Source organism: Furipterus horrens, unplaced genomic scaffold (assembly GCF_987537825.1).
Source record: "Furipterus horrens unplaced genomic scaffold, mFurHor1.1.pri manual_scaffold_10, whole genome shotgun sequence".
Lineage (NCBI taxonomy): Eukaryota > Metazoa > Chordata > Mammalia > Chiroptera > Furipteridae > Furipterus > Furipterus horrens.
In genome coordinates this window covers 19,997,470-20,141,648 of record NW_028327180.1, presented here as the reverse complement: position 1 = coordinate 20,141,648, position 144,179 = coordinate 19,997,470, and the positions used below count along the sequence as shown (strand labels likewise).

General features: G+C 38.0%; 1 protein-coding gene across 1 annotated transcript; it reads left to right on the top strand.

The window, feature by feature from the left end:
• The first annotated feature begins 51,638 nt into the window (after nucleotides 1-51,638).
• On the top strand, nucleotides 51,639-140,611 carry DCHS2 (dachsous cadherin-related 2). Its single transcript, XM_090290159.1, is given in 23 exon segments — nucleotides 51,639-51,772; nucleotides 52,530-52,548; nucleotides 52,551-52,612; nucleotides 56,561-56,696; nucleotides 57,220-57,411; nucleotides 68,148-68,379; nucleotides 77,612-77,848; nucleotides 78,945-79,961; nucleotides 81,970-82,157; nucleotides 83,491-83,590; nucleotides 88,110-88,267; nucleotides 89,370-90,213; nucleotides 92,201-92,440; nucleotides 100,447-100,581; nucleotides 100,797-101,006; nucleotides 105,794-106,651; nucleotides 115,031-115,144; nucleotides 124,306-124,517; nucleotides 126,040-126,191; nucleotides 132,137-132,267; nucleotides 134,114-134,400; nucleotides 135,330-135,462; nucleotides 137,832-140,611. Coding segments are annotated over 23 exon segments (8,412 nt in total). The 3' UTR covers nucleotides 140,453-140,611.
• The last annotated feature ends 3,568 nt before the right edge of the window (nucleotides 140,612-144,179 follow it).

The window sequence follows — 144,179 nt, the reverse complement described above, 5'->3', positions numbered from 1 at the left end:
CTGCCAGAGCTAATAGTATTAGCCACAGCAGTTTGGCTCTTGTTGAATATTTAAAAATTCCTTTCTTTCTCTTTCTTCATCCTTCCCTCTGTTCGTGCCTCCCTTTCTTCCTTCTTTCATCCCCTTTCTCAATTGCTCATTCATCGTCATTCATTCATTCATTCCTCAACTAGTATTTATTGGCCACCCGCTGCGTTCCAAGCCTGGTTCTAGGCACTAGAGATACAAGATACAGTAGGGAACAACCTTCAGGGGTTGTTTCCTTGTGAGAGAAGACAGAAAGTAAAAATAATAAAAAATATAGTAGCAGACTGTAGTAAGTGTTATAAAGAATATAATAACAGTGATGGTTGAAGAGTGTCTGCGGGTCAGGTGGGGCAGCCTTAGTGAGAATGGAGAAAGACAGCTTCTGAAGAGTGTGATTGTCTAGCTGAGACCTGCATGATGAGAAGGAGGCCGTCATTTTGATCCTCCCTCAGGGAACAGCATTGCAGGCAGAAAGGAACAGTAAGTACAAAGACACCGAGACAGGGAGAACTTGTTATGATCAATGGACAGAGGGAAGGCCAATGTGGTTGGAGCTTCCTGATCAAGGGGAAGAGAGGGAGGGAAGGGCCAGATCATGTAGGGAGGTGCAGACCCTGGTAAGAGGTTTGGATTTATTCTTATTAAATGAGAGGGCATTGGAGAGTTTTCAGCCGAGGCACGATTTGAAAACTCATGAGGTTGCATTTAAAAGATGTTGCTGCGATTACCACTCACTGGGTCACAGAATGCCTGCTTCATGAATGTAAAGTAGAGAAGCTTCTTTCAGGTCTCCATATTCAAGAAGCAGTTTACATTTTTTTAAACTTATCCCTGATTCTTGTAACAATACAATTTCCCCATTAATTTGACTCATGGGAAGTCCAAAGCTGATTTGCAGTTTTCCTTTAGCAATTATGAACTATTGTATAGTATACACTTTTCTTTTTAAAATTTTACTTACGGTAAATAGGTAATATATTTATGATGTCTGAAAGTAAACAAATAGGAACATACGTATTGAGAAGGTTTGCTCCCACTTCTGTCTCTGCCCGCCTCACCATTCACCTCTGCCCCCTACACACAACCTCTTACATTTATTTCTTGAGCCTTTCTCGTGTTTATTTATGTAAATATAAATATATATTCTTATTTCCCTTTCCCTCCTCCTTTACCAAAAGGTGTGTGTATGTGTGTGTATTTTTTTAACCTCTTGCTTTCTCTACCTAATTGAACCTAGACATTTTTCCCTTTCAGCACGCAGAGAGCTCTGTCACCCTCTGTTAGGGTAGGACGGTTTTTCACTGAGTAGAAGAATAGAAATACTACATGCTATTTCATTGATGACTTCATTCACTTTATTCAACTCAGGTTGTCTCTTCTCTTTTGGTATTATAAACAGTGCTGCAGTGAATAATCTTTTCCATATGTCACTGTATATTCATGAGCTAGAACTGTAAGGTAAATTCCCAGAGGTGGGACTGCTAGATCAAAGTGTACTTTTCATGATACATAATTTGGGTACATGTTTGTGTTTGCTGAGTTGTGTCTTTTTGTACCTCCATTAGCAGAATATGGTAAGTTGTGGTATTCTTATGGTTGGCTGTACTGCTTCCTTATCATTTACCCATACCTTTTCTTAGTCTTGAATCCCTACTTTCTTTATTTATTTCTCTCCTTCTGTTTTGTATATATTTTTGGACAATCATGTATAGGCTACTTTCAATTATTGGTTGAAGGAGCCATTGAATGATTACATAAATTTTACATGCTTTAGTTATTGCACCTAACACTCTGTGTTATAAATATTCTTTTACATTTCTACCCCTTTGCCCATTGGACTCTGGGTGGTTCACAATATCACAGTACATATTTTATTGCTCTTAGGAAACCAATGCCTGGCAGATAGCAGGCAATAACTATTTGGTATATTATTGAATCAAGCATAGAACTATTACTACTAAGCCAAATAGTGCTAAGTAATATTTGCTCTTCAGAGAAGAAATCCTTCAATAATTTAATGAATAAGTTATGAGAATTCATTATATCAATAACAACAAATAAGTATTATTTAGGAATGGATGAATCTTGTTTTATTCAACTGGATGCTATTATAAACATATATTAAAATGATAAACCATCAGTACATGATTTTAGAGAAAATGAAATTTTATACTGTATGGCAGATGAGAATTTTAATGAAAACATTCATAAGGAAAAGTGTCCAACGAATAAATTGGAAACTTAACATAGAGAATTGGCTAGGCAAAAGGATGATTCTGAGGGAGATTAGTCTGCATTAGGGAGCTTTTGGCGACCTAAATGCTCTAAGAAAGTTCTGGAAAACTTTAAAAATAAAATGCTTACACTTTTCTATGTGTAATAACAATAATATATTATTCTACCTTATGCATTCAATAATCTTGCTACAATTCTGGTCTTGATTGTTTTATGATTTGTATCTAGATGAGCTGAAGAAACATTCTAAAACATTTAAAATGTGATATTAATGCTCATGAAACATGTATGTGCAATAAAACTCTGTCATTGGGTAAGAATGTCCAGCTGGAGTACTGCTCACATTTAATAATTCTTCGTATATGAAGCAACTAATCAGACATTAACGGGATAGCAGGCAGATGAGGTTTTGCTTTCAGGGTAATGGTGGCCAGGTATTAAAACTAACTCTAGCTAATCACACTAATTTAACTGTGAACCTGCCAGATATTACACATCAGAATGGTTAAATGTGAATGTATCATCAAATTGTTTTCATGCTTGTTCAATAATCTTGGCATGAGCCTGTGACAGAATAATTTCATCACACTTCAGGGACTCTGGTCTTGAATATCACCCAGGAAGCACTCATAAAGCACGGAAAGATAGAACCTGGCTTTAAACGACTCTGGTTGATAAAAATCCTCTTATTTTATTAAAGAGTATTTGCTTTATATATGATTTCTTTAAAAATTATCTTTGTTATTTTCATCATGCATTTGAATTATATAATTCAACCTATAAATATATTCATGAAATTTTTTTCTAGAAACATGTAAATATTTTAAGTATTACCCTTGAGAGTAATTATACCTCTTTGTTTATGGTAAATTACAAGTATTTTTGAAACTTTTGATATTTCTGCAAACTTCCTACAAATGCTTAGAAAGTTGGCTAATATTTCTCCTGAATATTTTCATTATTTTAGAAATTTTAAAACATGAACTTCTCTGTTCAAATGACTACAATGGCTACAGAGTGTATATATTTAGAATTAGAACAATTTAAAATAAAGTCTTAATAAAAATAAAATATTGAGGTATGCCTTATTTTGCTAATAAGTATAATAAGTACTATTACATAGTATCATTTCATGCCTGGAAGTACTCCCTTACTTGTTTGTACAAGACTCAAGTTAAATATATGACATAATGGTATTAACTCTATCCAGAGTATCAAACAACCAAGACTTATATGGTATACTAAACATATAAGTTATTTTTATTCTAATGTACTTCATAAAACATATGAATAGATTTTATATTCATGAACAAATTTCAGCCCTCACTTTTAAAAAAATGTATACCAGATTAGTTCAAATGATCTTTGTATGTAATTGAAACTATCTTTTGCTGTGAATTTTCCTCAAAACTTTTTAAATCAGCAATCTCGTGTTAACCTTTATAGCTGTCATACTAAATACTTAGAAATGTATCTTTTTGTATCAGGTCTGACATAGTTTTTGTGTACAAGCTTTAACACCTGTGAATATAGGAAAGGGAGGTAGTTAAGCTTGTAAGAAAGTCAATAACTTTGTTGACCAAGTATTACTTATACACCAGTAAAAGAAATTGTAATAAAAAGGCGTTATAGTAAAATCTAATTAAAATCCTAAATCCCCTTTATATAAAAAGTGTAGCATTCACTACCTGTATTTCTTGAGCTAAAAACGTAAAATCTAGGATCAATTGCTTAAACTGTAGCTCTAGCATTAATTTTCTTATTTGGTTACTAAATATTTTATATGTAAATAGTCTGGTTTCTTCAGCTGGCAAAGAACACTTCAGTTTCTAGAGCTATAATCCCAACCTAACTAACATTTTTCACTTCGATGAAACAACTTTAGACCAGTTCCCACAGGTCTCGCTGGACATGCCAAAAATGAGAGGTCCTGACTGCTCTTTACCTGGCTTATTTATCAGCCTTGTGTTTGCCGTAAGCAACCTTAGGGGATACGGTAGTATCTCCATTCAGGACTAAGATCAGGCTTGCTTACTGCTTGCTGTCAAATAACGGGTTCTTTAAGGGCAGAGTTCCTCTTCTGTAAGGCAACCTACTATGGCACCGGCACCATCTGGCCCTCTACCCCTCCCTTGATAATTGGGCTTGAAGAATTGACATGAATATGCTGACATTATGATGACTGCTTTTGCTGTGAGTAATGGTCTTTCATTGCTGGCCCAGGAGTCTAGTGTTTTATGTCCTTTCTCAGCCTCTAGGCTGGGAGATTATAACAATCTCTTATAGTTTCTCTCAATTTAGGGATCACACTTTTATGCTGTCTGTTCTCTGATGTCTGAGAAAGGTTATTTCCTATATTTTGTCCAGTTTTCTAGCTGTTCATGACAAAATAAAAAGCTGAGTCCTGGTTATACCATGCCCAGGACTAGACATCAAGGGCTCACTTCCTTTCCCAGAGTCTTACCTGTTTCCAGATTCAAGCTAGGCTGCAGCTCCTTTGAGGGCCTATCTGTGGTTCATCCTGACTGCTCGGGGACAGCTGTTAGAGGCCCCAGCCCAAAGTGAGGGGGTTCAGCAAGGCTCTCCCCATGTCTTTAGGCCTGGATGCCACTGATGTCTGTGACCTAAGCAGTAGGAATCCGTTGCAAATTCCGCTCAGCCTCCCAGCCTCCCTGCTCCTCACTCTGGAATCAGAGTATATTAACCTGTTCCAAACTTGGGGTGTATTAACCTCTACTCCCCTCCTTCCCTACCATCCTCCCAGTAAATCTTTACTATATCATAAGCTTGTTGATGCCTTCAATTGTTATTTCTTTAAATATTTTGTCCAACTAAATTTTTTAGTTGTCTTGTGAGGAGGACTGGACTGAATTACTTAGTCTATCATTATTGGAAGTAGAAGTCAAATGCCACCTTCATTTTTCTATCAGAGAAGTCACATACTTCTTAAGTCACAAAGCATATTCAGCAATAAGCTTCATATGGTAGCTGACTGAATTCTGTAGAAATTAGGCATGTGTCCTCCACTTCACACTCTGAGAGGTACTTTTCTGGTGACCGGTCTGATTTGGCCTGCTTGCAAACTTTACATGGTGACGTTGCTGCCTTCCCAGGCCATGTGTATGGGCAGTAAGTGTTAATACTGATGTTAACTTTCTGAGTTTTACTCTCATAGACACGGGTTGTGTTTTGATGTCACTTGGATAATGGGGGTAGGGGGTTATATGACATATTTTCTAATATATTCTACCTCTGAATATTTGTTATTATCTGCAAAGTTAATCTTGATATGTTTTATTTTTACATATGATTTCTAGCAAAGATGTAAATAAGCTTGTGTGGGTTAAGTACCAACTCCAAATCACAGAGAATACATATGTTTTTGAAAAATGCTATGAGAAAGGAATTAATACTTGGGAATCTCAAGACTTTATGTTGGGGGAAAAGTCAATGTAATCTTAAAAAGTAGATGTGTTTATGATGACCTAGAAAAACATGCCAGGATATATTCTTACGAAGAAAAAAAGTAGCTGTATACACAAAGGTCCTTTGTGTGTATGTGCGTGTGTGTGTATGTATGTGTGAGTACATACTTGTAAATGTATACCAAGTGTTTAAAAGGATACAGAACAAACTGAGAAAGGGGAGTGAGGATTTGATATGAGGAACTCTTATTTTTTCCTTATACACTTCTAATTATTTAACTTTTTATTATTTCATGTGTCATTTTCCCAATGAACAAACTAGTTAATTTAACATTGAGCACATATTAATAGTGCAATTTTATGTTAGCTGTAAACTTATATGGGATTATTTTCCTTTATCATCTGTTTTATTATCTCTCCCTCCCATTGTCTCTACTAGGTACTGGGTTTATACATCTATTTGTTCTAAGTTATGGATGATATGCATACTAAGTCTCTTAGATTTTTTTCCCCTTTATCCAAATACTTAAATGCTTTTTGGTTTTTTTATGTTGGAGTTTCTAAATCTCCCCAAGTCACATGTCAGACTTGAGCCATTGTCAATTTGTGTAGACAAAATCCAGAGTCAGGAATTTTGGAAGGAATTTAAATTCTATCACTTAATAGCTATAAGACCCAGTACAAAAAATATGTAACCAACCATTTTCCTCTCGTCTGTCTCCTGCATCCATCCATGCTCACAAAATCAATATTAACAACTATTTTCCATGAGAACATAAATAATGATAATTTCTTTCTCACCTAACTTACAGGTTTGTGATAAGGAACAAAAATAATATTCATGAAAGCTTTTGTAAGATGTACAAACATAAGGTGTGATTCTTTGAAGTCCTTTGCTCCACTATAAAGTTTTAAACAGAGACCGAGTGAGATATCCAATTTTCCATATAGTATACATGAAGCCAAAAATTTAAGAAAAAACATTGAATATATCATTTGTAACTTGAGAAAAAGAGCAACAAAAAATACTCTTTGGTAAAAGGATGAAAATTCTGGACAATAAAATAGGTGGGTTATACATAAGATATGGAAATGGAGGCATCTCATACGGGGGGGGGGTGTCCTGTCAGATAGCCTTTGTCCCCCTCCTTCTTCTGAATTTCGAAAACGTGACCTACCTACCTCTTGCAACTTGTGCTTTTGATGAGTTTAACATCATGTTCAGGGCATTGAATATCAGCTTCTGACCTCAGGGAGAACTTTCTGGGAAGCTGTGGAAATTGAACAAGTATGGGAACGTCTTCCTCTGGAAAGCTTCACCTCCTCACCTATCCCTTGGATAATCCATGACAAGTTTCCAGGTTTTTGGTCTCCATTTCTCTAAATGATAAACACAGTTACTTAAGATCTATCTGATGTGACCAGATGGTAACAAGCTTAAGAGCAAAAGGGAGACAAAAAAAAGGCAACATTTTAGCTCTTCTTACAACACACAAATTTAAAACAGAATATTTATAGTGTAATTTATTTTTAAATATTTTATAATTTTCTTTTTAATTGCCTATATGTAATCTATCCTGAGTCATGATGTACCATTACAGCATGTCACAGTCTTCTCTGTTTTTTTTTAATTCTTTCTCTTTCTTATCCTCTCTCTCTCTCTCTCTCTCTCTCTCTCTCTCTCTCTCTCAGAAAATAGAGCTAATAAGATAGAGAAATCAATAGATCTTTTAAAAGGTGGATAAATATAAATTTCCTGTTGAAATATAAGAAATACCGGTATATCCTGAGATGTAAAATAAACTTACTTGTTTTCATGGTTCTAGAACTATGTTTCTTCTTAAAACTATCTCCATCAGCTTTAGTTAACTAAGCCCTGGGCAGCTATCTGTTGGATATACAGTATAAAAACTGAGATGGAAAGAGAACAGAAAATGATATCTTATAGAAGAAAAGATAAATATGTTTTTAATGAAAAACTCTAGATTCTTAGAGGATAAGCCTGAAGTACGACTTGCATTTTGTCCTGGTCAGCTTGGCTGCTAGAATGAAGTGCAGGGAGTGGCTTGTTGCCGGATTCCACAGCTCTGGAGCTCGGAGGTCCACCAGAAGGGGGGGCCAGCTGGCAGGTGCTGGGGAGGGCCAGCCCCTTCCTGGTCTGCAGACGGCTGCCACTTCACTGTGGCCTCATGAGGCGGAGAGAGACACTTCATTTCTCCTTCTCTTTTTATAAGGGCGTTAATCCCATAATGAGGGCCCCACTCTGATGACCTAATCTAACTAAATTACCGTTCAAATATCTCCCCTCCAAATACCATCACACCAGGGCTTGGGGATTTGGGGGGAACAAAAACATCCAATCCATAGCAAGTTTTAGGGGTGCCATTCCTTAGTCTAGCTCAGGGCCTGGGATTGGTGGGGCGCCCACCTGAGCCCCTTTCAGGGCTTCATGGAGCTGGTGGAAATAACCTCCTGAGGGGCTGAGGTCTGTCTGAACCTCGTGCTCTGCACATTATTCTTCTGTTCTGGTTTTTTGTTTTTTTCCTTTTAACTAATTTCAATTTTTCTTGGTCTGAAAACTCAATTAGGTAACACTGACATATCATAATTCAATTATACCTTTTAGTTGCAAGCTGAGGCTAAAAATAGGTTTTGTGCATATTACATAGATATTTAAGGCTAGTTTTATTATGATTATTTTGATCAAATAATGTATAAGTCAGCCACATTTTCTCATTATATTTGTTTTTTGTGTTACTGGCGTGAAGTTATATGTTGCCAATAAAATAATGGCTAATAGTTATTGAGTTCTTACTTTATGCCGGGCAATGCTATGCACGTCATAGGGAATATCCGATTTAATTGTCACAACAATCTGTGAGGCAGGTCTTGTTTTTAAGCCATTTTATAGATGTGGAAACTGAGGCTTAGTGCCTTGGATCAACGTGACTAAGGTCAAATAGACGGTAAATGGTAGAGTCAGAGTGCCTTTGCTGGGGACATCAGTGAAGCTGACAACTCTCTGAGGTGACAAATGTCCCTTAGGAGTTCTGCTTCACATGTGCCCTGCAGAGGAGTGGTTATAATACACATCTATGTGATGATTCTCTGTCATTCACAATTCAGTTTGGCTTTTATTCATCTGGCATATAATGGTAATCCTATGCACACACATACACACAAGCACTGAGTAAATAATTCACCAAGATGTATGTCTAAGAAGCGTGAGGGGTTTGAGGTAATGAAAATAATACTTAGCATTTACATAGCAGTAATTTTTTCCTTCCTGAAAGCATTTCTAATTAAACTTTTAGAGACATTTGTCAATTAAGTCAGTATGAGTAATGCCAGATAAGATGGGGAAACTGAAGCTGAGATTTATAGAGAAGATAAATTTATTTTTGACAGTAAAAATGTACCAGCGCTCCTTGTGCAACCTTGGTATCGCCCAGTATTCATGACAATATTGCTTTACTTCATATGTGAAGACAAGTCCCAATAAACCATGAGTTTAACAGGTATAAAACTGGCAGCCTGGCAGGTTGAATGATGGCAAGAACCTACTAAGTACCAAGTTATCACCTGTTGGGTTGATTGGGTTCATTTAGGTTCTGAAGGTTCTAGTTTTACATCTTGTGTGGGTTTTGTAAGTTGGAAACAATGAGCGCATGAGTGTCTGTGTGTCTGCATGTCTTCCCTAAGACCATAGAGAAGACACAGTCATTGTTACAGACACCATTGGGGGTGGAGAAGGGGTGGAAGACCCAGGGGTTTCCCCTCCTCTGGCCCTCAAGGCTCCTGCCATTATGCAAATCTAATGAGAACAGCTGGCAAAGAAGCCTGTGATGTAATTTGCATCGTTGTCCTGTGAGACACAGCAGAGCTGGGGACAGGAAGTGAAGGACGAGAGTGCCCACCTGCAAGTGACCGGCACAGCACATGTTGGACAGAGGCCAGTGCTCTCTTTGCCTTTGTTCTCTCTTCTGTGACGAGGCAAGAGATTAGGGAATTTCCTATGGTTCTTTAAAATCTTATTTGCTTCCATTCTTATGAAAATTGAAATTTTTCTTAGTAATGGTGAGACCTTTGAGTGCAGGAGCCTTATCACTTGGGTGTCTGCTTCAATTTGAGCCTTCCCTTTCAGGATTTTTAAACGAGGGTTTCCGATTGGACCCCATCCTCAGAGATATTCCATTTTGTGATGAGAAAATTCATTAGAGGGAGCATAACCCTCCTGACACATCCAGCTCAGAAATTGGGTGTCATTGATGGGAGCTACTGTCTTGTTTGGGATTCTCTCCACGTGTGATAAATAAGACTTCTTCATAGTTCTTCACAATTCTAGCCTCCTTTAGGTGACTGCAAGGATGCTGTCCTCTTAGAAATCTCTCATAGACACACACACACGCACACACACATAATTTGGAAGCAGTTGTTTTCTGTTGTTGAGTTTCCACTTGAATTTTTTTGGGGGAAACATTTTAGTAACTGAAAATATTGTAATAATATTTTCTTATTGTTTTGTAGGGATTACATTTGCTTTGCATATATCTGTGGAGTGTGTATGTGCGGGTGTGCATTTGAGAAATGGCAACCTTAAAACTTAGAGGAGGATATAGTATTTGGACTGGTCACAAATACTACATCCAGTCCAATAAACTTGAGAATCAGTGGTGAGCATCATAACTGATCAACTCCTTAAGTCAGAGGATGAAATTTGTTTTATCTTATTTACATTTTTCAGTATATATATATATATATATATATATATATATATATATGCATATTTATACATTATTTGCAGATAGTTTGGTTGTAACATGGGGGATCATTTAACAACTATCTAAATATAAATTTCTAGACTTTAATATGGCATATGCAGGAGATGATACTTTATGTCGTAACTGAGCTCATCAACTTTTAGAACTTCATGCACTCAGACCTGAATAGCCAATCATCAGCTTTTGAACTTAAAAAACAAACACAAACACGAACAAAAAACAAAGTGAATTCCAACATGAGAAACACCGTGAAGCCCTTAAATTGTGAATAGTAAAAATGAGCTCTTCTCTATGAAATTAAGGCCTAGAGGAGAAGGAGCATTAACAGCTGTTTTCAGGTTCATCCTTTGGAAGCATGAAGCTCCTACATACTAAGTTTGTGAACCAAGTAACTTGATTCTATAATGAAAATTTCATTCCTTTGACAATAGGGATCTGATTTCCTATTTAAACAGCTAGCAAATTTTCTTTAAAGTTTTAGCAAATTACTGTTTCTGTTTGGGCAAAAGAAACTTGTTCTAAATTGAAATAATTCATTTAAAAACAATTAGTGTTCTCCTAATTCTCTCCATTACCCACTCCTTTTGTGTTGCACATTGTTTCTTCTTTTCACCCATTTCAATCAGCAAGAGGATGAATGAAGTTGTAGTTTTTACAAAATAATTCATCTGAAGAAACATTTATTTCTATATCTGACTGAGGATTGATGTGGGGTAAAATCATTTACCAAAAAAATTTCAACATAAAAACACAAGACATACCGATGTAACTGCAATAATAATGGAGTTGTACTGGTGTTATTATATTTTTGCTTCTGCTATCAGTAGACTGATTTTCCAGATCATTCATTCTCATTGTGAGGTCCTGGACCAGCAGCATGCGCACCACTGAATTTGTTAGACATGTGACCTCTTGGGTCCCATCCCAGAGCCACTCAAACAGAAGCCTTTAGAAGGAGGTAGGAGGAGAGCACTATGTGTTCTAACAAACCCCCCAGGTGATTCTGTGGACCCCAGAATAAATACCATAGTTGGTTAGCACTTTCCAAAAATTGAGATTGCTCTGCTATGAAATCATTAATACTATTGATGCTGGTTGTTTGATTTGTAAGATCCCTTTCTTGTGGAGAAAAAGTTGCACGGCTGTTCTTGGTGTAAGGCAGTGGTGGTTCTAAGCACGGGCATGTGTGCACCGTTCCTAAGTTTTGCTGACATAGCACTAAGGCCCTGCTGAGGGGACACAGAAATCAGGCATGGGGGGTTTAGTTGGAGTGGTACTTGATTTCATTTGTGTCGTGTTAGTGACATAAAAGAAGATAATGGATATGAAAACCATTTGCATGTTGTAAAGTGCTATGTAAATGCAATTTATGCATTTGTTCAGTCAACAAACATTTACGTGCTCTACGTACTAGGGAGTAAGCAGTGAAGAAAACTCAAGTCCATGCCCTCATGGAACTCATGTTCTGGGGACTTGCCGTTGTATTTAACTACGTATGTGTTACATATAAAGCTAAAAACGAGTACTTACAAGTAAACAGAAGTTGTCTCGTAGAAAAAATTACAGTTCAAAATAGGCCCTGGTAGCAATGACAATTTACCTAGTGTTTGCTCCATTGTATGCTATTTTCAAACACATCTAACCACAAAATAAGAAAACAGACCTCTGCAAGCCCAAAAGAGATGTCAAGAAGCCCATTTACTAATCCAAGATAGACTGCATCCCTCTCTGTGTTCATCTTCTCCATTGGACTGTGGGTTCCTGGAGGACAGAGACCACACCTCAGGGAACTGGGGTCACCAGAACCTACCAGACAGTTGGTAGTAAATACAAGGAGCTCCACCAACGTTTGTTTCATTAATGAGTTTAAGGTGATGGTCTGGTCTCTAGCCCCACAGCCCCTTAGAAAGAGCAAGTGAAAAGATGGTTTCCTGGTGGAGACATGATACCAGTGAGGAGGAACTCAGCAATTTTACAACAAAGGACAAAACAGGACATCTATTTAAAAAAAAAAAAAAACAACAACAACATAGAAGTGCAGCAGTCTGGAGAACAAAGACTGATCACTTTATAACACAGAAAATTAATTTCTGAATGCAAAGAAAAGACTACCATATATTGAAGTGTGTAAGGGTTACAGGAGTGGTTGCCTAAAATGAAAACCATCCACTCTCCAGAACACTAGGCTCCCCAGAGCTTTCGTGTTGTTTTTCCAATTAGGAAACTGTTTGACTCACTACAGTTTTCAAATATGACTTTAAGTAATGACATTTAGCATATTGGTATATCTAGGATTATAATTTTCATTCATTTTAGTTTGATAGCATTCTCTTCCAGAAGAAAATATTATACCTTATGGTTCAGCTAGAGAAAGTGTACTTTTAGTTTCTAGATAGATACATGTGAATATTTTTTCCATTTATGCTACTTTTAACCTTTTGAATCCTATAATGCAGTACTTTTTGTGGCTAAGAAATACTTTCTTCACCAGCCATTAATGCCTCTTTGACACACTCTGCTGAGAGGCAGGAAAGACTGTCTGGCATAAGACAAAGCTGCAGTAGAGTTCTCATTTGGGACCTGATCCTGGTCTGCCATATAGTAAATGTGAGTCTCATCTGAGTCACTAAAATTTCATCAACAGCTGTTTCCTTATCTGCAGAGGGGAGCCAATACAAACTTACAGCACAGAACTGTTTTGACAATTAAATGAAATAATGTGTGTGAAAAGCATTTCAAAAACAAGGATCCCTTACATAAATGGTGGGAAACTATATCATAAAATATATGTTAAAAGACAGGATCCAAGCAATTACCAAAAATTTAATTTTTCCATTCCCATCTCTTCCTTCCGATGATATTCCCCATGACAATTTATGAAGTCAGATGATGCTTTGTTTATATAAAATGGCCCAGATCCAGTTGTTCTCATGAGTTGGCCTGGACCTTTCTCAAGTCAGTTTGTGACTGAGCTTAAATGGTTGGTAAGTTAATTATAAAGTTTAAGGAGGAAATCAGATGTTATTAAATGAGCGTCAGTAACAGAAAGTAGGTCTTGACTGGGTGAGTTTAACAGTGGGGATTTTTTTAAGACTTGTGGAAGCGTGTTTACTACATCGAGCCTCTAACATACTTACAGACAGATGGGATGCTTTTCTACAGATCTCTCTTATTTGAAATTTTTGTCTTCACACAGTTCTTTACCAGCTGCCTCACATTAATGCCTTTGGAGACAAAGCCTGCAGTAACACATTTTGACAAGGAATACTTAGAAAGCTGTGGTTCAGCATGAAAGTGGAAGTCAGTTATATGTCATTTATGAAATCAATGGGGCTTTGCCTTTAATCCCTTTAGACCCAGGTCACGGGCTCAGCTTGACAGGACAGTTTAACTGCAGTGAAGGTTATTTTCTTCCTACAAAGCAACTGTATTATGAGCTGCTATCACTCGTTAATACCCTAGAGGACACCAATTGGCCTCACATTTATGAAAAAATGAAATATATTCAGAAGAGAATGGAATACCTGGATTTGGAGACTGGTGAGGGAAAAACCTGAGGTCTGAAAGTGACTTTTAGGGAGGTGAGGTCTGCAGGGCACAGAGATGTGCATGACAGGGGGAAGAGTCTGCTCACACCCCGGAAGGAGCAAGGAGATGCCCAGAGACCCCAGGAAGAACTTCAAGGCTAAAAATGAATGTGAGGGCATCACAGGCAACTTGACCTGCTTAGCAGTTTGCCTGATTATTATGTTCAGGGTGCTATAGAAACAAAATAAGTAGATATTTTCTTGATGATAACACAATTCAAATGTAAAATGTAATCATCACCCAGTTCAACCATAGAATATTATTTTTAAGCCTTGATTTGTAGTTAGTGGGTAGATTGCTGACTTACTTCTCTGATTAAAATCATTTCCTTGAGCATGTTATGCTGAGGACATCAATAGCCAGAAAGTATCTGTGTGTCTGTGTATCAGTGCTATTTGAACCATGAGAATGTACAGAATTATTGTACTATAGGAAAACAACTATAGCTTCCACTTAATATTTCGTGTTCATCATTTATATTTGTCAAGTAATTTAACTGTAGTAGTTTTGATGTATGAAAGCTAAGAACTATATTAGTATTTGTCACATGACTACTTTTAAAATAAGCAGTTGCTTAGCATCCTTCAAAGGCAATGTGCTATGTACCTGTAATAACAATATTCTCTTCTTTTAAAACTTTATAAAAACCAGTCCAAAATAGCATTATTGGTTATTATGTCAGTTCAGGTGCTTGGAGAAGCAGAATCCATGACAGGATTAGACATACAATAGGGTATGGGAGAGAAATTTGTGAAGAATACAGGGCAATGGGGCAGGAGGAAATACAGACTGTACTGAAGTGTGATGGAAGGAGCAGGGATTGGGTAGTTCTGAAAAAGGCTCAGTCAGACCAAGGGGGTATCCCGAGCAAAGACTGCCCATCAGAAGAGTCCCACATTGGGCAGGAATGGCCACCTTCATACCCCATCTTGCTCACTCACTGGCTGGGAGTAGCTAGGAGAGGGCGTGGCCTTGGCCAGGTTGTGGCCGCCAGAGGCTGTTGGCTGACTATTCTGCCAGCAGGTTCTCTCCAAAGACAGATCTGAGCATTCCGGTCCCATGGCTACCACAATTATGCAATATTGTAAACTCACTTATTGTTGAGCTTTACGACTGACAGTCAAAATATTTACTCATGTGAATATTGTTACTGGTAATTGGGGATTGTTAGAAACACTGGAATCATGCAAAACCAACATGAAATTATATATTCTCTATAAACCTAAGGACTAATCTTATTTTATTTGAAGACTTACAACCATTATTTTATTTTAGTATTTATTTTCATCTATATCTAGGATCTAGAGAGCAAGTCTAGCTTTCTTTAAAAGTAGTGTTAATTGCTTCCTCTAATTCTAAATACAGTACATGCTGATTTTAGACAAACTGGAAATATAAAAAACCTTTTTAAAAGGATATGAAAATCCTTTTTATTTTTATTTTTCAATTACATTTTTGTTTTCAATATTATTCTGTATCAGTTTCAGATGTACAGCAAGTATGACAGTTAGATAATCATGTACTTAAAAACCACCCAATTCCAACACTGAAAATGAATATACGGTTAACTTTTGCAGTGTCTCCTTTCTGATTTTTTTTAAAAAATTGCACATGTAGCAGGGATTGTCAATAGGGTCTGTAAATAACCACTGAATGAGTGGGATGGGCTGTCCCCTGTGAGAAAACTGTAGTCCCTCCCCAGAAGCACCTCAGCTGGGAGCTGGTGCAGTGATCGGACAAGTCTGCTAGTGCCTGGGCTCAGCAGTGAGCTCATGCTAAGAGAAGAAAGACCCAATCCAGATGAACTTGTCCCATTAAGAAAACCCTAGTCTACCTCTAATCACTCCCTTGGTGACTGCCATTTATTTATGGGTGTCTGTCAGTCCTGGAGTCATGGCACTCATGTCTGGCACCCACGAAAACCCGTTTCAAAAATGCTATGGCTCAAAGAGTGTGGCTTTGGGATGACACCAAGTGTACCTAAAAAGGGCAGGCTCTCTTGTGTCACCATAGATCACCTCAAAGCTGGCACTTGTGCTGGTAACGTTGATAGAGCAGGCACAGTTTACAGTGAGATGGGATGGCACTTGGAGAAGCCCGGCAGGCTGAGGGGTGTTCAGCAGATGCCCAGAAAATCACTGGAAGTGCTTACGTGGAGCCAGGAGTATTTGGAAACACCCAGGCAGCTGGTGATGCCCAGAAGTAATGCAGGGGTTAGAGCTTCTGCATGGGCCACTGCCGTTGAAGCTGGGCTGTGACTATTACTAGTCTAACCCCACGTGTCCCACAAAGCCTGAGAGATGTACAGATGAAGAAATACACTCTGTGTGTGTGCACATGCGTATGTGTGTGTGTGAGAGAGAGAGAGAGTCAAGGAGAGAGGAGAGAAAGGAGGAGATTGTGTAGTTAACAGAGATCAGATACAAATTTTTATTCTATTTTTCAGTCAACATTAGAGTGAATGGGTGTTTGCCCAAATCATTAAATTTTCCTTGAAAACATGATTTTAAAATGGATGTAGGATGGTTAATGATACGTATTTGCTCTCATGTTTTCAGTTTTCTTATTGATGTATATTTGGTTTTTATGAGGTTTTTTCTTTGTCAAAGTGGGATGAACATGTTTGCACTTAAATCATTTATCATCTCTTTGGTGGTTTCTTTTAAGATATTTCCCTCCAATGAGATTGTCATGTTAAAGGATGTTCTCATTTTAAGATCTTTAATACATATTGTATAATTGTTTTCAGGAAAGTTTTTGAAGTTTACTCTCCCATTAGCAATGTATGAGATTGTCTACCTAACTAAATCTACTTCATCATAACATTTATTTAAAAGTCTTTTCTAATTGGATATGTAAAAATATGAGATTATCTAAATGTTTTACGAATTAGGCTGAACCTTTTTCTTATGTTTTCTACTTAGTCTGCTGTGAACTCTACCAACTTTCCTTGTAGGATGTCAACATTGTTCATATTTATTAGAAAAAAAAATTTATATTATGAGTATCAACCTTGTGTATTTGTTCCATTTTTTGTCTTTTTGCCTTTTCATTTTATTTGCAATATTTTCTTAATGTATAAAAGTTGAAAGCATTATTTTTTTCTTTGTAGCCAAATCTTTCTCTCTTTTCTTTTGTGACTTTTGGATCTTCTATCCCTAGATTTAAAAAAAAATCAAATCAGTTAAGTACTTGGAATAAAATCAAGTTGGAGTCTCAAATTAAACCACATGCCAAAATGAATTCCAGCTGGCATAAGGAATTAAATATAAAAGGAGCCATAAAATTCTGTTTGCCATAAACAGGGATTGGTTGGTCTCTCTCACTGTCTGCTTTGTTGCTATTAACATAACCCTTGCAGCTCACAGTGGGGGGATGATTTGAAGTGTGCAGGTCCTTCTTTGTCTAGGTTTGAATGCCAGACCTGAGGAGTCTGCCAGCCAGAAGAGCAGGTCCTGTTTCGGATGAGTAATTGTTGCGTGTGAAATCCCTAAGCTCTGTAACACTAGTCACCAGGGAGAGCCAGAACCATAGCGAAAAAGTTCTAAGAAAAACAGAGGGAGTATTCATGAATAGAGTGGGCAGTTGTAATAAGGAGAGGGAGCTCATGTAGCTGATGACCTGTGTGCCAAAGGGGCTGTGGGTTTAACACACAGGAAGGAGCAATTGCCCAGGAGCGGCAAAGAGGGTGCATACCTCACTCGCAGCCCATTTTCACTAGGAGTGTGGAAGGAAAACCCCTGTCACTCGGGAGGGTGTCAAGCTCACCTATATCCTAGTATGTGGGGACTTTCTCAGTTACACCAAGAAGATGAGGGAAAATTCAGACAAGAGGATATGAGCACAGGAGGGGTTTTCCTGATGGCAGACGTGGATTATCCAAGGCACAACGAAGGGTTTGGGGGACCCAGGATGGGCACATTCACTGAGTCAGTTGGGGGATGTGTGGAGCCACATGGGGTAGGGAGTCTATTGGTTGGCCTCTGCCTTCCTATGGAGACTGAGGTCAACAGAATGGAGGAATGATGATGAGATCCATCCTGAAGGTCACTCGGAGGGAACTGCTGCTGAGATCATTCCAGCTTCCTCCTCGGGACCCAAAAACCGCAAGAGCTATTGGCCACACAGGGATATTTATGTTTATTAATGAATAAAGAGCTTTTGTCTTATTAAGTAAAAAATGCTTTATAAATAATCACTGAGACTTTCAAATGGAAAACAAACCATGACTACCTAATAAAAAATGACATAATCCTTTAAATAAAAACAAATTAAAAATTTTAAGTAAATTGAGGTATTGTGTTATAGTTTTTCTCGATTTGAAGAAAAGATGTTCTGCTACAAAGGCTTTTAAAAATGAACATACGGAAGAACCTTTCCAACAAACTTTACTCTGGTCACACTATTCGCCGATGATTATCAGAGCAGATACAGAGAGCCTGACTGGTTTTCAGTGTCCTTTTATGGCATAGATTTTGCACTTTGCATGGTTTTAAAAATGGACTTTATGTGTTTTCAGTAAGCTGGGGGAAATACAGACAATCATTCATAGTATTTAATTAATTCATGAACTATTATAATCTCTGCCTCCAAAACTGCCAATCCAGAGTCTTATTTATTTATTTTTAGCTCTTAGAGCATCACCAGGCTGCTCCAGCTGATGCATTCATCTTTTGAACACACCATGTTATCATATTGAAGAAATCTTGGCGAAAGTTTTAAAATATGATCAAACCCATTTCCACTTAGCTTTTAAGTCAATGAGGTTTTCCATTCTCTTTTAGTGCATGATTCCAACAAAGACTTAGCATCCTTTCTTTTAAACACCCCCTAATATCAAAGGACTTCAGTGCTGCAGTGCCTCTTTATTTTTGCCTTTGCCAGCAAAAGTTTGTGTCATTTTTCTAAAATGCTGGCAAAGTTCAAAGAGACTTCATCATAACTCTCAGCTTACTGGTGATATATATGTGTGTGTTTTTTGCACGTTATAACTCCAGGCAGCCCATGCTTTTTTTCCTAATGACATATGGGGGAATAAACATGTGAAAGACATTATTTGGTGAAACAGAGAAAGTCTGAATTATGTGGCAAGAACAAGGTTCAACTGTGATTTTTAAAAATGCCTCTCTTTATATCTCCTTGTGTGTGTGTGTTTTTTTGTTTTTCTTTATTAAATTTATTGGAGTGACATTGACCAATACCATCATATAAGTTTCAGGTGTACAGTTCTATGATACATCATCTGTATATTGCATTGTGTGTTCATCACCCAAAGTCAACCCATTTTCCATCACCATATCTTTGGCTCCCTTTACCTCCCCCTCCCCTCATCCCCTTCTCTCTGGTAACCACCATACTGTTGTCTGTGTCTATATCTTTATATATTCTTTATACTGTGTTCTTTGGTCTCAAAACTTCTTAGCTTGTAGAGATAAGAAGGGAAAGACCTAACTGTTTCTGGGGAACCAACAGGATGATTTATGATTTTTATGTCTCATAAAAATAGAATACAAAAATGTTCAGTTATTCATAGATTTCATCTAGTCTATGAATATTTATTGGGGGCAATATCAGCCCCCAGGGACAATACAGTAGTTGGTTTTCAGAGGAGTGAAAAAAAGGTAAAGACAATGAGTTTTGGCTATCGGTATCAGGGTACATAATTAGATATATCTGTAATATTTAAATTTCACTGGGGGGGTGAGAAAGATACGTGTAAAAAGGCTCTTCAGAGGAATAACACTTATAAAAATGTTGAAAAACACTGATTTAGCCTTTGAAGATGGAAATTCAGCACCAAGATAAAATGCGAGATATAGATTGATTGTGAAAATAATTCCAATTGCATACTCTCCAAATACAATTTCATTTGTTTGCAAACCATGGATCTTACACTGAGTTTTCAGTATGTCAGCCTATTTGTAACTCATGCTGGCTCGTTATACAATACACCAAGCTTCTGAGGCAGGGCCTCGGCTGGCTCAGTGTCGCTTTCCCCTGGCCCTTTCCTCCTGGAGCCGACTGCATTTGGGGGGAAATGAGATAAGGGGTGTGAAGCACTTGGCATGGAACACTCAAGGAGCACAGGTGTAAAGGACTGTGGGATCACAAAGGAATAAATAGTTTGCCAGAAGGTGTTTAGGAAGAGATTCAATAAAGAGGTGACTTGAGACCAAGGAGTTTACAAACTTGGATGGTAAAGCAATTACATCTTTATTTTCAATTAACTCCATCTGAAATGTACTCTTTCCTTTAATTATGACGTGACAACTCACAGGAGAATTACCAATATCTGGACTTTGTCACCAATAAAAATCATAGATATTTCCATAGCACATTATAGTTGTTGCAAATGTCTTGAAATGTTGTTTATGGTTACTAGACTCACTTCTAGATCTTTTTATTTAACATGTTAATACAGTACATATTTTGTAAATCTCACATTTAACTATATGAAAATGCAAAACTCCTATTTGACAAGGGGTACCACAAAGTTAAAAGGAAAATGACAGCATGAGATGCATGTATAACAGATAAGATACATATTCATGATAAAACTATATCTCCTACAGCAGTCATGGGATTAAGGAGGAAATTCATGGTTTATCAAAGAGGGTCTATGAAAGACAGGTTGCAGAAGAAGATATTGATTTGGCCAATGAAAATTTGAAAATATTTCTCAGGTCCTCATGGAAATAGGAATAAAAAAAAATTTATTTAACAACATTTTGGCAAATTGCCAAAACTAAAGGTGAAAATGTTAATTATAGCGTAGGAAAACATACTGGTTCATAATGTTGGTACAAAGTGGTAAGTCCTTTTTTTTTAGGACAATACGATAGCACCTTTTGATTTTTTAAAAGAGCTTGTAATAGAAATGCCATCTTCAGAAATTCTTCTACAAGAATACTGGCATATATGCACAAGAATGGTTGGCAAGGTAATGTCTTCATTGTGAAAAACTGGAAGCAACTTAAATTAGTCCATTATGGGAAATTTATTGAATACATTGGCAAATTCTTACAATGGTGTCATATGCAGCTATAGATATTGATAGATATGGCTATGTCTACTGACAAGGAAACTCTTCTAAGACATAGTGCTGTATGGAAAGTCATAGGGAAAAAATGCGTGTGATCCTGTTCATGTAAAACATAACAAAGCCCAAAACTCAACATAATTCATGGTAAATTATCTTGACGGATATGAAGCCCAGCTTTTCATAGACGGTCCTGCTGGAGGGAGGAGCAGGTTTGGTTGGGTGAATAACCAGTTTGTTTTTATTTCTCTGTAATGTTTGGACTTTTTATCTATGTGTTACTGTATAATTAAGTAAAAATGCAAAGGAATTCTGGAGAATGACTGTACTTACAATGAAAACAAAAGTATAAGCTACTTAAGAATGAACCCACCAGGAAGTGTGCAGGACTTGTGGAAAGAGAACTATTAAATTTTATTGAGGTATATAAAAGAAAGCCCAAATAAACGGAGAGATGTACCATGTTCTTGAATTGGATGATTCAATGTATGTTTATAAATTTTAGTGCAGATCTAGTCAAAACCCATGGGAAATTAAACCTGACAAAATGACCCCGAAGTTCTTCTGCAAGACTATCTAAGAAAATCTGTAAAAAAAGAATAATGAGAGTGTGCCTGTGCATTCAGGTATCAAAGACTGTTCTAAAATTAAAATAATGGTAATAGTGAGCACACGGCCCGTGATTATATGAAATGATCCATTTAAGAGAATGGAAAGCCAAAAGTTAGCTGGCTATCCACTCCAACCACTTGGGCACTGATTGGCATTTGTCTACTGGAGACTCAGAGTCATCCTTCCTACCTCTTTATTATACTCCACATGGGCCACACACAACCTGACTCCTTTGTACTTCTCATGCCATGTTGTATCGATTCAGTGTTTGGAACTCTGTTAGTTAGACAAGGCAGGCAGAAGATGACCATTTGATGGAGTGTGCCTGGGAAGGTGTTTTTAGGGGCAAATATTTTGTTACTGTACTTCTTTGGGGGAGGGTAATGTGGATGTGTGCCTGGTGGGTAGTGATCAGAGGGACCAAGGAGGGACACTTTTTGAAATAAAATGTGAATCTCTAAGAAAAAGAGGATTTTTGGAATAGTGTGATTCTAAGTAGAAGACTGAAGAATACTTTCGAAAGGTTTTCTCATATATAGTGATAAAAAGGTTTTAGAGAAAAGTTGAGAGAGGTGTTTGCAGTAAATCATCAAGGAAAAACAAACTAAGCCAGTTTCAAAAAACGTGCTACTCAAAATCAAAGATTCACAGGAACAGCAACGAAGTTAGAGGCTATAGCACAAACTGGTTATGTAGATTTTGAAATTCTACTCCTCAAAAGAAAGCTATAAATGATAGAAGAAACACTAATGATATTTTCGTTGTCTGATTGCAAGCAAAAGACTGTGTCTTAGTCAATTCGGGCTGCTCTAACAGAGTACCATAGGCTGGGTGACTTATACACAACAGAAATTTATTCCTCACAGTTCTGGAGGCTAGAAGCCTGAGATCACAGTGCCAACACAGTCGGGTTGTCGTGAGGGTCCTCTTTTGGGTTGGAAACTCAATTTTTTCTTGCGTCCTCCCCTGAGTCAAAGAGAACAGAGAGAGAGAGAGAGAGAGAGAGAGAGAGAGAGAGAGAGAGCTCTCTTTAATGAAGACACTAATCTCTGAGGGTCTCACCCTCATGACCTATTCACCTCCCATAAGTCTCACCTCCAAATATCATTACATTGGGGGGTTGGGATTTCAATATATAAATTTTGGGCAGGATACAAACATTGAGTCCATAACAGATGAATAGGCAAATATCTGTGTTTTATTGAATTGCTTGACTTCGCACAACTGCTCTACAGACCTCCCAAGAATTCACTTATGTGGAAGCTTGCCTCAATCTCCACCCCCAAAAACCTGGATTAGGCTTGTTTTATTTTAGGTTGTCTACAGATTGCTGCCCCCTTCCATGCCATTGAATTTTCCTTTCCTAGCTTTTTTCATCATTAGAGTGGTCAACTTCAAGCCTCTAGATGGCCAAATATTGGATGTTTATCTAAAGCCATGGTCCTCACCTTATTGTACATTGTAGTCCCCTAGTGGGTCTCATTCACAGATTCTGATTAAACAGTTCAAGAGTGGAACGTGAGAGACTATGCATTTTTAATAAGCTCCTCAGTGAACTCTGCGAAGCTGGTCTAGGGACCACACTTTGAGTAGGGCCTAAACTGAAAAAGAGCCAAGGAGGCTTAATTTGATTTTGGAATCTAGATTAGCACTGTCCAATAGAAATGCTCTGTGAGCCACAAATGTCAGCCAAATATGTAAGTCAATAGTTTTCCAATAGTCACATCAAGAGGAGGAAAAGGAACAGGAGAAATTAATTTTAATGATATATTTTATTTAAACCAATATATTAAAGAATTATTCTTTTAACATATAATCAATATAAAAATTATTGAGATATTTTACATGCTTTGTTTTTGGATTAAGTTTTTGAAATAAAGGAGGAGGGAGGAAAGGAGACAGAGGAAGAATATCCATGAGTCTGTAGAGGTGTCCCTTCAGAACCTATGAAGATGGAGCCAGGGAACAGGTGCCCTGATTTCCCTCTCTTCCCTCCCTCTGATCTTCCTTTCTGCCTCTGATTAGCTGAGCTCACTGGCAGTCCAGAGAGCAAGGGAGCCTCAGGGTATGACCCATACAAGGTCAGCCCTAAAGGGCACAGAGTATGGTAGACAAGGGTAGAGACAGGATCAGGGGCCTGGTGGATTGATTGACGTAGTTTTTCTCTCCCTTTCTCTTCTTTTTCTTATATCTTTTAACCTATTAATGCTGAACACTTTCATGCAGGTATTTATTTTTACATTATTATTTTTTATTGTATATTTTCCATTACCATTTATCCCCCCATACCCTCTTCCACCTCCACCCACCCTCTCCCCCTGCAATCATAATCCTAAATACTTTATTCCTCATATCTGTTCTTTTTGTCGTCATCTTGTTTTAACATGTACATTTAACTTAAAGTATAAAATTATACCTTTACCCTCCTACTGAACAATGTAGGAACTTTACTCCCATTTTTTCTCCTACCTTAGATGCTATTATGGTTTATTTGAAATGGTTAATATAACACAATTTGTCTGACGAGGAAAATCAGGCTCTGAAGATTATGTGGCCTTCCCTAAGTCAGGGAGTACTTCACTAAGGGTCCTTAGCGGTATTATATGCTTGACTCTGAGGCTATGAAGGTAAAATATAATCCATGCTATAACATTCAGTTGAATATGGAAAACATTGGATTGACTATTAATGTTGCTCTTTAGAAAAAATAACTAGAAGCATCTTGGTTTTGTTATGATTTGCCATATAACCTCTTAGAATTTCACACTTATGTTGTATACGCTGTGCTTTATTCAAAACATTTCCTATAGTCAAGACATGATAATGATGGTTGTATTAACCTCTGACAAGGTGTCACAAGCAATTTATAGCTTGATTAATTCCCTTCATTGCAAAAACGTTTGATAGCAGGAGACATATTAAAATAAGAAATCAAAAATATAGACCCAAGTTAAAAAAGAACACCTTCCTCCCTATAGAACAGAAATGAAAAATGGTGATTAGAACCCCAGCTGTGGGCTTGTTGGGCATCAGTCCAGGAAATGTGGCTAGGAGTTCACCTTCTCTAGGTGGTTTGGGGACGTAGACAGAGTCAGGTGACCAAAACCTGAACCAGACTTCGAGGCTAAGAAGAGGACATCCCAGTGCCTCCATGGCACAGGAACTTTGAGATGTCATTATGAGTCCTAGAAGAGATTCAGCCTATTAATGTTATTATCTGCACAGAAAATTTTTTAAAAATTAACTAATTATTAAAGGACCTCTTTGCAGTGTACAAGATGAACATTAAAAACTCAGAAGCATTCTTACATACCAGTAATAAGCAATGAGAAAATGTGAGAGAAGGTGACTAACTATCCTTATAACAAAATACATCTAACAAAAAATGTGTAAGACATTTTCTAAGAAAAGCAGAAGCTAGTGTTGAGGGATACTACTTGAACAAGCTCTGCTTATGATGTAATCAAAATGCAACTTCAGTTGCGTCTCTTACCTTCCCTTTACAATGTATACAGACAAGGAGGTCTTTTCAGCCCTGGGGTTGCATCTTGAGCCGTTCCTGTCTTTTCTGGTTTCTCTCAGGTAATAAGTCCTCTGTTTTTATTTCTTTTAATAGAACTCCCAGTCTCCTGTCATAGCCCAAAATCAGAATCTAATTTAGTGTTAAATTTCTTCCAGCTGAGGTCTGTTTGCTCTTTTTCTTTCTTAATATTGTAAAAATGTTAATGTTGCCCTAAATTGACCTGTAGGTTCAATGCAGTCCCAATAAAAATCCTGGTGGGTGTTTTGGGTGGAATTTGACAAGCTGATCCTACAGTGTCATGAAAGTGGAGTGGGCCAAGAATCACTGAGGCACTTCTGAAGAAGGAGGTCAGGAAACTTGAGCTACCAAGAAAGAAGATTTTTAATTAAAGGATAGTAATGGAGATAGTGTATTGCTGGCATTGGAATGAACAAATCAATCAACAGAAGAGAAGAGAGCCCAGAAACATACTCATGCATATTGACACTTGATTTATTTCAGGAAGTGGCACCACAGAGCCACAGGGCAAGATGGTCTTTTTTAATAAATGGTGCTGGAACAATTGGAAATTTATAGAAAAAAAATGAAATTGAATCCCCCAAATGCAGTTGTTACAGATGATGCTGAAATGGAATCCCTGGAGGTTGTTTTGGATGATGCAAGATGCACACATTTTTGTAGACTATTGATAGATGCTACATCACACAACTTGGCTTAGATTAAAAGGATACACAATTCAGACGCTGGCTGTGTGAACAGGTCCAAGAATTCTCTAGCATCCTCCGCTCTACAGGCGAGACTTTTGGGGGGCTATAGTTAACGCCTCAGCCTGCATGATTAGCTGTCACATTCCCTCAGGAAGGATCCTATGAGGTCATATCTTAATCTTATTTTGCCTGGGATGTCCATGTATCTGAACAGAACCCCTAGGAGACACGGAAACAGACTTTGCTGGGGAGTACTTTTGGATTTCGGATGCTATTCAGGCTTGAAACAAATGTCCTTTGCTCATTTTATCTTTTAATTTTAACCTATCGTGAGTTCTCAGGTGGACCTTGAAACCTTATCATGGGCTTAGGGTATGGCCTAATATTTCAGTGGCCTAGATATGGCTAGTTTAAGAAAGAACACTTCATAAGTTGACATTGACAATAGGGTTTAGACCTACAGCTGTGTCCCACACATGCGTTCTATGCCATCCTTTCCTACATATGGAATATTACATATGTATGCCTCTTGCCCCTTCAACTAGGTTCCAAAGTACTAAAGACAGTGATCATGGCTAATGTGAGGGGCACCTCACTATAACTTTCACCTCATTCTCATAATCACAGCTGCCATTTATGCTTACACTTTGCCATGCTCTCTCATAGACACTTTATACTATCAAATCCATTGACAAGATGCCACCACGAGGTCAGTCGCTACGACAATCCCTATTTCGCAGATGGAGAAATTGAGGCACATGTGTGAAGCGATTTGTTAAAGATAACACAGCTGGGAGTGAGCAGACCTTGGGACAAAAGCAGGGGAGCCCTATTCTGGAGTCTTGGGGGCTTTCTACTGTGTAATGATTTTTATTCTGTACTGAAATTGATTATAGAAAAGAAGTTTTGAGTTTCTATGGTAATAGAAACCGACCCTGGCTAATTTACATAGAAAAAATAATTCTTGGAAGGATAGTGGGTAGTTTTAAAAATTGAACCAATATCTAGGAAACTAGGAGAGCTGAGGAGCTGGGTCATGTTGCGGAAGTAGTCTGATAAATCTGCTGTTGCTGGTACCCCTGCTAAGGCTGAGCTCTCAACTGTCCCCTTGTCATTGCCTCCCTTGCTCAACAATTTAAGTTATCTCCTAGAAACTTCCGTTTGGCCAAACCTCAGACACCTGAGCATGCTTCATGCACAGGGAAAACAAGGAAGGGGATCCAAGGGCCAGAGATCCCCCTGCCTGGCCCCCATTGTGTTCCAGTCCAAGAGAACAGGCAGGTGATGCAAGGGAACGTCTCAGTAGTAAAATGAAGTGTGATACTGAACTCTTAGTTTTTGCCCAGGGCCCAAGAGGCTCCCAGAGTGCGGGTGGGCCCAGCAGAAAAGCAATTAGACACATTTGGCTGGGGCGCGAGGGGCCCATGGGGCTCGGACTGAGAAGCTGATGACAGTATTACTTTTTAAAAGCCCTGTTTAAAAATTGGTCATGGTTCATTTAAGCACCATGGCTTTGGGAGTTACCTCACAGCTCTGTGTTTTTGCCTTAAGTGGAGCCTGATGCACCAGAAACCCCCTTTCTATTATGTGATGTGGGATCTGGTGAGATGCAAATGTAGTTCCTGCTACGTGTTAAAATGCTAAATTCTCCAAATGACCTAACCACGGGTCAGTTTCAGAGCTCCAGTCTTAATGCTTTAGGAGACCTGCTAATTGGTCTTGGGCTTCTAAATAGAGCAGTGATTCTGTATTCCCACTAGACGTTTTGCAGCAACATTTGGAAAAACAAGCAATCACAGTCGATTAAATTATTCTATCTGGAAGAAGTGTGGCTTTTTCTTAGTTTAGGGATTTTGAACAGAGAGGAACCCTCCAAATGCCACTTGAGGGACCAGGGATAACCAGGATTTCTCTTTCCAAGCCTTTGTACAATGCAGATGCAGCACACAGCTGCTTATCCCTCTGATGGCCTTGGAGCTTTTGTGATGTAGTTTGTCCTTTCGTTAAGCTTCGACTTTGGAATGACTTTGAAGGTAAATCTCTTTGCTGAAGGGACAGACCCCACCAAGCCCTGTTGCGCAGCCACAGTGAATAATTGCTGTCACCTGTTACTTGGCCTAGAGCCTTCAGCCTGGAGATCCTGTTTATCTGCAGCTGTCAAGGTGTGCTTATCAGAAATCTGTTTTCTGTGATGCGGTCTCTCTCACTTGGAGAAGATGTTAATTAAAAAAGAAATAGAGCTGCCAAAAGTGAGTTATTGAGTTCCATGGTTATCTTCAGACTCTGAACCTATTGTAGATGTCGTTATCCTGGAGAGAGGGGCAGATCCTCCAGCCGGCGTCCTCCGGCGACCTTTCAGTACCTGGTAGAGGCTTAGGTAGTATGTGCAGATAATGCAGTCTTGAATCTTAAATAGGACGAGGCTTGAATGAAGATTACCTTCCCATTTTCAGTCAGACATCTGATTTGAGATAAAGGGTTAGACACAAAGGCCTAACAAATTGACTGAGAGCTGGGAAGGGTTCAGACAAGTTGCCGTTTTAAAAATCCTGAGTGTCAGTATTCATATATTTCTTCATAGAGTGCATTTGTGCTGTTTGTCCTGAAATCCAAAACATTCTAGTTTGATTTAGTAATTCAATTTAGTGTCTGCATGATTCATTTTCTCAAAAGAAAATTCATTTGGGTTGTTTAGATCTGCAGCTGGCTTTCATCTTCATTTTCCTGTTGTTGCATGTGTTTTTTTTCCTATCCACTGTAAATTTTTATTTTTCTCCAGCCTATATTTTCTCAAGATCCTTATAATCATTGCATAAAGACAAGTGAAGCTTTTTAGTTTCTTTTTTTCAGATTCTAGACACATTTGTTTGGTATGTTAAGAAGTTCTTTTCTGGGTTCATTTTTACTATCATCTACATTCAGCTCAGTGACTTACTTCTACTTCTGCCCTGAATTAATAGATGTTTAAGATCCAATTTAACTCTTTATTTCTCTTGAATTTTTTTGTTTCTCGAAGCTCCTTTCGGTTACCGGCTATTTGAGCCACATTTGTTATTATCTGTAAGGGAGACATTTTATCCTCGGATGCTGTTTACACAATTTACTAAGTAATAATTCAACAGGTTTTTGTGAAGCTCCCACTATGTGCATCATAAATACAACAGTTTATCAAAACTGAGTTGAATGTATGTTTTAAATGCCAGCAAGCTTGAAGAAAATAAGGGAGGTTGCTCTAAGCCCTTGCTGCTGGGAGGGTGGACCCCGGAGCAGCCGCACTGGCCTCACCTGGGAACCTATTGCACATACAGAATCTCAGGGCCCACCCAAGTCTACTGAATCAGAGTATGAATTTTATTAAAATCTCAGGTGATTTATATATGCATTTTAAAGTAAAAAAAAATTACACAGGTGTATAATAAAATGTATTTACTTATTTATCAATCTATTTATGGTTGGTATATAATATTAATGTGATTTGTCATGTTTTCAGTTTCAGTTGACAGTTAATATTATTTTATATTAGTTGCAGGTGTACAGCATAGTGGTAAGACATTATATGATTTATGAAGTGATCCCCCTGATAATTCTAGTACCCACCTGGCACCATATACAATCATTACAATAGTACTGACTATATTCCCTGTGCTGTAGTTTACACCCCCATGATGACTTTGTTACTGCCAATTTGTACTTTTGAATTCCTTCAGCTTTTTAACCCAGCCCCCCAACCTCCCTCCTATCTGGCAACCCTAAGTTTGTCCTCTATATCTATGAGTCTGTTTCTGTTTCATTTGTTCATTTATTTTGTTCTTAAGATTCCACATATAAGTGAAATCATATGGCATTTGTCTTTGTCTGACTTATTTCACTTAGCATAATACCTTCTAGGTCCATCCATGCTGTCGCAAATGTTAAGATCTCTCTCTTTTTTTTTTTTTTTTATGGCCAAGTAATGTCCCATTGTATATACAGAGTGGTGGAAAAGAAGGTTTACAGTTTTTGTATGGAAAATAATACAATTATTAATAAATGAAAGTACAAGAATAAACTGTTTCGCCTACTCACAACTGTAAACCTCCCTTTGCCACCCTGTGTGTACCACGTCTTTTCCATCCATTCAGTGACTTGACATTTTTATACCTTACAATGTGGTCACCCCACTAATCCTAGCAGTCGTCTGTCCCCGTGCAAACTGACCACAATTTTATTGACTCTATTCCCCTTCATCTTTTCAACCTGTTTTATTTTTAAAATAATAACATTTGAAGTATGCATTAGTAGCTTTTAATTATTTGATCATTGTGGCTAAAATGGACGCATAAGATACAGCATGAGTTCTTTATTTTAACGGTGCAGAGAAGCTCAGTCGATCCTAAGCCTTCAAAGTCCGAGTGACGTATTGCTTTGAGCCAAGCTTGCTTTTTTGATTTGTTCACAGTACACCTGGGAGAACGCAGTGTAAATTGGAAGGAATGACTGAGTCCTCACTCCCTCTCACAAGCCACACACTTGGGACTGTCCCAAGGGGTCAAAGTCTGGTCTTTGTATGATTTTTTTAGCCACGTGAGTCCCATTCGTATGGCTTCTAACAGAGGCCGACCCTCCCAAGAGTGTGCTCGTGTAAATATTACAATGAAAACATTGTAATAAATTCGCATCCGTGATCCATGCAGCTAGGGATGCCTGTAACAGGGAGCGGAGAAGCGACGGGGACAGATGGAGTCGGGGTCTGACGGGGAAGAGGCGATTTGTGTTAGTTTGGCCTTGGAGCATAAAAACATCTGGGAAATAAACCGAGTGGAGCTGACTGAAAATGTAAACCTCTGCCAAGACTGTGTAAGCAAGGTGCAGTGAGGAACCGGAGTGGACCCCTGCTTCCTTCTTCTCGGCCTCCAGCTTGGAGCTTGAAAAAACCAAGGGAAGAGAAATCCTATTGCTGCGCGTGGGAAATTAGCCGTATTTATAGATATGTATTAAATTGCATCTTCCCCAGTCCCCCTTGTGTGGAAGGAGAGTGGGTGGGGCCGCAATGTGAACCGAGAGCACGTGAGTGAGTGGGCAGAGCATTAAATCTGCTCCTGGAGTCTGCGATGTCAGGGAAACCCGCTCCAGAGCCAGGCACCGGAGGACTTGCGAGGACCGGTGGCCCGGACGGCAAACGGTAGGCGTGTGAAGACTTGGAAACAGAAGGAAGATCCATTCCTCGCTCGCTGGGGAACAGCACCAGAGGTCTCAGGGAAAGAAGAGATACTGGGCAAACGCAGCCCCTCTGGCCCCGTCGTCAGCTGCTAACGCCCAGGTGCCGGGCGACTGTGAGGTCAGCCATGTCCCTCTGGCTTCTTTTGGGTCTCTTATCCCAGCAGAAAGAGACACCTGGGAAGTGCGCAGTGGCGCTTCCTCTTCTTGAAGGTCACAGGTCTCCCGTATTTCTGCTGTGGGCCCTCCCCGCAGGCTGTGGTCTGGGTCCCCGCTGCTGCTCTTGTGCCCTGTGGGTGCTCCCAAGCCCCACAGACGATCCTGGAGACTTAGCACCCACTTCCTACTCGTTCTCCTGTGTCCATCTCATTTCTACAGCATCAGCCTGCGAACATCCTTGAGTGAATATAGACCTATTATTAAAACATTTCTGAGGAATCACCTTCAATGTGTGTTTCTAAACTGTATGCAAGAATATATATATACACACACACACACACACACGTAAATATAAAAATATTATAAATATGTAAAACAAAATATATATTAAAGTATATATGTAAGATGAAATACTAGAATACAAAAAATGGAAGAGATAAAAGCATTATTAAAATAAATTTGTTTTCTTCTCCCAACTCTTTCTAATCCCTTGGCCAAACCTGGGAGTGCACCTGTGCCTTTTGGAGACCCCTGCTGGGCAGGAGCTGCACTTTGGCCTGAATCCTGTCTCCTGGTCATTGTCCTTGCCTGCTTCCCTCACCTCCCAACTGGCTCCACCTTACTGATATGCAGGGCCCCCCAATACCCAGGGTCAAACGTGCTTGAGAATCTTTAGCTGAAAGGACTGATTTTCTGGCTTTCCCTCAGTACCAGAGGTCAGGGATAAATAAAAGCCTGAATAATCTCATACTGCCTCTAGTTGCTTGTCTGGTCACTGAGGAATTCTGTCAAACGCTAGCTTGTTTCAGAGCAGATGTGGGAGTAGGAATGCCTCTCAGGGATAGTGTGGTGACACCCCCTAATCCTTGGAAACTGGGGAGACTGGGTCTCTGAGCTACCTGAGGATATTGAAAATGAGGAGGAAGTCAGGAAGTTCTATCGCACATGAGCCTTGGGCTCCAGTCAAATGTGTATGCAATTAACTTTATGTATATAGGTCAAAACAAATTATGAAATGTTTCATCAGTATTTGAGAGCAAAGGTTAGACATGAATCATAAGTGATGGAAAATACCACTCAAATTACTACCAAATTCCCCAAAATACTTTTAATCTTTATGCTTAGTTTCCTCATCTGTTAATTTGCAAATAATAGCTTCATTAGATCCCTCAAGGTTCTCACTAGGATAATTCAGTGATAATGTATTTAGCCAAAGGAAATAGCCATTTGTTCTGCAGTTGAACAGCTGTGAAAGTCTGTTGGAGGGCATATTATAGGGGACAAGCCTTTTGTCACACCCACATGAGCTCATTTTGGAACCATGGATCCAACTTCAGCCTGTTGACAGCTGTCGGGGACGGGAAGCATTCCCCAGTGGCGTGACTGCCATGCACATTGAGGTCTCTCTGAACTGGTTACATTTGTCCACCACCTCTTGGTTGTCCCCATAATCCACAGTATCTCATTTAGGAAGGAGGTGGGCAGGGTCACCCTTTTAGTCTTCCCTTCCCTGCTGTATCTTGAATACTTAAATTCATTTTTAGGTATTTGTGTAAGAAGAGGCCTATCCCCATTTTGGTAGGATTAATGTCTTAATACTTTAAAAGCATAACTGTAGGCAGGAAATGGGGAGGTTATAGTTGGATGGCAGTCTAATGACACTTGGGGATACATTTGTGTTTTGAGTCAGTAAATAAGTGTACAGTGATGTCAGGGTGCTTCTTGAATTACAGCCTAATTTTTCCGCTGGTATCATATTTCCGTTGGCAAGAAAAAAAGTTTGTTTGAAGATGTCTTTTTGCCTTCATTCTATATTATATTCTCTGGGATTTTTCTGTTTTGCTTCCCTTAATATTAGAAGCTCAACTTCAGGTAAATAGTGTACAGAGCTATGCATTTTGTCTTTTGACTGGGCTGAAAAAAATATTCCATTCAGGTTCTGAGTTAGTACTTTGTTCTAAACCTTGAAAAGTGAATTAATAAGCAACTTAGTGTTTTGGAATTATCTTTTAAACATACATATATATTGCTCTGAATTGGACTTTATCTACATATATATTCAACAAATACTGACTGCCTCCTCTCTGGCTCTGCTCTAAAAGCTGAGGGTAATAATGGTGAACGAGACAAAATGCCTTTCATATGCAACTTATTGCTATTGAGGGGGGTAGAATATAAAACAGTAAATAACTTAATAAGGTTATTTCAAATATTAAGGCAAAGGGAAAATAAAGTAGATGTATTCATCATGGTCCCAGCTTGAAACAGAGGGAGTATTTAAATTATGATAATTTGAGAACAGTTTAATAAAAGTTCTATTTACAAAGATATGGGCAGGAACAGGGTAAGGAGACCTTATAAATTAATGAGGTACTTTGAGGTGGGTAACAGAGGCAAACCCTGAAATGGAGGACCCAGTCACCCAAAATACAGAGCAGGCCCAGAGGAGAGGGCTGCTGTGCAGGGGCCCTGACCTGCAGTGGGGTCTCAGCCAGGTCTTGTGTCTCTGAGGAAGGAAACTAGGGAAGGAGGTTGTCAGCCCCATGGGCTCCCTGTTGGCCTGACACATTAGAAGTCACATGGAGAAGGAGCCGCACATTGTAACCCATACATGTCAGTTTTCTAAGGCACAGAGTGGATGGGAGAAAGGTGGACTCTGTCGATCTAAAGGTGCAGGATGGGGAGTCATCCAGAGGGAAATGGACCATGATACGTGGAACATACAATGGGTGGTGGTCTAAAATATCATATTGATTCTGCCACAGGTGTACTTACAGTTTATTTGAGGTGATCAAAAATAAATTTATGAAAAGATAACAAGCAAAATAAAACTGGTTATAAGTGATAAACATGTTATGCATCCTAACTCTTATATTTGAGAGCAGGAAGTGAGTGTTTCTGCTTTGGAAGATGAGGGAACATTTCATGAAGCAAGTGTAATTGGAATTGAGCTGAAGGAATGGATAGATTGTTAGTTGTTGGGAAAGAAGAAGGAAACATTCCAGGTTTATAAAATGTCATGGGTCAAAGTGCACAGATGGGACACATTTTAGGAACAATTTGCCTAAAGTGGTTGGATGGTTCTACAGCCCTTTTAGAATCATAGACTTGTAATGAAAATAAACCTCCTCTCTTCTAAATGCCAACTCAGTGTAGAAATCACATCTGCAGGTACTAGCTAACTTCCTTTCTTCTTCCCTCTCTGTTGCTCTTCCCCCTCTCTTCTTACCTCTGTACCTTTCAACAAGCATTTATTGAGCTTCCACAATGCACATAGTTGCAATAGGCAAGCAATGAGACCATCTCCCTAATCAGTCAGGGAGTTTAACTTCAATCTCAGAATCCAGAGGGTCTTTCAGTGATTCAACAGGATCATAATCCTGATAGCTAACACTTACTAAACACTTTTTCGTATACCTGATGCTGTTCTAATTAAAGAAGACTTCTTGGTCTGTCTTATGAAGAATGCATTAAAGGCCTAGGGGAAAGGGTTACTGAAATGATCTTCCATATTTTGGCCCTACAAAGGTGCATTTGACTATTTAAAAAGAAGTGCTCATTTGCTAAAATAGTAAATTGACTGGATAACCTACTGCATATCAAGTGTGCCTAAGATTTTAATTTTGCAGAAATTATGGAAGAGGAAGATTTTCTTAGTGGGAGATCCCTAGAGGTTGAGTTTGGGTCCAAAGTGATTTCCTTCTGTTCCCTCCTTCTCTTTCTCCTTTCTGGGATTCCAGACCTCATTTCAGCAGTAACCCCTGCAGGTTCAGGCTTCGCATGGGATAGCAGGAAAATGAGAGAAACAGCCAGACTGAGTGAGGAGGGGGTATCTTGGAGGCTCAGCTCCAGGAGAGGCTGAGGTCTCTGGGGGTGGAGCGTTGGCTCCGCTCCAAAGGAGCTGGGAAATCTGACTTTGCATTGTATCCTCAGAGAGATGTTCCCTTAGAGGCTTGCTGTGGTTTCTCTTCACTTCCGATGTTGACAAGACGAGATTCATTTGGAAAAAGAGCTCCATGGTGATTCACAATTAGCTTGTGCGTGTGTGTGTGTTTTAAGCTCTTTAGGAACTGAATTTCCCTTATAACCTTTAAGTCTTTTCTTCTAAACTTCAGGCTAGTTTAAATAAATAAGTTAGTATAAAAATAGCGATGGCCTATATTAACAAGAGGCAATGTATTTTATTTTCCCTGCACAACATATATGAATTATAGATTGGTCTCTTATGAAAAATTTTCCTCAAGAACTATTAACCTTCTAGGATAGAGTTTTAGTGCAAGTCTTAATTAAATTTGTTCATTAAATGTAGCTCAGACACCATCATAATATTTAAATTGAAGTAATCACTGGGCAGCAAATGAGATGTTATTAATGTGATTGGAAAATGACGTAGCTGACTGTATTTCACACAGGAGAGAAATGTTTTAAATTTGCATTTTTTTACCACACATAACTGGAATCCAGGTATTGGAGAAGTTAATCTTAAGTGTTAGCTTTCTCATTTTTTAACTTGCTTTCCAAGGTTCATTCCATATCAAATGCACACAGAGTTGAAAGATACTGTTGAGCAGAATCCTAGGGTCTGACCACTACGCGGGTGGTCTGAGGGTGAGGGATGGACTGCCTTTGGGGGGATGGGGGAAGCAGCAGGCAAGGTTCAGGTTCAGAAACTCTAGCTTTTGGAAAGAGATGGAGGAAGCAAGAGATGAGAAAGAGGAGAAAAGGCAGGATGTAGTAATGGGAATGCATGGAGACAGGCTTTTGCCCTGTCCCGCCACCCGAAAGCGCTTGCCCTGGGGGCTGCTACTGTGGAACTTACAATTAAGCAGGCTTTGCCAGCATTGGGACAGAAGGCCTTCTTCCAGGTCCTGGAGAAGGGAAGTGCTGTACAAAATACCAGGGCAGGGGGAAGAGACTCAAGTGTGTGTGAAATATCTCACAGAGGTAGCCAGGATATCAGAGTGTGTGTCCTTAGCCTCTGATAGAAAGCTACCAAGACCTTTTCCGTGTGACTAACTGCATGACATGCTCTAAAGCACATGGAAAGGCAGAGCGTCCCTGGAACTTTGAAGTTCCTAAATACTTCTCAACAAGAGGGAGAGAATATTCTGTCTGGAATGCCTGCTTGGACGATGTCTGTGCTGCAGTCATTTGTAGCAGTTACCGCATACCCTCTGCTCCACCACACCTGCAGAGCCTCTGAGGTTTTCTCTTGGTGAGGTAGATTGGGGTTGACATAAAAAAAGAGAAAAACATAGTAGACTTTTTGCATCAAACTAAAAGAGACCAGATATAAGACTGTTATTGAACCAGAAATTAAGGTAGATACGATTCTGCTTCTTAAAGTCAGATCTATAATAAGTGAGAAAGTTCCCATGATGAGGAGGGAGAAAGAGCCCTTAATTCCAAGCAAAAGACCCTGTAAGCCCAGAATCTGGGCATTTGAGTGTGTTATCCTGTCTTCTCCCACATTGTCCTAAGGGGATTTCTGTGACCACTTATGCTCTGGTTTGTGGCAGACCCCAATAAGTGTGGGACAGCCTCAGGACTGCGAAGGACTCAGGGAGTGTGGGCACCTCCATGTTTCTGGCAGGGTTTGGTAGCCAGCTGTGTTCGTGACGGAATGGATTAGGGGAGCTGGCATCGTTCTTCTCTGGTGAGCGATGCAGACCCCAGAGGAGGGGAAGATTGGAACCTGATGCTGACTGCTTCCTTTCCAAGACAGACACTTAGATCCTAGCTCCAAAATTTGTTAGAAGAAACTTTGGTGAATGCAGTCATGTGCAGTCGGGAAATTGGTAATGTCGCCAACACAATAGCAGAAGAAGAAAGGAAGATGGGATCTATGCTGCAAGTCAGAAGAGATTCACTTTCCACAAGTGAATATAACTCATGATCCCTCTGCAAGAAAACTGTGTAATAATAGATTTGTCAGGAGTCCAGAAAGTTTTCTTGCAGTGAGATGTAATGAGATAAAGTCATTTCATCATTAACATTCCTGTATGGTGTTCATTTTCATAAGAAGAACATTAAGGGCTATCATTTGCCCTTCTGGCCACAACAGAGTGATCCTCCCACCATCAACAATTATAAAATCAGACAGAATATATGCAACAACTCTTTTCAGGTGTTAGATAATAGGCAGAGTAGGACTGGGATTCTTGAACAAAGAGAAACGCGTGGGATGAACCCCTTGTTTGCCCCTTCTCTTGGGCCCAGGGTGCTTTTGTCATTGTGAAGAAGTGAGGGGGATCCCAAGAGAAGCATTGGTCTTGCTGAACTGAGAGGCAGTGGTTGGGTCTTCGGGGCTGCTAAAACTTTGTGGACAGAGTGCTGGAAGAGATGGATTTGCTCAGAGGGGCCCACAAATCTATGTGGATGCTTGCCCCAGACCTGTGGTCCTGGCCCTGGCTGTGCCATGGGCCAAGGCTGGGAGATGTAGCAGGGAGCATTTGTTATGGGGATGAGAGGTGATGCAGAGAAACCGAGTTTATCCAACACTGAGACACTGGCATTTTATCGCAGAGGTGGGGAGACCTTGCTGAACAACTTGGACATTCTTTTGAAATCACAGAAAAGTCACACCCTGGGAATGAGAACTGTGCCCTCAAGTAAGGGCCACACCCTAAGGGAAAAAAAAACAAAACCCCTCGAGTCCTTAAAGGAAGACTGCAGAATTCAGACTCTTTACAACAAGTCTCACACCACACCCAGTGGGCAATAAACATGTTTTCCAAACATGTGAACAGGCAGGAAAATGTGAGTCAGAGAAGTAGACCTCAAGATGAACCAGAGGTTAGATTTCATAGACAAGGATTTTAAAATAGCTATTATAAATATGTTCAAGAACTTAAAAGAAAGGATGGTTTGAATGAGGGAACATATGGGGATGTCAGGAAAAAATAGAAACTATAAAAGTGTTCTAAGTGGAAACTCTAGAAATGAAAAAGACAATCTGAAATAAAAAGTGCAATCTGAAGAATGGAAAGAAAAATGATTTTTTGAAAAATGAACAGAGCCTTAGTGATGTGTGGGACAATATACAGGGTGGGGGCCAAAGTAGGTTTACGGTTGTCCTGATGGAAAATAATACAATAATTAATAAATAATAATACAAGAATAAACTTTGTGTTTACATACTCACAACTGTGAACTTACTTTTGCCCCACCCTGTAATTTATTATACACATAACGGAGTCCCTGGGATGAAGAAAGTAAGTGGAGCAATACAAAGTATATGTATTTGAAGAAATAGGTCTAAAAATTCCCTAGATTTAAAGAAAAACATCAATTTAAATATCAAAAAACAAACATCAGCAAATCCCAAGCAGGGTAAATAAAAAAGTGAAATATACATAGATGTATCATCACATAACTGCCTAAAACTAAAGATAAGGAGAATATTGTGAACATGGCCAGAGGGAGGAGGGGAAGAGGACATATATACCAGGGAACTACAGTTAAAAGAGAAACTATGTCAATAATGAACATAATAAAGTTGGTGTGGCTTTGTCTTTCCAGATGAAGTAGACAAAAACTATTACCACAGATCAAGGAGGACATTTCATAATGACAAAAGGACAATTAATCATGAAGACATAGTCATCCTAATTACAGAGTTGCAAAATCTGACAGAACTAAAGAAAGAAATAGTAAAATATACAAGTTAGAGATTTTAATAGCCCTTCTAAGTAATTGATGGATTAAATAGATTAATAAAACATATTGATTTAAACAACTCTCTTCTCCCACTTGGCATTTATAGAACCTTTTATCCAACAATTGCAAAACACATATTGTTTTCAAGTACACATAGAATGTTCAACATCATAGGTCATATGCTGGCCCATAAAAAGATGTCACCATGTTTAAGAGATTGAAAGCATAGAGACCATGTTCTCTAGCAACAGTGAAATTAAGTTAGAAATCAATATCAATAGAATTTCTAGGAAAAAACAAATTTTGAACATTAAGTATCGTATCGTATCGGCAGCCGTCCATCTCGAGAGACGATGGTGTAGCTTCTTAAGAGTCTATCTGCACCGCCGAGAATGGCTGTGCAGTCCAACTCGGGAGTGACACGGTATCTGTCTCCTCCCGTGTTGAATCGACATCTTGCGATGACGCTGGAGTGTCCTCTCCAGTGAAGCTGAAGCTACAGAGCCTGGGCAGGGTGATATGGAGGGTCTGCTGTTGCCCATGCAGCAGACCCCCCCTCTCTTCGCAGCTGAAGGGTCCAAGGGAAAGACGGAATCAATACAGCTTGGCTTCAGGTGCGCCGCAGGAGTTGCCGGTGTTGACTACAATGTCAAACCGCCTTAGGGACTCCGGCTCCGGATTTTCTGTCGGGGTTTACTCCCTTAGCCTTTCCCCTGAAGAGGTATGCCGCAAGGCAGTGGAGGTTTTTTTTGGAGTCAGAGTTTTCCTTCTCTGATGTGCCCTGACTGGAAGATCGAACCAGCGACACTTAGCTCGCAGGCCGACGCTCAATCCACTGAGCCAAACCAGCCAGAACATTAAGTAATAATCTAAATAATCTATAGGTCCATGAAGAAATTGAAAAAGAAATTAGAAAACATTTTGAAATGAATGATAATAAAAACACAGTATTAAAATTTGTGGGATGCATTTAAAGCAGTTATTAGAGGCAAATGTATTGCTTTACATCTACCACAAAAGAACAAAGTTCAAGACAGAGCAAAGTAGTAAATAGAAGGAGGGAATTATAAAGAGAAAAGCAAAATTCCATAAAGTAGAACATAAATATTAGAGAAAATTACCATATGAAATTTTCTTTGAAAAGATTAATAAAATTGGCCTCTAACAAGAATAATCAAGAAAAAAATAAAAAAATTATCAATAGTAAGAAAGAAAGTGAGGATATTACTGTAGATTCTATATATGCTAAAAAGATTATTATGCAAAGCTTTATGTCAATAAATTCAATAGCTTATGTGACAGGAACAATAACCAACTTTACAAAAGTGACACAAAAAGAAGCAAAAAATCTTAGTAGCTCTAGATCTACTCAAGAAATATAATTTGTAGTAACTACTCACCCTCTCCCTCAAAATTAAAAAGCTCCAGGCTCAGAAGGTGTTATGGGTGAATTCCATCAGGCATACAAGAAATTAATGCCTATCATACGTACACTAAAATGTAGAGGGTGTGGGAATGTTTTACAACTCATGTTATAAGTTTGGGATAATCCTGACATACAGAGAAGGAAAACTCTGACTCCAAAAAACCTCCGCTGCCTTGCGGCATACCTCTTTAGGGGAAAGGCTAAGGGAGTAAACCCCGACAGAAAATCCGGAGCCGGAGTCCCTAAGGCGGTTTGACGTTGTAGTCAACACCGGCAACTCCTGCGGCGCACCTGAAGCCAAGCTGTATTGACTCCGTCTTTCCCTTGGACCCTTCAGCTGCGAAGAGAGGGGGCGTCTGCTGCATGGGCAACAGCAGACCCTCCATATCACCCTGCCCAGGCTCTGTAGCTTCAGCTTCACTGGAGAGGACACTCCAGCGTCATCGCAAGATGTCGATTCAACACGGGAGGAGACAGATACCGTGTCACTCCCGAGTCGGACTGCACAGCCATTCTCGGCGGTGCAGATAGACTCTTAAGAAGCTACACCATCGTCCCTCGAGACGGACGGCTGCCGCCGAATCCTGACATTAAAACCTGATCAAGACATAAGTAAGCAAAGTTATAATGAGTATATTTAATGAACGTAGATTTAAAAATCCTCAACAAAACAGTAGAAAATCAAATCTAATAATATATGAAAGGTGAATAAAGCCAAGTGGAGTTATATCCCAGGAGTATAGAGTTGCTCAGCATTTGAAAATCAGCATTAACAGAATAAAATGAAAACTTTATATAATCAGCTCAATAAATGCTAAAGACCTATTTGACAAAATTCTACATTTATTCAAGATTAAAAAACAAACAAACAAACCTTCTGTCAACAAACTGGATATATGACTTTATAAAGGGCATCTACAAAAAAGTTATGGCTAATTTCATACTTGATGAGAGACTGATGCTTTCTCCTAAGATCAGGAAAAAAGCAAGAATGCTTATTTTCATCACTTCTATTTAATATTGTACATGAAGGCCTTTAACAGAACAGTAAGGCAAGAGAGAAAAAAACAAAAGATTGGAAAAGATGAAATAAAACACTCTTTATGCATAGGTTACATGATTGTTTATATAGAAAACCCTAATAAATGTATAATAATTTATTAATAAGTGAATTTAGCAAGATCACAGGATACAAAGTTTATATGCAAAAAGCAATTATTTGTCTATATATTTGCAATAAAAGTAGTAAATGAATTTTTTAATTTAATTTTAAAATATTATCAAAATTAATATACTTAGAAACAAATGTAGTGAAATATGTCATTCCTTTAAAAACTGTAAAACTTTACAGAGAGAAAATGAAGATGTAAAAATATAGACATGTAGTGTCCTTAGACTAATATAGTTAATCCTTTTAAGACATCCTTTCTTCCCAAATGGATCTACAGTTTTATCAGAGCTCCAATCAAAATTCCAGCAGACTTATTTGACAAAAGTTGCAAGTTGATTCTAAAATCTGCATGGTAATATAAAAGACCTAGTAGAGTCAAACATTTTTAGGAAAAAAATGGAGAGACTTGCTCTAACTGATTCAAGACTTTGTGTAAAGCTATAGTAATCAAGGAAGTGCACCATTGGCATAAAGACAAACAAATCAGTGGAACAGAATTAGAATCCAGAAAGAGATCCTCATAACTGATTTTCAACAAAGGTATCAGGGCAGTTCAATGGTGAAAAGCACGTCTTTTCAATAAATCATTGTGGAATAATTGGATATCTGTAAGGGGAAAACTTGGCCACAATCTTACACTGTGCACAAAAAATTAATTTGAAATTGCTCATAGACTGAAATATGAAAATGAACACTTTCAAACTTCTAGAAGGAAACACAGGAGAACATCTTTGCACTCTTGAGGGAGGAAAAGATTTCTCAGAGAGGACACAAAAAAGCCCAAATCATAAAAGAAAAAACAAAAAAAAACTGGTAAAGTTGAATTTCATAAAAATTAAGAAGTTCTGTTCATCAAAAAACACCATTAAGAAAATGAAAAAGTAAGATGTATATTGGGAGAGTATATTTGCTATCTTGCTATAATCAATAATCAGATCTCAAATAAATCTATAAAAATAGGCAGATACTTGAATAGACACTTCACACACAGAGAAAAAGATATGTAGGAACGTCCAATAAATCTATGAAAAATGTGTGTGGGGTCAGTACACGGCTCTCCCACCACCTGTGATGAGGGCTGACCAGGGGGCCCCTGGCCAGAAGGAATGTGTATTGTTTTGGGAATGGATTGTAACTCTCTCCTAATCTCCTTTTGGGAGGGGCTTGTTGTCCTTGGCTGCTTCCTGACCTTTTCTTCTGCACGTACACAGTGACGTAATGTAGCTCCGAGACACATGTAGGTTTTTGCAACCTGGATCCATGCTCCCTTTGCCTGGGACCCCTTATGATGGGCCTCAGACTGGAGGGGTCTTGGTCTCTCTCACCCCGACCTGTAATGTGAGCAATAAACAGCATGTCCACAGGGGCTAGTCCACTGGATGTTTGTTTGTTTGTTTGTTTGTTTCAGAATATCATGAACACTTAAGCAGCTCCCTGGCTTGGGACTCCTATGCTATACGATGTGCAACATGTCAGTGTAAGAAGCGTCCAAACCCATAAGAATTTATATGAGTTTATTTAAGCCAAACTGGTGACAATTTCTGGGAAGCAAAATCTCAATGGTTGGAGAAAACGCTCTGGAAAATGGCCCTTTTACCACTTATTTTATAAATCGGAATCAAAGGGGACGATGTAAGGGGGTCACATGAAACTCACTGGTGACAGATTAGAGGGGTGGGAGAAAGCAAAGCGGGGAAATCTCTGGAACTGGTTAAAAAGGGAAAAGAACAGACTGGTACTTCTTTTACATGCCTGGGTTTAAGTAGTTGACAGTTAACAATTAACATGATAATAACAATGAAGGGATTTGTGGTTTCTGCTCTGGTGCTACCAATGTTCTTGGAGCGGTAGGGGTGGAGGAAGAAAATCACTTTGATATTCCAAAGGTATGTTATTGTAGATGCCAAAGAAGACAACAGGCTCACTTAAGGTAAAGACTGACCTTTGTTAAGAAAAAATACCAGTTTAGGACATGACTACCCGCCATGAACTGCTTTTAGTTGGAAAGTTTTCAGACCATCCTGTGTGGTTACTTTGGTCTCTGAGTTCCTAAGGCTGCCACGCAGGCCTCCCCCTGAGCTTGTCTACACACATCACTAATCATTACGGAAATTAAAGTTGAAGTCATAATATCATGCTACTTTACATCCATTAGAATGGATAAAATTTTAAAATCTGATAACAGCGATCTAGATAAGGATGTGAGGTAGCTGGAACTATCACATATTGCTGGTAAAATACTTTGGGGGAGGGTTTGGGAGTTTCTTATGAAGTTCCATAGACTATTACTTTATAACCCTGCAATTCCATGGTTAGAGTTTTATCCAAGAACAATGACAACAGGTGTCTACAAAAAAAGGCGTACTAAAATGTTCCTCACAGCCTCATTCATAATAGCCCCCAAATGTAAATAACACAAATGCTCATGGTGAATAGAAAAATAAATTGTGCCATATGGGTTTAATGGAATACTACCCGGCGGTGGCAGTATAAATGAATGATCTACTGAAACATTAAGTTTAAATTTCAAAAACCTGATGTTGAGTAAAGAAACCAGACACATATATGATTTCATTTATATGAGTTAATAAAGTAGCAAAATTAACCTGTGGTAACAGAAATTAAAACAGTGGTTGCTTATGGGGGTACCGGAGTAACTGGGTGGAGGAATAAGCAAACTTTCTGGGGTGACCGAAATGCTCTGCATTTTGATTTGTGTGGTGGTTACACAGATATATCTATATATCTCTATATATCACTTATCTATATCTATCTCAGAACTCACCAACTATCCCTTAAGATCAATGCATATCACTGAATATAAACTTTACTATAATAGGAAAATGAAGGAAAAAAGCTTAGAGTAGGAGACTCGACTCCATTTCATTTCCTGGAGCTACGCACAGTCAGAAGCTGGCAAGTCAGAAGCACGGAGGGGTGGGCAGAGAATGATGGGTGGGTGTTGGGTGAAGGAAGAGGCGAACTTGAGTACAGCAGAGCATTGGAGAGAAGGAAGGATTTCATAGCCGTCATGAGTATAAAACTTGGGGGAAAGGGAAGAATGTCTAAGAAGCATGGTTAGGGAGTTCTGTTTGTTTGAAAAAGTGTGGGGACTCCTGTCTTCCCTTCAGGAAAACCTGAAGCACTCCCTTATTCTTGGCTTTCAGAGTAGATTCCTGTTGCTTTTGAAGCATCACCATACTGAGACTAGAGGTAAAAGGATTCAGGTTCCTTGGGTTCTTAAGGGCTTCAGGTAGCACACCCAAGGGTGTTTAACTCAATACACTGACAGCCTGTTTGCGGGGGGGAAGGGGTTGATCCTGAGTACTGTAGTGTAAATTTGTAAATTTCTGATTTCCCAGGTGAGAAGGGAATTTGGAGGAAGTTCTGCAGGGGTCCTTATATCATCAAACAATGAGGGATGGTCTTGAGAGCCTAATTGCTTTGAAGGGAAATCTTACTTGTGTTTCGTAAATGAAAAATCCCAGGGATTTCTTTACAGGTTGCTTATACAGCGTGAACCACCTTGTGGATTTATGTTCTCTTGTAACTTGTTCGCAGCAGTTTGGAATTGCCTCTCTATTTCTTTGTTCCCAAGGGGACACCTAGATTTCCCTGACTGCTGTGAAACAACCTGGAGCTATGAAGCCTCCGCAGAGCGTTCTGGGCACAGCTGGAATTGACTTTGTTTACTGCTCAGCCCCTAACGACCAACATTAGTTACGGGTCCAGCTTTGTTGTAGGAATGCCTTGGCCAGTACCTCCCCCTGCTGGCCTGGAATTTGCATCTTACTACTCAACCCTTTTCCCCATTTGGCATGATTTTCTTAAATCTCCTTGAAGTAGGAAGAGAGCAACCCCAAACAAAATAAAATGTTTACTTACGACTAAGCTTGATAAAACTCAGTTATTATGATTCCCAATTCCCATTCTCCTGCCCGCCTTCCTGTCTTGCCCATCACACAGCCAGCCCTCCTGCTGTCGCCCTGTGAGGCTCTAGTCCTCATCTTCACACCCCAGTATATCACTTACAACGACGAGGCATGTCTCAAATAATGTGTGTTTTTTTTCCTAAATGCTGAGTACTTGAAATATTTCCATAAAATATTTCCAACTATGAACAGATATGTGCTTACTAGTTTTTCATATTTTGGGGGGCAGATATTAATGTTAAAATCTTGCATGCCATCTGATTAGAGAAGAGTAAGAGCAAAGGGGGGAGGGTGGCGCATAGGTAGACGCTGAATTATTTTGAACAGTTCTGGGAATGATACCGCACTTTAAAATCAATCCAGAATGGAAAACGGAAGGCTGCTTTCAGACATGACAGTCTAACATTTACAGCTCAATTTCTGTTTCCAGCTCTCCCAGAAGACAGATATCATGAAATCTTTCATGAAACTCCAAGTCTCCTCGTAAGATGATGTTTTTGGAGGCATGGAAAAGCCCACAAACACTGAGGGCTTATGGTGGTTAAGGGAAAAAATAAGTCTGTTTTCTATTCTCCTTAGGCCTAGTGAGAAGGAAAGGAGAGTGGGGAGTGGAGTCCTGACCAAGAATCGGATCGTGTTTAAGGAAAAAAACTGTCCTTCTGAAGATTCTGTCAGTGTTTTGCTCCCAGACATAGAGACCTGCAATGAATGACCTGCATTAAGTAGAAGACCTTAATGAGCTTTTGAATTATACAAATATAGGCTCAGGCTTTAGTTTTGCGTAGGAATGGAGAATTAAACTTCTTATAGTAAATTAATATGACTTCAGTGATTGTGGCTGCCAGTCATTTGAGGAGAAAGGGTCCTACTTGGAAGCTCACTGTGATGAGAATGACTAAGGGTGACGCTGTCACGGCAATAGCCATATATGGATTGTCATTGAATAACATTAGGTTCCAAAAATCACTGGCACGTGTTGGGAGTTATTCCATGTCTTAAGCCCACTATTTGAGACGTGCTTCATGGCTCAGCCCTGAGTGGCGTGCCGGCACGTGGTGGGCGGGTACTGCTGAGCTCAGGGCGACAACAGGAGCTGGTGGTGTGATGGGTGAAGACGGGTATGGGCAGGAAAATGAGAACTGGGCATACTGATGAACACGTTTTATTGTGTGTTTACTCTAAGTCAGGCTTTGGGCACTTTCTGTACACTATTTTATTGAATCTTCACGCTGGGAAGTGGCTATTATTCACATTTGACACAATTAATAAATGGTTCACCCAGATTTAAATTCCTTTTTTGTGCCTTTATTCTTAAAGAGCATAGAGAAAATTTATCATATATAATTCTTTATTTGAATAAAATTAAAATCAAGCCAACAAATATTCATTGGTCATAGTATAAGGCCTAGTGGGGGCAAAGAGTTTGGGCTATTCAGCCTTAAAACAGGAGGTGATTCTGCCCTTTGCGACAACATGGATGAACTCAGAGGACGTTATGCTAAGTGAAATACCCCAGACACAGAAAGAAAATTACTACATGATCTCATTTATGCGTGGAATTGTAAAAAGTCAGATACATAGAAACAGAGATTAGAATGGTGGCTACTAAGGGCATGGAAGGTGGGCGATGAGAAGATGCTGGTCCAAGGGTACAGAGTTCCAGGTATGTAGGATGAATACATTCGAGAGAGCTAATGTACAGCATGGTGACATTAGTTAATAATGTACTGTATACTGGAGACTTGCTCAGAGAGTAGATATCAGGTTCCCTCTTTCTCACTCACACATGCACACACACACACACACACACACAACACACACAGGTAACTGAGATGGGTATATTAATTAGCTTAACTCTAGTTATCATTTCATTTCACTATATATATGTGTATCAAAATATGTTGCACATCATACACACACACACACAGTTGTTACTTAAAAATTAAATTAAATTTAAAAAGAGGATAGAAAGGTAAAAGTGACTCCTCGTGCTCCCCAAAGCAAAAACCAAAACTGAAGCATATCTGCTTCTACACCCATTTTTACCTTCTTTTTCAGTCTTGTCCTTGGTCTGCTCATCAACATTTTGTTTTATATCTTCAAACTCTCCTATTACTAGCTATAGCCCTTCTACCTAGTTTTACTCTGTCCGGCTGAGAGATAAGAAGATATTTTGAGATGGTGTGCCAGGTTTTCGTTATTCATTTTTTTTTTTTTTTTTTTTGAGAATGAAGAAGGGAGAATTACTTCTCAGCTCTTCCCTCATCTCATCTTGAGAAGCTGTTGCTGTGAAAACAGCACACAGAATTTGTTGACAAATGAAATGTGGGTCTCAGGAGATGCTATTTTTAAAAGAAACTCTCTTGTAAAAAGTAAATTTTTGTATATCCTTGAGAGAGTTAACTGGAATGAGTAAAACTTGGACCCTTGGGTTTAAAGAGCAAAAGAGAGCCCAATAAGGAGAGCCGATTGTTTAGAAAATCTGAGGACAATGTCATGTAATGAAAGGTTTATTATAGTTTTGTGTAAAAGCAAATCTTATTTGATAAGAAGTTTAAGAAGTATAAGTGAACTGTTTTTATTTTATATGATATGATGCAATATTTTATTTAAATGGAGCTCTTATTTCAACTTGAGCCATTTTCAGGAATACAAATGGGTTTCTTCTTGAATATAGAAGGGATTTCCTAGACCTAGACATCCCTAATTTATGAAAGAAGTTGGGAACAGAAATAGAGACAATAACCAGTCATTAAGTCCTAGCCCAAATTATATGTGTGGTGAAATAGGATTGAACAAATATATAAGATACTTTTGCCTAATAAATGTTCACTCATATAACTGTTCATGTCCCTTTGCTATTCCAAGTTTTATGGACTTTCTAAAGTCATTAGAATAAAGCAGATATTTGACTGCAGATTCCACTTCACAGTTCAATGTCCTTGTCTAGTTTTAGCTTATACTACCTGCCTCTGTGCTCCCTCAACTCTGCACAAGCATGAGGTTATAGTCATGGCTCTTATTTTTTGCTGAGGCTGTTAATTTCACCAAGGATGCCTTCATCTTCTCTTACAGTACTCAATTCCTGCCAATTCCTTGAGATCCTGTTTAAACAAGTAAGGTTCATGACATACAAATAGCTAAAATAAAGAGCGGTCAGTATCATAAGAATGAAAGAGGTAAGTGCTTAAGGGAATTCAGTGGAAAGGAAGCTTACTGCAGCTGAGTGCAACAGGGAACGCTTCTTTCAAGAGGTGGCAATTGCACTGGGCCTTTGTATTAAAAAACTGAATGAATTATGAGTAGGACTTGATCATAGCGAAGTAGAATGGGGGAGGAATTCCATGCAGAAAGAACATCATGAGACAAATCCTGGAGCAAGGAGTGTGTGAAACAGTTGATTGTGTTTTTTGACAGGAATCCATGCATTAAAAGCAAACTAAGATAAAATAGGTTATAAAGTTGGGTTAGGGACACCATAGAAACTGTGACTGCAAAGTGTTGGCATTGGAGACTCATCAGACTCTACTCCCTTCCTAAGTTCAGAGTCAATGGAAAGGTCTTGGGAGTCAACGAATTGGGACATTATTAGCATTAATGCTGACTAGAGAATGTTCTTTCAGACTGGTGGCCAAGTGGCCTACTGATTAGACAGAATTACCAAACAGATATGGGAAGCTAATTAAGTGAAGAGACACTGATTCTTTTTTAAATAACCACTTACTATCTTCATACTGTCTTTGTCTCACTTCATATGTATTAAAATGTGAGGTCAGTTTTCCCCCCAAATAAAAGCTTCCAAGCCCAAATGTTGACTTGGAACACTGTGGAATGAGTAGAACAGCCATGTGAGTGGGACTTGAGTCCACCTGTAGAGATTCTAACTTGCAAGGAATAGACTTTGCTTTTAATTCATTTTGGCTGCATGTTTTGAGTGATCTTTTGGCCTCTTCTAGCCTAAAAATACCTCCTAAGTTTGCATTCCTTGGCCAACTATTAGTTATACAGCTGTTATGCTTATAACAGCTTGTAACATCCTTTTCTGTACAATGGTGTTATTATTAAGTAAATGTATTTTGTGCTCTACTTAATTAAAAGACTAACAAAACTACACAAAATTTTAAAAGATGAAAGTAAAATTCAGGAAAATGTGGAAGGAGAACATGAAGCAGCACAGTAAGACAGAGCCAGGAAGAATTTAGTCCATGGAAATAGAATCTGCAAGAACATGTACATGCATGAGAGCTGGTACGATTCCTCAGGGTGACAAGATGCCTGAAGTCTCCCATTAAAACATTCCTGGTGTCCAGGAGTAACATTGACTTTCCTGGAACTAAAGCCTAGGGGAACTTTTTCCTGTAGGTCTTTATGAAAGAGAACACTGAAATGTAATAAAATTTCCTCTGAAGAGCCTGCTTACGATAAATACACAGTTCTGTAAAAGTGTTTGCACGGGGGCAGGGAGGCAAGACAGTGTGGCCCATGCTTCCATTAGATCTACATGCACCACCTTCTCTTTTCGCCCAGGAAAGCAAAGCTGCTAAATGCAGTCTCAATTTCCAAACCTTAACATGTGCCAACTGTGGTTACCATGCCTTTGTAGGTGTGAAAGCAGCAGTTAACTATGTTTCCATAATCAGAGTCCGAATTGGAACTCATAGCCTGAAGTTATATTGTGGCTGCAACTCCACTTGGCCTTTCCACTATGTGCCTTCTCGTTAGAATTTTTCAAACCCACTGCCTGCCCTGGACTTGTGAGTGCATGTGGTTGTGTTTATATCTGAGAGCACACCCTTCCCCTAGGGGACCTCTGGGCATAAATTTAGGGTAGCTTTTTGTTTTACAAAACATGTACAGGAGAAGTACAACTGAAAGATAAAAGTCACATGGTTCTAATTTACGACATTCAACCCAAAGGAGAATATGACACTTAAAATGAATTCTTTAAAAAATTCAACAACCAGCTCTCCTTTTTTGACTCTATAGAACTTTCAAGTTGTCCTTTGTGGGTAGAGTGGGGAAAAGATGGCCCTTAAAATCAAATCATATAACATAGAGAAGACACACACACACACACACACACACACACGCATACATAAGGCTCAATAGAAAACTCTGTTGACAAAAACATATTTAAAAAGTAAAGTTTGCCATGAGTGCATCCCAAGAGAGAACACCTGTTAGGAGTTTCGGGTATATTTTTCAGATTTTTATTTTCTCTGGAAATAGTAACATTTATGTAACTCTGCACAATAGTCTTGTCTCTTGAGTTAGGTAATGGGTTGAAAGGAAATGAGTCTTACCTCTGAGCAGGCCCAGTGGTACCAAGTGATCCATCGCCTTCATCTCTTGTTGTTCATGTTGAAGGACCACAGGTGTACTGGGTGCTGGCAGGGAAGAGCATATCTGACTTTCTTCTGCTGCTGGTGAACACACAGGTGGAGCTATGAGACATGTAAAGTCACTTTTTAAAAATTAACTTAAAATTTTTTTTCAGTTACAATTTACGTTCAATATTGTTCTGTATTAGTTTCAGATGTACATATTTCGAGTACTCCTCTGGTCCCTTGCATGGTTATTACAATATTATTGACTATATTCCTATACTATAATTTACATCTCTGTGACTATTCTGTAACTACCTTTGTATTTTAGATTTTTGCATGCCACATATGGTGTCAAGAGTGTTGAGAAGTCAGGTGTGGGGCTCCCAGTCCTGACTGGATCAGAGCTGATCTAATTGATTTTGAAGTTAAGTATTTTTATGTATGTTTAGTGGGTTGTGCCCGTCTCATTTGATTGCTCAGCATTATTTTATTACTGCCACTAAGGGACATAGTCTATAACTGTTTGCTGGGCATTTCTTTTTCCTCATGGTTAGGAAAAAGAGTGAAGGGTAACTCCTAGGTTTTTTACTTGAGTCTCAGGATGGATGGAGATGCCATTTGATTGGAAAAGGCTGAGAGAGAAGTGACTTGGGGCAGGGGATGGAGAGATTGAAATTTATATTTTGGACATGTTGAATGTGAGGTGCCCATGAACCATGCCTAGTGGGCAAGTTATGGAAGTCTTTCACATGTGAGCGTGGAGTACAGGGAGAGGGTTCATGCTGGAGATATGAAATTGGGCTTGTCCTGATACAGGAGAAATTTAAAATCATGAGACTGGATGAGATCATCAAAGCAGGGAATCCAGAGAGAGAAAAGGAAATGTTTATTCAGCAGTTTGAAAGTACTGATGTTTGTGTATATTAAGAACACTTGAAAATAAATTTCATTGTGAAATTCTTGAGGTAGGAAGAATTAATAGAGATAGGATGTCAGCTTTTATACTCCCTGTTTATTCTGCCAAATATTAGATAAGGTTCATACTGGCCAAAGAATTTATGTCTGAACTCCAGGAAAATAAAACATTATATAAAATATTTAGCAAAGATCCTCTCATGGATTTGTTTGTCATTTAGGGATTTATGGTATTAGACATTGTGAATATCTCTGATCATCATATAATATTTTGCAATACAAGTTCATTGTTGGATATACAAAATGTTTTTGATCATGTAATTTTTTGTGTTTCTAGATACATGTAAGAGTACTATGAAAACATTCAATTAAAGATTGATTTGTTTTTGAAATATGATTTTTCTTTCATTTTATAATAGTTTGGTGATAAAGAGTTGTATAAAGAATTTAAAAATGATGGTTGTCTTGAACAAATACAAAAAGTTAACACTGCAATATTGTTTGTGAAAATACATAATACAGAGGTGAATAGTACATATTAGATGATTAGAAGAACTAGAACTGAGATAATTTTACTCTTGTCAGAAACACTGTTAATGTAAATAATAAACAATTTAAAAGAAACTGTGGGGAGAATAAAGAAAACATGGATCCCAAACAAGTGCAGCAAGAGCAGCACAAGGATCATAAGATATTTCAGGTGGACAAGGACAAGGAGGTGCTACAGAGGAATGTTCTGATGGTTGAGATAAGTACAAGTCAAGTTTATTAGAGTTGTCCACAATGGGCAATGCCCACCACAGGTAGTGTGTGTGGATTGAAAAGAAAAGTGGTCCAGAGACGGAACCCTAGGGCGCTGTAGTGTTTAGAGGCTGGAAAGAACGCAGCCGGTAAAGGAAACTTAGTTATAGAAGGAGGAGTTAGAGAGTGATGTCTGATGAGGAAGTGCTTCAATAAGGAGATGATTAACTGTGGTAGGAGTGGCTGAATGGTGTAGAAAATGAGGACCTGGGCTTGATTATTAGACTTGGTAAGACACAGGTTGTTGGTGAAGTTGCCAGAATCGCATTTAGAGAGTGGCATACTTGCACATGAGGACCATCTATTGTGCTCTCAAATACTGAATTGAACTGTCACTGGAATATTTTAACTCTGGGATCAGTGATTGGGCAAGTGCTTCAGATGTAAAAAGTTATTTCGTGATTCCTTTTTTTCCCTCTTTCTGTTTGAAGTTCTGTGTGTGGGTTTGTTGTGTCTATAAGTGTCTATAACTTTATCTTTCAGACAAATTGTTATATGCTCATGGATAGAGCATATAATTTTGGAAATTATAATAAGGAAAAAAGTTAACGTGAGTTACTTAATTTTAAATTTCTTCTAAAGTAGAGCCACCTTTTTCTAGGACATTTTTAGTGTCTTGTTCATTTTATTTTTTAATGGGCTCTCAGTCTATAAACATCACTGAATTAAATTATACGATTGACAATATATCACTCTATGGCTCTGAGTTGACTTTTAGATTTTGGAGTGCTGATGTGATTGGCTGGGCAAGTGACCTCCAACAGAGCTGCCCAGTTGTTGAAAAGACTTTCCTAACTGGGGTTTGTGGGGAGGTATTTGGGTGAGGGAAACGCAAATAAATTCACTCCACTATGGAACATACGAATATGCTTTCCAGAGCCAGTGTCCTCGATTGCTCTCCTGTCCCTATGATATGCGCATATGGAGAAATCAGATGGAAAAGGAATAGCTTTTTTTTTTTTTTAACACTTTAGAATGTGGTGAAAAGTCTTTGAATTTCAGGAAGCTGGTAATGGAATCAGGGAGATATTTATATCATTAATATTTTGCATTTTTATAATGTCTTCGTTAAATTTGTGAAAGATCAGACTAAGTGAGAACATTTCTGAGTTGGGTAATTTTAAAGTAAAATCATCAAGTTCATCTCAGTTTAAAACTGGTAAGTTGAGAGTAAGAGGCACAGAGGGACAGCACAGAGTGCTGGTAGGTGGCTCTTTGAGTCGATTCAAGGATAAAACCCTCCCGAGATCTCTACATCCCTAATTTAGCTCCATAAGACTGTAATAATAGACTCTGGTCAGATGCTTCTCTGATTCTATGATTTAAGCAACTAGCTCAAGAGAAAGGGCCCATTGAGCTTATTTACTAGTCAGAATTTTCTCTTGGAGATTTGTCCAAGCCATTTCCACTTTCTGTTATTTAAATTGCCTACACTTTATCTACCAGTTAATAGATATTGGAAATTACAGACCTCATAAAGATGCTGAATTAATTATAGGTATTTAAGACCAAAGTTGGTAGAATATATTGTTCTGAAATATTAGGTCAATAATTTTAAAGAGTTAACTAAAAACAGAGAGGGATACATTCTTTATGATTCCAAAACTCAGAATCTGAACAGCTAACATAAATTGAGATCAGTGATCTTGTTCCACTTTTGACTCTTTATATTTGGTTTTACAAAAAGTCCAGATGAAAAAAAAAAGTGGAAATAAGGAAACTTGTTTTATGTAAGCTAAATTCCTTGTTAATATGTGCTATTAAAAGCTGAGAATGAGTTTTAGAATTCGAAGTTTATTGTATTTATCTTCCAATCAAGCCAAAGAATATCATATGGTTTTAGAAGATATATTTGGTATCTTTGGGAACTTGAGGCTACTAAATCATTAACAGCTGCCAGAATGGAATAGACCAAATGTACTTGGAATTTAGTCCTTTGTAGTGGGGAAGTTTGTGGGTTTCCTGGTTCAGCCCATCTGATGAGAAGAATAACTCACAAACATGTTAGTTTGTTGCACAGGATGAAATTTTGCCAGAGAACATGATAGATGAGAGTGAAGATAAATTTAAAAGACTGTGTCATTAGTTGAAAAAATTTAAAGGCAAAGAGGGAAGTAATATTGCCAATTGTTAAGAGTTTCATCAGGTGCAGGGGTTTTCAACCTAGGAACTATTTACATTTTGGTCCAGAGAACTGTTTGCTGTGGGGTTTTCCCTGTGCATTGTAAGATGATTTAACAATATCTCTGGCTTCAACCCACTGGATGCCATCAACACCCTCTCCCCAGCTGTGACCATCAAAAGTATCTCCAGGCATTGCCAGATGTTCTCATGAAGCAAAACTGCCCCCCCATCCCCCGATTGAGAACCAATGGTCTAGACTACACAATGGCCCCAAAAGTGACATTCCAGAAATATGCTCAAGGTACAATGGGATGAGGGGTACTGCTTGTTGAGAACTTTGGTTGTTGAACATGTTATTGGGTGGGGTTTTGTTTGGGAAACATAATAATTAGGGTATAGTTCCTGCATGTATATTGTATCAATGATGAGTACATCATTTTTTTCAAAATTCAGAGTTAAATGACTACAGTAGAAATGTTAATAATGTAGGTGATTGATTGTCTTCTATTTTGCCTCCCTCTAAAACACCTTGCAGAAATATGTAGGGCTGCCCAAACTGAATCCGTAGTAGGATCACATTGGGTATGACTTTCCACTTGCTTAAATTTCACTGCATAGAAGTAGAGGCAACTTAGAAACCTACATAATCGTATGTGCTTGTCTTCACATGAAGACATAGTAGCACTTGTGACAGAGACTGTGTTCACCAAATGTCTTTTGGATCCTTTACTTTCCCAGTCTCTCTTCTAGTCAGGTTGGGGCCATGTAACTAGTCCTGTGCAGTGAAATAGGAGCTGAACTTCACTTCTAGGGTGAGGAAGTTATAAACAAGAGTGCCTCATCACTCTCTCTTCCTTTATCATAGTGACTTTGGAACCTCAGCAGTACATGTCCTATGAACCAAAGAAATAGCTGCTCTTTTCTTCTGTTTTCTCTGTTCTCTATTTTCTTTTTATGGGATATCTATTAGGTGGACGTTGGACTCTGAATAATCTGCTTAATTCTCTTTTATTTCCAGTAGTTATCACTGTATCTATTTTTCTGTTTATGGGAACTCAGTTGGAATCTGACCACATGGAATAGAAGGTTCAGCTAAGACTCAAGAACGCAGGCTTTACAGTCAGTTGACGTTCTTTGTGCTAATGCTCTTCTGGGGAGAAAGCCATGTGCATATTAAGTAAACAGTTACTTGGAATGGTGTTGCATATAATCTAACAAGTTCTGCACTGGAGGAAGGTCAAGAGATTTGGGATTTTCTTTTTTTCTTTCAGTAAATGAAGGATGAACTGACAAAGGGGTAGGACTTGGAAGGTAGGATATAATCCTTAATAGCATGTTCTCTACTATCCAACTGCCTGAGTCTGAATGCCAGTCATGACACTTATCAGCCATGTGACCTTTGGCAAATTACTTAAACTCTCCAAGCCTGACTTTTCTGATCTGTAAAGAGGAGGTTGTTATAGGTTATAAGTGTGTAATTTATATTAAGCAATTAAGATAGCACCACTTCTATAACATGTAGTATTTTTCTTTCTTTCTTTCTTTCTTTCTTTCTTTCTTTCTTTCTTTCTTTCTTTCTTTCTTTCTTTTATTGTGATTCATCTTTTCTTAAAGTGCTTCTTTTATTGTGAATACTAGTTAGATATTTGCTGTTAATGGATTGCAAATCAAAAGGAGCCTGTGAGCTAAAAAATATTTTCAGTTCTATATAGCCTATTGCATTTCTCACAAAATACTCCCACAGTTAGTGTAAATAAGTTAAAATGCCTTCCATAATTCCAGTTGCTTCATCTTTTCTACCAGACACGGGCTCACTTCTAACATAAAAGGTAGTTATGGGCGAAGAGAAAAGTGCCCTTTCCTCTGGGCAGTTAGTTACTGCTCCATGCTGGTGTGTGTGTTTCGGTGAGCAGAGCACAGGCTGGATTTCACCCCCATGCACCCCCTGGTCAGGGGGCCACTGTGCAGGACTCAGTCTGCATGCCTCTGTGGGGCCCTGATGGGGATGTTACTCCTGCAGGGAAGCCTGGCTTGGGAAACTCAAACTTCGTACTCCAGGGTGAATTCTGTCAGTTGGATTGGATTACTAGTAATCGTGCCACCATGACCTTGGTTTCTCTGTCCTTCCCTTGCTGTTCTGAAAGGGTGGGAGTGGGTGTTGAACCCACCACTTAAAGGACTTCGGTATGAAAGGGAATCCACAGGTATGTTGTCAAGTTGTTAACATGTGGATGTTTTTAAACTCTTGAGGTTGGATGAGATCATTTAGTTATATAGTGAGAGGAATAAGGAAGTCAAAAAACCAAAGGCTGAGTCCAAAGAACTCAAACTTTCGAAGATCCTGTGATGGCATAAGAATGGGTGGAGGCGATTGAAAAGGAGAACTCACAAAGCGAGGGGGAAAGTGAGGGGGAGTTGTCACAGCAGGTAAGAGGAGAGAGAGAGAAAACCAAAGCCTACACTCCGAATAGCCTAGCCATGGGAGTTAGTTACTTGGTTGTGCAAATCACGACCAACTGAAAAGTAATGCTAGCATTTCTATGTCCTCACTGGTCAACCTCCTGTCTTGTAGGTAAAGGCCTCTGATGCAGATGCAGGACTCTATGGCTTGGTTGAGTATTCTATTTATGATGGGTTCCAAAGCTATGAAGCACCTCGAGCCTTCCAGATCAACCCACGTGATGGGCGAATCTGTGTTTCTCAAGATATCGACAGGGAAAGGGATCCAACCACCTATGATCTCTTGGTGAAAGCTAGAGATGGGGTAAGTCTTATGTATAAAATTTTAAGCAAACTCAAAAGTGAACCTCTCTGTATACATTAGAGAGTATCAATGATTGTAAATGCCCAATATTGTTTCATAAATCACTAACTTTTTTTTTGGCTGGAGAATTTTGAACCAATATCAGACATTATATTATTTCCTCCATAAATAGTTCAATATCTCTAACAGATAATGATTTTTTAAAAAGTAACTGTAACAAATTAACATTAATTAATAGCTAATATCCATTTCATTAAAAAATTTCTGGATTATCTAAAAGTGTCTTTTCATAGTTTGCTTATTTGAATCAAGATTCAAATACATTCACAAATTGATTTCATCACTTATCTTCCTTACGTTTAAGTTTCCCCCTTACCTTTTCTCATAAAATATTTAGTTTTGGAAGAAATCAGGTCATTTGCACTGTAAATGTTCTACATTCTGAATGTGACTGATTACATCCTTGGGATTCATTTAATTTTTTTTTTTAAATAATATTCCTTATAAACTGGCATTTAGAGTCAGAGACCCGATTAGTTTGGGGTTCATATAGATGATGCTCTGTGAATCTTATTGCATCAGCAGACAGATACCATTATTTCATTATGGGTAACAATGTGGTGATTTTTGAATTCTATTATTCCTTTTGCATTTATTGTCTGAAATCTTCAACTAAGAAGAATGTTCTCTCATTAATTATTTGATTACCCCGCAACATGATTCATACAGGAAAAGCAAGTTATACTTGATTATTTCTCTTAATTTGATCAGTTTTTGGAATAACAGGTTAGGGCATTTGCTGTCTCCAAAGAGTATTGATGGTGTTTTTCTTAGTTTTATTGTAAATTCTTGGATTTTAACATATTTGATCTGTTTTATACATTGCTGACCTTATCCATTCTTATGTTCATATTAACCCATCTTAGATCAGTGAAGGCATCTTTAAATTGGCTCTTATGTCTTCTTCTTCTTTTTTTTTTTTTTTTTTTTTGGAAACTTTTAAATTGACATTTAAGAAAACATGCAGAAGACTGCACAAATGATAAGTACAGCTTCTCAGGTTTTTGCAACATGAACGCACATGCGTGGAAGCAGATGAAGAAACATTACTAGTGCCCTGGAATCCCCTCTCTTGGCTTCTTGCTGTAACTATCCCTTCCATCCTCTCCCCCTTTAAGAATAATCACTGGTGACTTCTAGCACCAAACCTTATTGCCTGGTTTTGAACTTTCAGTGAGTAGATTCGTACAGTATGTGTTTTTATTGCTGCTTTTGCCCAACATCATGTGTATGAATCATTCATACTGTTATGTGTAACAATAGTTGACTCATTCTCATTGGTTTGTAGTATATTTTTACTGTGAAGTCACAGTAATATTTATTCTGTAATTGAATATGTCCATTTTTATTGCAAATAGTGCTTCTATTAACTACCTCATACATTGCAATTTGGTGAAAAAATGTAAGCATTTATAGTGGGTATGTATTTAGGAGTGGAATTGCTGGATTATAAAAAAGCCAAACAACTTTTCAAAATGGTTGTACGAGTCTATACTCCCACCAGTAAAGTATGAGAGTTTTATGTGCACCACATTGTCCCCAACATTTGGTATTCAAGGTTTTTTTAATTATAGCAATTCTGGGGCCTGAACAGTGGTATAGCACATTGAGCATTTACTTTGCATTACCTCAAAGGCTAATGAATTGAGCATGTTTTCATGTTTACTGGCTATTTGCTAACTTGTATTGTGAAGTGTCTATTCAGTTCTTTATCCATTTTCTATTGTGCTTTTGGCTTCTTTTCTTATTGATTTGTATGAGTCCGTTGTATTTTTGGCATTTGAGTTCTTTCTCGGGTATATTTATTACATATGTCTTCTCCCACTCTGTGGCTTGCCTTTTTACTCCCTTATTGGTGTCTCTTGAGGAACAGAAGTTCTTAATTCTAATAAAGCTCAGTTTATCAATTTATTTCCCTTTACATCTAGTACTTTTTCCCTTTACAACTGTCTTTTTAAGAAGTACTTGCTTACCGTAGGGACAGGAAGGTATTCTCTTATTTTTCTTCTAATAACTTTATTGCTTTACCTTTTACACTTATTTTTTCCAAATATAGGTATTTAGTTGACACAGCACCGTTTGCTGAAACGATCATTGCTTCTTCATAGCACTGAAGTATCACTTTTATCATGAATCATGTGTCTGTATATGTGTGTCTGTTTTTAGACACCCTATTTTTTAATTTAGTTGTCTAACTTTGTACTAGCTGTATACCCTTTTAATTTTTTGAGCTTTATAGTAGGTCATGATACATATATTTTTTAGCTTTGCTCTTCATTTTCAAGATTGCCTTGGCTATTCCTGACCATTTACATTTCCAAGTACATTTTAGAAACAACTTGTCCAATTTCCACTACATTACAGCAGAGATACACACTGTTTTCCACTTTTTCTTCTCATTGATTCCATTTTGGAGACTTTTTTCATTTCTTTTTTCATCTGCTTACTGACTATTCCATTGTGTAGATCGGTACTGCTAACACCTTTCTGGTTAATCTTTCTCTTTTGAAATTAATGGGAGAATTACTACTTAACGCATGAGTTGATAGGGAAAAATGAGTCTAAATATACTTATTACAAGTAAATATGTAGAAACTAACATAAAAATATTCAGTAAAATTACTATGATCTATTACTATATTCAGCAAAATTACTGTGAACTATTTGATTAGATTTTACCAACCCCTGACTCTGTGATTCCAGGAATCCTTGCTTCTATGTAAGAAAACACATAGTTAACAAAAATAGGAGTAAACAAAGGAGTTTAGATTAATTCAAGTCTGTGTAATTATTTAAAGCTCGATATATGCACACACAAATATTTATCCAGAAATACATTCTTAGTAAATTTTAAAGCAATTATAAAAGGCCATCCTAGAATTAAATAACCAGTTTAAATCCAATGCTGCAATTGTCAAACATCTGTTTCTAATTAGTTGGTTTCAGATGATTTTGTAAAAGTGTATATAGAAATTATCTTAATAGAAATAATATAGTTTGATGCCAGAAAAAAATTTTTACTGCCAAAAAGTGTGCTTTAATTAGGAGCATTGTTGGTGGAATAAAAAAAATCAATCCAGATATTTAATTCAAACCTTGCTTCTTTCTGTTTCCATATTGAACTCTACACGCTTACTCTATGGAAATTCCTTCCTTTCCTCTCAGCTTACCAGTGTCATTGGCAATATTCAAGTGCATCATTAACCACGTCCTCCTTCCACAAAGCTTTCCCAGCTTGAACAAAGGAAATGCATTTTTTTCCCAGCCAAAAGTTATTTTCTTTTCAAGACAACTCAGAAAGTGTTTACAGGCTGTGTAGCAGCCTTTGGTAGATTTTAGAAATCAAAGAAGAAACAGTCTTCAGGGTGATGATTGCTATGGTCTGAATATTTGTGATCCCCTGAATTTATATGTTGATGGTATTAGGAGGTGGAGCCATGGGAAGGTCATGAGGGTGGAGCCCTCATGAATGGCATTAATGCTCTAACAGAAGAGACCCCAGAGAGCTCCTTAGCCTCTTCCATCAACCGAAGGCACAGCCAGAAGTTGGCAGTCTCTGGGCCTTCACAAGAACCTGGCCATGCTGGCACCTTGATTTTGGACTTCTAGCCTTCAGAACTGTGAGAAATACATTTCTGTTGTATATAAATCTCCCAGTCTATGGTATTTTGTTATAGCAACCTGAATGGACAATGAGGTGTGGGAATCAGGATATTCTTTTGTAAAAACTCCTTATTTCATAGAAGGAAAATCCTCCAACAAAGCGCAACATAGTCTAGATTGTTAGACCAGAGACATCCTTCCTGTGGATCCTCCTGTTTGGATGATTTATTGTAAGTACAGGTGGCAACTGGTCTGCACCCTAACTGGTTTAATGTAGGTTTTATTATTACTTAGGTATGGGTAAGGAGACAACTGCCACTGTAAGAACAGTTTGTTATACTCACTGATGCCAAGAGGAAGACACGTCACAGCAAAGGTGGGAGTGTGTGTGCACTGTGAGAAACACTGTGGTCAGGAGGCAGAGGGAGAGAGGAAAAACTCCAGGCAAGGGTGGTTTCCAAGGGAAGGAGAGGGAGAGGCAGAATAAGCAGGTTTACAACTGGCCAGTCTGAGTAGGTTCAGTGGACTTTTGGGGCATAAAGGCTGACTCTAATTATCTGGTACCTGGCCACATGGTAGGTACATGATGGCCTGGAGTGAGAAGTCCCAATAATGGAAGTGGTTGGGAGTGTGGGCTTTGGATTGGTTGGTTTACTTTGGAAAATCATCCTCACCCAATCCTGGTCAGTCCCTCCAGGATTAGCAGGGTCCCAGATGTCAAAGTGTCAGAACACAAAAAATAGAATACGTGGAGACTATGCTGCCCTGGTGCAGAGTCCCCTCGAAGAGGAAGGCCAAGGGCTCAGCAGAACTCCTGGTCTCTCAAGACCATGCAAAGGAGGATCTCTGCAGCTACCTTGTTTCACTCCAGTTTATTGGCAGTTACACCCAGTGATGCTGAAGGAATTCACTACTCAATTTACCTGTTGGCCCAGGGGAGCACCTAAATCATCAAAGAAAGTTTTTAGCGTAGTGGGTAACTTTCAGCACTTTCTTCACAAGCTTCACTCAGTTCTGCTCAGTCCTGGGCAGCCAGTCCTCACACTCTTCCTCAGGTGCCACCAACGAACACTCTTCCTCTTTACCCTCCTCCCCTCTCCCCTCTCTGCTGTCATCATCTTCCTCGCATTCAGCCTCTCACACCCTGTATCTCTTCTCCATCCTTTTCCAAGTCAATCTCCTCCAGATGCTCTTAAGTGTTGGGCCCTGTCTCCACCACAGTCTTCTATTATTCAGTCTAGTCTTTGGGGTGAACTGCTTCAGTCATGCCCCCATCCACGCAGACCATGCTTCATGGCCATTGTGGCCTTAGAGTGAGAACTCGGCTCTATCAGAGGGCCACTGGCTTCTCAGAGTCACCTTCCTGCTTCTGGTGTCTGGGCCAGAAGGCACTTGTTTAGCAGCCATCACTGTCACATCTTCTGTGGCCACTATTTTGACCACCTCCAGGGCTCCCGGGTACCGGCTTCCCTGCATTCCTGCTTGCCATCACCTCCAGGCTTCACTTCTTTTGGCTCACCTCCATTTCCCCTGCTGTGACCCAGGTCCCCTCAGCTGTCCCACAAATCAGCAGTTCTTTGTGGTGTCATAGAATATAGGTCATTAAAGAAGCTGTCCTCCAGACTTTCTTCCTCTTCCTCACCACAGGCAGCCCTGGGGAGCAGTGTCTGATGATTCAGGGCCATAGCCACTGTGGTGCTAGGTGCTAGAGTGTACTCTATTCCCCTAGGACTCTGAGTCCACCCTGCTTGCCTTTTCTTCCTTCCTCAGACTTCAGTCAGAACATCTCTGAATGCAGGGTGTGTTTGTCCACCTTTGTTGACTGTTTCCAGTAGCTTCCATCGATGATTAGGTTCCCCTGGGGGTGGGGGGCGGACTTTTGGCTGCCCAATCTGGGTGCAAGCCCGGTTGCTCATGGGGACAGCTTGCTCCATGTGAATGTGCCCAAGGTAAAGGCATACATGTCATTGTAATGATGTAATCCCTTATACACTTATGGAAACAACCAAAAAGAATTAGCTATGTCTTCCAGGTTACCATCCCAAACCCATTTTGACCTAAAGACCCCCATGTTGATTTGACTTGCTCCCGGGTTTCGGTTGCCAAATGCAGGACCTTTAAAGATCCATGTAGTGAAGAAGGTGAATTAACCTTTTTCAGGAAGAGCAGAGAATGATACCTTCAATGTGGATGAAATGGGGACACGGTGTTTCTACAGTTTGAGTCTTTTCAGCATCTGGTGTCTGGAAATAGGCTATCAGGGCTTCAAAATCTTCTTATGTGGTGTTTGGACACCTTCTCCTCCATTCTGGTGGCCTTCTTCTCCTTCTTGCCCATCATGTGAGTCCAAGGAGGTGCGGGAAGGCCCAAAGAGAGAGCTGTGCATGCAGCCCACCTGAAAAGAGGTTTTCCAAGAGGCATGCCTGGCCATGCATTTTTAAAGACAATTTTAGAAGAGTCTTTTCCCTTCCACTAAACACTAGGCCTTTAACAGCTTCCTTACCTTCACTTTATTTGGACCTAAAACTGCCTCCCATGTTTGCTTTAGATTTATGAGAGCAAACAACATAGGACTGTGTGTGTGTATGTGTGTTGTCCAGTGTGCAGTGTTTCTTCTGTTGCCTACATAATATTTATACATTTCTTCTGTGATGAACTGTGCATTTCTACAAGGTGAAGTCTGCATCTGTCATAACTGTTTTATGCAATATCTACCAGCAGCATATGTCCCTAATCAGAAAGGCTGGCAAAGATGAAGATAGTGATGTTGACAATGACTGGGTAGGCTGTCCCTTAAATAGAGTCTAGACTAGATCAGAAGAATAAATGAACTCAGACAAGACATTTTAGGTTCAAGATGTTGGATTCTAGGCCATGATGAATTTATTTAAAACAATGAACTGCACTTTGACAAAAGACCTTTAATTTTACAGAATTACCTTGACAGTTTGTGGTTTTTCCTCTGATCTTTTCTCTTTCAAGCATGTCTTGAAAGCTCTGTGGAAGAAAATTGCTGCGAGCCCATTTGCTGGTGGTTACTAAGATTTTTATTTGTCCATAGAAGAATTTTTTTCTTATAAAATACCTAGATGCTCTGGGCTTCTTTTCTGTTTATTCTTGGGATGACTGTCAAGATTTTTAAAAATTCAATCACTTCTATTTTACTGGTATCACTTCTGAAATAACCTATTTTTGCTGCTACTGTTGTTGCTCTTTATCTTATCCATAGGGGCCATGAGGATGCCATAAAATTATGTAATAGAAACTAATAATTGGACTACATTGGAAATCAAATGGGTTTTCATGATAAAGCTCTATAATTTAATTATTCTGTGTTTATATATAAATTCCTGTTTGCTTTTCCCATTTATTTTCATCAAGTGAATGTCTCTTTTTTTGGTGTGTATGTTTATTAACACTCCATTTCTATTTTTCTGTGACATCCTGAATTCTGCAGCTGAAGTATGTGTCTGAGATAAAACTATTTCATCGCTATCTCGCCATTCCAGGCTGAGGGCAGGGCTGTGTCAAACCAGCAATAGAGCAAGGAAATTGATTTAGCCCTTCACCATTATATGGATTCATGATAAAAGCTGGCTATGGAGCTTGTGCTGAATGGTTTGGGTGTAAAGCAGATAGCTCTCTAGAAGCAAACTTACTGAGTAGAAGGGCACACTCATTTTTTACCTTTTTACCGCAGCTTTATTGGGGTATAATTAATAAGGTGTACAACCTTTGAGAATTTGTTATCTATCTGTGAATTGGACTATATTCTGAAGTTTTCTAGTTTCTTCATATATTTGGCTATGACTCATCAAACCAAGATTTGCAATTTTCTCCCACCCTTCTGCTTTGGAGTCACTGAGAACAAAGTGCTGTGGAACCTTGTTGGAATGGACCTAATTCGTCCTCCTCGCTACCCACTTGGCAGCCACACTAAAGGGTCCACATTAAGGAGGGCTCCTCCACACTCTTGGAACTGCACACCAGCTGGAGATCTAAAGTCCTATTGCTTCTGAGGACTATCTCAAGGATCCATTCAGCATTGAGTCTCCCTCCATTCACGGCTCATAGCTCACGTCAGCCTCTGAATAATAAAGACCCACAGTCCTTTATCTGTAACTCTGAAACCCCAAAGCTCTCACTTTGGAAAGTTTTAAAATCTCATTTGATGAGACACCTGACTTGAACTGACATGAGGCTATTCATGTTTTTTTTTTTTTATTTTAATTATTGATTTTTCCTTTCTTTTTATTGTTGACACTGTTACAGATGTACCCATTTTACTTTCCTTTGCTCACCTCCACCCAGTCTCCACCCCCTTCCCTTTGGCCATCACCAACTGTTGTCATGTTTTGTTTTTTTTTTAATTGCTACAGAATAATAAGTGCTTGATTATGGGGGGCCACTTTAGACCTTACTAGGTATATGCACGATATTGCCTTTATAAAACATTACTAATTCAGAGTTTCAAGACAGATCTATCTGGCCGCAAGTATTTAGAATAAGGAGCCTATAAAATGTTATAATTGATGGTGATTATAAATGCGTTCATACATGTTATGTCACTTCCTCCAGCAACAGGCCTGCAAGGTGGCAGGTAGCCCTGCTTTACAGAAGAGGTTACTCGGACCCAGGGACTCTCTGACTTTCTTGAGGCGGTGGCCCCAGATGTGCACAGGACCAGACATCAGACCGAGATCATTTGGCTTCAGACTGTTTCACTGTGCCATAGATCTGGGGGTACAGTGCCCATCTCCTAGGTTGTAAGTCCCTTGTAAACAGGGACTCTCTTCCTTTATCCCCAAGGCTGAGTCTGTGACTGACATTGCCCCTAGCAATACTTAAAGAAATCTAATCTAAAAGAAGTCACCAGGGGCTTTGGGGACACACCTGCAGATCTGCTACTTACAGTCTTGTTTATCTTTGACAATCACTTAACTTCTCTCTGCTTTGGTTTTCTTATCTGCCAAAATGGGGGGAAACCACAAAAGTCTGAAAATGGGAGATTTTAACAATCAAAGGAGAAAACATAGGTAAAGTACACTTAAAACATTCCCAGATGGTTATTATGAGACAGAAGTTATCCCATTTGATAAATTCAGCAGATCAAAGTTGAATTCATAAAAATGGAAGACAGATCTATAATACTGCAAAAAGAGTCATTGTCTGCGGCAACATGCCTTTCACTTGTCCATCTCACATGTTGCCTGATTTAGGACCTTCATGGAGAGTCTAGGAATTAACATGTTTGTTCTCAGAGGTCATAAGGTGGAGATTTCTTTATCTCTTCACATCTTCCCCCCTTTCTCATGACCTCTATTACCTGCTATCTCAGTCCCTCCTCAGACCTAAGCAACATCTTGAACTTAAACAGAAATAGAAAAAGAAGGGGAAAGGAAAGGTAACAGGGAAGCACAAAGGGAAAGGAAGACAGTTTGGAGAAACAACGGCAGGGTCTTCTGTCTGATGCTAAGCAGTATTTTCTGTCTGCTTAGCAATCAGTCTGCAGCCCCCCGCTGTTCCACTCTACCCGGGGCCTCCGGGTCGTTTAGATTGGCCGAAGATGGAGAGAGCCCATCTGCGTTTCACACATACAGGCTAAATGGAACTTTCGTTTTTATTTCTCCTGGTTTAATTCATTGCTGGCATGGCCCTGGCACTGTATTCAACAGAGAACAAGGAAAATCACACTTTCGAAAGATAGAATTCTTAATTTATTTTTAGTCCCCATAGTCTGAGGTACATGGGACCTCAGAATGTGAGAGCGACTTCCAGCCTGGTCCTTAACGTCACCCCTAACAATACTCTTTCTCTCCCTCATGTGAGCTTCCTCTGACTTGCGCAGCAGTGGTCTTCCCTTCCTCTCCTGCCCAAGCTTCCCGCTGTCTTTCTTCTTCCTCCTCAGTGCCTCCCTGCCATAGTAGAAAAGATTTTTTTTTTTTTTTTAATTTTAAGGGAGGGAGGGAGAGAGAGAGCGCACGTGTACAAGGGAAGGGGGAGGATAAATGAGTGAGAAAATCCAGGCTGTGTGACTTACCAAGGATTTTTGTCAAAGATGAAAGTATCAAAAATGTACCAGCTACAAATGGAAAATGGTGCTTTAAAGTAGGAACATATGTTTTTACTCTAGAAAAGTAAAAATTACAGAGGATTATTTTCTTCTGTTGTATTCTTTTCGTTTCTCCTTGTTTTGAGATGGAGGCAAGAGAAAAACAGCCTCAGATCCACGTCTCACTATTGTACGCAGTATATTACTTTTCTAAAACTTGAAAAATTCAGAATTCTGAAACAAATCTGTCCCCAGACATTCAGGATTACTATCTCCACTGCTACCACTGATGATTCTAAACAGCCCCCTAGCTGATTTCCCTCCTTCCACCCTTGCTGGTGTTCAGCCTGTTTTGAATACTGCAGCCAGAATAACAGTGCAAATCTAAGTCAAATCAAGCAAATTGTCTGTTAAAAACCCTCCAGTGGGTCAGAGCCTTGGTCCTTTCAGAGACACGCAGAGTCCTCCATGATCTGTTCCTGCCTTTCTGTGCCCTGGACAGGCCTGGGATGAGCATGGCTGCATGCCTGCCTCAGGGCATTTGCACCTGCTCTTTTCTTCTGTTATGCTTTTCCAATCCCAATAACTGAAGTCTAGCTCCCCATATATGTCAGTGTTTAATTCAAATGCCACTTTCTCAATAAGGCTTTTACTGATGACCATTTCTAAAATCATATTCTCCACCAATACTTCTTTACTCCTTCTCCTTAGCAGTTAAAAATTATGCTGGAGATAAAGATGAATTTTTTTTTTCTCTTTAGAAATCAAGAAAACTCTTTTTGAATACCTTTGACCTCTAGTCTGAAATTATTGCCTCATAGATACTTAAGTGTAATACCATTTATATTTAAGAATAAGTGCTGAAGTATAGATACCATACTGTTACACACAAGCTCATCTTCAAGGAGCCCATCTTCAAGTTTTATATGTTTCAAAAGTCTGTTCTAGGATCTCTGTCAATTATTCCATATCCCAGTGTCCAGGAGAGATGCACTTGTAATCACTTCTCATTCATCAACAGGGTGGACTAAGTGCCCAAGCTTTTGTTCGTGTGGAAGTGGAGGACATGAATGATAATGAACCTGTGTTTAACCCATCCACCTACGTGATGAGCATCAGTGGCCAGACCCAGCCAGGAAGTGAGATCGTCAATGTTCTTGCCACTGACAGGGATTCTGGGATATATGGAACAGTGACTTACGAGCTTGTCCCCAGTGACCTGCCAGCCCTTTTCACCATCGACTCTACCACAGGTATGTGATCTTGGAACAGCTCTCCTCTGAAACCAACATCTTCTGTGAAACAGCCACAAAATTACCATGTGATTTATTAATATTATTATTATTAGCAGGGTGTTGCAAAATTCAAGTCACCTTCCAGAAGGCAGCGAGGTGTATTGGAAAGAACCAGGACTATGTAGTTAGGTTAGACCTGGATCTGAGTCCCAGCTTGCCTCCTGTTGGCCTCACGATTTTCATTGGCCTCAGTCCCCTAACCCACCCTCCCCTCCAAAAAAAGCAGGGCTGATAATTCTCATGTTGCAGAGTTTTCACAAGGATTAAAGGCAGTAAATTATAAGAAACAACTGCTCGATAGTATTTACTTTTGTGTTTGCCATCCAAGGATAATTTGTATCATTTCAGTGTACAAATCATATTAGTGCAAAGAGCATTGTACAGACATCACCTTCTAACACTAAGTCTTGTATTCCCTTAATCTTCCTGGGTTTTAACTTACCTTGTTTTTTTTTTTTAAAGTAATACCTAAAGCTCCTTTTAGTTTTCTAATATGATAATAGTGTTTCTGCTAAAAAAAAGACCAGTGAGCAAACTGAGTTGTTGTTGTGTTTTGTTTTTTAGAAGTAATCAGAATAATCCTTCCTATTGGATTCTTATTAACAAAATCATGTTTGAAATAATTATTACTAGAAAATATAAAACTTCAAGTATATTACATTATAATACTGTTGAGATATTGGAGATATCCTGGTCCAAAAATGAGGCTGCAAAAAAAAAAAATTTTTTTCTCTTTTAGATTTCTTTTTTTAAAAAACTATTTTATTTTGTAGTGAGAACACTCTTCACAAGTGTTTAAGTGTACCATGCTCTCTTGTCTGCAGGCACAATGTTGAACGGCTCTCTCTAGAACTGATTCATGTTGCTGAACTGAAACTTTGTTCCCACTACTCAGCAACTCCCCATTTCTCCCTCCCCATGCCTCCTGGCAACCACCATTCCACTATTTGATTCTATAAGTTTGACTCTTAGATACCTCATATAAGTAGGATAATACAGGATTTGTCCTTCTGTTGCTAGCTTATTTCATGTCACATAACGTCCTCCGGGTTCATTCATGTTGTCAGATATGATAGTATTTCCTTCTTTTTGAAGGCTAAATAATATTCTATTATGTATATATACCACGTTTTCTTTATTCAGCCATTGATAGGCACTTGGGTTGTTTCCACAACTTAGCTATTGTGCACAGGGGAGTGCAGATTACTTTTTTTCGTAAAGCGCCTAATCTGAGCGTGGGCAGAATGTGTTTCTATTGCCATGGTAGGCATGCTCTGTACATTGTCCTTTTGGCTCATTATTAAACACCCTTGGCAGCAACCGTATTCATCAACAACAAATAGTAATTTACACGGGACGTCTAATATACCAAGTTAGTTTGCCTTCACACCCAGCCCCAATAGGTGGAGAGTCACTGCTCCTTGCCTGGAATGTGTGCTTCATCTGGAGTGCGTGGCTGCTCAGGGATCAGTTGTTTGCAGTGGCAGTCTTTATAAGGCAGGACTTTTCTTGCTCAAAATAATCCACTGACCGGGCCCCTTTAACATGTAAAAGATCAGAAGAACATAATTCTTTAGGAAATTGGTCTGCTTATCTTGGCTTTTTCAAAATTCCTCTAAACTGAGGACCTTAACTGCTTGTCAAAGTGCCAGGCCCTCTAGGGCAATAGCATTGCCAAAATTATATAGGCCAGCCAATAATCAGGGCACAGAATCAAAAAACACTTAGTAGATTGTTTTTAGAAGACATCAACACACTCATCACCTAGTCTCCCCTGGAAGATCTTGAAGAATTAGCCACACAGTGTCCTGTTTTTAGAAGACATCTCTGTCATCAGGCTGGCTTTAGTCAGCCACAGGCTCCCGCTCCTGGCACTGGGCACAAGGCAAATGCCATTGTTAATCATGGAGAACACTTTATGTGAATTATTATCCAGGGACGTAGCATGCTATTTTTTTTTTTTTTTTAAGCAAAGACCAATTTTGTAATGGAAGTGGCTTCAGGTTATTGTTGGCCGATACCTATATTATTTTCATATCAATGCATTTAGGCCTAACAGTACTTGGAACTTAGTGGCACTTAATCACAACTCATGAGAAATTCATGAGGGCTAGTAATGCTTTGCTTTAACCTTTAAAGAAGAGAATTGAATGGCATGATGACTAGCTATAAGAAAAAGGTTTCCTAGTGAAGAGAAAGTCTCCAATTTGAACAGTTATATTCAAGTTCATCTGTTGGTTGACTGCCATTCCACATATATTTTTCTATGTTGTACATAATAGGCTTCCAGGCCATGCCACAAAAGGTAATTGAACTGTTGATATTCTCAAAGAATAGCACGAGGAACAGTTTGGAATACGGTTTTCCTCTTCTGGATCTGTGCTTTTGTCGTTGCCTATAGAAAGCTGGGCTTTCTTGCATAGCCTATAAAGCCTGCTCCATAGAAGCTGCCAGTGTGAACACAGTCTCAAGAAACTGCATATACATGTAGATATGTATATGAATATGTATAAGTATATCAATATCTATATGTAGAATAAATGAACAAATTACATGTAGAGATCATTGAAAAATGATTTAAATCCTTATTACATTCTTGTAAGAAATTACAAGAGAGTGTCATTGATAATACAGAGCAAAACTTCATTTAAAAGCCTTTTTCTCCATGGTAATGGTAGGGGGTTCTGTGGCCTCCTCCATTTTTCCTCAAAACTATTCCAGACTCACTCATTTTCTTTCCAGCATGTCTGTGCTAGCTGTCACTTTTCTAGATTTATATACTAAATAAATACTCGTATATATCATGTATATATTTATATGTAGTTATATAATTATATAGATTATAGTTTTTGTATAATTGATTATATAGTTGAATAGTTTTATCGTTATATATAATTATGTTGTATGAGAAGAATATTGAGAATTGATAAGCAAATTTCTACATTCTCACTTCTTCGCAAGTTATTCAAAAATTCTCCCTTTGAGACATTCATTCATTTGCTCACTGGTCCCTTTGCCGTTTCATTTTGGTGCTTCCTATCCCAGACATGTTCTCTCTAAGTTTACATAGTGTGTGTTATAGGCTCATGTTTTCCTGAAGACAAGAGATTTTTTCCATTGACCTATCTGTGCCACAACCAAGACTCGTGTGTTAAAAATAGAGCTCTTTGACTTACTGTGTTCATCTGGAAAGAGCAGTGTTTTGGAGAAAACTGAAAGGGGTGTGGCGATGTCATGGTTGTTTTCTCTTGTGGGTTTATCTTCCTGGTCTGTTTTTGGTTTTCTAAGTGTGTTGTTAGTTCAAAGAATATTTTTGTAAAATGTGTTTAAGCACCAGGAGAGAGATATTGAATTGAGTTTTCATTTCTCTTATTTTCAGTTAGCTGGATTCCTTTGATGTGGGCACGAAGCAGGCCACAGTGTTTTGAGTTTTGAACAGAGGAAACACAGAGACATATTTATTAATAGCTCTTTTTTATGTATTTTTAATCCCCTTTAATGAACTATATGTAAATTTTTTCTACATTGTTTGAAGTATCCCTTTAGTAGCATGAAGAGAACAGTTCTTTAGCTTTTGTGCTTGTGCTATTTATTTAGTAACTTTACACTGGAACAAATATAACTTCTAATTCAGATTATTTTAAGGTGACAGAGATTGCAAGCATTCGTGTTGGTCAAAAAATAACCTTTGGTTAAATTCTTGTGGTATACTTCTTTTTATATAAACAAGTTGATATAAAGAAAAGTCAATAAAAGTTCTAAAAAAAGGTAACTTGTCTCTTCAAGTCAGAAAGTGGAAGCAGGTCCATCATTGTGATACATATTTATTCAATGACTATCTATGCACCATGCACTGTTATAAATGTTGGGAATGCTTCCATGAATAAAACAAAAATCCCTACTCTCATATATTGTACAATAAAAGCTTATGCTGCCTCTCCTATTGTCTGATCTATTTTTAGTTGTGATGTAACAAAATCCAAGTTTAACACTACAGAAGAACAAATAATTAAAAGGGTAACTGAGTGAATTAAACTGCCAGACAAGGGCCGCTATGTCTCCATGTTTAGCTGTAATCTTTCGTTTGTATGGATGGATATATTTTGATATGGGCTCTAAGTAATGTAGCACAGACTCTGTTTTTCTTTACTTCAAGGGCAGGTTTTTTTCTAATGTTAGTTTCATGCTCAGATTTCATACCATGTCATGATTATCATAATTCTTCATGATTGTCACTTTTCTACATATAGAACGTTCTGATATGTAGTTAATAAATTAATACCACATCTCATTCCATAAGGGATGTGAGCCTACTCATGCCAAAAAATTCTTTCTTTTATTTTCAAGACAGAGACCAAAATTAATCACAAGTACCTAATCAGTGTAAGTCACTTTTATAGGAAACAAAAGCATGTTAGAGAGTTTTCTCATGGGTTTTTCCAATATAAGATCACAGACTCTTGGAGATGAAAGGGACCTTACAATTCAGCTCCCTCATTTAGTGGAGGAAGAAATTGAGGCAGAAAGAGATTTGGTGCCTTGCCTAAAGGTGCACGGTTGGTATATGACAGAATTGAATTTGAACCTTCTTCTAGACCTGTGATCTGCCCCTGTACTGCTGTGTCTCAGATAATAATACCTGTAAACATCTTTTCCGTTTATTGCCTATTTGAGCCTTACACCAACTGTTTCTCTGCCCATCTGCAAATTAAGAGAATGAAGACCCTAAGAATCTTAGTGACTTGCTCAAGAATATGGTAGGAAACCTGACACTCAAATTTACTTCTTGAACTTCCATTTCAAGGATCTTTCTATTATTACGACATTAAAAAAAAAAAACCCTAAAGACAAAGCTAAGATATGAAAGTATTACTTAATTAGTAAAACATGATTTTGCACATATATTAAATTTAATTGAGACTGTTTTCTTTAAGTTGTTTTATTAGTCTATCAATTAAAATAAATTTTATTCCAACATTGTCCTCTTTTAAATAAAATGTAACAAGATAAGATAATAAATATTGTTGTACATTATAATTGGTCTGTATAAATCTAAGCAATTAAACCTAAAATAATCAGTGCTCTATAAAAGAATCTATGTCTATTTTAAAGTTAAAGTTGTTTCCCTAAATGAGTGGTTAATGATAATTTTCAGGAGTTATGAAAAAATGAGAGCCAATTAATTACTGTACTTAAAAATATTAAACTATAGTATCATAAACTTTAAGTTGACAAAATATACAGAGAGCTATTGATTTCATTTATTATTGCATTATTTATTATATATTATACATATTTATATGTAATATCATATATTATAGGGCTACATTTTCTGGCTCCTTAACTTTAATAGACAGTCCAGTTTACTTAAGAATGTTGGATTCAAATAAATAAGTTTTCTAGTTACTCTTTATATTCAAACATCAAAAAAAGTGATTGTTTTGAAACAACACATAGAAGGACGAACTTAATTTTAATACTCTCGTCATCTAAGTGATGAGTTTTCAAAGAAACTCACAATTTTCTTCCTGGTCTCTGGTAGAAATTGTTTTGCCATACACAACTGACTTTGAAGGCTAACTAAAGTAGTCACTGGCTTAGGGGAAGACTAGTAAAATTTATACATGCAAGCATTAAATGGACCTTGTTCAAATATAAAAAGACAGATTTGGTCATTTTGCTCCCCTGCCTCACATCTTTAATGACTTCGCTTGGCTCTTTGGCTGAAGACCAAATCCTTGTTATGGTCAGCCAGGCCGTTCATGATTGGCCTGCTTTCCTGTGTGGCCCCAGGAAATAATTCTTCTCTTCAATCTCTATACTCCTTCCTTACCAGCTTCTTCTCCTTCTTCTCCTTCTCCTTCTCCTCCTCCTCCACTTGTTTTATGTCATGCTTCCTTCTGCAGGCACATTGCATACTTTTTTCAACTGCCAAGATCATTTGATTGTTCCCTCTCCTCTCCCTTCCCCATACTCCCATCTTCACCTAGTTAATGGCCTAAGTCATCCCCTATGTCTTATTTTATGAAGGATTGCAAAGGAGGTACTAGAAAACCAGTTTTCTTCCTCTTCTGAACTTTAACCCACCTTTTCAAAGGTATAAAAGGTTGATAAATTAGAGATAAAAGGATTCATAATTTGTAGATACCCGCTGTGGGTTTGTGGGTTTCCCCCAGAGTGAGGTATCTATACCTAACCATCTGGTACTTAGAGAACTTAGTATGTGTTCTCTGCAGTTTGGAGCTAGCAGGCTCAAGTCTGCCTCTTGCCTAAGAAATCTAAAGGGAGAATGACTGACTGGAACAAAGGAGAAGTTTCTAGGGACATTTGTGACAGAGATAGCTGGTCTGGAGTTGTTTCAGACCCTGCCCAGAAAGGACCCAAGGGAGAACCTCTGAGCATGGCCAGGTTTTCAGGAGACAAGGAACCAGAGAATGAACAGTCTGAAGACAGATGTGTTCACCTCTGTTAAGACAGCTTCAGAATAGAAGTTTTAAGCAAGTTAAAGGAGAAAGAGAGAAGCCAACTATTTCTGACCCACAACTGTGCCCCACCTAAACATTAAGTTTAGCATCCTGATCATCATATGGACCTTTATAATCATCTTATTAAACTGGGACTGTTTTGTCACTTAAAGTAACAGGAAGAATTTAAATTGGTTGACAGTGACTGTAGAAGGTATAAGAGCTTCCTGAATTTTGACTTAGGGGCAGGTGGATTTGTCATACAAAATAAATTTAGATAAGGGAAAAAAAATAAAGTTGCTCTATGATTGCATCCCATGAGCTGTGCTTTGTTATCATACTCGTCATATTTATGACAGCTGGATATTATCATGTCTGAAGTAGAGAGATGGGCTACAGACTGTTGAGAAGCTACAGCAAGTGGGGTGGCTTATGAAGGAATTTAAAAAATGACAAAGACGTTTAACCTTGAATATTACAGGAAATAAGAAATGACATAGGGTTTTGAGCACTAGCACATTGTGGTGGAAGTGACATTTAAGGAAAATTACCCTGGCATCAATGTGCTAGGTGGGTTTTAGGACTAGAAAATTTGAACAAGAAATACATATAATATATTATTATTGTCTAGGGGTAAAGTTATGAGGTTTGTACTAAGGAGATAGTAATAAAAACAGAGATGAAAAAACTAATTGAGGACATTTTAAGAAGAAAATATAAGAATGGTGATTGATTTATTAACAAAAGACAATGAGTCACATAATTTTTCAGTTTTAACTAAGACGATTGATGGTCCCAACTTATGTCAAATGATAAATGCCCCAGAAGAGGTGCCTCCTGGAAAGTGGCATAGAACATAATTCAGGTGGGAAGACATGAGGAGAGACTAGGATGAAGTACCTATCAAAGAACATATGAATATTTTGAAGGAGAGTATATAGCAATGGTTTTTAAATTTTAGGGTAAATAAAAATGACTGGTGGAGCCTATGAAAAATGCAACTCTTGGATCCTTTCCTGCATCTACAAGTCAGAATATCTGTGTAAGAGCCTGGAAATTTTGATTTTGCAAGTATCCCCGGTGATTTAATGCAGGTGGTCAGGAAACACCCTTTGAGACCCTCCAGCAAAAAGAACAAAGAGAAATGCCTAGAATAGAGACATGCTTAGAAGTTTGAGGAGGAGGAAGGACCATTGCAGAAATCCCAGAAACTTTTAGGAAAGGCATAAGAAAACTGTCATATAACCAAAGGGAAGAGACCAAACTCCAGAGGACATCATGACTGTAGGAGGTAAAGAGCATGAGGCTGGAGATGACATCTCATTACCTCACTTGCATCTGTCCATGTCCTTTTTTCTTCCAGGTGTGTTTCTTATAAGCATATGTTTAGATTTATCTTGAAATCCATTCTGATAAATGTAGTCTTTTTACTAAAGCATTTTGGCCATGTACATTTTCTGAAGTCTTTCCCATTCAAAATCTGCTGTTGGCATTCAGTTTCATTCATGTTAACATATTTCCTCAGGTGTTTTGTGATCCTTTTACTGTGAGCTTGGATCTTTATCTGAGAGAATTCTTTGAACCCTGGGGATGAAAGTGGGTTCCTCTAGAAAGTGTTTGTGATTCTCTTGCCCAAGTGTCTTACCGGCCTATACCATGTTAAACTAAATTCTTGCTTAGCAATTGATGAACAGGTTTTTTGTTCATACAATATTGACTATCCCATCATTACAGAAGAATTTGAGGTAGATCAACCATTGTATATATATTTTCACATATGTGTGTGTGTATAGTACACACGCATGTGTAGATATATATGCACTTATATGTATATATAAACATATGTATGTGTGCATGTATAAAATATATTAATGTAGACACCCTAGTGTGAAGATGTTACTTTTAAGACTCTTTTGAAATGAGACATGGAGGAATAAGATAATGAGCATTTTCTTTTCAAAACCTAGTGAAAAACTGAGGCTGGAAGAATTTACCTTGTATGTTCATTCACTGTTTTAAAAAGCATGGAAAGCTTTTCTTTTTTTTAACAAGACACTTCCCTTGGGGAAGTAGGACTCCTGACAACCACTGCTCCCCAATAAATGTATTCTCTGAATGACACTATACATGTGAGGTTCTAAGCTAAGTATTCTCTACAATAGTTAACATTGGTATAGTGCCTCGATGTTGACTATAATGAAGTGTGTTATCTCTGGTTCATGTGTGGCAGTCATTCCTTACTAACTGACTTTGTTGACATTACATTCTGGGCAGGTGATATGGTAGTCGGGCCTGACAAAGGCAGTACAATTTATGGTTTTCTGTTGAATTGATACACTTCTGAGATCACCAATGCTTAAGCTCTAAGAAAACATTGTTTACTTGACAGATTCTGAATCATTATTTTTCAAATATGCTTATTAAGTCTTTGGAAAGTGGATGTAGTATTAGTCAGGGTTCTCCAGAGAAATGAACCCAATAGGAGCTATATATCTATATCTTATCTACATCTATATCTATATCTATATCATCATCTATCAAGAAACACCCTCACACAGACACACAGAATAATGTTCAACCAAATATCTGGGCATTCCATGGCCCAGTCAACTTGACCTAAAATTAACCATCACAGTAGAATCAACAGTTCAGATGTTCTATTGCTCATCAGTATTTATTGCATGTTATCTGTTTTTTAATTCTTTCTTTTATCTTCCCTTCCTCAGGAATTATTTACTTATCATCGACTCTTAGTCATCTGGAATCCACTACACTTCTGTTGATGGTTTGTGCTCGAGATGGTGGTGGGCTCACATCTGTCATTAATGCCGATGTCACTATACACATTCTTCAGACAACTCTAGCACCCGCTGAATTTGAAAGGCCTAAGTACACTTTCTCAGTTTATGAAGATGTGCCTGAAGACAGTCCTGTTGGAACAGTGAAAGCAAAAGAATACTTGAGTAAGTGTTCGCTTCCTTCTACTGCATTAAAATCCACTATCAGAACATTTTCTATGTTTTCTTAGTCTGTACAGTCTTACACTGAATCTCTCCTTCTCTCCACCTAAGAAGAATGAAAGAAGGCCACATAGTCTGTGGCTTGCTCTTTGTTCGTCAACATTGTTTCTGTCCTACAATTTTATTCTAACCACAAAAGTAATAGGTACTTTTAAAAGAAAGTTTAAAGCAAAACAAAACAAAAAACTCATAATGTACAAAGTATAGATCTACACCCCATTCCCCAAAACACACACTCTCTCTGTCTCTCTCTCTTTCTCTCTCTCTAAGTCTTTACAAAACTATAGCCTAATGTCTTTGTTGTCTTAGTATTTTTCTTCTACTGTATAATACATGCTGAGTTTTTTTACTGTATATTTTTTCTACTGTATAACTTTGCAGGTAATTGCACATCATTTTGCCTCATTTTAAAAAGTTTGGATGGTATTTCAGCTTAGATATAAAACATGTTCTATCAAACATTTCTCTTTTGCTATCAGTTGGAATGGTTTACAGTATTTTGCTACTCCAGATAATACTTAAGCAATGTCCTTATATGCCTTGTAGAAGTTTCTCTGCAGGAGAAATTCCTAGAAGGGAATTATTTTTTCTGTTGCTCCCATTCCCCTCCTTTCCCTTCCCCTGTCACCTCCCTCAACTTTTGTGGAGGGTATTTGCCATTCACAAATAGATATCATAGAGAAACATCAACATAAACTTAATTTGGCAGCCTCATATCTATTGAAAAGGCATCCAAATAATTATCTGAGTATCTTCTCTTTTTACCTAATACAAGAGGAATGAAGAGAGACGGTGAAACCCGTGCCTTGCTTTTTGTCCACTGCACATTACCTTTATCCACTAAAGCATCTTAAACCTCATGTCCGCTTTCTGCTGGCTTTGGAGAGCTGAGGTGGATGGAAGACGCTGCATAGTATTCTCTGTAGATGTAGCAGACATTAATATTGTATTTTCAGATTTCAGTGTTCCTAGTAGGTACATTCTTTTGCCATACAGTGCTTGCTTTATTTTTTATTCTTTCTTTTTCCTTTTTATTCAGATTCCTCAGAGCCAGTTTTTTACAGAATCTCCTCTGGTGATGTGCACGGGAGCTTCTCTATTCACCCGTGGCTGGGCACCATTCGAACCCAGAAGCCTCTGGATCACGAAACGCAGCCGGTGTTCGTGCTCACGGTCCAGGCGCAGCTCGGCAGCCCCCCCGCCTGCAGCAGCACAGAGGTCAACATAACTGTAATCGACGTCAATGACAACCACCCGGTGTTTGCTAAAGCCTCAGACGAGGTAAAAATACCTGGGGTCGCGCTGCCTGGCACAGCGCTGTACCGTGTGCGTGCGGAGGACAAGGACAGCGGCTGGAACGGATTCATCCGCTACTCCCTTGCCAGCCAGAGCCCAGGCTTCTATTCTGTTGACCCCGGACTGGGGGTGGTGTACCTCAATGGCAGTCTGGGAGGCGACGTGCCCCAGAAGCACACGCTCACTGTCATGGCCCAGGACCTCGGCGTCCCTCCCCGAGCATCCCTGTTCGTGCTGACGATCGTTATCGAAAAACAAGAATCGAGCCCATCCTTGATTTTTGGAAACTTGGTCTATCAAGTGGAAGTTAGTGAGTCTCTCTCGCTGACAACCCAAATACTGCAAATACAAGCCCATCCGCTTGGGCCACAGCGCAAACCCTCCCAGCTTCTGTACTCGCTGGAGCCCAGCGCGGACTCTGCTGTGTTTGCCGTCCACCCTTACACTGGTTGGATTTATTTGCGGCGACAGCTCGACTATGAATCCACCCAAACATATAATTTTAGAGTGTTTGCCCGGATCCCGGAGGACAGATTGTCACAAAATGTGAGCACTTCAGTAATTGTTCACGTTCTGGATGAGAATGACAATTCCCCTACCTTCTTGCATGATGTATTGTTTTTGAAAGTCCAGGAGAGCCCCCTTCCCCAAGGGGTAATAGGCAAAATTACAGCCATTGACAGAGACTCGGGAAGGAACGGACAGCTGTTGTACTTCCTTTTGTCTGATGGAAAATTCTTCAAGATGAATCCTCACACAGGTAGCATTTTGTAGCTTCTGCTTATTCCTTTAAAGTTGGAATGGACAAAACCCAAATCTTTTAGTTATAACGTTAGTACAAACATATAGTTAAAATTACAGTTTTTAATAATACCATATTGATTATAGTACATACTATGATGTTAAAATGAAGTAAAAATGAATAGAATTTTGTCTGTAATGACCCACATTTCTCTTCCCTCTCACCCACATATTGCTAATTGTAGCTATGTATATAATATATATAATATATATTCTAAATTAGAGATACAGTCGGAACTGGATTGAATAAATATTTTTATAAAGTCTACTTTTTTCCCCACCAACCTTTTTCATTTGTAGATTTTAAAAAGTCAAATAATATTTTGTAAAATGTAAATGTCATTGATGTAAAAGTAGAAATCAATCCAGAATTTCCATACCATTCTATTGATATATTTTTCCCATTCTCATTTTGATAAGGGAACCAAGGACAGATATTTATAGTGAGTTCTTTCAAGTCTTAATTATGGAATTAAATATAGAAATGTTATTATGCTTAAAAATGTGGATTATATAAATTTACAAGGACTTTATTTAATCCCCGAAACCACTTACAAATGAAATATGTTTATGCTATCGCTATTTATAGCTGGGGAAATCGAGACTTGGATAGCTCAAGTAACATGCCCAAGGTCACAGAGCTAGAAAACGAGAGGAGGTCACCACTTGGTGCAGTTCCTGGCAGTACCATGTACATCGTGGCCTGTGTAAATGATGCTCCATGCCATGTAGTGGATGGAGTTTGAGTTCAGCTCTGATTAACTTTACACCAGAGACCCCTGCTGTGTGAATTAGGAAAAGGTGCCCTTTCCTCCAACCGCCGGCAGATGGAGCTCGCCAAGAAGACTGGGAGCTGCCTCCCCTCCTCAGGGCACAAACTGCACAGCTATCCAGGGTGGTCCTACTCACTCTTTACGTCCATAGGCTAGTTTTCCAAGTCTTCTATTTTACTTAGTAATTTATTTTTTGAAAATATGCAAACTACAGTTGGTTCCCCCATAATAGTCTCTCTCCTACAATTAGCAGAGCCCAGGCGTTCGTCCCTAGTTTTGTTGCGTGGCTTTAAGCAAGTAGCTGAGCCTCAGAATGTGGCTTTCTGACCATGAATAGAGAAGACAGTTCCTTAAATGCTCAGACCAGAGAGAACACTTGGCCTCTAATGGCCCTTGACAACAGGTGGAGGCAATTACAGTTTTATGCCTGAGTCTCCAAGGCTGAAATGTAAGGGACGTTGCCTAGCAGTGGGTTCTGAGAAAAAAAAATATGTAAAATAAGCCTTGTACAGCATCAAGAGTTATTTAGGAAGTCACTACCCATTGCTATATATGTATTTTGTGATAGGACAATAAATAATTGTACATGTAAGAAAAAAACCATAGCCTGAGGGATATATTTGATTCTCAGAGAAATATTAACCATTGTTTTAAAGGGATGATAACAACTGCCATGTGTGTAATGATTTATAACCTACAAAATACTTCTAAACGTCTGATTGCATTTGCTGCTGATAGCCCTAAGGAAGTAGGCTCAGAGAGGTCCTTCCATGTCTGAGATGGAGAAATGGGGACCCAGACTCAGAGCCTGCGATGGGCGAGCTGAGCCGAGGTGCTTCTTTTCATCATTTTGTATAGCAGTATGAAGGGGAATATGCTGTGGTTGAAAATCTTCCCACAGAGCATTTTATCATTCGTTTCTATGAATTCAGCTTTTAGTTCAAATGGTTGATGGCAGGTAAGTTGAAATATAAAGAATGGCAAATTTAAAGTGGTGGCATTTTTGGAAGAAACTTTAGGAAATTCTTTCAACAGTAGAGTCAAATTGCTAATGTGTGCAGTCTTGGGAGCTGCTCTTTTACTCGCAGATTTAGAGCGTTTGATTTTCCTTTCCACAAATTAGTCTGGATGTGGTTCCCAGGGCCAGAATGCTAGTGCCCAGTGTCAGCCTCTCTTGTTCTCCGTGTCCCCCAGGTGAGCTGATCAATTGGGTGGCGCTGGATCACGAACATCAGGTGCACCATCAGGTGACGGTCCTAGTGACCGACCATGGCTCCCCACCGCGCAACGCCAGCATGGTGGTTTATGTCTCAGTTACTGACGTCAATGATAACAGGCCGTATTTCCCACAGTGTCTCCCCGGAAAGGAATTACACATCAAGGTTTGTGGGGTGCAATACCTTGCAATGAACTTCTGGTATTCTTAGTTATTTGTGTAGAGCACCATCTTGTGGTAAAAAGCATGAATTTATCAAATTAGTCGTGGTGTGGCAGCGCATTCATTTCTAGAAGACCTAGAAATTGTGCACATGTTAAAAAATGCCATTTTTAAAAAATAAAATGGTTATATGTGCTATTTGTGATCTAGCACGCAGTTGTTTTATGATTAACAGAGTTCTGCCCTTTGTATACAAACATAATGGTTCCCTGTTATCAGTAATGCTTGGACCAGGATTGTTTTTCCAATAATGTGTGTGCATCTTTTTGTGTAGAGCTCCTTATGAGCAATTGATAAACATTGCTAAGATGGTTAGTTAGAGACGTGAGAACAATCTGTGGATCTAACATGGGGAGACATACATCCAGAGATTATAAAAGGTGATCTTTTTTAGGGTACATGCAGACACTTCTAATTATATTTATAGTATCTCATCTATTTCATTTCTGTGGTTTTGTATGTTTTCTAATGTACATAATAAATTAGTATGTTAGTTCATGCACATAATTAATCAATAAATATATCTTGGAGGATAAATATGTCATTTTAAAAATGAATGGGTTACAGGAATTAAAAATTTGGAAACTGTAGCTCCCAAACAATTGAATTGGGCATTCAAATTTTGCTGAGATATAAATAGGCCATTGAGGAAGTTAATAACATTAAACTCATCTTCCAAAGCCATATTTAAAGAAAATTTTACCAAAGCAAAATATGATATTATCATTATGATTTTAATTGTGTCATTAAAATATCTCATGACTTAATTAGGCAGTAGGATTTTTAAACATGGAGTTCAACTCCACATGTAAATTTCAATATTCAAGGAAAGTTTCTGTTAATTAGTTGTCTTTCTTGTATGAGATATGTTTCCTGAAATAAAGATTGATGTTTATCTTTAGCATATTTTAGACCTTAATAATAACCTTTATAAAATATTCTGAGAGGGTGATGAATGAAAAGATGCTGGAATTCTTAAAATACATTCAAAATCTAAAATTGTTTAGTTAATGTGATTTCCCTTTGCACCCCTTAGAGTTAGTTCAAATGTTGTAGATAATTTGTTCAAATTGAGTAAAGGATTTAAAATGCAATGTGGATTCTTTTCATGGATTTATACCCATATAATCTTTATATGGTAGACATTTGAATTATATGTGTATTCTAAAATAGTCTTTAAATGCTTAGTAGTAATGTGTTCTTTCACTTAAGAGTTCACTGCTTTTTCTTTTAAAAGTTTTATCAAGTAATTTCTAAACCATTTGTTTTATTGGCAGGTTCTTGAAGGTCAGCCAGTAAATATGTTGGTTACAACTGTGTTTGCAAAAGATCTTGATGAAGGAAACAATGCAGAAATTATATATTCAATATCTTCAGGTAAGCGTCACTACCCATAAAGAATTAAGAGCTTCTAGAATTTCCTCATTTGTTTTCCAACTATTCTCTGTCCTTCTGGGAACATAGAGATAAAAATAACACCAAATTACAGGCAAAATACATTTGCTATTGTCTAGAATCACCTGTATAGTAAAAATAAATTTTAAAGTTTAGTGAAAAACAACATGTCAATCATTCACCTTAAATGAATAATCTTTAATAACCTGAAGTGTGAATCAACATTTATTGAAAGGAAAATAGTAGTTAGTGGATAGAAAGTGGTATTAGTTTAAAGAAATGTGATTATGAATACTAAACATCCATGAATCTCTATGAAGACTAAATATGAAGACTAAGGTTAGAGTAAATTACACCTGGAAAATGTCACATATGTACATCACGTATGTGATGCGAGAACTTGATCGAGACAGGCATGTTTTGTGTCTTTATTTTAGAATATTCAGACCTCAGATATGTTCCAGTGATTAACTTTAGTTGACATTGTGTTTTTACATCATTTTAAAAGACATTCAATGCTTTGTCATGTCTGACAAAAACATAGGAGAGCAAGAGACAACACTGCCCTTAACCTGCAGATAAATTGCATGAAAATCCAGAAGATTCCATGGGCCAACTATTGGAATTAATAAGATGAAAACTTTCTGGGGAAAATATCAACATACAAAATTCACTAGCACTTAAAAACCTGAGCAGGTTCTCAAAGATCTCATTCGCCACAAAGTTTAAGCTTGATGACCCTTCACTTGCACAGGCTCTTCAAGGAGGGGATGGGAACCAGCGAGTAATTTATACTTCTAATATTGTTCTATTTTTCTTAATGAGGAACCTTCAAATGATATAAGTTTCAAAACTTCTGAAATCAAGATCATCCTGATGAGAGCACAGGCGGGAAAGCTCCAATAAAAGATGTTTGAGAACTTTAAGTAGAGAATTACGAAGTGTTAGCAAAGACATAAAAGAAGAGTGAAATAAAAGGCCTGTCATGTGCCTGATGGGGCAGGTTCCATACCCCCAAGATGACATGGTGGCTGTCCTCAGACAATGGGGCTGCAACAGAGCCACGCGGGGGACTCCCCTTTTCCTGTGTCCTCTTGTTTGCTTCCAAGATTCCTTTTCCTTTTTCAATTTCTCCTGGTGTTAGTCACCACTCAGCTTTCTCTCCCCACCTCCTTAGCCTATTCTAATCTGGTCCTGGAGGGAAGAAAAACAGGTTTGGCTAGCTTGCATTCAAGAGGTTAGTTAATCTGTGAGATCTTTGTATCATTTTTTGTTTGTTTGTTTGTTTCTGTTTTAATTTGGACTGGAAAGAGAACATATTTTTTGGTGTATGTGTAAAACACAGTGGGGTGGAGAGAATACACACAAACACACATACATGCAGATTAATACATTAAGCTATACTCCTGCTATCATAACATTGTTTATAAATTTAAAAACCATGCTATATATTATTCATGGATATATGGACTAGAAATACAAACCCTTACTTTAGAAAAGAAGCAATCTACAGAGAAGGAGGAGGGGCATGAGATTTAGAAGTATACAAAGATCCTCTTCTGTACTTGAACTCTGTCATTTCTTTAAACATTTTTTAAAGAAATATTGGGAGTGGATCAATCTGGGAGGTGTTTATGTGGATGTTCATCATATATTTTTGAATGTTTTAAATACTAATTTTAAAAAAATTATCTTCTAAAATGATACTTGGGGCATAGCATATAAAATTATGGCATAGCAATATAAAAATCATGTTTTTCATACCTGTGTTTTTACTTTATCCAATTGCAAAATTGAGGCAACTACAAAATATAAATAAAATAAGGTAAAAATCAACAAAATAAGAATGGAAATATGTATCATATTCAATGAACATATTCTACAATATTTCTATGAGAATAAAGTAAATAGATCAAAGCATAGAAATCACAACTAATACAGGGGTACCTCGTTTTATTGCACTTCATTTAATTGTTCTTTGCAGATATTTCATTTGTTTTATAAATATAAGATTTATGTCAATCTTGTGTTAAGCAGCTCTATTGGTGCCATTTTTTGAAATATTTACTCACTTCCTGTTTCTGTGTAACATTTTGGTTATTCTCACAATACTTTAAAGTTTTTCACTTTTGTTATATTTGCTATGGTGGTCTGTGATCTTTAATGTTATTATTGTAATTGTTTTTGGGGTGCCACAAACCACGCCCAGGTAGGCTGGTGAACTTAGTTGATAAAGGTTTTTTGTTCTGACTGCTCCACGGACCATCTCCTTGAGCTTTCAAATTCCTCAAGACACAGAAAATACTGAAATTGCCAGTTAATAACCCTACAGTGTCCTCTAAGTGTCCAAGTGAAAGGAAGAGTTTCAGGTTTCATAAAAAATCAAAAGCTAGAAACAATTAGGCTTAGTGAGGAAGGCATTTGTGAAAAGCTGAGATAGGCTGAAATCTAGGCTTCATATGCCAAATTGTTAGCCAAGTGGTGAATGCAAAGGAAAAGTTCTTAAAGAAAATTAAAAAGTGCTACTCCAGTGAATGCACGAATGATAAGAAAGTAAAACAGCCTTATTGCTGACAGGGAGAAAGTTTCAGTGGTCGAGATAAAAGATCAAACCAGCCATAACATTCCCTTTTGCCAAAGTCTAATTCACAGCAAGGCCCTTTCTTCAATTCTATCAAGGCCGAGGAGGGTGAGGAAGCTGCAGAAGAGAAGTTTAAGGAAGGAAGCTGTTTCCCTAATATAAATGTTTAAGGGTGAAGTGGCAAGTGCTGATGTCGAAGCTTACTCAGGAGGTCTTGCTAAGATAATTAATGAAGATGACTACATGAAACAATGGATTTTCAGTGTATACAAAACAGCCTTATATTGGAATAAGATGCCATCTAGGACTGCATACCTAGGGAACAGAAGTCAGTGCCTAGCTTCAGAACTTCAAAGGACGGGCTGACTGTCCTAATGCAGCTGGTGACTTTAAGCTGAAGCCAATGCTCATTAACCGTTCCAAAAATCCTAGGGCTCTTAAGACTTATGCTAAATCTACTTTGCTTGTGCTCTAAAAATGGAACAACAAAGCTTGGATGGCAGCACATCTGTTTCCAACATGATGGTTTACTGAATATTTTAAGCCCGCTGTTGAGACCTGCTGCTCAGAAAAAAAGATTCTTCTCAAAATATGACTGCTCATTCACAATGCACCTGGTCACCCAAGAGCTTTGATAAAGATGTACCATGAGATTAATGCTGTATTTATGCTGGCTAATACAATACCCATTCTGCAGCCCACTGACCAAGAAGTAATTGTGGCTTTCAAGTCATTACGTAAGAAATACATTTCATAAGGCAATAGCTTTCATAGGTAGTGAGTCCTCTGATGGATCTGGGAAAGTAAATTAAAAACCTGGAAAGAATTCATCATTCTAGATGCCATTCAGAACATTTATGATTCATGGGAAGAGGTCCAAGTATTGACATTAACAGGAGTTTGGAGGTGATTAGAATCCTCATGGATACCTTTGAGGCATTCAAAATTTCAGTGGAGGAAGTCCCTACAGATGTGGTGGAGATAGCGAGAACCTAGAATTAGAAGGGGAAGCTGAAGATGTGACTGAATTGCTGCAATCTCATGACAAAACTTGAACGGATGAGGAATTGCTTCTTTCGGATGAACAAAGAAAGTGATTTCTTGTGATGGAATCTACTCCTGGTGAAGCTGCCGCTAAGACTGTTGAAATGACACCAAAGGATTTAGAATATGACATAAACTTAGTTGATGAAGCAACAGCAGGGTTTGAAAGGATCGACTCCAATTATGAAAGAACTTTTCCTGGGGGTAAAATGCTATCAAACAGCATTGCATGCTACGGAGAAAGTATTCACGAAAGGAAGAGTCAATCAGGTAGTGAACTTGATTGTTGTCCAAATTGAAGAAATTGCCAGAGCTGCCCCAGCCTTCAGCAACCAGCACCGAGATCAATCAGCAGCCATTGACATCAGGCAAGACCCTCCACCAGAAAAAATATTACAACTTGCTGAAAGTTTACATGCTAGTTAGCATTTTTTAGCAATACATTATTATTTAATTAACATATCTACATTTTTAAACATAATGCTATTGCACACTTGATAGACTACTATATAGTATAAACATAATTTTTATATACACCAGGAAAGGATAGCAAAGGGAAATATATGAATGGGACTTATGTGTATGAATGGGAAATGAAGATTGGCCCTGAGTTGAAATTATTGAAGTGATGAGATAGTCATGTGAGAGTTCAATCTATCATTTTGTTTTGCTTTTTTATATGTTTTAAAATTCCATACCAAATTTTAAAAAAATCTGTTCTGTTTCTTGTACATATTTTTAGTATTATCTTTTATGTCTATTCTCACACAGAGCTTAAGGGAAATACATCTTCCAAATGATCAGAATTTTTTTGTATTAATTCTGTTCTCTGCATTGTCAATTAACATTAATTTTTTAATTTTTGTGTGTGTATAGAAGATAGATCTGATCACTTCAAGATTGATGCCAACAGTGGTGAAATAAGAACAACCACAATACTTTTGTATGATTATAGACATTCCTACAGGATGACTGTAATTGCCAGGGACCAGGGAGTGCCCCCTCTTCAAGGACAGGCAGTTATTAATATTCAGGTAATGTTCTGTCATCACTATGCAATGTGGAAGGATGTTCTAAGGTGCCATTTGATTTTTATACAACTGTATGGAGTGAAGATACACAAAATATATGAATACAATTTTTAGAGAGCATTGCACATCTGTGTGCCTTTTTATTATCACTATAGAAATTAGACTCAAATAAAATTTTATTGAACTTTCCACAGTTCCTGACAAGATATTTACTCTTATCCCTGTATGGACGTTTGTTGGTTCCCTTTAATAAACAAAAGAAAAAAGTATTTTCTTTTACTTTTCTCTAATTGCAAAGACCTGGTAAATCTGCCAGAGAAACTTTTGTGTAAACAAATGGCCAATAATAAATCACATTTTTTTTTTGTAATTACTTTTAAACTTAGAAAAGTCACTTGGAATCAATATTCTAAGGCATTACTTTAATAAAAACGTGTAAACAAATTGTGGGAAGTCTTCAGAGTAAAAAAAAATTATATCACCAAGTCAAATATAAGATGACTATGCATAGCCATTTCTTTGTTCATAAATATGAAAATCAGTAATATTAACATTGGTATGTATAAAAATCAAGACTGTATATCCCCAAGAGCTCTGTTTCTGAATTATATTCTCTATTGATTGAGGATGTGTGTTAGGAGAAATTCTATATCATAATTCCTCCAGTCCCTGGTTGCAGATAAGCAAAGACAGATGATACATAAATGTGCACAGATGTGTCATTATGGATATATTGGTCTCTAGGTTTCAGAGTAACTGGAAGAACTGGCTATTCCACATTCTTATTGAAGAATTACAAGGCTGCTGTTTAGCTTAACTGTAGTATATAGCATGGCATCTCCAATATAGTCTGCAAATCATTTCGCACATTAGATAAAACACGAAGTGGAAAATTTTGTACTTTCTTATCTCCTGGATATTATGCAATTTTCATACATTAGAGGCACACTGACATTATATAATAAAAATGAATTTTATCACCAATTAACATATGTATTTCACACAAATAAAAGGAATTAGTTTCCAAAATAACATCATTACATGTACTGATTCAACTGTTAAAAAGATATCCCAGATTAACAACTCCTTTTAATTCTTATTTCAGGTGATACCACTATCCAAAGGCAGAGCTACCATTTCTCAGAATATCAGACATTTAGTTATACCAGAAAACTTGAAACCGGCAAAAATAATGAGCTTGGTAAAGTCACCTGATCACTTCCAACAACATCATAATGGGAAACTACATTTTAGTATCGTTGCAGATGACAAGGATGGTCACTTTGAAATTGACAGCTCAACAGGGGACTTGTTCCTTTCTAAGGAACTTGACTATGAAATGACATCTCATTATCTTTTCAGGGTGGTTACTAAAGACCATAGCAAAATTCCTCCTCTGTATAGCACAGTCTTCCTTAGTATTGATGTGGAAGATCAGAATGACCATTCCCCATCTTTCCAAGATGAGTTCATCGTGATAAGTGTAGAAGAGAATGTCCCTGTAGGAACTCTGGTGCACATCTTCAATGCCAAAGACGGAGATGGCAGTTTTCTGAACAGTAGAATACAATACTTCATTGAATCCCACCACCCTGGAATCAATCCATTTCTCATCCACCCCTCATTTGGCACATTAGTCACGGCATCCCCTCTTGACAGAGAGAGAGTTCCGACTATTGTCCTGACAGTAACTGCATCCGATCAGGCTGTGAATGTAACAGACCGGCGGCTGAGATCGCTGATGGCCAAGGTAGTGATTTTGGATGTAAATGACCACAGCCCCACTTTTATGTCTTTCCCCATCGCGCATGTCAAAGAGGATGCCACAGTGGGCTCCTTGGTGCACCACATAACTGCTCAAGATCCAGATGAAGGAAGGAATGGAAGAGTAACATACAGCATTCTCTCAGGAAATGAAAACATGGCCTTCATGCTCGATGAGTCATCAGGTATTTGTCACTGTCAGTTAAAGCCTCCGATCACTTGCTTACATTTATCCTTTTCATTTCTCTCTATTAAAGTGATAGTTCCAAACGAATGAGCTTTAAAGAAACGTGATCTCCTTTTGCCTTTAACTTATATATCGATAGGCACAGAAGTTATATCCAGAGAACTAACTGTTGGCCTGTTGTTTAATATTGCCTGTGCTTTGTAGCTAGCCCATGTTTCATGGGATAAATCTGTAATAGCAAACTTCTTTGCCCCCCTGCCCCCATAGGCCCTCACAGGGTGAGAGATGGTACCAAAAACACAAAAAGGTAGAATGTGACTAATTGACAGCATTATTCAAACGCTTTAGTGTGGGAAATTATCTTTAAGATCATACAAGCATACATTTGTAAATAGCTGGAAATCGTGTATTTTTAAATGGCTGGATTGAATTGGGCAGAAGACCCTTCTCGTATCAACAGTACCATTTTATTTTTTGCATGAACGTTTATTTCTGTCAAGGACTCTATAGCAGTGTCACGCACTATTACTTTACTTGTCTTGCTGTTACCATGCTGCTGGATAGCATCTACTAAAAGTTTTTATGTCATTTGATGGAAGATTATATGTGCAAACTGTCATTCTTCTGAACCTGGAAATAAACTGCCCTCTCCTTGATTTCAAGGAAATATTGAAGAGATGGACTGCCATCTCAATCTCTAAAAAATGAAGTCATTTCTGCATGAGTCTCAGGAAAAAATCGCAGATGTATGCCAATTGGCCCAGCTATTAGTAAGACCATAGCTTGGAATGGGACTCAATGTGAAGGATTTGGAAGTCATGATTATAGTCTGGCTATATACTGTTGAAATTTTTTATCAAAATATTTATTGAATCCTGTACATATGGTTCCATTCTGAGGCATGCATGAATAACACCTAAAAGCCCAGCTGACAGAGAGATAGTCCAGACCTAGTTACTGATTATTGTTAGAGCTGGGCTCTCCAAGGACCTGTTTCAATGGTACTTAAAATGTTTTCCACAACGGCTAAGGAAGGTCTATTTCAGATTGCTAAAGAGGATGGATAAACTGTGTCTCGGTAAAATAGGTCTCACGAATCTTGAACAATTGCAGTGGCTGTTTCAGTTGAGATATTTTTTCAAAGACATAAAATGGTAATTGCTGAATGTATTAATGTGTCTCTCTCATAAGGCTCATATATCTTATAAAGAAGACAAAGCAACTTTTTCAATGACTTTTGGCTGTGAAGTATGAAGTAAAAAGTAATTACTGGAAAAATGTTTTACAAAATCTGAATCAGTAAACCTCTTTATCGTTTGAAGAAAACTTATAGGATGAGCATGTGCTAGAGAAGCAAACATCAATCCTAAAAGAAAAAATTATGACTCTTGGAATCATGGGATATCTATATGTGTGCAAGTCTTTATAACATTTTGCTTGTATGAGTCATATGCTTCCATGGCAATAGGATGGAGACACACTGTGTTCATGAAATCTGTCTGAGTTATAAAGTCTTTACTGATATTTTTGTTAATAAAAAAGACAGTCAACAGATAAATATAAAGAGACTGTAACTCTAACAAAAAATAAATTTTTTGAAGACTAAATATCTTAAAGAATGTAGCCATACTCACTTTTTTTGTGACTTGGTCACTTTAAACATGAATTGCCATTTGACCCAAAAACATTTTTTAAAATGAAGGTAGATGTTGGGTATAGGAATAGTTTTAATGTTATCTTCACAGTAAATAATGGTATATGATAGACTGTTTCTGAATTTTCATTCATCCTAATAGTTTAAATTAGGATGATTTTTCTGATGAAAAATGTTGTCATTTTATTTTAAATAATACATACATTTAAATTTAGTTTAATAAGATTTCCTATTTAACAAAGTATGGCCCTGAAGTTTTCAACAGGTAAAGTGAGCTTGACTATTCTAAAGAATATTTATTATGTATTCTTTTTCTCCGCTTTCAAAACAGGCTTACTAACTACCACTTGTTCTCTGGATTATGAAACTAAAACTCAGCACATTCTGACCCTTCTGGCACTGGATGATGGCATCCCGGCACTTTCTTCGTCCCAGACTTTGACAATTACTGTTCTTGATGTAAATGACGAGGCGCCAGTGTTTAAGCAGCACCTGTATCGAGCTTCAGTTAAAGAAAACCAAAGTCCAGGGGAGTTTGTGACGAAGGTTGAAGCTATGGACAGAGATTCAGGTAATTTAAAATACGGAAACTAAGTAATTAATGCTAAAAACCAAAAGTGACATAATTTAAACTAGTTATGTCCCAGGAAAATGAAACACTTGTGGGTCATCTCAGACTTCTCGTACGTCCTTAAATAGCATTCATAAAAAGCCTATCCACATGTAAAGATAATGTGTGCTTCTATAGAGCACTTTCTGATATTGATCTTGACTGTTATTTTTATAGTACAGTGATACACACCTAGTTAACATAAATTTATTGATTTGATCATGTTCATAAGCTGAAGTATAGACTAGGCATCACATTTTCTTCAGAGTATAATAGATACATTGAATACAGGGAGGCAAATGGTTATTTTCTCTCCCTATTGCATAATGGAAGAGATAGGAGGCTGATGTCAGATTTCTTGAGTTTGAATTCTAGAGCTGCCGTTCACTTAAGCTGTGTAATCTTGAACAAATTCCTGCTCCTCTCTGTTCCTCTGTTTGCTTATCTCTAAAACAGGACCAATAATAATACCTGATTTATAGTTTTAGGTATCTGGCACAATAAATGGTCAATGGATGTGTTAACTTCTATTATTATCATCATTACTATTATTAACGTCAACTACTGTGGTAAGACATATGACTTGGAAGTAAACAGTTACTATTGCTAGGAATCTGTAAATTCCTAGAATTTCTCACAATTACTTTTCTATTTCACTGAGCTTTTTGGCATTTAAGTTTTGGTAACTTGAATAATATCCTGTTTTTATTGTAAACAAAATAATTATAAAAATTACACTGAAGTATTTGCCATCAACACCATATGCCAAATTTTTCCACTTGAATTAATATGAATAGTTCAATAAGACAGTCTTCTGAGATTCACATTTGTGCATAGCAACTGGCATTACGTAGTCAGTATAATATTTTGTTCTTTCCTTATAAGAATAGTAATAGATGTTTCTGTGGAGAAATAGTATTAATAATAGCATGTTCTTCCTATTTCAAAGGGGGTAAAATATACATTTCCTTGAGCTTTTAATCTACGTTGTATACCATTCAGATGCTTTGCCCTTTTGGAAAACATCATCTTTTAATGAAATACATGCATTTGGATGTGATGCTACGGAAACTTTCATTTTAAGGGCTCACCTAATTTCTCTTTTGACCAGAGCGGGGCAGTGTGATCAAACAATTTTTCTTACTCTGCTCAAAGACACAGGACTGGAGCATACTAACAACTGCTTGCCCTGACCATGCTCAACACATTTCTCACCGTATGGTGTTGAGGGTGACAGAGACAAGGGAGAATATACATAAGCTTTGTGTCTCACCAGAATTCTGGTTCAGTAAAGTTCTTTTAGTGTGTGCTCTGGTATAAACCGAAGAACACAGGCCTTGGGGCACCATAGAAACCACTCCCGAAGTCCTCAGACATATGCCAAACCTGTCACTGATGTTGTACAACTTAGCAATCATTCAAGCATATCAAATGCTTCCTCCCCTTGACCCTACTTTTGCTTCTTAATTTTAATTTTCTGTAACAGACTCTACTGAAAGGATTTCTTTTGCTTTAAACGTTTGAAGAGGGAGGAAAGAATTTCTCTCAAATTTGCATATATCACCTAAAGATGATTACCATAAAAATGCTTTCTGATTTTTACTGTCATGTTACCTAGTGTTAGTGTTATTTTCTTTTATAATCAATAGTCTGCAACCTGTTACTTGAATTGTTCATTATTCTAGAGATTACAGTTAGCTGGAAGGAGAATTTAGATGTTAAATTATTGTTTCTCTGGCTTTGCATTTATGTGTGCTTGAAATACACATTTAGCATCTTCATGAGTCCCACGTACCTTCAGATGTTTTGGAGACAATTTCAGTTTACTGGAAATCTTAGTGTTTTTAATGAGACCACATCTGTTAAGCAACTAGTTATGTAAATACATGTGAATTTGTGTGTATGCATGTGATTTTGAACATATTCCCCATCAATCTTTCTCTCTTTTGTTTGCTTGTTGGGTTAAGACAATGAAAAAGGATTATGCATGAGAATATAATGACGTAGTCAAAATTTTAACAGACTGGCATCACATTGGAATTTATGAATGGCTTACTTTGTAGCATGTGTTTTTGAAAATGCTATAGCATTACTTAATACCAGAAAGCTTAACATATGTTTTCTAGCATTCTACCATGTCGTTTTTAAAAAATCTAAGCCTAAAGTGTTGGCCTTCAAAACCCATGGGAATTTGAGCCCTGAATGTTTGATGTATGACTCACTCACACTAGTTCTAAAGAGGAGTTTTTCTTATATGAAAAAGGAAAAACAACTACCAGGTTTTAACTAAGATATTAAAACTGCTACAGTATTTGGTGTCACCAACAAGAGCTCCATTGTTAGTGAGCAAGGGTCTTCCCCCAGGCGCCCCTCTCTGCTGCAGAGAGGAAAGGGGGCCTCACCAGGGAAGATGACTCACTGCTGGCTGATAGGTTGACTTCATAGGGGCAAAATGAATATAAAATAATTTAACAGCAGGTTGCCATACAGAAGGGTGGAATTCTATAATGAGACCCTATTCTCTATTCCATAAAAATGTATCCTCCATCTGGGTTTATCTTGAACAAACTCTAGATCTGGTTTCTTGGAGAAGGTCTTACGCTGGATGAACAACAGCACCCAATATCCTACACTTGGAGTGAGGGAGAGACACGGCCATGACAGTGTTTCATCTATTTCACGGAGTCTCAAGCACCATTAATTGTCAAACATATCTAATTTAGAATGTTAAAATGTGAAAAAAATTAGTCTTAGATGAATGAAATAGTGAACTTCTCACAGATTCAAGACATAGTTTATTCACATTCATCCCAGGTCCCTTAGCTACTACTCAGTATCTGTGATTTAGGAGCTCCGTAAATATTTTTGACTATGTGATCTGAGAAACTGGAATACCTGTGAAATATTCTGCTTTGAGTTGCCTTCATGCTTCAGAATTTGCTCACTTATTTATTCCTTCATTCAATCCATCAGGCGCAATCTTCTTTTTGCTTCAGAAATGTCTGAGTTGTAGGCCATTGTACAGTTGAGGGATTACATGAAAAAATGATCTTCCTAAGCAGCATTATCTGAGAAGAGCACTCCCCTGGACAGAATTCTTTATTAATTCCCCATGGTTTTTATGGTAAAGTTCTGTTGTCTTTCAGCTTTACAACCAGGCCTTTTTATGAAGTGACTCCAGTTTTCCTCTGTCCTCAACTCCTGTCACTCTCCCACCGTTTCCTCTAGGACAGGGTTCTTCAAACTCTTCTCTGTAATGGGGCAGATAGTAAATGTTTTAGGCTTTGCAGGCCTTTTGGTCTCTGCTACTCAACTCTGTCATGGCAGGATGAGAACCGCAACAGATAATACATAAAGAAGTGAGTGTGGTTGTGTTTCAATAAAACTTAACACAAGTAGGGGCAGGCTGGATTTGACCAGCCAGCTGTGGTCTGCCAACTGCTGATCTAATCAATAGATCTATTTAACACATTTCAGTTATTTGCTATTTTCTGCTCATCAGATCCAATTATGATGTTATCAAAGTAGTAGATCAATGTGATGTTCTAATGGATGCCAAGATGATCAATATTGTTGCCAAGTAGATGATGGCCAATAGTGGAGGAGTTCACACTATAGATATACTTCGTTATTCCTGCTGGGTGAAAGCAAATCTGTAGTCCTTACAAATTGGTGTAGAGCATTGGTTTTAAAAAGGTGGTACCCAGGACCAGTGGCATCATCATCTACAGTTTACACAGAGACAACTACTGGAGGATGTTAAAGGATGCTGGTCTCCATCTGATTAATGTCGAAGGGCCTTTATGAAGGGAGTCCTCTGACCTCAGGAAATGTAATAGGGGGCCATGTTAGACATAGTAAACCCATCCTAAAATTTCCATTTCCTTAAGCTTTTGATTCTTTATAGTACAGAACAAGGGAGGACCTGGCCTCTCAAACTCAATGATGATAAGCCAATATCAAATCCAGCCAATCAAAGTAACTGTCAAGAGACATAGCTCTACAAGCAAACACATTAAATTCATCATCTCTGGTAAGCACAGCATATCAATAAACCCAGCCTAAAGCAAAGCTCTGTTTTATTTTCCTGGATCTTATATCCTTAGAAATGACTACCATACATATTCCCCAGGTTTATTCCAATATAAGTTAGAAAACTTGATATTCTTTTAAAACTATAAGCTGTCTCTGACTGAGCCAGATTTGTACATGACTACCTGCAATATGTTGAGATCTGACTTTAGATATGGCTCTTCAGGTCAATAAGCATCCCCTTGCAAGAAGTTACCTCTTGTATCTGTCACTCAATTTGGGCTTGCTCTTCAGGAAGACTAATTTTAGGACTCCCATAGAAGCTTTCTGATGTTTTGACTACGACCAAGCTGTGAGTTTAAAGCCTCCGCTTGTAATTTTCCTTCTGTGACTTCCTTGTACGTTCAGCAACAGCCTTCTTACATCATATTCCTTTTTACTGTTATATGACCCAAGTCAACACCATTTGGTCCTCTAAGGATCTGAGTCCTTGAATAGGCACTTCATTGCAATCCAACATGGGTGCTAATTTTATTGGTTGTGGTATTGCAACTGATAAACTACTATGATAGTATTCCATTTCCCATGGACAAGGAATTCAGCAGTGCATTGACGGCCAAAGACATAAACCAATCTGAGTTTCTGTTACCTGGGACACACTGCTGGTGCCAAGTACTGTATCAGCCAGGTGCAGTCAGAACAACCAGATGTTACAATACCAGTGTTGGGAGGCTGGGTAGGCAAAAGGGGAATCTTGACGTAACTCAGGACAATTACTGTAAAACAGGAGAAGAGGCTGAGATGATCAGAAGCTAGGAAGAAAATGAGAGAAGAAGCGTTGGAGAGCCTGGTCCTGGGAGTACCAAAGAGACTGAAAGCTGTGAGCAGTTACTGCACCCAGTGAAATGGCATTGCTGATAGGGACAGTAAGCAAATGGGAGGAGAAAGTGCGATCTTTTCTCCTTCTGACTTTCAGCCTTGGGTGCACACACACACACACACACACACACACACATCCTTCACTGGGTGTGGTCACAAGCATATCACTGAGTAGGCTCAGATCCAGCCAAGTTCCTTAGTAAGGTAATGGAATTTGACTAAATAATCTCTATCTTATTTTATTCTCTTAGTTTCCAAGTTTGGTAATGCTCTCTCTGTTCTGGTGGATTATAAGGGTGTGTGGAGGAAGAAGCAACGAACTGAGTTCCAAAAGAGCCACAGAAAAATACTTAAAATTTATCTCACATTATTTAAGTTGTGAAGGGTGTGAAACTTGGAGTGTGAAAATGTATGTATATAAACTATACTTATAAATAAAGATCTTATTTATCTTTATTAATACACCAGGAGTGAGGAGGATGTGCCTCACACACCCTAGGCTTGGTTGGAAGCTGCTCTGTCCAGCAGAGTCTTCGTGACCACGGCGAAACAAATTCTTACCCAGGACACTTTGTTATGTCTGGGGGAAGGAAGGTGACTGCTCTCTCTAATGGAGAACAGCGATTAGACCTTCTTCCCTCATGCCTTTTATTGAGGATACACATGAGAGATACAAGGTCAAGATTCATGAATCATCAATAGCTTGGAGGCGTTAGGATTACAGTTGACAGTAACAGATTACATGTACTAGTACAGAGGGTACAGGGACCAGTCTGTGTCAGGGTCTATCACACATCTTGACGCCACACTGGCATTAGGTGCAAGGTTTCATACATTCCTTGCTAGAGACTGTTTATGTTACATTAATGATAAAGAAAGCAGAGCAAGTTCTAAAGCATAATAAACATTCTTTAAATCCAATTCCCACGGAAACCCTCTGAGTGGCTTTCGGTTATGTCTCCCGCGCAGCCTTATGTTGAGGCTTAAAGACAGGCACGGCTGGGATTGCTGGCGGCAGTCATGCTCAGGCCGGGGCTACAATTCCCTAAACCACGAGGAGCGGTTCCCTACACAGGAGAATTGGAGAGGAGTGATAATTTTATAGACAAAAACAATATTGAATAATAGAAATAATAAAATAAGAAAGTTTTAAAGAAGTCAGGGGAGTATTGGTTATGGTGGCAGAGCACATTATAGACCAATGAGAATAATGGTAACAGTGGAAGAAAGGGAAAATATAAAGATTTGAGTTTATGTTGAAATATCTAAAGATATTTCCTAGGCTTGACAAGTGCTTGAAATCAAAAGTATATAATATTTAATATATAATGTTATGTGTGGTATATAATGAAGTCATATAATAAGTGAGTAAATTTATTTCAAAAAGAAAAGGTCCCAAAATTAAAAGGTTCTGTTTTCCATGTAAGCTCCATGCAGGCAGAGGCCATACCTGTTTGATTATCGCCATCTCCTTGGCAGATTAGCGCTATGCTTGTCACCTAATTTTGCTCACCAAATATTTTAGGAAAAAAATTAAGTAGATGGCCCTGGCTGGTGTGGCTCAATGGACTGAGCGTGGCCTGCAAACCAAAAGGTCACTGGTTCGATCCCCAGTCAGAGCACATGCTTCAGTTATGGGATAGGTCCCCCGTTGGGGGCATGCAAGAGGCTACCAATTGCATGCACTGATGTTTCTGTCCCTCTCTTTCTCCCTCCCTTCCCCTCTCTCTAAAAATAAAATCTTAAAAGACATAAAGTAGATGTAAGATGGTATTGTTCCCATTTTCATAATGTAGGAAGAGATAGACAAGAATAACAACTTAGAATTTTTAGAAATTCTTTCTTGGCTAGAGGAGAGATTATATGATCATTACGGGGTCAAAGTAATCGCTATGATATCAAATAATCATTACTGTAATTATATGCCTAATGCCTAATGATAGGATGAAATATTTTGGTGACCTCTGGCTATATCAAATACATTGATCCTATCTTATTAGATTTTTAAAATGTCATTCAAAGGCCAGAAGATTATCTCAAATATCTCTTCTCTTTCAAAGGACATAGTAAGAAGACATCTATATTTATTTTTATATAAAACTATCATGATATTCCACTCCTTTCAGCACTTAGTTCTATATTACATTCTCTAGATCATAGTGAAATTTACTTTTTAGGATTGGCAAGATGGAAATGTGTTAATTGAAGTTTTGTTTTTTCCTTCGCTTAAGAACAAAGAACAGTATTTCATCTTTTATTAAAGTATTAAATCATATATTCTAAGTACTATATCTATGCCTAGATTCTTGTCAATTAAGAAAAAAACATAGAAAAATAATTGAAATGAACTTGTGTAAAGTGCAACTAAGCTAGAATGGCATCGGATAAACCTGTTCAAGTTAAGGGTATGAAAAGTCTTCACAACCAGTGGGGAGATGGTCTGATACTTTTCTAGGGGTGAAATGAAACCACCAAAAAATATGGGAAGATTATTTTCAAAATATGTAATAATGCAGCCCCACATTTCCCACTCCAGATAGGAGACTGAATGCTAAGTAGAAAACAAGGCAATGATATGCTGGGAAGCAGCTCTCTGAGATACCTTCTGCTCTGGGAAAAGAACAGAGTATCACAACTGAACGCGGGCTTGGAAATCGGGGGTCAATCCATGAAACTGTCCTTTGCCCTGTAGCTTACAATTACGTCATGAAGTCACAATCAAGGGTGTTAGAAAGAGTAATTAGGAATATGTTGGAGAGTCACACACTCATAAGAAATTTTTTATGGAAGGGAAAAAATCTTAAGCATTCACTGTGGGGAAGTCTCATAAGACTTTTGAAAATCAAGCATTTTGTCTCATGAGGCTTTTTATTCAGTAAGAACAGCCAAAAGGGTTGTTTTGGTCTTTTTTTTTCCAAACCTTAATTTGAATGTTGTTTAAGAGTCTTGCCTTTTTCATCTATCGCCTAATATGTTCATAGGAAAAAGAACAGGAAAGCAGATGAATGTATTTCAAGGGGATGATTGCTAAAACTGTTCTTTCCATTTTCCTTAAGGAATCAATTCCAAGCTTCAGTTTGAAATCATGCCAGGTGCATCGTTTGGGGTGTTTGAGATAAATCGTGATACCGGGGAGGTGGTGACAACCACCACACTTGACAGAGAACTTCAGGAGGTCTTCACCCTTCGAGGTAAGGGATCCCTCGACTCTGCTAAACAAATAAACAAGCACAGGCAGTGAGAGCTTTGGTGTCGCAATTTTACTTTTCAGTTGGGGTGTCTTCAAATGAAACATTACTGACCCAGCGCCACATGGCGAGTGTGGTCCGATTCTGTCTGGTTACGGCAGTGGACTTCATGTATGAATTAACAGTCCCAATCTGTGCCATTTTCCATTCCATGTCAGTACTTGTACGAGACGGGGGAGTCCCTTCCTTGTCTGGCACCACAACCATTCTCTGTACCGTGGAAGATGTAAATGATCATGCTCCGAAGATTATTGTCCCCACTCGTGACATTGAGGTTCTGGAAAACCAAGAACCAGGGGTTGTCTACACTGTTTTGGCTTTTGATATGGATGCTGGCAATAACGGAGCTATCAAGTATCATATAATTGGTAAGTATTTTCTTTATTAAAATTCCCCCCAGGACACTGACCACGTTGACATTCTGTATGGTGATTATTCTGTATTTGGTGTCTGTAGCAATGTCGACAAACTACACACCCAATTAGAACTGCTTGATGCCCTGGGTTTCCGCGTTACCTCCTTCCTGCAGCCATCCAGAACCACTGCTGTCAACAACTCTTGTAAAGCTTTCTATAGCGCAATACATTGTATTGCCTTCAATTATTTAACATCAGTGGGTGTACAGGTGGAACAGGTAGCTTTTTGTTTGTTTCTCTCTTCTTATTACTTGTTTTTATTATTTTGAGCAATTCAGACTTTTTTCCAGATCTTTCTAAATGGGCCTAGAGGACATGAGTGGGCAAACAATTCCCAGATCTGAATACCAATGTGACACCTCAGATCGACAACCACACCCTGAAGACCATGGTCTTTAGGAACTTCCTCCCTGGAAGAAAATTTTGTGCTGTGGCTCCTTTTGGACAGAAGGCATAAGGATTTCTGACAGAATAACTTCCGCATCAGCACAGTCAGCTTGAGAGCGCCATATCTTATTGATCTAAAAACAGAGTGATTGAAGAACCCAATTTTTAGCTTACGTCAGAGAATGGCGCACAGAATGGTGGGAGTTAGGAGAAAGCAGTGCTTCAGAGGGCGCTTCTGATGCAGAGAAGCTACTTCAAGCTCTTGTAAACATCGTTTGAGGACTGGCTTCTGGAAGCTCTCACTCTATACATGCTATAGATTCTGTAATCAGGCTATGTTTTCTTTGTACCTCCCATTTCACTCAAAAATGAAAACAGTTTTATTGCCTTTTCCCCTGATTATATAATGATATATCATTGTTATAGAATACACACATATATATAATTTATAAAATAACAAAAGTAGTAACAAAAAATCTTATGTCTTACAGAGTTAGCTCACTTGGTATTTTGAAAAACACTTTTCTGTGAACCTCAGTGAATGCAGACACAATTTTTATACATATTGGATAATTGATGTGCACTAGTTTGCTACCTTATTTTTAAATTGAGTATACTGTGTAAATCTTTCATGCCAGCGACTACACATATCTAATGCTGTCTCTTATGCAATGCATAACATCATTTATTTCACTCATCCCTCTTTATGGTCATTTAGATATTGAACAGCCTTACTATTATAAAAATGCTGTGCTGAACAATCCTTATATTATTTCCTTATGATAAAGGTATATCACAATGCCATCTGAAGAATAATGCTCCCTCCAAGTGACTTAGATCAATAAGCCCAATTCTTACTTCTTTCCTCCTCATGCAGTAGAATAGATGTTTTCCTTTTCTGTGAACTCCATCTACTTTCTAGACCTTCTCAAACTACCTCTGGTTTATATATTTTTTAATTTCCAATCTGTCATGACTGATACCTTTTATAAAATGTAATAGGTATGAGTTACTGGGGAAAAGAATTAAAGGCATGCAAAATGCAAATGCCAATTTTTAAGAACTATTATTGTATTATGCAAACTTAAAGTTATCCTCTTGAGTTGCTATGAAGTTTTCTAAATGCTTAGTATCAATTTCTGCATTCAGCTTGTTGAGGATCAATTACCAGCAAAGTTCAGACTGCCACCTGTCTTCTTCCGTTGCATCAGGGAGGTTCCCTGTCTGCACTCATTCACTTTTCTTCCCTGTTTGGCCAGTGTTTCCCCTTCTGTATGCTTTCCCCATCACTTTTTACCAGCCCTTCCCATCTTGAAAAACATCCCCCTCTGATGCATCCCTTCATTCACTAGCTCTTTTCCTTGACAATCAAGCTTCTTGAAATCCTCTGCCCTCTGATTTCTGTGCCTTTACCTCACTTTCATTCCTTAGCTTGTTGCGGCGTGTTCCACTGAGGGCACCCCACTGAGCCTATCCTTGCAAAAAACACTAAGGATCTTGTTTTTGCTAAATCTGTGGGTCCTTTTCAGGCCTTAATTTATTGGACTGCTTTGTGCCTTCGTACATCAGGCCCTGGACATGGGGTGTCACCTTGACTTCAGAAAGTCACTTTCTCCTGATCCTTATAGACAAGCCTTCCCAATGTCTTCGTTCTCCTGGTGGCCCTCTGACTTGTTGGAGTTCTCTGGGTCCTTTGTGCTTATCCTTTTTCTTTTCTCAGAGACACACTCTAAATGTATCATTTCATCCAGTTCCCATCTTCAGCTACCATTAGTACCTCTGTATCTTCCTATCTTTATAGGAATCCTAGATCTCAGTCCCATTAGAGGACTTTTTAAAAAATAAAATTAAAGTAATAACTTCACACAAATATAAAATTAACAACTGCCAAAGATTTTCATTTAACTCACTAACTAGTGAACAAACAAAACAGATGTGAAACTGGTTCAAGGAAATTTCCAAGAAACACACACACAAACACACACACACAGAGCAAGAACCATTTTTGCTCGACTTTCCCTTAAAAAAATTTTTGTTCCACATGTAAGCATTGAAAATGCTTGTTCACATTTTTTTATGTGGGAGGATTGTTATTATACCAGTAACGCTTCTGAGTTTTATAACCCCAAATCAATTAATGGTCTTTATTTTTACTTATTTACCGCTTAGAAACTTGAATAGGTCCTACGATTTTAGTTCATAACAAAGACCCTCTCCATCTACCAAAGCATGCATTCCCCAGGCATGAAGGTCAGTCACTGTTTCAACAGGGAACGCCAATATTAGGAATGCCCCTTTCCTCGGCAGAAAGTTTTACACTCTGGGGCAGTAAGTACACCCTGGCCTTGTTGGGATGGGTGAGAGGTGAGCCTTTCTTTTATAACTTGAAAGGAGGATGAGTGCAAAAGTAAATGGAGGAAAGATAAACCCACATGATCCTAGGTGATTTCTCAGGCAGAACAGTTTTAGGGAGACGCATATGTAAAATGAGATTCTGGAAATTACCTTGAAACTACCTGTTCCCAGGAACTCCTTGGAAAGCTTCATATAACCCTGGTAGCACTCAGATCTCACTTTAGAGAACTGTTCTGAGCACTCTTGTCTTTCACCCAAGCCCATCATGAATTCTTCCTGCCTTACTCCTTCCTTTTCCTCCTTCGTGCTTTTGGAGTGTGGCCACTTCCTCTCTGCACATATGATTTCAGAACCTCCTTTATTCTTATCAGGCTTTGATGATGCTGCCCAGGACTCTTTCTAAAACAGAAATGTGATTCACGACACTGTCCTGTCTGCAATCCCTCAGAGACTCCTGTGGATTTTAAGATAAAGTATAGACAGTTCAGCAGTGTACACAGGGCACTTCATGATTTGACCCTCTCCTTCCCTCTGAAATCCACTGTAAACCTCTTCCTACCCTCAACACTCAAATACCCATGGGGCCCTGTGTTCACTGAAACATTTTCAGCCATTAATTTCTCCTACCCTGGAACTTCACACATGGCCTTCCCTCTTCCTCTTGCTCTTCTGAAACTTGTGGGCTATCTTCCTCTGATAAGCAACTCCTGGCCATCCTAGCACAGGTCTGTGTGCCCTTCCTCTGGGCATCCCAGTGCCCTGTGTGTAGGATTTTCACACTGTGCTTCAGTGGCCAGGTACTGCCCCACTTCCTCCTGAACTCTGAACTCCTGGAGGCTGGGATCGTGTCCTGCTCTCCTCCTATTCCAGCATCCAGCACATACTTGGCACAGAACAGGTGTTCTTTTGATGTTTTGTGAGTGAATGAATTGCTTTATCAACCACAAATGCCACCGAAATGTAGCTTGTCTGATCATCCCTATGTTGGGAACAAATTAACCATGTCTTATGAATAAATACAAATGCCAGTTCCTTCTCTTCAGCCCCCAATGACTGTCCTGTTCTCTGAATGCCAGTCCACTTTGTACCCACGTGCCTCTGGTGGGCTCCGGTAAATTCCCACAGTATTGGGAACAGTGTGCCTCATGCAAGAACATGGCCAGCAACTTATTGAACCACATTTTTCCCGACTCATGTTCAGGGTGACTTTCAGATGTCTTCGAAAACCTTTTGTCCTATGTTCAGTTTTAACTTTTATTCCACTTAGCGCCATGAACAGTAATAAAAGAAAGATGTTTTTGGAGGATACAGAAATGAATAAAACTCTCCTTGCTTATCTTATGGAAGAAATAGACAAGTGTTTCACTATCTGTAATGGAAGTGCTATGATTCCTACACAAAGTACCATGGAAATGTGGAAGAGGAGCTTATCGCTGTCACATAAGTGCCATGTAATCTGTAGTGAGTAATGTTCGGGAAAATTACTATCAGTCTGTTAATTCATGATCGATATATACAAACAGACATTACATCCTGTTTCTTATCCTTGCCTACTATAGTTTTATTTCATATAAAACATACATTTCAATCCTCTCAAAAGGAAGTATATGACTATCAAAACTGTAGATGCACATGGACAAAAATCATACTTCACAAATCAGTCAAAGCAAATGTTCTAATTATTGATTGAATTAAGATAGATACTGATTATACTATTTTGATTATCCCTGATAATAGAAACTTCATGAGGACAGGGACTTATCACCCATGTTCACTGTTATAGCTCAGTACTTACAAAAGCACTAGGATGTAGTGATCAGGAAATAAATATTTGCTGAATGAATGAATCTATATATATGAGGGTGTCTCTCTCTCTCTCTCTCTCTCTCTCTCTCTATATATATATATATATACATATATATATAGCTAGCCAAGGGCTGCTACTTTTTTAATTCAAGTGAATTTTGAGGGTTTTTTTTTTTTTTTTTTTTTGATAGATGGAAATACTGATGAGTACTTTGCTATTAATGAAACATCAGGAGAACTCTCAACCACTCGTGCTTTGGACCGGGAGCAAGTCAACAGTTTTGCCCTTGTCATCCTATGCTCTGACCTGGGGGATCCACCGAGGAGCTCTATAGTGCAGCTGCAGGTTAGAGTGTTGGATGACAATGACCACAGCCCTTCCTTTCCCACGCTTCATTACCAGTCCTCCGTGAGAGAAGATGCTGAAGTGGGGACGGTGATCCTTGTGCTCTCTGCTGTGGACAAGGACGAAGGCCTGAATGGGCAAACGGAGTACTTTCTAACAGATGAGCTTTCTGGTGCCTTCACCATTGATCCTGTGACGGGCACTCTAAGAACGGGTCACACACTCGACCGAGAAGCCAGATCTCAATACACCTTCAGGGCTGTGGCCAGAGACTGTAGCGTCCAGGGCTCCAGAAGCACCACAGTAATTATAAAAGTACATGTCACTGATGTTAATGACAATGATCCAGTTTGGGAACGGAGCCCCTTTGACGTTTTCCTTTCCCCTCAGTCACCTATAAACCAGACAATGGCCGTTCTGAGAGCCAGTGACCCAGACTTGGGGCCTAATGGAACTGTCATTTTTAGTTCTGTGGAGACCCAGTCAATGCTTTCTATTAATGAGTATACAGGAGAGATTCAACTTCAGCAAAACCCATCTTCAGACTATTTTCCGATCTGGGTGCAACTTAAAGTTATGGACCAAGGGGTCCCAGCTAGGACAGCTATTGGTCTCTTGATCATTCACATGGAAGGAGAAGATGTAAAGATGTCCTTCAGCCACCACCTGTATAAAGGGATTGTACCGGAAAATTGTGAGGCAGGTAAGTGTCCCTTTGAGGGATTTTTTTTTTTTTTTTTTTTTTTTTGGTATTTTGCCCTCAATTTGGCAAAATGCTTAAAACTAAGGATTTATTGTACAATAGGAGTGCTACTTAGACATTCATTTATAAATTTTTGGATCTAACCAATTCTTGGTATGCTAATTTTCATCCAAACTATATGAGAAAAATATGCTCAAATACAATAAAACAGATACAGGTGATTATTTTTTCTCATAACACTAATTGTTTTTCAATAATTTTTAAATAAATGTATGCCATAATATTAAAAACCTACTAAAACAGATTAATTTAAAATATCGTTCTACAGAAAAGAAAAAAAATGCTTCTTTGTAGATAGTCGTGAATTGAAAAAAATTCAATCTAGGTAATTATATCCAACTCGAGTACAGAGAATTGAATCTTCTGATTCTTTCACTCCCCTCAGAGGGCAAAGCAAGGAGACTCGGGGGTTTCAGAGAGGAAGAGTTTGGTTGCTAAAAGTCTGATGTGTGTTGTGCGCTTGCTGTTGTCATTTTTTGTTTTTTGTTTGTTATTTAATCATAATTCAATTTTACCATATACCTACATAAGCCACTATTTAAAAGGAAACCTGAATTTTTCTGAAATTACTTTTTTTCATTTTGTAGTGAAAATATATTTTACATGTTATATACTGCTTCCTATATGACAAGAGAATATTCAATTTAATATTGAATATTAAATTAGGGTTGTTCTCAATGCAGATTATTAACCTGACTTCTACCTTTTTTTGAATTATGGGTTGCTTACTCAGAAGTCCTGTTATTGCTACTAAACATAATTAAGAGTAAATTGCAATTATCTTCATTAAATGAAATGTTAGTGGCTTCCAAAATAAGTCAGAGATTTCCAATCTATATATATTCTTATATGTAATGAGACTTTCACATAAGAGTTAAATGTTTAAAAAAATTAGATTCTTCTTAAAGCTATACTTCTATTCCTTTTAAAAGGCATAAACACCAACCTTATAGCAGATCCTGATGGAAAGTAAACATGTTCTAAATTTTATAGCACAAGATATATTGATCAATCTTGCAGTTAATCTGATAAAATCATACAATCATGCCCAGCCTTCATCTGCAGTGCAGATATAAACATTTCTCCCTAAACATATTTGACATGTAGTCTTTCAATCTCTACTTGAATATATCAAGTAATGGAGAGTTTAGGACAGTGGTTCTTGAACTTGAGTATAAAACCAGTGATCTATGACCCTCCTCCTCTGTTGCAAATTCTGCTTCCCAGTTCTTCCAGGTTCTGCTGAAGTCTGAGGTCCAGACTCCACGATTTGTAACAAGCTCTGGAAGTGATTCATCATTGCAGGTCAAAGTTGCAGAACCCCTTCATTTGAAAAGTCATTTATATATTGAACCCGGGTCTGCCTCCTTTGTGTCTATCCATAAATCTTAGTTCTGCCCTCTGGAGCGCTCCACAGCTATACACAATCACTCTTCAGATATTTTATCTGCTCCTTGAACACATTTTTCTTATTAGAGTATTAAGTGCCAGGTACTTTTTTATTATAATGTATCAGTGAACTAAAAGACAAAGTTGCTGGTTCTTGTGAGACTTCCATTCTGGCAGATATCAATCAACATAAAAAATAACTGAAGTATAGTATATGTTAGACGGTGGTGAGAGTCATTGAACAAAGGAAGAGCAGAGCAGGGTTAGAGGGAGGAGGGAGTGCTGGAGGAGCGACAGACTGCAGGTAAGATCAGGCATGATTGAGCAAGTGACATTTGGGCCAAGACTTGGAGCGATGAGGTAGCCATTCCTAAATTTGGGTCAGAGCATTTCAGAAAAAAGGAAAAGCTGGTGGGATCCTGCTCGGTTTGTTCAAAGAACAGCAAAGAGGACTGCGTGACCGAAGCAGAGTAAGCCTAAGGGAGAATAGCGGGAAACAAGGTCACAGGACTAAGAGGACTTCGGATTTTACTGCAATAATTTTTCCTTCTCTAGTCTGTCCACCTATCCTTCACGTAAGAGGGTTTGCAACCACTGCTAGTGAACATTCCCATGAGGAGAAATCTTGCGGGGCAATAGATATTAAATATGTTATTCCTCAAAAGAATTGGCATGGAAGCCATCATTATTATTATAATCTCTTACACTAGTGAATGAAATTTCTAAATCTATCTAAGGCATTTCCTAATTGTCAAGATATCCTTTCTCTATTCTCTTAGGATCAATTTGCTGAATTAAACCTAAATAAAGGGCAGTGTTGAAGGCATCCCAAAGAAATTGTTTCACTATGAAATTAAGTTATGGATTAGTAAGTGTACTAATATTTGTGGTTGAATTCAGAAGTGATTTAATAATAACACCAATAAAAACTGCTGTGGAAGGGGCAAATTTTTCCTCGTTCAGTGTGCCATTCATTTGTACGTCATAGGTTCACTCTGTTGCTAGAAGGAAATGACCTTAATTTTATTTTAGCCTGTTTCCGATCATTCCAGCAGCATTTCATTAAATCTGTACACCTTCCATCTACTCCCAACCGTTACAGTTGGGATTAATCCATATGGTTAAGAGTAACATGAAATAAAAAATTAGGGTAGAAGGCGGTGAAGACCAAATTACGTTCTTAGCTCTGAAGCTCAGCCTCTTGTTTAAGATTCCACCAGAAAAACTAATGAATAAATGGATGGGAAGCTTTGGTCTTGCTGTCTGCAACATTGTGTATTCTTTGACCTCGGATCACAGCTGTCCGTCTTAATCCTCTTGTATTTGGGATTATTAGATAAATTGGTTTTTACAGAACTTAATGCTCTCTTTATTAAATCTTATACATAGGGAAGGCTAGAACTACTTCTGGCAGTAATATAAGCATATGGTATCCATGCATATCCAGGTAGGTATATACTTCAGGATATCTGAAGAATAAGTTGGGACCTCACTTTGAAGACTAACTATGACATGTGTGAAGGACAGGAAGTCTAAATTGAGAAGTAAACCAAAAGCATCAGCATAAGGCAGGAAGGAGAAAGGGGGAGAGAAAGGATGCCAGTCAAGAAGGCTGTTGAATCTGATCTGTGCCTGGACAAGTGGCAGCAGATTAAAATGGGCAGCATGTTTAGATAAAGGCACCAGAGATCACCCCATCCCTGTTTGGCTCTCGCAGCGCCTAGAACACATCCCCTGGTCCCAGCATTCCCACTTATGGCCACAGATGAACACAGAGTACAGGCCAGCAGACCTGCCATGGGGACCACTGTTGGATGAGGTTGGCATTTTCCCCAAATCTGTGCAATGAACAGCCTGAATGCAGGGTTGGATGGTCCTGCAGAGGGCCTGCAGCTGCAAAAACAGCTGCGGTAGAGCCAGGTCAGCAGGGCAGAGTTCTGAGCCTGAACATGATGATGTAACTGACCAGACTCCTTTCCTAGAGAAAAATCTAAGAGCCAGTGGACAACACACAAAGTCCCATTTCATCACAGCAAGTGCCCAGCCCACCCACCCACCTGCGTCACCTTACAGAGGAGCAGCACAAGAGGGAGGGAACCTCAAAGACTGAACATGTTCTCAAAAAAACACTAAGTCACCTAAAAGTCCTGTTTAAGGAGAAGAGACCCTAAATAGTGTTTAAGATGGTCAGTTTTTTGACTGTTGTTTATCAGGGTGGGGTTCATAAGAAATATTAGATCAATCATGACAAGTTTAAAAAAAATTTTTTTGCACATCTTAAACTGTTCTGTGCAAAACTAACTCTGCTTCATTCATTTTTAACTATTAAATGCTACTCTTATCTCTGTTCTTGAGATGCCCCTCATTTTTCTATCCTTCCCCATCATACTTCCTATTAATGTTGACTATATACTCAATACTACACACTCAGTATTCAGTTTTTGAAAGATATAGGAAGCAAGTGGTCTGCTTTGTAAGGGTCTTGAACATCTATTTTATCTTATCTCTGTTCTTGAGATGCCCCTCATTTTTCTATCCTTCCCCATCATACTTCCTATTAATGTTGACTATATACTCAATACTACACACTCAGTATTCAATTTTTGAAAGATACAGGAAGCAAGTGGTCTGCTTTGTAAGGGTCTTGAACATCTATTTTATCTCTTCTCAAACAAGACAGTTATGATGATTAAATGAGCACTTACTAATCTGGAAGGAATTTTGCCATCGTGGTTACCAACAGTTGTAAGACATGGATATGAATGTACAGCCAGAAAGAGCTGGGAGAAGCTTCCCATTATGGATGGCAGAGCCAGAAAAACTTGTTCCTACTAGGTGTTCACCAAACATTTGTTGAAATAATTTCACCACTTAACCATTATACTTTGACGATAACAAAAGCCATATGCCCCATTGAGAATAAAACCGGACACACTAATAGTGGGACAGATCCTGAGTTCCAGGCAGGGGAAATGGGTCACACAGAGGTGCAGGGACTCAAGAGCGTAAGTTTACCATCGTGCACTGCAAACCCTCTGAAATAGCTGGACAGAAGCTCTCGTGAGCTTTCCAGTGACAAGCGGGAACAGAGAGACACTGATGGTCTTTACGTTGGCAAAAAAAGGGACAAAGCAATTTTTATTTTGTAGAGGATTACTGTGGAGGTCTTGTGAAGGGTGGCTGAAGGGGAGCAAGATGAGTGAGGGGGACTATGGTAATAATGCACACGGTAAGTGCCCAGGGCCCAGGCAAAGCCATGGCACTAGGCCAACAGGTAGGATCAGCCATTGTTGCTGTTAGGTTGCTGTCTCTGTGGAGGACGAGTTCTAAGCATTTTTTCTATTCAGCCATCTTGCTACTGTCACTCCCAAATTTTCTACTTAAATGATTGAAATATGTTTAGCACTTCAGTAGCTGGACATTTAAGGGATAATAAATAATTCAAAATCATCCAAATGTTTAAAGATCTGTTTCTCTCAAGTCGGTCATCAGCTTTTAAAAAACTCTTGCATTGCTTAGAAATGCCAAAAATAGAACTCTAGAATTATTTACTCATGGACAACTTATAATAAAATATTTTCATAATTATTTTACCTAAATGTTTCAATGGCTCCGATTTCTATCGTAATAGATCATTAATATTTAAAGAATTATGCTTTTAATTGGAGAGTTTACTGCTGCTATAGGTGGTGTTAGTTTTTAAACTGTTTTTGTGAAGAAAGAAAAAACCAAAAACATTATATATATCATACTTCTTGATGCAATGTTAGACATGAAGTGAAATTCTTAAAAGCCTGAAAATATAAAAGATAAATTCTTCTTTATGTTTTACTTCATAAGAATTGAAGGTACAGCATTGGTTTTTGTATTTTACAGTTTCTACCTTGATGTGAAATGAGAAATAATTGTAAGTTTTATCTTGGTGCCCAAAGACAGACTTTTATTTAAAATGTACATAGTAAGCCAAGACCTAGAAGGATTCAAGGCCCTGTAGTTATTTCCTCTTTGTCAGCCTGGCTCAAATTTAACCTTTGTCAGATGAAGAAAGTTTATAAATATTTGCAGCTCTTTGCTGACTTTCGCATCTAGTTTGGAGTATTTTTGTTGAATGAAACTGTTTTTGCACTACAATATCATTGATATTATGAACATTTTGTTTGCAATAAAACTAGTACTCTTCCTTTTACGGGAGCGACCATATGTGATTCTTATTTGCAATTCTGTCTTTTACATGTAAGTGAGCTCCATGTTTTCTTTTGTAACTGGGCCTATAATAAGCATCCTAACCCATGAAGAAAAGGCCGTCAGCATGATTGTACATCTTGACTGTGTAGCTATGTTTCTTTTTTCTGCCATTCTTAAGAATATATGACAAGCCACTTGAAATAAAATTTCCTGTGTTTAAAAAACAAATTGTGTCAGGGAGCACAGCACTGTGATCGAGCACTGAAGATAAAACACACTGCCCTACTGTGAAGGCATGTTCCTATCCAACATGTAAGACATTTTTATAGTCACAGTATGTCACTTGAAATATGACCAAAAAAAGGCTCAGATTATAATGAGCGTGTGTGGTAACTGGATTCCACCATGATTGATTAAAATGCTTTGTCACTAAATAATTTCATAACTGGCTTCAAAAGAACAACAATTTGGAAACCCAGTAAATGCTTTATAAACTTTGTCACAGTTTCTGTTCAGCATGATGATTATGAAGAGAATAATAAATCTAGTTTTGATGTTCCATTCCTTCTCCATAACGAATTCTGTTTATGCCTTTTTCACTGAATTTTCAGTTTTGCAGACAATATCACATACTTGTTTCTTTTAATATTTATAGCACTTATTGCATTTTTCTTTGGGTATTAAGTATTAAAAAGGCTCCTGGGGAAAATATTGTCCATTCCAGCTTTTTCTTCCTCTCTTCTTTTTAATGAAACACTTTAAGTATCTAGAAAAAAATAAAAGATAGACCCATTTGGCTTAGTTTAGGGACCACTTTTACCATGACATCCAGCAGGATGGGTTTCAAGCCTGTTTCCTGGAGATTGCATAGTTAGATTCAATGTGGATGCCCAGCAGAGATCTTGAATAGGTGCTATTTTTTTAACTACCGCAATTTCCAATACCAGATGTGATATAACATTGACTGATTTAAACAAAGATGCTGTTGGTTTAAAAGGGACCTGTAGGCAGAATACTTTAGTAACCCCCCCTCCCTTGCTTCCTCTCTCTTTCTTCTCAAAATAGTCCATTTTTTCGCATATTTACTAAACATTTACTGTGTACAGAGGAACAAACTTTTGATACTCAGAACAGCATTCTTGATTCTCAAAGAAGTATGCTAAACAAAAAGAAACAGCCACTGTTTATTTGCGAAACTAATCTAGAGTTACACCCTGCAGATCAGTGATTGCTCGGGGACAGAATGGGAGAACGTTGACTGTAAGAGCACAAGGGAACTTTGTGGAGTTGTGGAAATATTCTAATCTTGAGCATGATGGTGGTCACACGGGTATATATAGTTGTCAAATCTCATAGAACCATTTACTTAAAATAAGTGTATATTTTATATAAATTTTAACTTAATAAAGTTTATTTAAAAAAATAGTTTTAAAAACAGGACAGGTAGTCCTGGGAGGGAGACAAATGGGCAACCAGGACAGGAAGCAAAGCAAAGGTGAACAGCAAAGGGGAGAGGCTATTACAAATGAAGGCAGCAAAGTGCTAAGCTGAGGCCCAAAGGGATTCATGGGAACCCTTCCGGTGAACTGCCAGTTCTTATCACCCCAGTGATTGTATTGCCATTATCAGTTCTTGCTAGTTCTTCCATGCTGGTAATCAATCAGTTCTCTATAACCTGAAATGATTTTCTTCTTCGCTTCTAATTCCTACACCTAACTCAATTTCTGTTTTGTTTTGTTTTCCCCTTCAGGTTCTCCTGACTACTCCTGCAGTAGCTTAACAATTCTTGCATGAATTAATATAATGCAATTAATAACTCAGTTACCCTCTAGTTGAGTTGCTTTTACCTACAACCATACTGGAAACTGGTTGAGAAAAGATTGCTAATATTTATACTCCTGTTACCTCCTTTCCCACATTCCACTTGCTGTTCAAGGGAGTGTGTCAAAAGATGTCTTTAATGTCTCCAGTTTTGTTTGTTTTTTTTAATTTCTCCTCCCACAACCCTAGTTTATTGTCTCTTACTTGGACTATTGCAGTGTTACCTTAATTGGGCTCTCTGCTCTATTCTTACCCTCTTTGTTCTCCACAGCATTCAGAACGATATATTTTAAAAGTAAGTCTTATTATTTTACTTCAAGTAATTCCTTAAAATGCTTCCATGACTTGCCACACTGCACCTAGAATAAAATATGATCCTTGCCTACCTAGAGGCTTTCTTTACTTTCCATCTTTTCTCTTATTCACTGTGTCTTGACAAACCAAGACCTTTCCTGGCCCAGGGTTTTTGTAATTGCTGTTCTTCTAGAATCCTTTTCTTCCAGCTCTTTTGATGGCTTCTCATGCTTCAAGGGTCAACTGGAAGGTCATTCCTCTGAGACCGCTCTAAAAGAATGTCTGCCTCCTGGCAACTGAAGTGTTTCCTATCATATAACCTTGTTTATTTCTTCCCAAGGAACTTAGCAAATATAAAATCTACCTTGGTTGCGTATCAATTTAATGGCTTGCTGTCTGTGTCCTCCCATCAGTTAATAACCACCGTGAGGATAGAGATCTTTTATATCTTACCTGTCACTATCTCCCTAGCAGCTAGCATGGGATCAACTTACTTGAAGAGACTCAATAAGTAACCACTGAATGAATGAACATCTGAAAATGTAGTAGGCAAATAACAAATACCCAGTGTTTCTTATTCTTTCCTGAAATTTTCTTTTTCTAAAATTTTTTTCTTCTTCATTTTTACAGGTACTTCTATCGTGACTGTAAAAGCTTTTGCTCCTAACTCAATTCAAGATAGCATTAAATATTCAATTTTCAGTGGAAATGAAGATGGAGTTTTTTCCATGTGCTCCAACTCAGGTAAGTCTTTACCCAATAACAACCATATGTCCTGCCTTATTTAATGTTATTAGTAATAAATGCTTCTCCAAAGGAAACTCAAAATTTGCAAGGTTGAAATTGTTATAGGTAAATAATTTAAAAGATAAACAAGAAAGTTTTTATGGTAGCAGATGGGAAATTGTGGGAGATCAAGAACTATTTATTTGTTTACATGTTCTTGCTAAGAATTTTATTATTTGCATTTCCAAATTAGACAGTTCCTATTCTACTCTTTTAATTTTTGAGATGAATTGGTTTCTACTTACAATTTACCCATCTACTTGGGAGAATTGAGATATAATATGGAGATCATTAATATTGACATTGAATTGAAAATAAGCACACATGTCTAGCCTTAGGGAATTTTCATCAGATTCCTGCATTCGCCACTGAATGTCAACAATGCAACAAGAAAGGACAGCTGGAAAGGTTTCTATGTGGTGGTAAAGAAATTACTTCCAAATACAGCATGTATTAAATTTAGTTTTAACAAGACCATTATTGTGTTTTAAATGAATACCAATTGATTATTTGAAACATACTTTTTTGACTAACAACTATGTAGTAGATATGTATCTACGCTTCATTGTCAACCCTCAAGGAGAATGTTTTTAATAATTTTTGTATTACCATAGAACTGCCTTATTTAATCTGTACTGCAGGCACATGGGAAGAATTGAGAGGAGTAATTTCTTAAGCAAATGCCTTCTTGTCCAGAGTAGTGGTATGACTTCTTGACCCACACAGCCCTTGGTCAGAAGCTTTCTGAAGGGGCCTGCTGGAGTCTTTTGCTCTTCATCTCATCATTTAGTTAAAGGGTGGTACAGGAAGTCTGCTGGCAAGAGGGCCACTGCAAATATCACCAAGCCTTACGTATCTACCAATCCAGGTGCCTGAGGGTTCTAACAGCTAAGATTAGAACCTTTAGAAAGAAGGAGAGCAGAGCTTGCATATTTTCCCAGGCTACCCAAGTCTTTCTGCTGTCTCACTCCTGACGTGACCCACACATGGCCTTACTTTTTCTAGAATATCTCATTAAAATGCACATAAAATATCCTTAGGGTTAGTCTAAAGGGATCATCCACAGAAAACCATTTCTTCAATTAATTATCTATGTTGAAATTTATTTCAAAATTTCATGGTGAAATAGCTATAAGATGATATGTTAAGACACACAAAACTGTGTAATAGACAAGAGTAAAATAAAAACCCACCTATTTGCCACCCATCTGTAGAGATGAGACATTAGTACTAGATCCTTGAAATACCCTCTGTGTCCCTCTCACATCTCTTCTTTAACCCCAGAGGAAATCAGTAGTCAGCAATCTGAATCTAGTCTTGATAACTGTCTTTTTTTTCTTTATAATTTTCCCACTGTGTTTGAATCCCTAAACAATATGCTGTTGAGTTTTACCTTGATTTAAACCACATAATAGAATCATGCTGAATGTACTCTTCGGTGACTTGATTCTTTACTATGATTTAAGAGGAATAGCAAAGAATGACATATACCTGCTGCCAAGGTTATAAACTAGAACACGACTGTTGTCATCAATACTCCCTTTGTGCCCTCCTCTAATTACAGCCTTCCTCTCCACTACTTCAGGCCGACCAATGTCCCAGCTTCAGGAATACTCATTCCCTCGTAACTTACAGTAAATGCATTACTACATGTAACATTTTAATTTTGCTTTTCTTTTCTGAATTTTCTATAAATGGATTCATATTCTTGTATTCTATGGGATTATAATTTTTAATTCAAAGTTAGGATCATTCATGTTAATGTGTAGTGGGGGTCCTTTCATTTTCACTTCTTTATGGTGTTGTATAAGTCTGTATCATAACTTATTTATCCATTCTGCTATCGATGGACAGTGAGGTTTTCCTGCCTGGGGTTATAATGAGAAGGCCTGTTAGGAACATCTCATGCATGTCTTTTGGGGCACAGGTAAGAAGTTCAGGCCCCAGTGTCTAGACTGGCATATGCCTGGGAGGATGCGTTCTTCAGCTTTGTAGATAGTGCAAGACTGTTGTATGAAGCGGGTTGTCTCACTTTACATTCCACCAGCATTAAGTGACAGTTGTCAAGGTTGTTCATGTTCTACTTTCTCTTGCTAGTCTGGTGGGTATGAGATGGTATCTCATTATGGGTTTTTTGGCGTTTCCCTTATGACTTATGAATTTGAGCAAATTTTTTACAGTTTATTGAGTATTCCTGTTTTCTCCTTTGTGAGATTCATATTGCTATCTTTTGCCTAATTTTCTACTGGGTTGTTTGTGTTTTCTTTCTGAAGTGTAAGGATTTTTAATATATTTTGTTAGTATTTTTCCCTTGTTTTTTGATGCAAACATTTCTTACTGTTTATGACTTATCTTTCACTCTCTTCATGGCATGTTATAATGTTAATGAGTTAGAATTAATCAGTCTCTTATTCTTGTAAGTTGTTTAAGAAATTCTTTTCTACCCTGAAGTCATGAAGATAGTCTTACATGGCCTTTTTAAGTGTTATAGCTTTCTTGTGTGCACATGTGTATCATTAGGGTATCTAGAGTTGAATTAGGAATAATTCCTTTTTTCTTTCCTTTTCTTTCATTTTTTCAATGAAATTGCAAGTTATTGTAAATAGCACTAACCTACTCCTGTGATCCCCAGTTTCGCCATTGTCATATATCATGATTCCATGACCTTTTACTAGACTGTCACTCTTTCCCATTCATTTGTTGTGTAACCAACACAGATACCACACTCTACTACACTGGCTTTATACTAAGTCTTCATATCAGGGAAGCTGCCACCTCCCCCCCAATATTTACCCTATCTTCATATTCTTCATGAGTATATTCACTGTTAGTGACCCTTTGCTCTAATATAAATGATTGAGTTCGCTTGTGAAATTTTACCCACAAACCTATTGGGATTTTTTTCCCAAGGGAAGGAGATTTATTCATAAATTTGGGGGTGATGCACAGCTGTCTATATCTTCATGCATATAACCCACGTTTGATTTCAGATGAATCCTCATCCGAATTAACAATGAAAATGTCAAAGAAAATCAGGTAACGCCAATCTATAATTGAAGTAACTTCATCATCCGGCCACAATATCCTCCATTCAAATCTCACAAAGCCCTGCATAGCTGTGCACTGTAGACAATAATCATCTACAAAAAGTTCCTTCTTTAAATTTACTTTTCTTCTTTTTAATTGTGGTAAGAACATTGAACATGAGATCTACCTACTTACCTTTTTAAGTGTACAATACAGTCTTTTAACCAAGAGACACGACGTTGTACAGCAGGTCTCTGGAACTTATTCATCTTGTGTAACTGAAAGTTCATACCCATTGGACAACAACCCCCCCACTTCATTTGCTCCCATCCCCTGGCCCCCACCTTGCTACTTCCTGCTTCTGTGAGCTTGACTATTTCAGGTAACCCAGAGAGGTGGAATCATGCAATATTTACCTTTCTGTGACGGCTTATTTCACTTAATGTTCTCAAGCTTCATTCATGTTGTCACATATGACAGTATATTTTCTTCTTTGTTAACATTGAATAATATGCTGTTGCATGTTTATACCACATTTTCTTTATCCATTCGTTTATTGATAGACATTTAGTCATTGGAATTTTTATTTAAATTGTATTAATTCAAATACCCAAATACCAGTTTTGGGGAAACCTATACCTTTACAGTATTATCTTCTAAACCAGGGATAATATAGAAAGTCACACCAATATTTTTCTTTATTTTAATAAAGTTTCAATATTTTTCTGTAGCAGGCTTGTATAATTTTTGTTAGATTTAGTCTAAATACATTATACTTTTTCTTGCTAAAGTAAATGGAAAAATGCTTTTTCTATAGTGCTGATGTACACACTTGAAATTGGTTTTATGTTTTAATTTTACATCTAGCAAACTTGTAAACTTATTAACTTAGATATTTTTCTGTATGTTACACATATACAATCATTATCTGAAAATGACTACTTTCCCCATGTTTGTTAATAGTTACATAGCTATTACTCTTCCTTTAATGATTAGCTTGGCCATTTTAATATATATAATTGAAGTCTAACATTAATCAGTATCTTGCTCCTGAATGATACAAGAAATTTAGAATCCGTTACCTCCAAATATCTCTTTTTTAATTTGTAGGCTTTTGTTGACCACTGCTTTAGTTCTTTCAAATTAGGCATTATTAATATTTTAAATAGATTTACCTGCTTCTTTGTGACTCTCTTTGCTAACTGTTCTTTCTTACATCTCAGATATTTCTCTAGTATCATTTTCTTTCTACCTGAAACACATCCTTTAGTGAGGGTCTATTACAGTAAACTTGCTCAGATTTTGATCATCTAAAACTGACTTTATCTAAAATCTTTGTTTCTAAAAGATATTCCTTTCTGGGCTTAGAATTCTAGGTTCACAGTTACTTTCATCATTTTAAAGATTTTATCTTACTGTCTTCTGGTTTCCAATTGTTGCATTAACAAGTAAGCTTTAGCTCTAAATACCATTTATTTGTATTTTTTAGAGCTCCAGTTAGACAGTTAGACAAATATTGGGAGATATCACTCTCTCCTGCATCTCCTTTTCCTATTTTTCATCTCTATCCCTTTCAGTTCAGAGAAGTACTACATTTTTCATTTTCAGACGTTTTCTTGGGTTTTCTCCAACTGTTCTTGGTCTTTCAAAAGTGTAATCTCTTATTTCTTGTTCATGTTTTGGAGCTTCTTTTTCACATAGGTAAACATATAATAATTACATATCCTGTGGCCAATAATTCCAGCATCTGTAGTGTTTGAATATGTATATTGCTCTCTGTAGATTTGCTAGCTCTCATTGATGACGTCTTGTTTCTCTGTGACTTTTGCGCTTAACTATGAATTGCTCATTGTTCTTGAAACACTTTTGTTTTGTTTGTGAGGACCTTCAGAGCCTGGGTTGAATTTCTTCCCTTTAGTGAGGATTTGATTTCCCTTCTGCAAATCACCTGGACGCATCATCAAGCAAAGCTTAGTTTAAATCTAATTATTGAGGATTTTTAAAAGTATATAGCTCTGATAGTTTGGTTACCATATATTCAGGCTTAAGCTAATGAATTATTGGCAGACACTGTTTTTTTCCCTCCCTGCCAGTCAACACCAAGGTCAAGAAAAGCAAGATTCTGTGCATCTATTTTTAATTTTTTTAATATTGATGACTCATTTGGAACCTTGGGAGCCTTTGGATTTATAGCTTTATTCTGATTTTCCTATTAGACTCTTCACCTTTTGTGAGTTCAGTCTTCTTCCCTTGTTTTTCACACCCTGTGCAGCTATCAGAGATGAACCTCAAAGAAGGAAAATGTGTTAGAAATACTTTTAACAAAAATAGGATTTTATTGCTTGCTTGCTTTCCCAGATTACTGTTTTCATTTATTTTTTGTCCTCTGAGGATTCTCTACTACTGTACCAATTCAATAATGTATTTCAATACATATACACACAATTTACCAAGCATGTTAGTTGTTTTTATTGTGAAGATCATTTTATTATAAACTTTAGCATATTGCTGTCAAGATATGTTTTTTTAATCATTAAATATAATATTAAATTTATATTTATGCCACTTTTGTCACATAATCATTAAACTTATGTCTAAGGATTTTATGAATATATGTTCTTTAAATTGTATACCAGTTAAACTGGAAAACTAGTGTGTATGATAAATCAATGGAGTTTAAGTTGTGGTCACTTTTCTTAATGGTAAAAATGGGAGAAAGCCATTTTATTAGTTCAGTAAGTTATGATTAGATGGATATCTGATGGGCACTGTGTTTTCTGTCCATCTGTGCCAGACTTTGCTCTGTGTTCCATAGACACAAGCCAAAGGTTTACTTTTGTATCCAAACATCTTGTCACTTGAGCTTAAAAATATCTACTATTCACTGTCTAAACCAGCATGAATTTTGGAGTTGGACTAACGTTGTGTATGTCAATAACAGATGGTAGAATTCATTTCATTATTTGTTAGATTGACATAAAACAAAAATGACCAAACTTTCAATGTTCCAAGGCTATAGCTTTAATAAGAGAGAGTTTAAAGGCTTTGAGATAACATAAATATTTATCGCATTCTGCTTTGGTTGTGTATACAAGATGCATGTGCATGGTTTGTAATTGGCTGAAATAACCTGAGCATGCTGTCAAACATTTAGCATTTGAAACCTCTTAACCTCATTTTGATGTGTATTTTATAACTTGGACAAAAGCAATATATGTACGTATGTCAGAAGGAAAATATTACTACAGTTTCATTCTCAAGTTATTGTGTAACTGGCACTCTAACAATGAGAATGAACATGAAGTTGGTGTTGTGAGGCCCCTACTCTGAAGAAAACATGGTCTTCTGCCCACACTATTAGACAGAGCCCAGGAGTGCTTTTCATCTCACCGGTGACAGTAAATCCTTGATGTCTCTGAGAAAAATACTCATATATCATCCAAGGCAAAATTAGGATCTGGTAGGCGCGCCAGCCGTGAATTATCTCACAGACTGGTTATTGTCTTTTCCACTTGCATAACTTTCACAGCATATGCCAATTATTATGCCAAAAATGAAAACCAAGCAAGGAAAGCATTAGAGCTGCAGATCCATTCCAAGTTCAAAATTCCAATTATCAAAGCCTAAACACAAGCCTTTTATTAAAAACCCCACTTTGATGTGCACTATAATTGGCACACTTTCTGCTCAGTGACACTGGCAATTTAGTGTTGCATTTCCATTGTGTTTCTCCTTTACTGGTAGTAACAGCACATGATAGCAAGCTGAGTGCCTGCTTGGTGGAGACAGAGTTCCAGATGAGAGCTTGGGACCCACCTCAGACTGGGGATCCTCTGCCATTTGGGGGTGCAGGCTCTGCCCTTGTTTCGTGGAAGTTTCTAAAGACCAGCTTCCTTCATTACCTGCTCATCAAAATGCAGCTTAATGATTCTCCAGCTGCCAATAGTTAGATGTATTTTAAATTTTGTCAGGGGTGTTGGTAACAGCAGACTGTGGTTTGTAAAAGTAATTTGATTTTATTTCTGAATTGGTAGCTAAATCTGTTGACAATAAATGAAAGTGATTTTATGAAATTTTAAATTTGGTAGTATAGTGAATTCTTCATATAGAATATAAGTATTTAATTTCTTTTAGTAACAGAATAGGCACTATAAAACGCCCCCAAACTTACTCAATACCAGAGTTAGAACATTTCTTGGGTCAGGTTGCTTCCCTAGGGAGACTGGTTCAGAGAGAGCTCTGGGACTTCCAAACCATATATCCAGGATCAGGTTCTTTCCCCAAAGTGTAAAATTTCATAACAGTCTGTAGCTATTAAATTTTCTCTTTCTAAATCCAGACATTATATAACGATATTCAATCTATATCTGGTGATGGGGGGAGGAGAGATGAGGGTACAACTCTGGAATCTGCACTATCCGACTTCAAAGAAATGTTCTAAATATGCACTCTAGTACTGTTCATGGCGACCCCCATGAAGTCGTTATGAGCATCCCCATTTTAAGGAAGAGGAGCCTCAGCTCAGTAGAACCTGAATGACTGAGTCCAGGTCACAGCGGTAGCGGTGGGGAGCCAGGTAATTTCCTTAAATTAAGTAGCTAGGTCTAGGATTTATGCTTGGTTTCAGGTTTCTCGAACTCCAAATCAATACCCATTCAGCAAATCTTTATTCAATGGAATCTCTGACAGTGAGAGCCAAGTAAATTATAACAATAAGAATAACGAAGTACCATATGATATCACCTGATACAGGAAATTAAAGAGCAACATAAACAAACGAACTAAATAGAACAAAGAGTAGAATAGTAGTCAGTAGGGGGGAGGGGGGAGGGAGAGAAGGGGGATAAGTAAGGGAAGGGTCTAGTCAAGGAACGTGTATAAATGACTCATGGACATGGACAACGGGGAGGGATATGACTGTGGGAGGAGGGATGGGCTGGGTGGGGGGAGCAATGGGGGAAAAACGGGACAACTGTAATTGAAAAACCAAAAAATAAAAGAAATTATATTTTTTAAAAAAAGTAAGAATAACAATAAATTCAGTAAGAAATTTAATTGAAAGGGGCAGGAAAAGACAGAGTAGAAACCAAAGAAGGAAATTATTTCAGGGGAAGAATTGTCTTATTTGAGGGAGAACCTTGAACATAGCACAACCCTCAAGGGTCGCTTTCTCTAGCCTGATTTCTCTTTTTATACAAGGGTGTAACAAATGGTATCGGGTACCTTCTCGATGCCAGACCTTGAGCTAGATACTGGGGATAAGATGGTGTAAGGGACAGGTAACCATCTCACCTGGCAGGACTTCCCAGTCACAAGGAGTAACTAGACTGAAGTGGTTGAACAAAGCACAGCAGGTGCTTGCAAGAGTCTGTTGAAGGCTGACAGTGATAGTAGGGGGATGGGTGTTCTGGAAAGATCTCTGAGGAAACACAGGAGTGATGACTGTTTGAGGCAGACGGAAGAGCCTACAAGGCAACTTGGAAACAAGCAGTTGAAGAACAGAACATTTACATGTGCTATGTCCAGAGCATAGAGACCCACGTGGAGAATGACATGCTGAGGCTTCTGAGGTGAGAGAGGATGAAAATGATGACATTTATCATAACAGCTGAGGAAGGCAATGGAAGGGTTTTACACAGGACAATAACAATGTCATTTTTATTATTTAACTCAGAATGGGAACTGGATTGGTGGGGAGACCAGGGAAGTGGCTAATGCAGGGGACAAGATGGGAAATGCCAGTGGCTTGTCGGAGGGCAGAGGCAGTGAAGATGGAGACAGGAGGACTCAAGAGCTGTTTGAAAGGTGGATTTCCCAGACATGACGATGGACCAAATAGATGACTTAAGACACAACGCCCAGAGTTCAGATATTTTATAGCCTCTGTATCTCCTTCATGTTCGAACCTTGCAAATATCTGCATGCTCTCAACTTTTTTTCCACTGTATCCCATCAGTAGAGGGAGGACGTGAGCCAACAGGGGGCTTTGAGGGACAGGTGAGCATGTGAACAGAAAGGTGATTTGAGACTTTTTAAATAATAATTACAACATCAAGTCCTTTTATTTTTTTTCTCCCTGGGAATAAAAACAGGAGACCTCACTGTGCAAGAACCCAAGTTGCTTGATTTTGAAGTCAGAAAAGAAATACGACTCATTGTTTTAGCTGAAAGTAGTGGGCATAGAGCCTACAGCAAAGTAGCCGTCTCGATCCAAGATGTGAATGATAATTCACCACGCTTTGGGCAAAGTGTTTACCAAGTTTCGGTGTCTGAAGGCCAGTTCTCCAACGCTCGCCTCATACAGGTAACAGAAGTACATTTTGTGTGCATGTGTATGTGGAATTATCATGAATCAACATACATCAAAATATTGAAGACCTTTTATGAGGGCACATAAATTAAAATTTAAATGTTTGCAAGGCATGTCCAGTGTTTGATGGATGAACAAAACATTAGGTTAAAGGAGGTTTGGAGTTTCAGAGTTCACTCGTCTTCCTCTGTTTTATTCAGTGTTCCATTCATGCCCACCTGCTTCCTCTGGGGCTCTGTTGAACACTAGCAGGGAATCTATAGGATTATAGATTATAAGTGCATACAATTTAGTGGGGAAATCAGAACTGTAAGTACATAATTTAAATGCACATGATTAATGTTACAATAGAAGTGCGCATTTAATGCCGTGAGAGGAGAGAGGAGCCCCCCACGCCTCCTGGTGTAAAGCATAGGGCTTCCCAGAAGAAGGATGTCTGTGGTAGGTCTTAAAGGGCATTTAGGCATTTGCTGGGAGGAGCTGCTGTCAGATGAGCATGAACTGAGGCACAGACGGGAGGACAAGCTGTCCAAGTCTGAGATGTGCAGGGGTTGCGTGTGTGAAAAGGAACAGATGCCCTGTTTTCAGGCCTAGCCTCCCATCAGAAAGTTGCTGCAGGCCCTGGGAGCGAATCTGGTCACCAGGCAGTGTTGCTGAGGCTCTGGTAGGTCCCACCCCGCTTGGCGGTCTCTCCACCTGCTCAGGAGCAGCGCCTCTTTCTGCCTTTCCCCTCACCATTGAATGGATGCTTTATATTCTCAAGGGTGATGGGCATAAAGTATAAAAATAAGTTTAAAGAATTTAAATTTGTCTGTCAGCTTGTTCCTAAATAAGATCTTGAATTCACTAACAGGTTTGTGTTCAAAATGTAATGCAGACTAAATATTAGATCTCCATGGAGACCAATGGAAAACTTTTGTTTTGTCCTCAACACTACATTGATAACTCATCACATAAATAATCAGGGGGTCAATTGGTTAGCATAAGTCAACTTTGTTTTATCGATTTAAAGATCCTTTTAGAAGAGACTCTCAATATAGTATAAAAAATCCAAGTATGGCTTCCTTTACAGGCAATACTTTAAGCAATTGATTATTAAAAGGAAACGACAGATTATCATTCACTATGTGGAGGTTTCCTCTATCATTTCTTTCTTTTTCTGGTGCTAGACTGAATCCACATATGGTACTGGAAGCTTTCTATTCAAGCAGATTAGATTTTTTTTTTTTTAAACTACATTTTCCTCTTGCCTAAAATTGAAGCTTAAAACTTGGGCAACTCCTACTGAAAGTTACTTGGAAATCCTCTGAATGAATACATAGTCTTGTTTCCTAACCCATTATCCACTTTATTGTAAAGTGAAGTGTAAGCTTCAGCAATTTGCTGGTATTGCTTTGATCATTGTTTTTTAAATGTATTTGACAATCTGTGATTCATAATGCATTTCTCTGAAAAACAGACTTAACTCACATTGCAGGTTAAATCCTTATCTTATGCAAGAGTTGCTTCCTCACAGGTTATTGCTACTGACCTGGACAGCGGGTTGAATGGCCTCATTGAATATTCCATTCTCTCTGGCAACCATGGGCAAGCGTTCCAGATTGATGCACTGAGTGGCGTGATAACAGCAAATGGGATCCTGGATTACGAGTTCACCAATGCCTACAGGTTTGTCTCAGATTCTGAACCATTTGACCAGCAATCTGCTTTGTTTCTGACAACATTATTGTTGCTTTGAGCTTGACTTTATATAATATAAACTTAGTTGTAAAATGTGTTTTCCCTTGGTCCAGCTTATGGTCACCCTTTAGATCTACTGAAAATCTTAGAAAGTATTTGCAGTTTTGGAAAGGTGATTAGACTAGAACTTAAGATTCCTTCTAGTTCTGAGATTTCATGAATTTATGATGCTCTTAAGAACTAAATGAGAAACTTAAAAAAATCAATATTTGTACAATGTCTACTGAACATTCCGCAAATGTTTGTTCTTATTGTTTTTAAAACAGTGATGACTGAATGACATTGCTCTTTTTAAGTTTTTATTCCCCTTTGTGTACAAAACTATAATTCTGTTATCAGGACCCTTGTTGCTGTGCTGTGTTCTAATAGAAATGATCTGATTGAAAACACCCATGCGACATTAAATTTTTTTGTCTAGAATCCAAGATATGCCAGCCTTATCTAGAACTCCATAAAAGGGAGGCTTATAGTGTTACAAGTCTCCTAGGTATTTATAAAATGTCAGTGCTAAAAAAGTCTAGTCGTACATACAGAGATATTTATGGCACCTCAGTCTATAAAAGAAGAAGACCAGGGAACCTAACATGGCTGTGCATGGGGTCTGCTTTAAGAATGATGGCCAAGCCTTCTGTGGAATACAACAAAACTGACTTTCAGAGAGGAAGAGGTGTGTCTGTACATGCTAATGAGGACAGAGCACTAGGATAGGTGACTATGCAGACGAATAACAAGGTGCACCCTGGTGTTCCTTCAGCAGAACTGTTTGAGCAAAAGCAGAAGAAATAGTTAACTTCGTTTGACTCTGGAGACGTGGTCATGTGAGAAGCCTGGGGGCCAAAGAGATGCTTGACTTTCTTATTTCTTATTTTAATATGCTTCATGTTTTTGTCATATTTCTGTATGTTCTTCCAAAAGGCCTTGCACATACAGTGTTTCCTTTAATCTTCCCAATCACCTCCCAAGGGGGCCGAAAAGTCAACAGGCACACAGATTACCCAGGGTCACAGACCCATGTACTGTTCGTTCGTGGATTTGCGGCCTGGTATTCAGACTCTGAGTCATACTGTTTTCATTGTACACACTACAGAGCTGACCTTCTATTGCGGGGGCGAGGGGGGGATAGTTATTCAACAGACCTAAGTTTCAGTACCCTCCCAGGCATGGCTATGTTCATGTTTTATGAGGAGAGTCAGGATATCTCTGTGGTTGAACAGTGAGAATTGATTAAAATGGGGTCTTTCCCTGAGAGAACTGGATTAATTAACCTATGAAAAATTTCCCAACTCTAAAAGTTTAAGTGATTACTTCTTTTTGTTAATATACTTCAAAATATTACTTCAAAAGTACTTTTAACAGTTTAAGACCTTACCCTGTATTAAGTAGTAGTTTTTGATAATATTTTATTGCTATCAATTTTTATGATGCTTATTGTGTAAATATATTAAAACTGATGGTGTATGTTAAAACCTACCCATCCCACTTTGTTTCTATAGTGATTTTAAGCATTAAGCTTTTTTTCTCTCTCCATAGGTGACTACAGGTAAATCTCTGCCTAGTTGCCACCTGAGTGATTACAAACTCAGAGATTACTGCAGGTCTGCTGTGTTCCAGGAACTAAGCATTTCCTGATTGCAGACTTTCTGTTACAATGTCCCTCTTACTCATTGGAGCCTAATTAGCCATTAAATCTAACTCCTTCCAGTTTTTCCTATGTGCGTCACAGTTTTAATGTTTTCTACATTTAACCTGGTTCCAATATTTGGAAGTGTCCCTCTCCAATTCCCCATAAAGGCTGTGAGAGCCGAGAGAAGTTGAACTCTACACATATAGCCACAGAGAGTTACAGACACACACATACTGTCTCCAGTTGGGGTCCTCTCCTTCTCTTCTTCTGTAGTGCTTTATCTAATATTTAAAGCAGTGGGATGATTTCCTCCTAGTCTGCTATTCCTCTAGCAAATGCCTTGGAAAATGAATCATTTAGCTTTTAACTTTTCTTTATTTTCAAAATATTGTTATTTGTTTGATTAAGGAAAATATTCTTAATTCTAGTCTTCTGCTTTAGAATATAATATGAGGGGGAAAACGATATTGTCACTTATGGATGTATCCAATATAAATACATTAAATAAAAATTAAATAATTTTAGCCCTCATATTATGCCACATCTAAGAAAACTCAATAGAAATACGATGACAAATTATGAAACAGACCTTAAATTCTGTCTGACTGGTATTTCTGAATTTTAAAAACTGTTTACCGAGCTTGGGATATAAAGATATATGAAATAGTTCTTGCTTTCAGGGAGCTCAAAAATTGAGTGCCCTTATAATCCATGTCAGGAAGCATATTAATAATCACAATAATTTACGGAGCACCTGAATAACATGTTGAATTCCCATAATAGACTTAAGACTTACAGAAGGAAATTGAAGTTCAGAGAGGTAAGGCTTGCCAAAATGATGTAGCTAGTAACTGATAGAACCGAGATTGTTTTCCATGTGAGTGGTCATGTATCATGTGAATGAATCTTAAAAGTACACACCTGTATATTTACAAAATAGAAAACAGAAAAAGTACTTTAAACAGTTAAAATAATAATAACATAAGTTTCAGCTTGCAGTTGTGAAATAACACATGTCTAGGAATGAGCATGCAAAAATGGGATTTGAATCATTTGAAAGCATTTCCACTGCTTGACTTATAACTGACAAGGAGACTTAGCCCTATTTAAGTTGATCATTGGATAGTCCTGGGAGCCTTGTAACTAACTCTTCAGGACCAAGACGTTTATTGTTATCAAAGTAATACACTTCTTAAAAATCAAGCAGTATCATAGAGTGTATGAACAGACTAAGATGCAAATCAGCCACTGATGCATCTCCCATCTCAGTACTAAAGCCCTCCAGAGACTGACATTGTTAACTGGTTTCCTCCATTATTATAAACACCAACATGTCTTAATTTATCATTTTCAACATTATTTCTCAACTTCCTGTTTTAATAGATGAGCATTTAATATTTCAACCTTTTTATATCCAATTCTCTCTTGCTATTCATTCATTGGTTTTCATTTAATTAGTAATCAGTGTTCCCAATATATGATTCTATAAATGTTTACTTCAGAACCATATCTTAATCCTATTCCCTTTCTTACCCTTCACCTGCTCCAAAGTTAATGATTTATCTTTCCTTTTTGCTCACCCAATTTGCTACATCCATGGATTTAATTCCTTGTTAGTGCTCCGGGAGCTCTTGTCATGCCCCCCATCTTCTCCCCTCCAGATCCCTCTCATATCAAATATTCTATCAAGTCCTCTCTGCTCCCTGGAGACCTGTTCCTGCTGCTTTCTGTCCTCCTGGTCTAGAATGAGCCTGTTCTAAATCTGTCTCATGTATAGTTTTTGCTGATAATACTCAGCAGGGTAGCAGTTCTGAAACATGGAGCCAGTGGACACCTACAACCAATAGTTGCACAAAGACTGCCAAGGACCCATTATAAGAAATGTGAGGTCTGACAGAGGTTGTGTGTAGAATCTCAGTGGATTTTCCTTTATAATTTTTCATTTGTTAACCCACTGAGAAACCTTTTACTTGTCCTGTTATTTTGAAACAGAATCATATATTTTTCTCCATATCAAAGAGTCCCACTTTTTAAAAAATTGACATAGGCATTACATAGAACACCTGAAGTTGTATGTTGTGAAAATAAGGGTGGTTATGGTTACAGTTGAAGAATAAGACACACCTTTGATGTCTCAGCTGAGACTTTAGTATGACATTGGGGAAGGGCAGGCAGCAGGGGAAGAGAACATTATGAATGTATTATTTTTAGTAAAGTATTTCCATATGTACCTGACTTATGTTCATACTAACAAAACAAACTTTCCTCGTGGAATTAGTCCTGGGCTCCAGAAGTGTGAAACTCAAGTTGTTATTATATTAATGCCCCAACTTTGATAGTGTTGAAGGCAGCCTGTGGACTTCATGAATGCTTGATAAAGAGTGACCATTTGCTATTAAATGGAATTTAAACCAAGAAATATTTGATGCTTATTTTACATCATTTTTAAATTTAAGGTTGGAAAGAAAGAAGACTTATCAGGTAAGCTAACAATGGAAAAGGAAGTAAAAGTGTGTCAACTTCCAAGGCTCAGTTTCTTAAACAGTAGCATCAACAGCTTGCTAAGACGAATACCGCCTCTGAAATAAAGACCATCCTCTGATTGACAATCACTTTATCACTCAGCTACCCTTCTGGGCCTCCCAGTGGTTAGAAGAGAATGAAAAATAAGCTGATGATTATGCATTACAGAGTGACATATAAACAATAAGAGAGGCAAGTTGAAGGAGGATCATATACAGTAGAGCACAAGCTTTCCAGTCAACTAAGAGCTGGGCGTGAATCCTGGCTCTGTGATATAATACATTTATATTTTATATAATCTTGAACAAATCTTGAGAAACCAGTACTCAAAATACATTAAAGAAAATCAGGTAAGTTAGCCCTCTGGCCCTACTAGAGCTTATGGAAGAGGCTGACAAATAAATCATTGAGGACAAAGGCTGATGAATGTTATGGCAGAAGAATGTACAGGATGCTGTGGAACAGAGAAGGGACATCCAAATCAAATGAGCGAAAGCTGACTGAAAGTTTGAACTTGGGAAGACCAAGAGGGTGTAGGGACTAGGATTCCAGGGAGAAGCCAAATCATAGAAGATCGTGTGCTCATGCTCAACACTTAGACTATCCCTTGTAGTCAAGGAGAGCCAAGGAAACATTTTAAATAGGGAGTCAAGTTTTCAAAGCAGAAGTTTAGATAGAACAATTGAGTTGCAACATGGGGGTTGGATAGGAGCAGATAAGACTGCAGAAAGGAGATTGGTGAGTCCAGTACTCCAAATGAGAAAGGTTACAATGACTATAGGCCACTCTAGGTAAAGATGATGGGGCTACATTACCAGCTTGTCCTGGTTTGCTTAGGACTGTCCTGGTTTTTAAAAAAATCTGAGCCTCTTGTCCCAGCAAACCCTTTAGTCCTTGGCAAAGCAAGATGGTTGATCAGCCTTTCTGAAGCTCTGAATGTGGAAATGAATGAGATCACTAATTTAAGCGATACTCGGGAGGTAAAGTCTATGAGGCTCAGACAGTTGGATGTTGCAAGGGTGATGACAAAATGGGACAAGTTGAAAACACTAATTAGGTTTCTAACTTGGTTGCTGGGGAAGCTAGTTGTACTATCATCCAAGAGAGATCGAATCGCTGTATGTGACTTCTCTCAGATCATGGAATTTTACTTCTACTTTATAGTCCTAGCCAATCATGTGTTTTTTGTTATGTGTTTTAATCATGGCTATTTCCTCCCTTAATTCTACAATTGTGATAATTTTGCAACTTGGGCCTGAAAAGTATATTAATATAAAGCAATCTTTTAGTGGCTCTAGTTTTTGTTGATACCGTAAAATAAAAATATGTAGTAACATATAGGCCATGTGTGGCAGAATAGAGATAATCTATTCATCCGAAGGACAAATCATGGTGTTTGTATTTTTTAGGTTGTTCTTAGTAAAACAGGACTGAATTTGATGGTCAGTCTCTCAGAAATGGTGTATTGTTTTGACATAAATGCCTCACAACCCCTGGTGGCTTGCTGGATTTGCTTCTCTAAACATGTCAGAAATAAGTAAATAAGTTTTAGGCTACCATTCTTATGACATAAATTTTGAATGATGCCATTTAGAAAAAGCCAGGAGAAGAAATAAATGTAGCTAGTCAGCTCATTTTTGAATTTTCAACTGGAAATTTGATACTTATGTGGTTTTTTCTTATTATTTGGATGATGGATAACATTCCTTGATTCTTTTCCAAACAGCTTGATTGTGCAAGCCACAGATAAAGGGATGCCCAGGCTTTCTAGTACAAGTGGGGTCAAGATACAGGTGACTGATGTAAACGACAATGCCCCAGCTCTTCTCCCCCTTGATGCAGTCGAAATTGCAGAAAGTAAGTGTGGCAATTTGGAATAGTGGTTTTGATTAACTTGTGTAATATCATCTACCATATTTTCTGCCAGGCACTAGATTAAATATGAGTACTAATTCTGAACAGCATGCAATGTAGTTTTCATCTTCGTTTCACAGAATAGAGTGTGGATGCTCAAAAGCTAATTATCAAATGTCAGGGAAGTTCAATGTTAAAGCTGGGATTTGCATTCCGATTAGCAGGAGGCCAGTTCCCCATGCTCACACCATTCACATGGGTTCTTTTTGTGTTCAGACATTTCATAAGAATGAGATCTACTCTATGAGAAGCATATTTCGTTGACTGATAATCACTCTAAAACTTCTCTGAGAAGAAGCGATCTTAGGCTGAGAATTTGGTCGGTCTTTGCAGTATACTAATGACGTGGAATAAGTGAAGGGAACTGAATGTTCATCATACAAAGTCCTCATTTTCCTCTAGCGTGAACTAAACTTCAACATCTGTAGGAAAATTTACCACATTAGTGGTAAAGGCTGCAAACACAAAATTTTGTGTGATATGCTGATTAATCTTAATTGTTTTGGCCTCTGGGTTATAAGATGACTCCATAGATTCTGATCCTAAAGTGGCCTGTGGACAATGGCTCAAGTGGTAAAAACCCAACCCAACTCTTCAGAGTTAAAGTTGCAGATAATGTGGCCCCTCGCTTGCCTCTTTCCTTTCACTCTTAATACTAAACTTACTCCTAAAGTATTCCTAACAGTAGAGTCTCTTTTCCAAACAAATTATAGTCATCCCATTCAAAGAGGGATATATTCCAGAAATTTTTATACATAAGGGTATCTACACATATTCTAAATATGCCAAAATATTCTATCAATAAAAAAGTCTTCGGTTTTGCTTACTACTTATTTCATATATTTTCATGTGCTTTTACGGAAGGTACTATTCTAAAGTACATGCATTAACATCAAAATGCAGCAGTGTGCCCAGTATGAATATATCACAAAAATAAACAACATAAACCAAAGCATGTTGGATGGGGTAGGTGTGGTTGGTTCAAGATTGAAATGTGAAAACTATGAGTCTTGTATAAAGTGGAATTATTCTGAATATCTTGGCATCTTCTTTCTATCTATACAATACATGTAAGCTTAAAAACAAAGTCCCTTTAATGGCGGTTTAGGCTAGAGAACACATATAGGTGTGAGGCATTTAGTATGCCATCTATTTTATGACTGTTTTTTGGTTCATAATATTAAAGATTTATTTTCACAGCTAGTACTGTGTATACTTTGTCTTTCTATAGCATTGATAATTTTGAGAGTCATATTTTAAGGGAATGAAGCAATATATGTGTCATTCCAAAAGAAATAATTTTGGAAGTACATGGAACTAAGTATTGTATTTATTTCTAACTCGAAGCATTTTCATTTCAATGTTGACTACTCTTCAAAATCATATGTTTTGTATTAATGTTTTGAGTAATAACCTTCTTACCACCCATATCCCCTATGAATATGTGATTTAGATACAGAAACTATATAGTACAAATAAACGACTTAGAATGTTTCTTGGTCCTGGAATTGTGTTGTAAACATATGATAAAAAATGTAATATAAAAATTGAGTATACTCTACCTCCTCAATTCCCTACTCAGTGGTAAATTTTCAGTTTTATTGGGCTTATAAATTCTTCAAAGTTTTTGTTTGGTTTATAATGAGCTTCATATGAGAAATCATGCCAAGAAACAGCAAATCATGTTGGACTTAAATTTTTAAAAATAATGCTTGGATTGAACTATTAAGGAAAAGTATTTCAAAGGATGAATTTTAATGGAGACTGACATTGGTCATGATTATTTCAGATTCTTTGCCTGGTGTAATTGTGACTCGGATATCAGTTCATGATGTGGATCTGAATTCAGCTTTCATCTTCAGTTTCGTGAAAGAGAGCAACCCTGGCACCAAGTTTGCTATTGATCAGAACACTGGAGTAGTGGTGCTAGTGAAAACATTGGATTTTGAAGAAGCTACTGAATATGAGCTGCTTATCCAAATCTCTGATTCAGTGCACTGCACAGAGGGAGCACTCATCGTCCATGTGTTGGACATCAATGATAATCCACCAGTATTTTCTCAAGATTCCTACCAGGTAAACAGCTCCAAGAGATGCTGAAACACAGCCCAAGCTAGAAAGCCTACTGTTGTTGACAGACTAATTTAGACATAAAGCAGTCACTGTTTTTAGTGCTTAAGTTGATGCTGAGGGTTTTACATTTAGTATCATGGAGGATAGAAGTATATGTGAAATTGACTATATCATTCTATGCAGTTTCTTAAGTATGTCTCATATGTCATCACGTGGAACTATGTCATCATTTTTCTAATTTTTAGGGATTGGCGTCTAGTTGTTCATAACAATTGGAACCTGCTTAATATTTTCAAAGTCACAAATAAAGACAATAAGGTAGTCTGGGTTATGTGCTGTCAATTTGGGAAAGCTTTTTCTTTCCTAGGCATACTTTTAGAATATTTTGGAATATTGATTAATATTTTGCAGAAGTAAAGTATGAACAAAAGTGTAAAGTGGAAATTTTAGTTTTTAGAGCATAGTATATGTTTATAAAAGTAAAAACAATGATGGCATTCAACTAAGTACTTGGAAATGGCCGCTAAGACTCTTGAATGTAACTCATGCAAGGTTTCTGTGTAAACACAGGAGGGAAACTAAACTAAGTAATGATTTTCTGTGAAGACTTGCTAAATTATGTAATGTATATAAGTAATAACCTGTATTAGTAAATATATTAACTATCCTCTACCACACAGAAATAATTTAGAGGAAAGTTTTTTGTAATAAAAATTTAAACAATTTTTTAAAATATTTTTTTCCAAAATCTAGGACCACTACAAAATCTTCTTAATATGTCAACTCTGTAAGTGAACATGCTTTATAAAGTCAGGTCCACTCTGTGTTTTCCATAAGCAAAATAAATAAAATGATCTCATGTTTTGGCCCCGTCCACACAAATATCTATAGTCTTTAGACACAAAGTCCATTTCTCCCTCTTTTTCCCTCAGGTCACCATTCCAGAATCGGTGCCTGCTGGGTACTCTGTGCTGACTGTGGCAGCCATGGACTTAGAAAGCAACGAGTGTATTTCTTACAGAATTCTTTCATCTTCTGAAGAATTCTCAATTGATCCTATGAATGGTGAGTTATTTGTAGAGGCTTTAGTGTTTATAAGTTTGAGTTACAGGGTGGAAATCTGAAATAATCCTTTCCAAATGCTCCTCCAATAGCTCCCCTCCCCCACCCCCTCATATCATAGACAGTACCATCTTATTTCTCTTCACGTCAAAAACTGTGGTAGCAAGTCCCAGTGTTATTTCTCTTGTCTGGCATCTCAGTGGCCAGAAAGCAAATGGTATTGATTAAATGCTGGCAATGACTCAGAAGTTCAGAGACCCCCATATAGTAAACAGCCAGTCCATTGCATCAGTCCAACCAAGCACAGTTCAGGTAGTTATCCCTCGAGTGGAGTAAATAAAGTTGAAAGTTGAAGGGAATAATTTAGTTCTGAGGACTTCATGTTACTAGAGTTTGGAAGCTTTTGTTGCAGCCCAGGTACAAAAGGTTCAGTAATAGCATCATACATTCAATAAGGACCAAAACAAAGAATTGAAAAAAGAAAATTATTTGGGCATCTCTACTAAATAAAAAACATTGTGGTGTTCTGGTTTATTTGATGCCTTCCAAGGCTCTTTGTAGTTTTATCAGAGCAAGATATTCGTGGCTGTGAAACGCATTCAGGCAAGTGATTTTAGGTTAGAGCAGTTAAGCACTGTACAGAGAAAGCTGAACAGTGAGTAGACTCTAAGCTAAATCTGATAAAGATGAATAATTAGCAAAGCACTGTTGCTAACAGAGCACACTGCAGAAAAGAACGACCTGGGACACAGCAGTGTGTGATCCTTGTCTATAACCACCGATGCATCATTTCACAAGGAAGGGCTGATTTTTATTTTATTTTTATTTTATTTCTTTTTATTTTTTTTTTAATTTTTGATTTTTCAGTTACAGTTGTCCCATTTTTCCCCCTCGCTTCCCCCCACCCAGCCCATCCCCTCTCCCACAATCATATCCCTCCCCGTTGTCCATGACCATGAATCATTTATATACGTTCTTTGACTAAACCCTTCCCTTACTTACCCCCCTTCTCTCCCTCCCCCCTCCCCCCTACTGACTGCTATTCTGCTCTTTGTTCTATTTAGTTCGTTTGTTTGTGTTGTTCTTTAGTTTCCTGATTTTTAAATGACCTTTGGGATGGTGGATATTAACTAGACTTATTGTGGTGGTCATTTCGCAATGTATACGTATATTGAATCCTTATGTCGTCCACCTGAAAGTAATGTTATACATCAATTATATCTCAATTTTTAAAAATTTAACCTCAGGATTACCTGAAAGGAGAATTTATTCACAAATTACCTGCACAAAATTACCCATGGAATGTTACAATGGGGAGAAGTAGATAGATAATGTTGTCACACGTGTGGGTGAATGGCTATTATATGGATATAAGCATGTTGTGAGTTTGGCTTACCTTTTCTTCTCTCCCTCTCTATTTCACACACACACACACGCACACACACACACACACACATACATATACACGCATACACCTCACTCTCTTTTTATTTAAGTATTTCTTTTTACTTTAATATATAAATACATTTAATATATATATTTGTCCTCAGAGGATGACAGCTGCTGCCCTGGCCATAGCAGATCACAGTGTGGGAGGTGGGAGGTGGTCCCTTCTGCTTGACATGTGTTGGCAAAAAACTTTGCAAGGAGGTATCGATTAGAATGTCTTTAAAACATTAGCTGGTATCAGGTCAATTTTGTTCATAATGGGACTCCAACTGAAATGTAACATTTAAGTGACAGCATTTTGTATTCTTTCTCGGTGACCACACGTAAGACACATTTGTCTTAGAAAAATGTTATTACATACATAGTTATAAACATTACATATTTCTATATTTAAAACAATACACTGTATTAAATATATTTCATCAATAAGGGGAAACCTATATGCTGAATTAACCAAGAACATCTCTATAATTAAGCAGTAGTAACTCTGCATTTTCGTATTTACTACTTTCATTTTATTACAATGGTGTCAACCAGAGCTTCGGGAATAAATATATATGTGCTAGAATATCTCTATACATGTATCTATGGTAGTAGAATGGGATATATGTATTTCAAATAAGAATTTTTTTTAAATAGCAATGGAGCAAAAAATATTAAGAGAAATTTATGGCAAAGTCACTTGCTAGCCACACACATATTTAATAAAGTGAGTCATGAATATTATTTCTGACTCTTAAATGTTACAAAACTGTAAATATAATAAGTTTAGTTTTCTATTTGGAGTTAATCTTGGTTGTAATTTAAGTAACAAATGTAACAAATAGGCAAACAACCAGTAAATATTTAATAAATATTTGCTAACTAAAAGGATCATGAAAATGTAATTTCACAACATTGAAATGCTACATCTTGTTTTTCAGGCACAATATTTACTAACAATCCTATATTACTTCTGGATAAAAAATCAACAATTCAATTTCTTGTTGAAGCCAGTGATGGTGGAATTCCTGACCTGAGGGCTCTTACCTTAGTGGAGATAGAAATACAAGATATGAACAACTATGCCCCTGAATTTGCAGTAGAATTTTACAATCTTAGCTTGAGTGAAGATGCTCAAATTGGAGGCACGCTTGTCACCTTTTCAACCACTGACCATGACTGGACCTCAGAAAACACACATGTTGAATATTCCATCATCAGTGGTAATTCACAGAACAAGTTCCACGTGGAAACCAGTCTCATTCATTCAGAATATGTTTATAAGCAAGTTGGTTATCTGGTGCTGCTTCACAATCTCGACAGGGAAGCATCTGCCAGTCATAAGCTTGTCATTCTGGCATCTGACCATGGCTGCCCCCCACTGAGTTCCACAGCCATTGTATCAATAGACGTGCTTGATGTCAATGACAATCCACCTAAATTCAGCAGCCTGAAATATCATGCCCATGTCAAGGAAAGTACCCCTCTAGGGAGTCACATCACTGTGGTCTCAGCCAGTGACCGTGATGTGGGTTTACATGCAGAAATCATCTACCACATAATCTCGGGAAATGAGAAGGGGCATTTTTACTTAGAAGAAAGAACTGGAGTTCTTTATTTGACTAAACCTTTGGATTATGAAGAAACGATAAAATTCACTTTAATGATCCAAGCTTCAGATGAAGAGAAGAAACATTTTTCTTTTGCAGTTGTGTTTGTTGGTGTCCTAGATGATAATGATCATGAACCTCATTTCATGTTCCCAAGCATGAACTGTGTTGTTCCTGAAAATCTGCCTGTCTCCTCCACCGTATGTTCTGTAAATGCTTTGGATTTTGACGCAGGTCCTTATGGAGAATTGACCTATTCTATTTTATCTCCCTGTACTATTGCTCATGGGGTTCCTCGTGACCGTGACCCCTTCCTCATTGACCCTCTAACAGGGGACATTCATGCTAAACAAGCCCTCGACTATGAAAATGACGATAAATACTGCCTCATGGTTCAGGCAAAAGACAGAGGTGACGCAGCAGCCTCTTTAATGGTTTGGGTGGATATCGAAGGGATCGATGAGTTCAAACCCATTTTCACCCAAGATCAATATTTTTTCAGCCTCCCAGACAACAACATAAGACAGCTGATTGGCAGAGTGGAGGCATCAGATGCAGACTCTGGTATTGATGGTGTTATTCTTTACTCCCTAGAAACTCCATCTCCTTTCTTTTCTGTAAATAAAACTAATGGAAATATTTATTTGACCAGAGCCCTTTCCCTAATAAGAAGTCAAGTCACCAAAGAAGACATCATTGAAATGAAAATAATTGCTCATAGCCCTAAACAGGACTCCAAGTTTGCCTCTTGCACCGTTTTTGTGAATGTGTCCTTTTCCTCAGAAGGAATGCGCTTGGCATTGTCAGCCAAGAGCTTCTCCATCAGCCTCACAGTCTCCTTTTTAGTGTTCCTGTTACTCATCTGCATTCTCATTGTCCTGGTTTTAAGACACAAGCAAAAAGACACAATCAACAGCTATGAAGACAAGAAAACATCCTCCTCCCTGGATATCAGTCTGAGATTGAGCAGAGATGCCAGCCTGCTCAAGCCCTTCCAGACTATGAATGATCGCGGGAACGAGGCGGCGCCTGCGGACTCCACGCCAGAGTGGTTGAGTTTAATAAGTATCATGGAAAAGGACGTCGTGAATCTGTACAGGCACTCAAACTCCAGTGGTCACTGTTCTGTGGAAGGAGAAAGTGCAGAGGATAAGGAGATCCAGAGGATCAATGAGCACCCTTACAGAAAGGACTCTGGCTCAGCTCTGAGTGACCGGGAGTCCAGGGTGCCAGACTCTGGAATCCCAAGGGACTCAGACCAGCTCTCCTGCTTGTCTGGGGAAACGGATGTAGTGGTCGCTGTCGGAACAGCAGAAACCAGCCACACACTTGAGGAAAAAGAGGGAGAAGGCTGTCGCCCAGCCTACGTTCAAAGTACTGTGTTACCCCAGACACTAAAGAAGAGAGAGGTAAAAGTGGGCCTCTTGGCTGAGGTCAGGAAAGAGCCTGTCTTTATTTCAAGTGATCGGGAAACAAGGTGTGCAGCTCTTTCAACACATAGGACCTCTGATCATGACGTGAGCAGCAGCTGTCACTGGGATTACCTCCTCAGCTGGGAACCGAAGTTCCAACCGCTTGCCTCAGTATTTAATGATATTGCAAAACTGAAGGACGAACATTTACGTCAAGCTGGAATTCCCAAAGAGAAGAAATCTTTTGTTTTTCCACCCCCTTTAATAACAGCAGTAGCCCAACCGGGAATTAAAGCAGTTCCACCTAGAATGCCAGCTATAACCCCAGGGCAGGTACTGCAAAAATACCCACACTCCCCTCTTCTCCATCCTCCCAGTTCTCTGCCGGGAGCCATGACTCCCAGTTTTTCTCCCTCTCTTTCCCTTTTGACGACACAGACCCCTGCCATGACTCCACTGTTGTCATACGGAGAATTGTTAGGACCACGTCTAAGTGATACCTGCCATGAACTTAAAGCAGAAGATGAAGTTCAAATATAAAACAATTGTGCTGTCAAGCACCTGCTCCCCACTGGTCATGCATTACTCAACAGGACATTCTTAAGCAAGCTCCTCTCCACAAGATTGAGTTAATTTTATCTACAAGTGAGTGATAGAAGTTAGTCAGGGTTTTTAGGAACACCTCATTTAAGTTTCTAAAATATCTTTCAGCCTTAATGAGAGGTGACCCCCTCTTTTAACCTTTATGTTTTGCTCTCAGGACTCATTTGTATATGTTAAGTAGTATATATTCTTTCATACCTGGTTTTCTGTATGATTACATTTCTAAAGGATATAGTGGACTTGACTGACTGCCAACGTGTTTATATGAAAATTAATGGAAATAAAGTACAGGTATAATTCACTCGGTCACATTACTGCTGATTGCACTGCTATGTCCATAACAAATTAGGAAAGACTGAATAAGGAATGAGTGTAGAATAGAAAGTGATGGAGGAAAAACTTGGAAGGCTAAACTTAAGTTTTCAAGTAAAGCAGTTTTCTGTAGATCTGACGTGTTTAGGGACACATTTCTTCACTTTTGCCATTGGCCACATTTGTTGAGTTTAGTCATAACTTGAGTTTTAATGTGGCAACTTTTGGAAATTTAATCAGAAATTAAGAATGAAATTTGTCATAATTCTGTGCCAAAAATGAAAATTATTCTCAGTTAAATGAACCAGAAATGTTTGTTCTTGACAGAGGGCCAGGGTTGATAAAAGCAATAAGCATGCGGTTGGCTGTCAACTAAGATAGATTTCCGTGACTTTCTTTAGGAATAGAATGATGATATTTTTTTTTCTTTCAATGTTCTGTCTTGTAACATTGTACGGGTACAGACATTAAAGTTTGAAGATTGATTGGTAGATATTTTTTCATTTTATCTTCTCCTAGATATAGTGACTTTTGGTGAGAAATAATTTATCCACTCAATTAAAGTTCTAAAGGTTTGTGTAGATAAAATTATGTTATTAGCTAATAATAATTTTATAATTTAGCAATATATTTTTAAATGAATTTTTTATATAAATATTTCTACTATAAAAGTTAAAAATGGATGTCAGAAGTCTTTCTTCCATTTGTCATGTTTAACTTTAACTGATGTTAGATGGAGCAGTTTGGCAACGCAATTAAAATAATTCTGTTTTGTACAGGTATGGTTTCAGATATATAGTGGTGTTGTGTGGCGCTTATATGTAATGCTATATCTACTCTCTGGGAAGCCTGAGAATCCAATATCCTTACTCATTCCAGGAAAGCAGAGCACTTCCTAATGATGATGGTCCGGGAGACATCCATGGTACGCAACATAGCCAGTCTTTGAAATAAGAGTTTAGGATTTTCATGGGCATCTGGTATGGTTTTCTTGGCGGTTAGTATGGATGTCCACTATAGAAATATTTACTGGAAAACACTGCAAGATGCTATGTTTGCTATTTGATTTTGTAGGTAAATAACTCTAAGGCTTTCTATGGTGATTTGATCAATTATATATCTCTACTGACTCTTAAATTGAGAACAAGTCATTTAGGCATGGAATACTTAAATATTAAAGGACAATGCATGTCCCTCCTTTTCTTCATGGCATCCAGGATAGAAGACCTCGTGATTTTCCTTAAAAAAATTCATTACCCCAGTCTTCCAATATTTATTCTCTTTGCAACAGAATTATTTCTAGGAACCAAGAACATTTTATTGTTTTCAATTAAACAGGTTCTTTATTTACTTATGCTTAAAAAGAGTTGTCCATCCAACTCTTCCTTAAGTTATTCGTCTGTGATTTATTATTCCTTGTGGACATGATTCTGCATTTTTAAAAATATTTAATAAAAATAGAAGACAAAGTATTTAGAGTCATTCCTTACCAACATCTAGTGAATTTTTAATTGATGACTTTACTAATACTGTATCCGACGCCACGCCCCCACCAAACACATGCTGCAAGTGGGGTTCAGAGTGAAAAATGTAAACATGATGGTTAAGTGTTCGCAATAAATCACATGTCAGCCCTTTCAACTAGAGTGCTTTTTTTTCCCTAAATAAACAATATAATTTGTATAGTTGTCCTTCATGTTTAATATTAACTTGCCTCATATGTTCCGTGTTACTTTGTTGATCTACACACTGGCTTTAGCACTCTGGAGGGGGTACAAAACTTGTTAGTGGAAAATCATATTAAGCCCCAAACTCATAAGCTGTAAAATAAAAGACAGTTGTCTCTTGTGGAATTTTGGCTGCCTGAAATTCTGGACTTTCTTATTGGCAGCCTTAAAAATACTGGTGTAAATCAGTACCAAATGGATATCAAAATTCCATGTCCTAGTAGTAATCATTGAATTGGCTTCCAAAACAGATTCCTGGGCAGAGCAAGGGAAAAATGCTGTATCTTTAGGGATTGGATCATTTAACTGTTCTCTAAAAATATTAAAATGCACTCTAAACTATGTGTATACATACTTAGTCTGTCATAAATGTCCAGCTGATGCAGGAGTTTTGTTTCTTAGCACCTTTACTGTCAATTTCAGTGGCCTCCTTGCTGTGCTGTCTGGAAGTTATAGCGATAAAAGTTAATTACTAATTTTAAACTTATTTACATCCTGACATGTTTTGTTTCATTTGTTTTGTTTTGCCACTTGACACATTTTTTAACTTAAAAAAAAAAAAAGAGAGAGAGAGAGAAGCAAGAGGTAACTGAAAGGACCTAAGATGATCGTTGACTTCAAAACAATGAAGTATAGGGAGTAAATATGGTTAGTGGATTTGCACATGATTATTACAGATGAACTCACTGGGTGAGTTCATAGCTGAGGAGAGTTAGTATGGAAAATCATTCTGTTCAAGAAGGACACCAGGGTCGGTGAAACTGCAAAAGCTTTGCTTATGACCAAAATCAGCATTCCCGTCTGAGTCACTGAGTGGAGGTAGCTTTCACCTGTTGTAGAGACGGAGGGAGAGAAGGAGGAAAGAGAAAACAGAGGATTAAACCTGAAAAGGGATAGTTGAGGGCACTGGTGGAGAAATGCAAGAAAGCAAAAAGGTAAGGATTTGTAAAAAAAAAAAAAAAAAAAAAAATTTCTAAATGTAAAGATTTTGCTGAGTCATTTTCCCCATTATAGCTTCATCTTGCTGAGGAATGGTTTTTTTAGGAATCCTTTTTTCTCCTTCTTCCTTTCTGTTTCTTTCTTACCTCCATTGCTCCACTGTCTCAAAATTTAGGGTTATCAAGTTGTGAACTTAAAGCTAGGCAACAATGAACTCAAATACATCTAACTGTGAAAATTTGAGTTTCTTTTTTGGGGAGTGATAGGATAAAAATTTGGAATGATTATCTAGCCTTATTTCTCACTCGACATGACTTTGGTGTGGAGAATGTCACAATATTAAGTAGGTGACTTTACACATATACCAAGTCATGAAAGTTCAGAAAACAGTCGGGACAGAATGTGGAATTTTAGTACCTGGTCTTTTTTTCTGGTAGCTCATCCTTTTTAAAACTGAGTGCTTGCTTGATAGTCATGATTTTATATTAAAATATTTCATTTTATGTAACTTAAAGCACAGTAATTAATACATATAGTCAATAATTTGTTCTTAATTATTGTCAATTTTATTTAAATTCTTGTGTCATAAATTATTTTGATTCCATCCAGACCAAAGAAATTTATCTATTAGAAACAAAATTATGGCAATCTTAGAAAAATCCAGCAAAAAGTGGCTGGAATATCGA